This window comes from Muscardinus avellanarius (genome assembly GCF_963383645.1).
Source record: "Muscardinus avellanarius genome assembly, chromosome: 1".
In the NCBI taxonomy this organism is placed as follows: Eukaryota; Metazoa; Chordata; class Mammalia; order Rodentia; family Gliridae; genus Muscardinus; species Muscardinus avellanarius.
In genome coordinates, this window is record NC_137786.1 from 239,350,488 (window position 1) to 239,488,213 (window position 137,726).

Sequence of the window (137,726 nt, forward strand, 5' to 3'; positions counted from 1 at the left end):
TGCCCATTCCACCGAGTTTTGTTATCACAAAGGCGATTCAAGTGGTCTGGGAAGGACAGCTAGTCCGACTGAGGGCACTGCTTTGACAGACAGGCAGGTGCAGCCGCGGGCGCGTCGGCCAGGCCCCGCCCCGGCCAGGCCCCGCCCCCGGCCCCGCCCCCGGCCCCGCCCCCGCGCTCGGCCCAGGCAGCGGCCAATGGCGTCCCGGCGGCCTCGGACTCGGCCCCAGCGGGGGGGGCACAGAGGCCGCCGCTGCCCCGCCCACAGGTGTGCGTGCGGGTGGCCCCAGGTGTGTCGCAGATGTGCCTGGGGGTGTCGGGTGGGCCACAGGTGTCTTCGTGAGGCCCACTCAGGGTGAGCTCCAGGGTGCCCGGCGTGTGCTGGTGCGCTTCGGTGTGTCCAGAGTGCGCCCAGGGCGAGCCGCGCGAGTGCCCGCGGGCCTCATGCGTGTGCCCGCGATGCGGTGCAGGTGTGCAGGCGGGAGTGCCACAGGAATACGCGGGCGTGTCCCCCGGGCCGCGAGGGGCCCAGGCGAGCCGCACCACGTCCAGGCCCTCCCCGCCGCGCCCGGCCCCGCGCTGGGTGGCGGCAGCAGCGACCTGCACCGGCCGGGCCGCGGCCGCCCGGCTGGACGGCAGCGTGGACGGCAGCCGGGCGGCGCCGGCCTCCGCCCCGCCCGCTCACCTGGCCGCGCGGCCGCCATCTTGCCGCCGGTCCGCCGCGATCCCGGCAGCCCCCGGGCCGCGCCCTCCCGCCATCTTTGCCCCTCCCGCGGTGCCCGAGCGGCGTCAGGCCGCGGCCGGACAGGAGGCGGCGGCAGCCGAGGCTCGAGGGTGCGGCCTCGGGGACACTCGGCGGAGCTCGGGGACACTCGGCGGGGCTCGGCTCGGCCTCGGGGACACTCGGCGGGGCTCGGGGACACTCGCTCGGCCTCGGGGACACTCGCCGGGGCTCGGGGACACTCGGCGGAGCTCGGCTCGGCCTCGGGGACACTCGGCGGGGCTCGGCTCGGCCTCGGGGACACTCGGCGGAGCTCGGGGACACTCGGCGGAGCTCGGCTCGGCCTCGGGGACACTCGGCGGGGCTCGGCTCGGCCTCGGGGACACTCGGCGGGGCTCGGCTCGGCCTCGGGGACACTCGGCGGGGCTCGGCTCGGCCTCGGGGACACTCGGCGGAGCTCGGGGACACTCGGCGGGGCTCGGGGACACTCGGCGGGGCTCGGGAGCACTCGGCGGGGCTCGGCTCGGCCTCGGGGACACTCGGCGGGGCTCGGCTCGGCCTCGGGGACACTCGGCGGGGCTCGGCTCGGCCTCGGGGACACTCGGCGGGGCTCGGCTCGGCCTCGGGGACACTCGGCGGAGCTCGGGGACACTCGGCGGGGCTCGGGGACACTCGGCGGGGCTCGGGAGCACTCGGCGGGGCTCGGCTCGGCCTCGGGGACACTCGGCGGGGCTCGGCTCGGCCTCGGGGACACTCGGCGGGGCTCGGCTCGGCCTCGGGGACACTCGGCGGGGCTCGGCTCGGCCTCGGGGACACTCGGCGGAGCTCGGGGACACTCGGCGGGGCTCGGGGACACTCGGCGGGACTCGGGAGCACTCGGCGGGGCTCGGCTCGGCCTCGGGGACACTCGGCGGGGCTCGGGGACACTCGGCGGGGCTCGGGAGCACTCGGCGGGGCTCGGCTCGGCCTCGGGGACACTCGCTCGGCCTCGGGGACACTCGGCGGGGCTCGGGAGCACTCGCCGGGGCTCGGCTCGGCTCGGGCAGGCTCGGCGTCGGCGGGGAGGGGCGCGCACGGAGCCGGCGGCGCCGAGCTCTCCGCTAGGCCCAACGGTGTCCGAGGCCGGCGAGATCGGCGCCACGGCGGCCTGCGCTGACCGCCGGCGACCACGGCCGGCTCTGCCTCCGCGGCGGCGAGGGGACGCTCGGAAGCCCTCGTGAGGCCTCGGGCCTTCGGACGGACTCGGGCCTCCGCTCGGCCAGCCTCGGTACGCGGCCCCTGGCTGGTCGGCGGCGCTCGGCGCGGCTCGGGCCCTCTCGGAGGCGGCCTCGGCTCGCTCGCGGGCGGCGGCGCCAGGCTCGGGCGGCGGCTCGGGCGGCCTCGGTCCGGCTCGGGCGGCCTCTTCGGGCCCCGCTTCGGGCTCGGCCCCGGCGCTTCGGACGGCCCCTTCGGGCGGGCTCGGCGGAGTCCGGATGGAGGATTCGGACTCGGCGGCAAAGCAGCTGGGCCTGGCCGAGGCGGCGGCGGTGGCGGCCGCGGCCGCTGTGGCGGCGGCGGCCGCGGCCGCAGCAGGAGGCGAAGCGGAGGAGCCAGTGCTGAGCAGGGACGAGGACTCGGAGGAGGACGCGGATTCAGAGGCGGAGCGCGAGACGCGGCGGGTGACGGCCGTGGCGGTGATGGCAGCGGAGCCCGGGCACATGGACATGGGCGCCGAGGCCCTGCCTGGCCCCGACGAGGCCGCCGCCGCTGCTGCCTTCGCAGGCAAGTGTGCCCGCGCCCGCTGGCCTCGCCCGGTCCCCGCGCACCTGGCCGGCGCTGCACATCTGCCTGAACACCTGTCCCAGGGAACAGGCCCTCTCCCGCCTGACCCAAGCACCTGGCCCGCACACCCGCCCTGGCCCGGGCCCTGTGCTGCATGCATATGCGTCCTGTGTCAAGTGCCCTCCTCTGCCGCTCTCTGTTCAGTGCCCCTTCTGGAACCTTCTCAACACCTGCTGCCCGCCCTTCGCACATACATCCTGGCAGGAGTGGCCGATGTGGATCCTGCCCCGGAGGAGCCCCAGGCCAGCGGGCACGTCTGGTTCCTAGGATGCTCCGTCCACCAGGCCCAGTGCGGCTTGCGCTGGGGAGCAGGAGGGCCCTCGCCCAGCCTGGCAGGGCCGCGGCCCTGGAGGCAGCGCTGCCTGAGCCAGCGGGCCACAGCGGCCACAGCGGCCTTGGCGTCCTGTGCAGATTTCCCCTTTCCGCCCTCTGCGTTCCCAAACTCTTGTTTCCGCCGCTCCTACTCCTGACACACAGAGCACCCTCGTCCCCAGGTTTCATAATGCAAGGAGTCTGGGCCGCTCTGCATGGCCCCATAGCAGTGGTGCTACCCCAGAGTGACCCTGCTGTCGCTGTCCCTGCCCATCCTCCTGAGCGGCCTGCCCCTTCCCGTTGGCTCCTGGAGGACTCGCTGGGAGACACCACCTTGCCGTCTGTCGCATCATAAGGTGCTTCTCCTCTGTAAGCGTTGGCTCGGGCTGCCTGTCCCGTCCCCTTTCCTGGGCTGTGGCTCTTCGACTGTGGGTGCGTGTTCAGCCCCGCTGGGCCCAGGTGGAGGCCCAGTGTCCGGTTCTGGCAAGCCCAGGGCCGCTGACTGCCTGTGGTCTGTTGAGCCACGCACAGAAGCAAGGGGTCTCGTGACCCTCAGTGAACTCTGGTTTGACGCTAGGACTTGAGGCCGTGAGGGTTTTGTCCCTTTGGCACATATTTTTCTGAATACATTAGAGAAATGTGATAGCCGGGTGTGGTGATGCTCCTGTGTGCAATCCCAGTACTTAGGCTGAGACAGGAGGATCACAGGTTCCGGGCCAGCCTTGGCTACTTAGTGAGGCCTTCCTCCGCAACTTAGTAAGACTCTGTTTGAAAATAAAGAATAAAAAGTAGGCTGGGGATATACTTCAGAGGTAGAGTGCCCCTGGGTTCCATCCCCAGTACTGCAAAAATAAAAATAAATGTGATGGCCCCTGTCAGGATAGCAGAGAAATATATCTACCTTGTATTTTTTTCTGCAGATTTTTTTCGCTTTTTTTTTCAGTGCTGGAGACTGAAGCCAGGCCTTGCACATGTTCACACGCACTCGACTGCTGAGCTGTGCCCCCAGCTTTTTTGCAGGGTTGTATAGTCGTATGTGCTTTGTTTTTGGTGGTGCTGAGGATGAACCCAGGGCCTCGCACGTTAGGCCAGCCTTCCACCCCTGAGCCACATCCACAGCCCTGTAGTGGTGATTCTCTTTGTTGGTATTTCAGCTTTCCATTGAGTTACTGTCCACCTTGCACACGTGGCTGCTTGAGCTGTCTTCAGGCTTGTGTTCAGGCTCCTGTGCTTTAGCTGTTGTCTCGGTGTGCGGAGAAGTCAGGACGAATTCACTGCTCCCTGGTGTGGTCTGGTGTTGGAGACAGGAGGTGAACAGGCGCTGTGGTGCACGTTGGTAGCTGCTCGTGAATGGGGGCAAGACTTCCACTAGCACCTTGTGCACCGGCTTCGTGCCAGAGACCGCCCAGGCACGCAGCCTTTCGAACTCCGGTTGCAAGTGACAGAGATCCACTTGTGTCCGTGGTGGGGAGGGTGGTGCAGAGGGCCTTGGCAGCAGGGGCGTGACGCAGAGGTAGAGCTTGTAGCCTCTGGGTGGGAGGTGGCAGCAGAGGGTGCAGTGGACTTAAGAGTTGCTGTGTAGCCGGCGTGGTGGCGCACGCTTGTAATCCCCGCGCTTGGGAGGCTGAGACAGGAGGATCACGCAGGTTCGAAGCCAGCCGCACTGGCTTAAGAGATCCTGTTTCCAAATAAAAAAATATATAAGCCGGGCGTGGTGGCCCACACTTGTAATCCCAGCATTCAGGAGTCTGAGACCAGAGGATCGAGGTTCGCGGACAGCCTCAGCTACTTAGTGAGGCCCTCTGCAACTCAGTGAGACTCGGTTTCAAAATAAAGAATAAAAATAGGGCAGGGGATGTATCTCGGAGGTCGAATGCCCCTGGGTTTCATCCCCAGACCCACAAAAAATAAATAAATAGCCGGGCGTGGTGGTGCACACTTGGGAAGCTTAGACAGGAGGATCGCACAGGTTCGAAGCCAGCCTCAGCTGGCTTAAGAGACCCTGTTTCCAAATAAAATATAAAATAGATCTGGGAGTATAGCCTGGAGGTAGAAGGACTCTGGGTTCCATCCCCAGTACCACCAAAAAAAAAAAAGTTGCTGTGTGTGTAGGTGCTCCCCAAAGGACCTGTGGGGCCAAGTTCTGGGTGTGGGTGGTGGACATGGCCAGTCGGATATGCTTTCAGGGGAAGGTTGCTGGGGAAGGTGGGAAGACCTCAGCCAGCAGTGGCCATGAGGCTCTGGTCCCATTGGAGGCGCCTGAGCTGCGTGATGAGGGGCCAGGAGGGAAGAGGCCAGACTGAACCCGTGTGTGCTGGCGCCAGGAGGTGTTCTGTGGGCAGCGGTCCGGAGGGAGGCGGGCTTGACTGGGGAGGGGCCGCTTTCCTCCTCTTGGGGACCAGGTGAGCTAGGCTGAGGACCAGAAGTGTGGACTGAGGTTCCTGTGACAGCGTGAAGGTTCCACGGAGGGCCGGGTGCCCGAGTGGGGGCGCCTTGCCTGGGGCTCCTGCTCGAGACCTTTGCCCTTCAGGGATCCGGCTTTCGTCAAGGTCACGGGTGAGGGTAGTTGTTTGTGTTGCAGAAGTGACCACGGTGACGGTGGCCAACGTGGGGGCCTCTGCGGACAACGTCTTCACGACGTCGGTGGCCAACGCAGCCTCAATCTCAGGACACGTTCTGGTAAGCCCCTGGGGGTGCAGCCAGGGAGGGCGCTCCGCTCAACACCCTGGGCTTCTCCACATATTTGGAAACAGGGTTTTACTAAGTTGCTGAGAGCCCCACTAAATAGCTGAGACTGGCTTCGAACCTGTGCAGTCCTCCTGTCTCAGCCTCCCAAGTTTTGGGATTACAAACGTGCGCCACCACCGGCTCTTGTGTTCTTTCTGGGTCTTTGGCTCTGTCTTTAAGTCTTGGGGCCCCTGTGTATAGGATATGGGGTATCTGGGTGAACACCCCCTCCCTGGTGGTGAAGTCAAGATGCTTCTGTAGAGCAGGTCCGGCTGGGCTCAGTGGTGTGCCCGGGCAGTACTCAGCTGACCCAGCAGAGGCATCCTTTCTTCTAGTCTGGCAGAACAGCCCTTCAGATTGGGGACAGCCTGAACCCAGAGAAAGCCACTCTGATCGTCGTGCACACAGACGGAAGCATCGTGGAGACCGCCGGGCTCAAGGGCCCTGCGGCGCCCCTCACTCCAGGTACCAGTGGCACCCGCTCCCCGGACCCTCTGGAGTTCTTTATTTTGTAACAAATTTGGGATACCGAGTAGTGGCTTTAAATAGAGAAGCGGGATCTTCCAGGCAGAGAGCATAGCCTGCAGCTAAAGGGGCAGTGGGCCCAGCTGCTGGCTGGAGAAGCCGCAGAGCACCTTGGGCTGCGCTGGTTCCACAGCCTCTCCTTCACAACCTCTCTCTGCCCAAGGTCCTCAGTCTCCTCCCCCCCCTCTGGCAACTGGCCAAGAAAAAGGTGGCACCAAGTACAACTGGGACCCCTCGGTGTACGACAGTGAGCTGCCTGTGCGCTGCCGGAACATCAGCGGGACACTCTACAAGAGTAGGCTGGGCTCAGGTGAGGCCTGGCGGGGCTGCCGCCGCTTCCATGCATAGGGCATGGGGGCAGGGGCAGCCTGAAGGCCCTTCAGGCGGAGGTCTGCCCCGGGCAGCCTGTAGGGCTGACCCCAGGGTGGTGGGCCCAGAGTCCAGGCGGGGCGAGGAGGGGCAGCCAGGAAGGAGGCCGGGGAGGAGAAAACGCCAGAGAAGCGCCTGGCCTGCCATCAGCGGGCCCCAGGCCGGCCACGGATGTGGGGTTGCCTAGCGACTGCTCCACCTCATTTCAGGTGGCCGGGGGCGGTGCATCAAGCAGGGGGAGAACTGGTACAGTCCCACCGAGTTTGAGGCAATGGCCGGAAGAGCCAGCAGCAAAGACTGGAAGAGAAGCATCCGCTACGCCGGCAGGCCCCTGCAGTGCCTCATCCAGGTACCGCGCCTGCGCCAGCGACTTCACACGGAGCTTTCAGGCCGCAGCTCCGTGGGCCTCAGGACTGGACAGTGGGCACGGGGGCCCAGCCCAGGGAGAGGAGTGAGACCGTGGGGCCAGGCAGGGCTGAGGCCGGCCTGCCCCTGTGACTGGGCCCATGCTGACTGCCCTGCACTTTGTAGTGGGACAGTGCTGACAGGCCCCCCAGGTGGAGGGCTTGCATGAGGTGCTGCGCCGCTCAGAGCGGGCACAGGAAGGGCCGCCCGCCACAGCAAGCATGGACGGCAGCAGGCTAGGCACTGGCTCCCACGGGGCACACCCGAGGACACCCTCCCTGCTCCCCTTGCCTCAGGAGGAGGACCTCTGGCCCCGCTTGCTCGGGTTCCCTCCCTGGCGTGCTGTTGGACAGCGCAGGGAGCTTTCCCCTCCTGCAGGAGGGTGGAGCCTGTTGCCAGCAGATGTGGAACCCAGAGGATTGCAGAAACCACCCTACTTCATGCCCTGAGCTTCCTCTGATGGATGGTGGCTGGGCGGCGAGGCCGGCTGCGATCCTGCACTCAGGAGGACTTTCCAACGCGTGTGCTCTGTTTCAGGACGGGATCTTGAACCCGCACGCAGCCTCCTGCACCTGTGCTGCCTGCTGTGACGACATGACGCTGGTAAGTCGTGGGCCGCCCAGCCCTGCCTGCCCCTTGGCCCCTTTTGTTGGTGTGTCCTCTGTGTGGGAGGCAGTGTCCATACCACTCTCTGGATGTGCTTGTCTCTGGAGCCCGGGCAGACCCTACTCACAGGGGCCTGATTGGGGTGTGTAGCGGCTTCAGGAAGGTCACAGGAAGCTCGTGGTCGGGAGGCTCTGTGGTGTACGTCAGCCCCAAAGCCAAGCACGCACCTTTTGTTGTTGTTGTGGGGATTGAGCCAAGGCATTCTACCTCTTCAAGCTACTCCCCAGCCTAATTTTATTTCTTTTTTGGAAACAGAGTCTCACTAGGTTGCTGAGAGCCTCACGAAATTGCTGAGGCTGGCTTTGAACCTACGATCCTCCTGTCTCAGCCTCCCAAGTACCTGGATTACAAGCTTGTACCACCACACCCAGCTCACACACCCTTTTAAAATGGTCACAGCTAGCTGGGCGTGGTGGCGCATGCTTGTAATCCCTGCTCTTGGGATTACAAGGATCGGGCAGGTTCGAAGCCAGCTGCGCTGGCTTAAGAGATCCTGTTTCCAAATAAAAAAGTATAAAAATAGGTCTGGGAGTGTATCCCAAAGGTAGAAGGCTTTCCAGGAACCCCAGTATCACCAAAAAAAAATAAAATGGTCACAGCATGCCAGGTATGGTGGCACACTCCTGTATTCCTAGGACTTACTTGGGAGGCTGAGGCAGGAGGATCACAGGTTTGCAGCCAGCCTCAGCAACCTAGTGAGGCCATCAGCAACTTATTAGCAAGACTCTGTTTTTTCTTTTTTTTTTGCGGGTCTGGGGATGGAACCCAGGGGCATTCGACCTCCGAGCTACACCCCCTGCCCTATTTTTTATTCTTTATTTTGAAACCGGGTCTCACTGAGTTTCAGAGGGCCTCACTAAGTAGCTGAGGCTGGCCGTGAACCGTGATCCTCCAGGTCTCAGCCTCCTGAATGCTGGGATGACAAGCGTGCGCCACCACGCCCGGCTTAGCAAGACTCCATTAAAAAAGATGTGGGATATAGCTGGGAAGCAGAATGCCCCAGGTTTCGGTCCCCAGCAGCACACACGTCACGACCGTGAACGAGGGCCACATGACCTACTGAGCTCTAACACTGCTGCGCTCACCTTGTCCATAGGTAGGACTTTCTGTGTCCTCTGAAATGTCTCCTTGTCCTAGATCCTTAGCTACTTCAGAAAGAAAGATCTTTCTTGTCTCTTTATTTTGTGGTACTGGGGACTGAACCCAGAGTCATTCTGCCTCTTGGGAGCTATACCCTGTCCTTTTTTTTTAATTTGTTTTGAACTGTGTCTTGCTAGGTTACTAAGAGTCTCTCACGAAGTTGCTGAGGCCTGTCTTGAACCTGTACTCTTTCTCTTTAGCCTCCCAAATACTGAGATGATAGGTTTTCACTTATTTTAATATATATATATTGCTACATAGCTTTTAAAAGCCTGATACTAATTTGTAATATATGAACATACTAGGTTCATTTCATCTCTTCTAGTTTTAAATGTCTTTTTATTTATTTATTTATTTTGGTGGTACTGGGGGTGGAACCCAGAGGCTTTCTACCTCCGGGCTATACTCCCAGACCTTTTTTATTTTTTATATTTTATTTGGAACCAGTGTCTCACTAAGTTGCTGAGAGCCTCACTAAGTAGCCGAGGCTGGCTTTGAACCCGTGCGATCCTCCTGTCTCAGCCTCCCAAGCACGGGGATTACAAGCGTGTGTACCACCACGCCCGGCTAAATGTCTTTTTAAAAATACCTTACAATTAACTTAAAAGCTGTTAATGAGAGCTCCTTGCTTTAATCTGATCACTAACCTGGCTAATCACTGGAAGATAAAAAGAAGATGCATTCGCCGGGCGTGGTGGCGCACGCTTGTCATCCCCGCGCTTGGGAGGCAGAGACAGGAGGATCGCGCAGGTTCGAAGCCAGCCGCGCGCGCTGGCTTAGGAGACCCTGTTTCCAAATAGAAAATGTAAAAAGAGGTCTGGGAGTGTAGCCCGGAGGTAGAAGGGCTTCCAGGAACCCCAGTACCACCAAAAAATAAAAATAAAAAAAAAATAATAATAAATAAATAAATAAATAAAATAAAATAATTGAAAGCTGATTTGGCAACTTAAGAGATGAGATTCTCAGCGATCTTGAAGTAAGAGCAGTGAGGACAGAGTAACCCCAGAGGCAGGATGCTCAGAATTAGTCACATCTGCTCTGAAACACAGGGACACTTGGTAGACTCCAGTAAGACCTAGAGGGGTCTGTATACGGGAAAGTGCTGATGGGAAAAGTCAGAGAAACCTGGGTGTGGTGGCTCATGCCTCCTATCCCTCTACTTGGGAGGCAGAGTCAGGAGGATCTCGAGTTCGAGCCCAGTCTCAGCAACTTAGTGAGACTCTTAGCAACATATTGAGAACTTGATTCCAAATAAAAAATAAAAAGGGCTAGGGGTACAGCTCAGAGGTAGAGTATCCTTGAGTTCAATCCCCAGTACCTTCTTCAAAAAAGTCAGAGAAGACTTGGATACTTCATGAGGTGTACCATGTCCATGGATTGGAAAACAAAATACTGAAGATGTTTATTTCCCCAGTTTGATCTATAGATTTAACAATATCTGAGCAGGATCCTTTATAGATATAAGCCACTTCCAAAATTTATATGGGAAGACAAAATAAGATTGTAAAAAGAGTTTTGAAGCTGAGCATGGTGGCACACGCTTGTAATCCCAGCATTCAGGAGGCTGAGATAGGAGGATCATGGTTTGTGGGCAGCCTCAGCTACTTACTACTTAGTGAGGCCCTTTGCAACTCAGTGAGACTCTGCTTCAAAATAAAGAATAAAAAAAACAGGCTGGGGTGTCACTTGGCGGTAGAATGCCCCTGGGTTCCACCCCCAGTACCAGCAAAGAAAAAAAAAGAGTTTTGAAAAAGGTTACAGTTGGAGAAGTCAGCCAGGCATAGCAGCCCATGTCTATAATCTCAGTACTTGGGAGGCTGAGACTGGAGGATCCCAGGTTTGAGGTCAAGTTCAACAACCTAATGAGACCCCGTTTCCAAATAAAAAATAAAATAGGGTTGGAGGTGGAATTCAGAGATAGAATGCCTCTGGGTTCAATGCCCAGTACAAAAAAAAAAAAGTGAGATCACAATAGAGTGTTTGAGATTACCACTGTAGTAATGAGGACAGCAGAGTGTTGGTAGGGGGCACCAGGGCCTCAGGACCACCTGCTGCCCATGATAGATACCCTCAGAGGCGGAATCGCAACTGTGGGATGTGTATAGGTGAGGAATGCACTTTGATCCAAACTTCAATCTCTGGACAAAGTGAATTTATTAGTTATGTTTTGTGGTACTGGGGCCTGGACTTAGGGGCATTCTACCTCCAAGCTACATCCCCTAGACCTATTTTTTTTTTAATTATTCTTTCTTTTGAAATAGGGCTTACTAGTTACAGAGGGCCTGACAAAGAAGCTGAGGCTGGCTGAGAACCTTCAATCCTCCTGTCTCAGTACTGGAATTACAAGCGTGCACTACCACGCCCAGCTTAAAAGGAAATTTTAAATGAATCCTAGATATAAGTGTAAGAGAAAAGGCTAAACTGCTATTTGTGTGTGCATGGTACTGGGGAGTGAACCCAGGAGTGTTCTACCACTGAGCTACACGCCCAGCGCTTTTTACTTTTTGTTTTGATGCAGGGTCTGGCTAAGTTCTGCATGCCGGCCTTTGAGATCCGCATATCCCGGCCTCACTAGTACTGGGATTACAGGTGTGCAGCACTGTGTCGGCTGCTCTAACACTGTTTCATTAGTTCGTTTTTATATATCCAGGGGTGTGGGGAATGCAACCGGGCACTTTCTCGCTCAAGGGCTCCGTCCTCGGTGCTGCGTCCCCGAGTGTGGTCGCTGGGAGGCTCGGCACGTTCTGCCCGCAGCAGTGCAGCCTTCTCGCTTTGCCTTTCTCCTGCAGAGTGGACCGGTCAGGCTCTTTGTCCCTTACAAAAGGCGCAAGAAGGAGAACGAACTGCCCACCACCCCAGTTAAGAAGGACTCGCCCAAGAGCATCACGCTGCTCCCAGCTACCGCCGCCACCACCTGTGAGTGTGAGGGAGGCCCGGCTTAGCCGGGCGGGGCTTTGGTTCTGGTCCCTAACCCTCCTCCCGCGGGGCGCTGCGCCAGCGGGCTTGCTCCTCACTGCTCAGAGCTCTGGGAGCTCTTGGGCTCCTCTCCAGCTGTTCCCACCACCGAGTTCATCCCCACGTGGTGGCCCTTCCCTGACCGAGCCCCGGGCCCCTGCGCCACTTCTGGACAGCAAGAGCCCCTGCTGCTGGAGGCTTGCTGTGGTCAGCCCTCCCCCAGTGCCCAGAGCAGCCGTCTCTGCGAACGCTTCTTACCACGGACTTCTTTGACTTTAGTCTTCTCAGCTTCCAGAGAACTGCAAACTGATCAGTAGTGTAGGAAAGGGGAGTTAGAGGTATTCACAAGAAACCCAGCGGCCGACATGGTGGGCACGCTGGTCATCCCCGCGCCTGGGGCTGAGGCAGGAGGATCACAGGTTCCCAGCCAGCCTCAGCCACATAGTGAGCCCCTCAGCAATTTAGTGAGACCCTCTTTGCAAATAAAGTATAAAATAGGTCTGGGAGTGTAGCCAGTGGTAGAAAGCCCCCTGGCTTCCACCCCTAGTACCACATACAAAAAAAAGGGCCAGGCGTGGTGGCACACATTTATAGTCCTAGCATTCAGGAGGCAGAAACCAGAGGATCGCGGTTCGCGGACAGCCTCAGCTACTTAGTGAGGCCCTTTGCAACTCAGTGAGACCCTGTTTTAAAAATAATAAGAGCCGGGCATGGTGGCGAACGCTTGTAATCTCAGCATTCGGGAGGCTGAGACCAGAGGATCGCGTTTCGTGGACAGCCTCAGCTACTTAGTGAGGCCCTCCGCAATTTAGTGAGACTCTGTTTCAAAATAAAGAATAAAAAAGTAGGGCAGGAGGTATAGTTCGAAGGTCAAATGCCTCTGAGTTCCATCTCCAGACCTGCAAAATACATACATACATACATACATACATACATACATACATACATAGAAAGAAAGAAATAGGGGCTGGGGGTGTAGCTCAGAGGTAGAATGCTGCTGGGTTTCATCCCCCGGTACTGAAAAAAAAAAAAGAAGAAGAAGGAGGAGGAGGAGGAGGAAGGAAGAAGAAAAAGAAAGAAAGAAAGAAAGAAAGAAAGAAAGAAAGAAGAAAGAGGAGGAGGAGGAGGAACCTGGCTGTTTTTTTTTTTTTTTGGCAGTACCGTCTACCTACGAGCTCCACCCCCAGCCCGATTTTTTATTCTTTATTTTGAAACAGGGTCTCACTGAGTTGCAAAGAACCTCACTGAATAGCTGAGGCTGGCTGTGAACCACATCCTCCTGTCTCAGCCTCCCAAATGCTGAGAATATAAGCGTGTACCACCATACCCAGCTCAGAACCTGGTTTTTTAAGTAAATTAACTAAAAATTTTTTGTGGTGAGCCAGGTAGGGTGGAGTATACTTGAAATCCCAGTACTTGGGAGGCTAAGACTGGAGGATCCAGGTTTGTGGACAGCCTCAGCTACTTAGTAAGCCAGCCCAGGTACTTAGTGAGGGCTTCTGCAACTTAGTGAGACCCTGTTTCAAAATAAAGAATAAAAAACAGGTATGGGGTGCCACTGGCGGCAGAATGCTTGAGTTCAATCAGAACCCAGGGCCTTGCACATGCAAAATGCCCTGTCACAGACTGGACCCTGGCCCTTGGCTTTTTATGCCATAAAATGAGCCAGGCGTGGTGTCATACGCCAGTAATCCCAGTACTTGGGAGGCTGAGTTAGGAAGATTGCAGGTACAAGTCCAGCCTCAGCAACTAGACTCTGTCTCAGAATAAAAATAAAAGAGGCTACGGATGTGGCTCAGTGGAGAGCGCCCTGGGTTCAGCCTTCAGCACTACACACACACACAGAGTATTGTAAGCTGTAATACCACATGCCAATAATATATATTGTGTGTGTGTGTGTGTGTGTGTGTGTGTGTGTGTGTGTGGTACTGGGGGTGGACCCCAGGGGCTTTTCTACCTCTGGGCTATACTCCCAGACCTATTTTTATACTTTATTTGGAAACAGGGTCTCACTAAGTTGCTGAGGCTGGCTTCGAACCTGTGCGATCCTCCTGTCTCAGCCTCCCAAGGATGAGGATTACCAGCGTGCGCCACCACGCCCGGCTAACATGCTGATAATATTTGGAAGACTAAGGATCATGGGTTTTTTTTTTTTTTTTTTTTGAGGTATGTTTGTTTGTTTGTTTGTTTGTTTGTTTCTTGGTCCTAGGGATTGAACTCAGAGGCTTTCTACCTCCAAGAAAGGTATGCCCCAAGCTGTATTCTGACCCTATTTTATTTTATTTTGTTTATTTGTGGCAATGGAGATTGAACCCAAAAATACTCTACCTCTGAGCTACAACCCCAGCCCGATTTTAATTAATTGATTAATTAATGGCACTGGAGATAGAACCCAGGGGCCTTCTACCTCCAGGCTGTATTTCCAGCTCTATTTTATACTTTATTTGGAAACAGGGTCTCACTAAGTTGCTGAGAGCCTCAGTAAGTAGCTGCGGCTGACTACAAAGCTGTGCGGTCCTCCTGTCTCAGCCTCCCAAGCACTGGGATTACAAGCGTGCTTCACCACGCGCAGCTTTATTTTTTATTTTGAAACAGGGTCTCGCTGAGTTGCAGAGGGCCTCCCTAAGTAGCTGAGGCTGGCTTTGAACCTGCGCGGTCCTCCTGTCTCAGCCTCCCAAGTACTGGGATTACAAGCGTGTGTCACCATGCCTGCCCCCCCCCCGTGTTTTATTTATTTATTTATTCATTTATTTATTTGGTGGCGCTGGGGATGGAATCTAGGGGCCTTCTACCTCTTGGCTACACTCCCAGACCTATTTTATATTTTATTTGAAAACAGGGTCTCAAGCCAGCTAAGGCTGGCTTGGAACCTGTTTTTATCCTCCTGACTCCGCCTCCCAAATGCGGGGATTACATTGTCTGCCACCATGCCTGGCATCCCCCCATGTTTTAAAACAGGGTCTCAGCCAGGCGTGGTCACACACACTTATAATCCCAGCATTCATGAGGCAGAGAACAGCCTCAGCTACTTAGTGAGGCCCTTCACAACTCAGAGTTTTTGAAACTCTCTTTCAAAAAAAAAAATAAAATAAAATAAAAAGACTAAGCCAGCATGGTGGCACATGCTTGTAATTCCTGCGCTTGGGAGGCTGAGACAGGAGGATCATGCAGGTTCAAAGCCAGCCTTAGCTGGCTTAAGAGACCCTGTTTCCAAATAAAATATAAAATAGGTCTGGGAGTGTAGCACAGAGGTAGAAGGCCCCTTGGTTCCATCCCCTGTACCACCAATAAATAAATAAATAAATAAATAGACTAAAAAATAGGACCAAGGATGCAGCTCGTAGTTAGAATGCCCCTGGGTTCCATCCCCAGCACCAAAGAAAAAATTAAAATTAAAAAAATAATAAAAAGACTAAAAAATAGGACTGGGTATATAGCTCAGAGGTAGAATGCCCCTGGGTTACTGCAATAAATAGATAAATAAATAAATAAATAATAAAAAGTAACAGGGTTGGGACGTAGCTCAGATGTTCAATCTCTACCACCACACAAAAAAATAATAACAGCTAGCTGGGCATGGTGGTGTACACTTGTAATCCTAGTAATTTGGGAGGCTGAGACAGAAGGATCATGGTTCGCGGACAGCCTCAGCTACTCAGGGAGGCCCTTTGCAACTCAGTGAGATCCTATTTCAAAATAAAGAATAAAAATAGGGCTAGGAGTGTAGTTCAGAGGTAGAATGTCCCTGGGTTCCATCCCCAGTACCTCCAAAATAATAATAATAATAATAATAATAATAATAATAATAATAATAATAACAGCTAAACAGAACACCCATGGGTTCAATCCCTAGTACTAAAAAAAAAATACAGAATATTTTGCAAGTTACTTAATTTTTCCCCTGGCTGGGCAGCAAATCTTCTTGGTTCCCAGTCTGAGCAGCAAGGTGCAGGATGGACCCTGCATCCTGTGCCCGCCTGGCTTATCCCGTTGACGCTGAGGCCCTGGTGTCTCTGTCCCCTGTGCACTGTGCGGCTTCGCTCGGCTCCCAGGGTCCTTCTGAGCTGTGCCCTCAAAGAGTGGTGCAAGCCCAGGCGCTTGGCCGGCCGTTCACAGCTGTGCATCTGCCTTCCAGTCACTGTGACGCCCTCAGGACAGATCACTACCTCTGGAGCGCTGACGTTTGACCGGGCGTCCACCGTGGAGGCCACCGCTGTCATATCTGAGAGCCCAGCCCAGGGCGACGTCTTTGCGGGAGCCACAGGTGAGTCTCCTGCGCCTGCCCCATGCCCGTGACCCCGCCCAGCTGGGCTTTGCCCGCTGCCTCACCTCGAGGGGCCTGAGTGGCGTGGCTGCCGTGGAGCTGCGGCTCAGATGAGCATGTGCCTAGGAGCGCTGATGGCTTGCAGCAGAGCCCGGGGCAGGCGAACTGGCGTCTGTGGGCTCCCATGTTAGGCCAGGGCATCCAGCAGAGATGACTGGGGCGCTCCGGGAGCCACATTAGGGATGTCAGCGGAACTGGCAGAATTTTTGTGATAGGCCATCTCATCAGTTACGCTCTACACATCGGAGTGCTAAGAGCCACCCTGGCGAGGAGCCGCCATCAGTGTGCGTCCGCCGGCTTGGGTGTGGGCCTGCAGTGCTGACCACCAGGTACCTTCCTTCTCCACAGTGCAGGAGGCCAGTGTGCAGCCCCCGTGCAGGGTTGGTCACCCTGAGCCGCACTACCCCGGCTACCAGGACAGCTGCCAGATCGCGCCGTTCCCAGAGGCTGCGTTGCCGACCTCCCATCCCAAGATAGGTGAGTCTGAAGGAATTTGCACACACAGGTTGTCCTCAGAATTGCTTCTCATGAGAGAAATTTTTTTCCCCATGGTCCTAGGGATGGAACCCAGGGACATTGTACCTCTGAGCTACACCTCAAGCCCTATTTTTTAGTCTTTTTTTTTTTTTTTTTTTTGCGGTTCTGGAGATGGAACCTAGGGGCATTCGACCTCCGCACTACACCTCCTGCCCTGTGTTTTTTATTCTTTATTTTGAAACAGCGTCTCAGCCGGGCGTGGTGGCGCACGCTTGTAATCCCCGCGCTTGGGAGGCAGAGACAGGAGGATCGTGCTATTTCGAAGCCAGCCATGCTGGCTTAAGAGACCCTGTTTCCAAATTAAAAAAAAAAAGAAAAAAAAAAAAGGTCTGGGAGTGTAGCCCAGAGATAGAAGGGTTTCCAGGGACCCCAGTACCACCAAAATAAAAGAAAGAAAGAAACAGGGTCTCACTGAGTTGCAAAAGGCCTCACTAAGTAGCTGAGGCTGTCTGTGAACCGCGATCCTCTGGTCTCAGCCTCCCAAGTGCTGGGATTACAAGCAGTGTGCCACCACACCCGGCGACCCTGTTTCAAAAATTAAAAAAAAAAAAAGCTGACTGTAATCTCAGTATTCAGGAGACTGAGGCAGGAGGATCACAGGTTTGTGGCCAGCCTCAGCAACTTAGTGAGGGCCTCCTCTGCAACTTAGTGAGACCCTATTTAAAAATAAAAATAGGGAGCTGGGTGTGGTGGCACACGCTTGTAATCCCAGCATTCAGTCGGCTGAGAGTGGAGAATCACTGCGAACAGCCTCAGCTACTTAGCAAGGCCCTTCGCAACTCAGTGAAACCCTGTTTCAAAATTAAAAGACTAAAAAAAATGATAGGGCTGGGGGTGTAGCTCTTGGGTTCCATCCCCAGTACTGTCAATAAAAATAAATAAAATAAAGATAGGGCTATTGGTGTAGCTCAGAGGCAGAGTACTCCTGGGTTCAGTCCCCAGTAACTAACACACACACATGCACACACTCGCAAGAGAAAAAAGAATATAAACATGGTAGGTACTGCTCCATTCAGTAGCTTCTAGACTAAAATTGGAACAGTACAGAGAAGATTAGCATGGCCTTGCGCAAGGATGGCATGCAAATAATTTCTGAAGTGTTCCTTTTTTTTTAAGGTACTAGGCATGGAACCCAGGGGCGTTCTACTCTGAGCTACACCCTCAGCCCTATTTTTTTATTCTTTATTTTGAAACAGGGTCTCACTGAGTTGCAAAGGACCTCACTAAGTAGCTAAGGCTGTCCACAAACTGTGATCTTTCTGTTTTAGCCTCCTGAATGCTGGGATTACAGCGTGCGCCACCACGCCTGGGTAGCATTTCATATTAATAAATAAAAAATAAAGGCCTTTTGAGGGGCTGAGGCCAAGTCAGCAGATGCCGCCCTAGAAGCGAAAATTGTTATAGTCTTTCTCCTGTTTATCGTTGCAACCAATAAAGACTGATTCTACTATAGTAAAAAAAAAAAAAAAAACAAAAAAACAAAGCCTAGGTAGCTCTTGTTGTACTTTAGTGGTAGAGAGTCCCTGAGGTCATTCCCCAGTACCACACACACACAAAACAAGCAAACAAAAAAAATTTCCTCTCACCAGCTTCATTATCCTTTCTCTGCTGGTGCAGACTCTTCCGTCTCGAAGGTCTGGTTCCACTCTCTTCCATACCTGGCCTGCCTGGCCTGGCTGCGCCCCAGCTGCCTCTGCGGGAGGCCCTGATGCTCATCACAGTGCTCACCGGGCAGGACGCCTGCCAGGTGCTTCCTAACCCTTTCTTTCTTTCTTTCTTTCTTTCTTTCTTTCTTTCTTTCTTTCTTTCTTTCTTTCTTTCTTTCTTTCTGTGGTACTAGGGGTGGAACCCAGGGGCTTTCTACCCCCGAGCTATACTCCCAGACCTATTTTATGTTTTATTTGGAAACAGGGTCTCATTAAGTTGCTGAGAGCCTCACTAGGTAGCTAAGGCTGGCTTCGAACCTGTGCGATCCTCCTGTCTCAGCCTCCCAAGCGCGGGGATTACAAGCATGTGCCACCATGCCCAGCCTTCCTTAACTTTTAAAAATGTTTGGAGCCCAGTGTGGGACCACGCCTGTAAACCTCAGTGCTTGGGAGGCTGAGACAGGAGGATCCCAGGTTTGAGGATAGCCTCAGCAAGTAGTGAGACTCTCCTCAGCCTAGTGAGACCCTGTTTCAAAGTGAAAATAAAATTGGACTGGAGGGAGCCGGACGTGGTGGTGCACGCTTGTCATCCCAGCATTTGGGAGGCTAAGACTGGAGGATTGTGGTTCGTGGACAGCCTCAGCTACTTAGTGAGGCCCTCTGCAACTTAATGAGACCCTGTTTCAAAATAAAGAATAAAAAAAAAACAGGGCAGGGGGTGTAGCTCAGAGGTTGAATGCCCTTGGGTTTCATCCCCAGATCTGCAAAAACAAAAACAAAAAAAACCCCTGGGGTCCAATCTCCAGTACCCACAAAAAAAAAAAAAAGTGTGGAAATAGGCTCAATTATACACCACAGTGCAAATACCACACGAGTGAAGGTTATTCTCTGAGAGTAGGTTGTGGACGTCCCCAGAAAGCGTTAGTTGTTCCTAAAATCAAGCCCAGCGCGAGAAGAAGTAAGCAGGTGCCGCCCGACTCCGCGCTGCCCTGGAGGTCCCAGGTGGCAGGTCCAGTGGGCGCTGCTTCCCGTGCTCAGGCCCCTCGCACTCGGCCTTCCTACCCTTCCTGCCTTGGCAGGGCTGGACAGTGCCCGTGAGCCTCTCGCCCGGTGTGGACCTCAGCTGGCGGCTCAGGCTGTCCCGGCAGCGATGGTGCCAGTGTGGTCGGGCTGCATAGCCTCGCCTGTGCCCGAGCCCCGTGTGCTCCTGCCTGGCAGCCCTGAGCGCTGGTGCCGATGGGGCAGCCGTCCCCTGCTGGCGCCAGGAAGGACTTGCACCCCTGCAGTGTGGCCCAGGGCGTCCTGGTCTCCCCGTGGGTCGTGGCTGCTGCTGCCGCCGCTCCTCCCAGCAGCCCAGCTCGGGGCGAGCAGGTGCTGTGCTGCCACCCCTCGCTGTCACGCCTCGCCCACTTGTCTGTGTCCCCTGTTCCTCTAGGAACCTGGACACGCCCCGCCCGCAGGCAGTGGTGTGGAGCCGTGGTCCCCGCTGTCCTGAGGACTTGGTTTCATCCCAGCCAAGCTAGCGACCTCCAGGGACGGGCAGAAGTGTTGGGCTTAGTTACCCTGAGAAAGCGGCTTTCCCTAACAGCTGCACGGCCCAGACGCAGTGTGCCGCTCACTGTGGGCTGTGTCTGCTCCAAAGCAGGGGGCCTGTGTGCTCTGGCACACACGCACATGCATGTGCACACGTGTGCTTCTGTCCAGACCCAGCTGCAGGACGGAGTCCGGGTCTCCAGCCCACGCCCAGGGTGCATCCTCCTCCCACGCGTGTGACTTTCTTCTCCGGCTGTGAGACGCCCTGCCTCTCTGCCCCTGGTAGATCCCCACATGGTGCCCAGCAAGGCCGTCCTGGTGAGCAGCCATGGAAAGGGCCCGCTGCCATCTTTGCTCAGCTCGAGGCCCTCCTGGCCCTGTCCTCCCGGCCAGCTCCTTGTCTGTTTCACGGCCCCCTGTTGTCTGGCTCACAGGTGGCCTGCCTGGTCCGTGCCCGTCGCTCGCAGCCTGGCATTGACACAGGCAGGCCTCCGAGGGGCTTCTTGCCGACAGTGCTGGAGTGTGCGTGGAGCTGGGAGTGGGCGTGGAGGACGTGACAGGGCATCCTGTCTCCGAGAGGGTGGGGGTGTCGGCAGCTGTCCTGTGCCGTTCTCACCAGCCCCAGACAGGAGGTGTCTGGTGTGCCAGGAGCCCGCTTATCTGCCCGTTTCTCTCTCCGCACCCTAGTGCTGACGTCCCTGCCTGCCCTGGCAGTCCCTCCCTCCACCCCTACGAAAGCCGTCTCCCCCACAGTGGTCAACGGGCTGGAGATGTCAGAGCAGCGGAGCTGGCTCTACTTAGAAGAGATGGTCAACTCCTTGCTCAGCACGGCACAGCAGCTGAAGACGCTGTTTGAGCAGGCGAAGCAGGCTAGCTCCTGCCGGGAGGCGGCTGCCACTCAGGCCAGGATCCCGGCCGATGCCGAGCGGAAAGAGGTAGGCAAGCACGGCCGCCCCTGGGCAGGGGAGGTGCGGGGCTGCTACTGTGAAGAGGCTTTGTTTCTGTAAATAAGACTGGCTTATTTCTAAAGAGAAGGCAGCTGTATACACACCCGTTGTTGTTTTTGAACACAGGCTGCTCGTGGGCATTCAGGTTATCTTAGTGAAGCCCGCCTCACGGTCAGTCCATTTGTGCGGGGCTGACAGGACCAACCCAGCTGTGCAGAAGTGGGCCCTGCCCGGGGCCGTGGTGACAGTTTCCCCACAGCTCCCTCTCCCACGGCACAGCAGAGGCACTTGCACCCGCCAGCTCTTATGTTTTGTGATTCCAGGAACCCAAGGCCTCATGCATCTGGCCAGCGCTAACCCTGGAGACACAGCAGCCTTCTCGGCTCTCTTTGGCCAACCTCTTTGTCTTAGGCTAAAACCTTCCAGGTGCTCCGAGGGCTGGGTGTGAGGCCAGAGCTGACCCCGAATGCTGGGATTACAAGCGTGCACCACCACGCCTGGCTTACACACTGTCTTTGAAAGAAATCATCTGTAGTCCAGATGTAGCTGTTAAGGGGATTTTTGCCAACGTAAACCATGGGAAATTTGCATTCATGTGTATGTAATTAGCTCTGTAGAGGCTAAACAGGGCAGAAAAGCAGACGCCCTTGGCTGTCAAGGGGACAGAGTCTGGCGGGGCTCTGGAGCCGAGTGGCTGCGGGGTCTTGGGTGACTGCCCCGGCCCGGCTTGGGGCTGATCCCTGTCCTTGCAGCCTGTCTCTGCCTCTTTCTCAGCTATCTCATAGTCCTCCCCACTCCCTTTGTGAGCATTAAGCATGGCCTGTGACAGACTCGCAGGAAGGGAAGAGGTGCATACACATTTTATTGATTTCTTTATTTTTACAGTACTGGGGACGGAACCCCAGGGGCATTCTACCTCCGAGCTACACCCCCTGCCCTATTTTTTATTCTTTATTTTGAAACCCGGTCTCACTGAGTTGCAGAGGGCCTCACTAAGTAGCTGAGGCTGTCCTTAAACCACGATCCTCCTGTCTCAGCCTCCCCAGTGCTGGGATTACCATGCCCGGCGCACATACATGTGTTTAAAGAGGCATCACTGTTGATTGCTAGAGTCTAGCAGGCGCGCGGCATTGCCTGGAGATGCGTGGTCCTGGTCTCTGTGGAGCAGCCGAAGGAGGGCTTCCTGTCCTGCCCAGTCCTGCGGCCAGGCAAGGCCTCGGTAACGGAGGCTCTGTCTGCCTTCTTTAGGTACTGATAGTCAGATGCCACCTCCTGCCCCTGATCCCCCATCAGCTCCTGGGAGCGCCTGCTGGGCAGCAGTGGAATGTCATGGAAATGTTGGCTGCGCAGTCCCTCGGGAGGGAGCTGTCACGAGTGCTGTGCGGCAGGACTGCAGGGCGGCAGGGAAGCACAGGCCAGCGCGCTCTCACAGGCAGCCAGCTTCCTCCCAGGTGGGCCAGGGCAGCCCAGCTGTAGGATGCGCTGTCCGTTTCCAGGGGGAGATCTAATGCGCAATGTGGCTTCATAGGCAGGCAGCTTAGAAAAGTGCTGTTAGATTAATCCCCAGATCTGCTTATGCACGCACCATGTGGCTTGCAGATGAACCCCGGGGCTTAGGGGTTTCCTCTTATTTCAGCTGCTTCCCCAGGGTTTGATCCAGAGGAGACGATCATGCCTAACTTCTGTCTTTAAGTTGGACATCTGTGGCCTCACGGAGGGCAGGTTCCAACCAACGGTGGGGAGGGAGGAAGCACGTGTCCGCCTTGCTGGGGCTGTCCTGAGGACCTGGCTGGGCTGGGGTGGCGTGGGCCACCTAGCTTCCCATCTTGCTGGCACGGGGTAGGATGGGGCCTCCTGGTTTCTGTTTACAGGTGCCAGGCGTGTGGTTGCGCCTGGCCCAGGCAGGCCCTATGGAGCTCAGGGACTGGCCACTACCCTTTCACCCTCGCCCCTGTGGCCCTGAGGAGGCCAGACCTGTGTGGCAGCGCTGGGTGGCTCCTGCATCCCTGGGGTGGGAGCAGGCTGAGATGGACACAGTCCACGGGCCAGAGCCTCACTCGGCTGCCTGAACACGGGATGGAATGGTGGAGTTCAGAGGTCAAGAGCGAAAGGCAGGAGCTGGGCAGGAGGCCGGTGAGCGCCAGGCCTGGGGGTCACTCGCTCCTGGACAGTTAAGGAGGCAGTGGGCATTGTGCAGGTGGCTTTGTACCTTGTCACTGCGGCCACTCTCCAAGGAGCGAGCAGCTTGGCTGTCCTAGCGCTTGGCGGTGTGTGGCAGCCGGCACATGGAGAGCAAGCAGTGCGTGACTTGCGTGCCCTCTGCTGCTCTGGGCTGGCCCTGAGCCACACTGCTGCCGAGCAGATGGGCGGTCCCTGTGGTGCCTCCGGGTGGCCAGGCCTGAATGCCCTGTCCCAAGCACAGAGGCCAGGCCTGCCTCACGGCTCCCATCTGCTGTGTCCCTCTGTGGACTGTGTGCTGAGCAAGTCCGCCCACCAGCTCCTCCAGGCTGCGCTCTGGGCTAGCTTTGGAATTCTCTGGTGGGCATCACCCCCTCCACGTCTCCCTGTTTTGCCAGGTGTCCTAGCAGGATGGCTCACTGGCTCACATCTGATACCTGCACTGTAACCCTGGGCCGTGTTCTGGGCTTCCTGTCCCTCTGACACCTGTGGTGGGCCCGCCCTCACCCTGGGCCGCAGCCAAGGCTCATGGAACTGCTCAGCCTGTGCCGTGAACATCCCTAGCCCTCAGCCTCTTGTGTGGAAGGGCAGGGACTACCCTGGAAGGTGGTGGGGCTGGCTGGGGTCCCACCGGGCAGGGCCACTGGGGACCCTCACACCAGGACACCTACTCCCTCTCAGGGTGCGTATGAGTTGGTAAAGCCTTTGTTCTTTTCCCCAGAGAAATCTTCTATGTGGTTAGACTTGAAATGTATCTTGCAAAGCCGGGCGCGGTCGGCACGCTTGTCATCCCAGCATTTGGGGGCTGAGACAGGAGGATCGCGGTTCACGGCCAGCCTCAGCTACTTAGTGAGGCCCTCTGCAACTCAGTGAGACCCTGTTTCAAAATAAAGAAGAAAAGATAGGGCTGAGGGTGTACCTTAGATGTAGAATGCTCTTGGGCATCCCCAGTACTGCAATAAATAAATAAATTAATTAATTAAATAAAGTATGTTGTAAACTGGCCATGGTGGCGCACACTTGTAATCCCAGCATTCAGGAGGCTGAGACCAGAGGATTGTGGTTCGTGGACAGCATCAGCTACTTAGCAAGGCCCTTTGCAACTCAGTAATTCAGTGAGACCCTGTTTCAAAAATTTTAAAAAAAGACTAAAACATAGGGCTGGGAGTGTAGCTTGGAGGTACAGCGCCCTTGGGTTCTATCCCCAGTAACACACACACATGCGTGCGCGTGCACGTGAGCGTGCAATGTGTCTTACAAGCCGGGCATAGTGGCACATGCTTGTAATCCCAGCATAGGAGAAGCGTGGTTTGAAGACAGCCTCTGCTGTCTAGTGAGGCCCTTTGCAACTCAGTGAGATCCTTTTTCAAAATAAAGAATAAGAGCCGGGCGTGGTGGTGTACGCTTGTAATCCCAGCATTCGGGAGGCTGAGACAGGAGGGTCACTGTTCTCAGACAGCATCAGCTACTTAGTGAGGCCCTTCACAATTCAGTGAGACCCTGTTTTTTTTTGGGGGGGTCATTTTGTGGTACTGGGGATGGAACTCTGGGGCTTTCTACCTCCGGGCTACCCTCCCAGATCTATTTTATATTTTATTTTGAAACAGGGTCTTACTAAGTTGCTGAGAGCCTCACTAAGTAGCTGAGGCTGACTTTGAACTTTCGCGATCTTCCTGTCTCCGCCTCCCAAGCTCTGGGATTACAAGTGTGCGCCACCATGCTCAGCTGAGACCCTATTTCAAAATAAAGAATAAAAAAAAAAATAGGGCTGGGGGTGTAGCTCGGAGGTAGAATGCCCCTGGGTTCCATTCCCAGTACTGCAAGAAAAATAAAATAAAGAATAAAACATAGGGCTGGGGGTGGAGGTTGGAAGTAGAATGCCTCTGGGTTTCATCCCCAGTACCCCCCCAAAAAAACTCTTGCAGCTGGGTGTGGCTGCACTCACCTGTAACCCCAGGGTTTAGGCTGAGACAGGAGGATCGCAGATTCGCGGCCAGCCTCAGCATCTTATAGTGAGTCCCCTCCACAGTTTAGTGAGACCCTGGTTGTGTTTGGTTTGGTTTGTGGCTCTGGGGATGGAACCCAGGGGCATTTTACCTCCTAGCTACATCCCTAGCCCTATTTTTTATTCTTCATTTATTTTGAAACCAGTTCTCACTAAGTTGCAAAGGGCCTCAGTAAGTAGCTGAGGTCGTCCTTGAGCCGTGATCCTCTAGTCTCAGTCTCCCAAATGCTGGGATTATAAGCATGCGACACCATGCCCGGCTGAGAACTTTTTTTTTTTTTTTTGGTGGGTACTGGGGTTGCTGGAAACCCTTCTACCTCTGGGATACACTCCCAGACCTATTTTTATACTTTTTATTTTGGAAAGAGTGTGTCTTAAGCCAGAGTGACTGGATTTGAACCTGCGGGATCCGGGATCCTCCTGTCTCTGCCTCCAAGCGCGGGGATTACAAGCGTGCGCCACCACGCCCGGTTGAGACCTTGTTTTAAAATAAGAAATAAAACAGGGCTGGGGGTGTAGCTCAGAGGCAGAATGCCCTGGGTTAAGAGGAGGCAGGACGAGCTGAACTGGGTCCTCCACCTGGAGCTGTGCGCGCTGCAGTGGGAGCTCCCAGTGGAGCGGCTGGCACGGGCCCGCAGCCCCGACAGGTGTCTCAGAGGCATCTGCTGTGTTCCACACGTGTGCAGACACAGTAGCAGAGCCCGCGCAGTGGCTGAGACTCAGATGGGAGGATCACAGGTTGGAGGTCAGCCTCAGAAGTTTAGGGAGACCTTGTTTCAAAATAAAAAATAAGCTGGGCACAGTGGCACACACGTGTGATTCCAGCACTTGAGAGGCTGAGACCAGATGATCGTGGTTCACAGACAGCCTCAGCCACTACTTAGTGAGACTCTGCAACTCAGTGAGACCCTGATTCAAAAAATAAAGACTGAAAAATAGGGCAGGGGGGTATATAGCTCGGAGGCAGGATGCCCTTGGGTTCCACCTCCAGTGCCTCAAAAAATAAATAAGCCTGGGGATATAACTTGGAGATAGAATGTTCTTGCATTCAATCCCTAATACCACACACACACACACACAAGAAAGCAGACAGTGGCAGCGCTGGACCAGCCACATGACGGCCGCGGGCGCCGTCGCCTGCCTGTGTGGGGCCAGCAGTGTCTCCTCATCCCTTTGGCCCCTGCTGACCCCTCCCAGCCAGGGGTTCCTCTGTCACAGTGTTGATGGCCAAACTCACAGCTAGACAGAAAGTAGTTGCTGACCACTGTCTCCCTGTGAGCCACCTCAATTGACTAAACAGAGCCCAAGTCGTGCAGCTCTCAGAAGACCGCCGAGCGCCGGGCGGCCGCCCTGAACACACCTCGGGACCGCCGAGCGCCGGGCGGCCTCCGAGCACACCTCGGGACTGCCGAGCGCCAGGCGGCCGCCCTGAACACACCTCGGGACCACCGAGCGCCGGGCAGCCTCCGAGCACACCTCAGGACCGCCGAGCTGGCCTGTGGGCTGGGCAGGCAGCGCGCTGTCCCTCACGCGTGCACTCGCCCGCGTGCCGTCCTGGCGGCTCCTGTGCCCTGGTTGGGGCCGGTGCATGGGCGTGGCTGTTGCTGTCCACGAGGAGCGGGGGCAGAGGGGGTGGAGGGGGCGCTGGGAGGGTGCATCCCAGAGGCCTGGGCCTCAGGCATCCGTCCTGGGCTGCGGCTGCCCCACTGACGGCTTCTGCTCTCCTTACAGCAGTCCTGCGTCAACTGCGGTCGGGAGGCCATGAGTGAGTGCACTGGCTGCCACAAGGTCAACTACTGCTCCACGTTCTGCCAGCGCAAGGTAGAGGCCTCCCTGGGCGCCTGTGGGGCCAGCGGCGTGCACTGCCCACACCCCTGCGCCTGGGGCCTGCTGCCCATCGCTGGGAAGGCTGCAGCCGCCCCCAGCAAGCGCCCTGACTCTCCCTGGCCCCCGCCTGCCCCCCCACCCCAGCCTCGAGGCTGCTCAGCCTGGTCCCAGGAAGCTGAAGAGAGTTTTCCTAGACCAGCAAGTGCCACCGCGCCGGGTCCGGAGGGCTTCCTCAGGCTCGGAGTGCGTGTTCTCACGCCTGCCAGACCGCTGGCAGTCCTGCCAGCCCTGGAGCCCCGAGGTTCGCGGCTAAAGTCCCGGCGCCCGGGCACAGCCTGGTCCCTCGCGACCCCGCTCATCGCCAGCACCAGAGGTCCGATTTCCTCAGAGCTTCCTAACAAGCTCTTGCACTAGGAAAGGGCGGCCGGCCCGCTGGGAGGACTGCTGACAGCACGGGTCTCCCGGGACCTCCAGAGGGCCGGGCAGGGCGCCCACGGGAGCGCGGCCACACGGCGCCAGACAGAGCTCGGGGACAGGTCGCACAGGGGTCTGGCCCAGTCCACTGCTTGCTGGACTGGGCCGGCAAAGACAGGCACTCTGGGTAACTCACTTGAACTATACCAAGTGAATGTCAGCCGGCATGGTGGCAACACCTACATCCCCAGTACCTGGGAAGCTGAGACAGGAGGGCTGCAGGTTCAAAGCCAGTCTCAGCAACTTAGCAAGACCGTCAGCCACCTAGAGGAACCCCAGTTGTCAAATACAGAGAGAGAGGGCTGGTCGGAGCTGGAGCCCCACTGGCTTCAGTCCCCAGCACCACAAAATAAAGTGAATTCCAGCATCCAGTTCTTAAAGTCAGGTCCAAAGAACAGTAGCTGTGGAGAAGCAGCCGCCGAGCGCGTGGTAAGCACAGCTGCCGCGGCGCCGTCCTCCCCGCCGCGGCCTCCAGCTTGCATGTGCTTTTAACATGTGCAGCCTCTGTTCCCTTCGATCCATGTGAGTTCTGTGTCTAAATCCACAGACCGTAAAATTCGCCCTTTGAAGCTGAGCACGGTGTGCACACCTGTACTCCCGGTACCTGGGAGGCTGAGATAGGAGGATGCAGGTCCTACTTACGAGCTATACCCCCAGCCCTTTTTATTTTTTGTTTTGAAACAGTCTCACCAGGCTGCTGAGTCTCACTACTTGCGGAGGCTGTCCTCGGATCTGCCTGTCTCAGCCTCCTGACACCTGGTAGTTTCTTACTCTCAAACAAGGTCTTCCTAAATTGCCAGGTGCTGCTGCCCTCAAACCTGCAATCCTCCCATCTCAGCCTCCCAAGCACTGGGACTGCAGCAGTGTACCACCACACCTGACATGCTGAGCATTTTTTGCAGCACTGGGGATGGAGCCCAGGGGCACTATACCTCCCACATACACTCCAGCCCAATTTTGTATTCTTTATTTCGAAGCAGGGTCTCACTGAGTTGCAAAGGGCCTCACTAAGTAGCTGAGGCTGTCCACGGACCCTCCTGTCTCAGCCTCCCGAATGCTGGGATGACAAGTGTGCCCCACCATGCCCAACTCTGAGCATTTTTATTTTTATTTTTATTTTTTGCAGTACTGGGGATGGAACCCAGGGGCATTCTACCTCCAAGCTATACCCCCTGCCCTATTTTTTTACTCTTTATTTTGAAACGGGGTCTCACTGAGTTGCAAAGGTGCTCACTAAGTAGCTGAGGCTGTCTGGGAGCTGCGATCCTCCAGTTTCAGCTTCCCAAATGCTGGGACTACAAGCGTGCGACACCACGCCCAGCTTAGCTTGAGCATTTTTAACAAGCCCAGATGTCACTTTTTCATCCATGAGTCCTAGATCATTCTTTTTTAGTGTGTGTGGTGCTGGGGACTAAACCCCGGTACATTCTACCTCCGAGCTACACCCCCAGCCTGATTGTTTTATTCTTTATTTTGAAACAGGGTCTCACTAAATTGCAGAGGGCCTCACTAAGTAGCTGAGGCTAGCCTCGAACCAGGATCCTCCTGTCTCAGCCTCCCAAGTGCTAGGATTACAAGTGTGGGCCACCATACCCAGCTAGTTCCAGATCATTCTAAGACATATTTGAATCCTTCATTTTGTGTGTGTGTGTGTGTGTGTGTGTGTGTGTGTGTATTATATATAATTTTTTTGGGGGGGGCACTGCGGATTGAACCCAGGGCCATTCTACCTCTGAGCTATACCCCCAGACCAATTTTTATTCTTGCTTTATTATTTATTTATTTACTTATTTATTTTTGTGGTATTGGGGATGGAACCTAGGGGCTTTCTACCTCCAGGCTACACTCCCAGACCTATTTTATATTTTATCAAAAACAGGGTCTCACTAAGTTGCTGAGAGCCTCACTAAGTAGCTGAGACTGGCTTCGAATCTGTGCGATCCTCCTGTCTCAGCCTTCTAAGTACTGGAATTACAAGCGTGCACCACTACACCTGGCTTTTTATTCTTTATTTTGAAACAGGGTCTCCCTAAATTGCAGAGGGATCACTGGCCTTGAACCTGCGATCCTTCTCTCTCGGCCTCCCAAGTACTGGGATTACAAGCGTGCGCCATCACGCCCAGCTAGTTAAGCATATGTGTGGTTATTTATTTTGTGTGCGTGTGTCTGGCACTGGGGATTGAACCCACAGGCATTCTACCTCCAAGTTACACCTCCAGCCCTATTTTATTTTCATTTTGAAACTGGGTCTCACTGGGTTGATGAGTCTCTGTTTGCTGGGCTGTCTTTGAGTCTGTGATCCTCCTGTCTGAGCCCCGCAAGTATTGGGGTGACAAGTATACGGCACCCCGTTTCTTTTGCTTAAATTCCTAACGGCAGAGTCGCTGGCGGAGCACATCGGCTCTCATTTTTATAGTCGTCTTTTTGTTGTCTGATGGCTGAAGCTCCAGGAGCCCGGGGAGGCCCGGAAGCCAGGCGGCTGGTCAGAGCGGGCGCCACACAGTTGCGGGGCGCCCTGTGCCTTGGCGGCGCCCATGGGGCCGCCTCCAGGGCGGGGTCCGGCCCCCTGGCCCACCAGGCCTCACCAGGCGGACAGGTAGCGTCGCCGTGTGTCGCTCTGCGGCCGCCCGCCCGCCCGCTAACCCAGCGTCCTTCCTCTCAGGACTGGAAAGACCATCAACACGTGTGCGGCCAGTCGGCAGCTGCCACCGTCCAGGCGGACGAGGTCCGTGTGGCTGCGAGTGTGGCTGAGAAGGTCAGTGTGTAGCGCTCCTCCCTGCCTGCCCAGGCCACCATGGCCAATACCCCAGGACCACGGGGACACGAAGGAAACTTGCTGGACAAGTTACTAGCGGACTAAGCGGACCCTTGGGGACCGCCGCAGACTTGGCCACCGGGCCCTGAGGTGGGCCGGCGGTGCCGGGGGACGCGGGTCCCCGCCCTCATGGTGCTCTCGTGCCCCTGGACCGTGAGCGTGCGTCTTAGCCACGCTGTGCCCTGTCCGCAACCTGTGTACATACCTCTGTGTTTGTCAATAAAGTTGTAAATAAAGTCACGACCTGCCTGTCCTGCCGCGTGGCCGGGCTGCAGCGCTCCTCTCTGAGCCAGGCCAGGGCCTCTGAGGCTCCGGGGCTGCTGTGTGCTGGAGCAAGAGCCACTCAGACCCACCAGGAAGCAGTTTTCTTCCATCCGTCCTGTAGTAGAGATTGTTCCAGGGGACCCCGCAGCCACTTGGCCATGCGGTCTGGGTCCTGTGAACCTGACATACCCCTGCCTCATAGACACAGCACTGCACTCCACCTCAGGATGGGCCACAGCGCGCTCCCCGGCAGGAAGGGCTGTGAGCCGGACAGCCCTGGCTCTGTGGCCCCGCTCCACCTCCCCTGGCTGGTGGCAGACCGCCCGGGGCTCCGAGGAACTGGCCTGCAGCTCCCCTGCCCAGACAGACCCTAAAATGCCTGTTCATAGCTACCTGTGTTGAGCCTGGCACTTCGGATGGGACAGGCTGGCCTTGTGCCCCAGGAGCCCTCTCTGGGGGTGGGGGAGGCCACTGCCCTGCCCTGTCCAGCCCCAGAGGCCACTGTGAGGTTCTGGAGCATGGCTCCATGGATCCAGCTGGGCCTGCTCACCGCAGAGCTTGCAGCCTAAAGGCAGCAGCAAAGGAGGGAAGCCCTGACCAGAGGCAACCAGCGGGGGATGTCCGGTACCTGCCCCACACGGGAGGTGTCCGCGGGGTTCTGGGGGCAGAGGACAACCCTGTGGGGTGAGGGTGGCGACACTGCTGCCTGGACTGGCTGCTCTTCCCCTCTAAATTGACAGCCCAAGGCCCTCGGGTTTGCTGGGCATCTCCAGACTCAGCGGGGCTCACAGAGCAAGGTCACCTTGCCAGGCTGTGCCCCCCACCCCCGGGGTCAGGCTTGCCACTGCAGCATGGCTTCTGTCTGCAGAGCTTGTCAGCCAGGGTCAGTGAGGAATTATTTTTTGCAGTACCGGGGATGGAACCCAGGGCATTCTACCTCCAAGCTACACCCAGTCCTATTGTTTATTCTTTATTTTGAAACACGGGCTCACTGAGTTGCAAAAGGCCTAGGTAGAGCTGCAAATCACCATCCTCCTGTCTCGGCCTCCCAAATGCTGGGATTCCACGTGTGCGCCACCACGCCCGGCTTGCAGGGAATATTTTAACACCCTGAGGTTATACCTAGAGCAGTCGACTTAACAGCCCCTAGCTTCTCAGCGTGGCATCTCATGCCAGCTGTCAAAGATACAGCAACCTGGGCACAGCGCCCCGTGTCCAGCACAAATGACCCGCGCCTCTCCCGTGACCAGACAGCAGGGTGTGTCTGCAGGAGTGACCCCTCTGCCCCAGGCTCAAGGGTGCTCTGTGGTGCTTGGGGGGCCGGACAGCACTCTGCCCAGCCCTGGGCCCTGCACCTGGCCTCAGGGCTCACACTGGAGACGGGACAGGGAGCAGAGGTGGGCTGAGTGGGGATCTTCTCCAGGGAGAACCCACATGGGGCTCCTGCTGGCCCCAAGGTCTTGCCTGCTGGTTGACCTCAAGGAAGCTCCAGGTCAGCTGGAGTGTGCAGGACTGCCCAGCCCACAGCGCAGCCTGCCTGGATCCGAGGCGCAGGAGCTGACCTGGACGGACCGGGTGCCTTCCCAGTGGGAACGGGCAGCCCCAGCGTAATTCCTCGCCCTGCTCTCAGAGCCAACAGCTCCTTCCTCCCCGGGAGACACTACTGTTCTCTAATTGCAGAGGGGTAAACTGAGTCCAGGTGTTATGCTTCTGCAAGCACTTCCTTGGGTGGAGCTGAAGGACCCTCTGCAGCAGAAAGAAGGGGCCAGCCGGTCGGTGGGGTGGTCAGTGGGGGTGCTGTGGGCCTGGGCAGAAGCCCCTCCTCCCCAACCCACCCAGGAGCCGGCACAGCTGGTCAGGAAGGAATGTGTTTATCAGAGGCGCAGCAGCCCCTGCTGGGCTGCTCCCCCAGGGCTCAGCAGCTGAGGCGCTTGCGGAAGACAGTACGGAACTCAGCATTGAAGGCCGTGTAGATGACCGGGTTGAGCGCGCTGTTGACGTAGCCCAGCCAGGTGACGGCGCTGACCAGGCGTGGAGGCACAAGGCAGGTGGCACACAGCGCCCGGGTGATGTGCACCACGAAGAAGGGCGTCCAGCACACCAGGAAGGCCCCTGGGGGCAAGCGCCATGAGCCTGGTCTGCTGCCCGCCCCCCGCCCCCCAGCCCTCCCTCCCTCGGCAGGAACCCACCAACCACTACTGGCAGGACCCGCATGGCCTTGCGCTCCCGGCCTGTGATCTTGGCCCGCCGCCTCCTGTGGGTCTGCGGCTTTGGCTGGGGTGGGAGTGCCGCATCAGGGACAGCGTCCTCAGGTTGGCAGTCTGGGCCGCAGAGGTCCTCAGGGAGGTCGGGAGAGGGAGCCGCGCAATCGGGGCCGCAGGGGCCCCGGGGGCGGTCAGGGGCACAGTCAGGGTGACCCCGGGGGCAGTCGGGAGCACAGTCGGGGTGACCCCGGGGGCGGTCGGGAGCTGATGATGCACAGTTGGGGTCACAAGGGCCCCGGGGGTGGTCAGGGGCACAGTGGGAGTCGCAGGGGCCCCGGGGGTGGTCAGGGGCACAGTGGGGATCGCAGGAGCCCTGGGGGTGGTCAGGGGCACAGTGGGGGTCGCAGGGGCTCTGGGGGTGGTCAGGGGCCAGGGATGCACATTGGGGGCCGCAGGGGCCCCGGGGGTGGTCAGGCGTGGGCGGGCCGGGGCCGCTGGGCCGCCGGGGTGCGCGGCCGTGCAGCTTGGCTTGGCGGGTCGCGCCCCAGCGCCGCAGGCCGCGGAATGTGGCCCAGTAGAGCAGCAGCATGAGCGGGCAGGGCAGGAAGAAGGAGCACAAGGAGGAGTAGACCACGTAGTCGCGGTCCTCCAGACGGCACACGGCCGGGTCGCGGCCGCTCACGTCGTTGAGGCCGCACAGCACCGGCGCGGCCACCGCGGCCGACAGCAGCCACGTGGCCCCGATGAGCAGCAGCTGGCGCCGGCCCTGGCGGCTGTAGCGCAGCGGCACCGTCACCGCCACAAACCTGCGGGCGCGGGAGGCAGGGCGGTGAGGCCGGGAGCGGGCGGGGGCGCGCGCGCAGGGTCACAGGGTGCCCACCTGTCCACGCTGATGGCACACAGGTTGAAGATGGAGGCCGTGCACAGCATCACGTCCATGGCCATGAGTGCGTCACAGAGGCGGGGGCTCAGCAGCCATGCGCCGCCCTGCACCTGGGCCACCGCAGGGAGCCGCAGAAGGAGACAACAAGACCCATGTTCACCAGCGCAGCCACCCATCAGGGACCCCAGCTTTTATGGGGGAGAGGGGCATCAGAGGAAGGGAACCCAAAGCGAGCCTGGTGCAGCTGGGGCCACCAACTGGCCCAGAGACCTCAGGCCCGGCTGGCACCCAGGGGGCAAGGGAGGGCACACAGACCAGCTGCCCACTTAGCTCTCTGCAGGACCTGAGAAGCCCGGGGGTAGGGAGGGGTGTCACCAGCGCCAGGGGAGCCCCAGGGTGTGCAGCCCCCAACACAGCCACCTGTTCCCCCAGAGCTGGACTAAGCCATCCTGTCTGGACTGGCTGCTGTGGGACTCTGGAGGTCACTTGGCATATCCCTCATCTGCACAAGGCTGGTGACAGCCACATCACAACTGGCCAGAGGACAAACGGGTGTCAAAGCTGCCAAGATAGCCGGGTGTGGTGGGGGACACCTAGAATCCCTGTACTTGGAAGGCTGAGACAGGAGGATCCAGGTTGGAGGACAGCCTCAGCAAGGTAGACACTTATCAATCTAGTGAGACCCTGTTGGAAAATAAAATAGGACTAGGGGTGTAGCTCAGAGCTGGGATACTCTACCTGGGCTCAATCCTCAGTAACACACACACACACACACACACACACACACACACACACAGACCTCACCGCACAGGGCCCAGCCCAGATCACTGCGGGGGCGCCCCTCCCAGGGGACACAGGAGCAGACAGCGGCCACTCTAAATGCCTTCAGTCTGATTTGGGACATTAGGAGCTTAAGAGTCATTATGGTGACGACTGTCTGTGGCGGGGGAGCCGAGGTCAAGCGTGTCCTTGGGATGCTGGCCTCTGCCCTAGCCGCCAGGGACCGCTAGCCTGTCCACCTTGGAAACCTGTTTCTCCTCCCCCATGGCCCAGGTCACCATGTCCCCAGCCCAGCCCTAAGCAGCTTTTCTCTGGCTCAACCTCTGAGCAGAAGGATGGGACGCTGGTGGGCCCACCCAAGGGGCCGACCTGGGGGAGGCGGGGTCCAGAGTTCTCAGAGGGGCTCCTGGCCTCCAGTCCGGCCTCGTCCGTCCGTCCCTCCCAGGCTCACTGCCCACAGCTCCTGCCAGCTGGGTGGCTTGGGCCCTGGTCCGAGGGATGCGCTCCTGTAAGAGCTGGCTGGGCCCGGGCCTGGGGGCGGTGGGGGGTCTGAGCCCTCCTGGCCCGTCTGTCCAGCTGGCTGGGGGAGGGTCAGCCGGGGAGGGGTGGCTTGATAGGAGGGGCCCTAGTTTCTGGGGCCCCTGCTCCAAGGGCAGAGGGACTGCGCAGGGCAGGGGACACACAGACCCCCGGCGCGGAGGGACGGGGCGAACGGGGCTCACCTCGGAGTAGACGAAGAACGGCAGCACCAGCAGCGCCAGCAGCAGGTCGGCGGCCGCCAGGCTCAGGATGAAGTAGTTGGTGGGCGTCTGCAGGGCGCGCTCCGAGGCCACGCTGACGCACACCAGCGAGTTCCCCGCCAGCACGGCGCCGATGAGCAGCACGCCCCCCGCCAGCGCCGCCGCGCCCGCCGCGCCCGGGGCCCCCGCCAGCAGCCCGCCCGCCGCCCCGCCGGGGCTCCCCATGGCGCCGCCGAGCGCCCGGGCGCGAGCCGGACAGCGCGGTGCCCAGGAGCCCCGCCCCGCCCCGCCCCGCCGGACGTGCGGCCACCGAGACCCACGGCCGGAGCGATGGGCACAGGCGGGACCTGGGCGGCCCAGACCCGGAGCGTCCCGGTTTCTCCAGCACGCGCCCCTCCCGGGCGAGGCTGCCTTTCTATGGCCACTCGGGAGAGGTCCTTCCCTCGCGCAGTGGGCAGAGGCTGGACGGCCCGAGCTGGGGCTCGGCCCCCAGGCTCCAGGGCTCCGCCCCCAGGCTCCAGGGCTCCGTGCGCACACCCCACTCCGAGCACCCGCAGGTCTGGGCCGCCTCCCAGGTGGGCGGCGAGCTCCAGGTCAACCTCGGTCCCCACCCTCTGCCTCTGAGCTGCGACCCCTGACCCTCGCCTTCCAAGCCCTCGGATGGTGGGAACCTCGGGGGTCAGTAGTGAAGCGGCGTCCCGTGGTAAGGCCACCCTGCCCCCAGCACCGAGCATCCCCACACAGGAGGCCGCACCGCCTGGCCCCATGGCCGACACCAAGGGGTGCCAGAGGAGGCCGCAGCCAGCTCAGCGGCAGATGGAGGTGGAAACTCATTAGGAGGAGGATTTTTTTTTTTTTTTTTTTTTTTTTTTTTTTTTTTTTTTTGGTGGTACTGGGGGTGGAACCCAGGGGCTTTCTACCTCCGGGCTATACTCCCAAACCTTTTTTAAATTTTATTTGGAAACAGGGTCTCACTAAATTGCTAAAAGCCTCACTAAGTAGCTGAGGCTGGCTTCGAACCCGTGCGATCCTCCTGTCTCAGCCTCCCAAGCGCAGGGATTACAAGTGTGCGCCACCACGCCCGGCCTAGGAGGAGGATTTTTGTTCTTTGGGGAGGTGTGGGAACTGAGCCCAGTGGTGGTCTAGCTCTGAGCTGCACCCCCAAATATGTTTCATTTGGAAACAGCTGGTCTTGGACCTGCGATCCTCCTGTCTTAGCCTCCCAAGCACTGGGATTACAAGCATAAACCTCCATGCCGGGCTTGCCTAAAGTATTTTAAAGATTTATCATAGAGGGGCGTGGTGGCAGACACCTGTAATCCTAGTACTTGGGAGGCTGAGACTGGAGGATCACAGGTTTAAGGTCAGTCTCGGTAAGTACTGAGACTCTCATCAACCTAGAGAGACCCTGTTTACAAATATAAAAAGAAAATAGGGCTGGGGTTGTAGCTCAGATGTAGAATGCTCCTGGGTTCAATCCCCAGTAAAACAACAAAATGTTGTCATGAGCTGCCTCCACATTGAGAACGCACACTTTATGTAAAAACTAACTCAGAGCCAGGCTTGATGGCACATGCCTGTAATTCCAGTACCATGGAGGCTGAGACAGGAGGATCGTAGTTCAAAGCCAGCCTCAGCAACTTAGTGAGACTGTTTTCTTTTTTTCTTTCTTTCTTTTCTTTTTTGGTGGTACTGGGGTTCCTGGAAACCCTTCTACCTCCGGGCTACACTCCCAGACACCTATTTCTTATATTTTATTTGGAAACAGGGTCTCTTAAGCCAGCAAGGCTGTCTTCGAACCAGCACGATCCTCCTGTCTCCGCCTCCCAAGCGTGGGGATTACAAGCGTGCGCCACCACCCCCAGCGAGACTGTTTTCAAATAAAAAAACAAAATAGCTGGACGTGGTGGCACACGCTTGTAATTCCAGCATTTAGGAGGCTGAGACGGGAAGATCACAGGCCCACGCTCTCAGTGAATTTAGTGAGACTCTGCAACTTAGTGAGGCCCTGTTTCAAAATAAAGAATTAAGCCGGGCGTGGTGGCTCACGCTTGTAATCCCTGCAATTACAAGTACCCACCCCAATTCCCAGCCTGGAATTCCAGTTTTGGGAGCCAGAGACAGGAGGGTCACAAACTGGAGGCCAATCTCAGCAACTATTAGGACTTTGTTTCAAAATAAAAAATAAAATTGGACTGGTGGTGTGTTTTAAGATAGAACATCCCTGAATTAAATCCGCAATCTCCCCCGCCAAAAAAAAGCATGTCTGTATTCAATCCAAGGCCGTGGTTCCCTCCCCACCACCACCACCTCTGCTTCCTGCCCCAGCCTGGGGAAAACTTCGGCTCTCTCCTCCTTTAAAAAACCAAACCACAGCCGGGCATGGTGGCCACGCTGTGATCCCAGCATTTGGGAGGCTGAGACGGGAGGATTGTGGTTTACGGACAGCCAGCCTCAGCTACTTGGTGAGGCCTTCTGCAAATTAGTGAGACCTTATTTCAAAATAAAGAATAAAAAAATAGTGCTGGGGGTATAGCTCGGAGGTGGACTGCTCCTGGGTTTCAACCCCAGACCCGCCACAGCGCAGAGTGGGAAGGCAGGCTCTGGCTTTTGCTGGCTGCCGCCCCATGGTGTCCAGGGAGGGTCCCTGGGCCCCTTCCCCGTGCTGGCTCTGCTGCCCAGCCTCTCCAGAAGCATCCAGCCTCCAAGGTAGCATCCCGGGTCTGCCTTCTCAGCCTCTGTCTCCCCTCCCCAGCCCTGCACCTGCAGCGGCCGCCCTCCTGGTTGCAGAGTGGTCCAGGGCCCTGGGGGAGGGTCTCACCTGGGAAGGGGACCGTTAGCACAAGGCGCTCCACCCCTCCCCCGTCCTGAAATGCCATCCCAGAGGTCCCTCTTGGCTCAGAGCAGCCCGTGGCGGTGGCCAGGCCCCCGTTCACTTCCTCCTGCCCCAACAGCCAGGTGAGGGGCGCCACCGTGGCGGTGGGGCCGGACGACAGCTGGGGGGCGCGGCCCTGACCTTCCCGCGCGATGGAGATCGATGGGGCACGGCCGGGCTGTGCGGAGCCAGGGCGGTGCTGGGCCCCCCCTCCTGCCCCTCGGGGTGCTATAAAGGGGCGGGCGGGCTGGGGCCCCCAGCTACAGCGATCATGGGCCCCCCACTACCGCTGCTGCTGCTGCTGCTGCTGCTTGCGGGCTCCTCTGCGCGCCCCGCGCCCTCCAGGTGAGCTCGCCGTCCACTCCCCGCTGCGGCCCCGCTGCCCGCGCTCCGGCTGACCCGCGGCCCCCTGCCCTCCCCAGAGCCCCGCGACACTCAGATGGGACTTTCACCAGCGAACTCAGCCGCCTGCGGGACAGCGCGCGCCTGCAGCGGCTGCTCCAGGGCCTGGTGGGGAAGCGCAGGTGAGAGGTCCTGAGCGCCCGTCCTCGCCCCGCTGGCCCTGGTCCACCCACGACTAATCCTGATTTGGGCTGGGGGGTAGCGAGCCCGACCTGGAGAATGGCACCACCTGGCCCAAGCCCCCCGAGGGCCAGCTCTGCCTGCTGTGGTCAGCCGAGCCTGTCCTGCAAGCCTGGTGAGCCCCCACACCCTGGCCCCCCAGCCTGCGGCTTCCCCAGGTGGGCAGCCTCTGGCTTCGAGTCCTGGTCTCTTAGTGCCTGTCTCTGCAGGGTGCCCGTGAGGACCCCCCTTGGCCGAACCTGGCTGCCCTGGCTGCCTCCTGGGTCCAGGCCCAGGGTCTCCATTCCAGAGCCCGGGGAAACCTCCAGTCAGCCCAGCTGAGAAGTACCGGCTTTGCAGAAAAGCGCCCACAGGGCCGGGGTGGGGGCGGGGCTGCACTGGACACCAATAAAGGGAGAACGGAGAGCCTGGCCTCGGGAGCCCAGTGCAATCCTGCGGCCACGCCGCTGCGGGTAGAGGGTGGAAGGAGGGCCTCATCCACCCCTCCGTGCGCGGCCACACCCAGCTGCCCTTTAAACCCGGGTGGCCAGCTGGTTTCCGCCCTCTTCTCGTCTCTCTTCCCCCGTGGCACTCCCCATCCTTTGTTGTCCACTCCACCTGCTCACGGTGTCCCCTGCTCCTGTCTCAAGGGTCACGGGCCCAGGGGCCACGTGGGCAGAGCGCGGTACGGAGTCTCGGGCAGCAGGGAGGAAGGTTGGGGCCACTCAGGATGGCACAGCAAGAGGACCCCCGCGTCCTAGGGGACCACGTGCAGACTGAGCGGTGGCGTGGGCTGTGTGGGCCTGTGTGGTGGGGGGCAGGAGGGGGTCTGCCTGGGGAAGAGCCATCCGAAGCCTCGGAGTGGCCTCTGGAGAGGCCTGGGGCAAGGCCGCTGCTCCCCACATGGGCGGCCCCCCTCCCTCCTGGCCCCATAGAACGGCCTCTCCCTGCTTTGGAGCTCAGGGCAGCACTGGGGGGGGGGCTCAGCAGACCCCTCCTCTCTGCCAGGCCCCAGGAGCTCCCGGGGTCTCTGAAGCCTTCCCATCTCCCACCTGCTTGCCAGGCCCCCAGTAGCCATGGCTCCAGGATGGGCAGGCACCCTGGGACAAGAGGCCTTTCCATGGGGCTGCTGCGGCCAGGGAAGAGGGTCTGGAAGGGACACCAGGGCGGAGGTCCATTCCCATGGAACGGCCCCTGGGGTTCTGCCTGAAGGACAGTGCATGGGAGGAGCCAGGAGAAGAGTCAGCCGGGGTCAGGGGTCAGGTAGAGCCAGCTGAGACCAAGGGTGGAGCCCTGCCCGGCGTCAGCCTGTCCCAGCCCTGTCCTCAGTGTGCCCCAGCTCTGCCCCCAGCTCTGCCCCCAGCCCCCAGCTCTGCCCCCAGCTCTGCCCCCAGCCCTGCCCCCAGCTCTGCCCCCAGCCCTGTCCCCAGCTCTGCCCCCAGCCCTGTCCCCAGCTCTGCCCCCAGCCCCTAGCTCTGCCCCCAGCCCCCAGCTCTGCCCCCAGCTCTGCCCCCAGCCCCCAGCTCTGCCCCCAGCCCCCAGCCCCCAGCTCTGCCCCCAGCCCCCAGCTCTGCCCCCAGCTCTGCCCCCAGCCCTGTCCCCAGCTCTGCCCCCAGCCCTGTCCCCAGCTCTGTGCCCAGCCCCCAGCTCTGCCCCTAGGCCCCAGTTCTGCCCCCAGCCCCCAGCTCTGCCCCTAGTCCCCAGCTCTGCCCCCAGCTCTGCCCCCAGCCCCCAGCTCTGCCCCCAGCCCCCAGCTCTGCCCCCAGCCCTGTCCCCAGCTCTGCCCCCAGCCCCCAGTTCTACCTCCAGCTCTGTCCCCAGGCCCTAGCTCTGCCTCAGCCCTAGATCTATGCCCCCCTCCCAGTTCACAAGCTCTTTATGCCCTGCATTTGGTGCCTGTGGGTTAACACGTGAACGCGGCCCAACTCCGGGGACGGCCTCACACTGCCCCAGCGGGGGCCCAGGCCTGGCCGGCCAGCGGGAGCCCCCTTGGTGGAGTCCATGGTAAAAGGGTCATAAAGCTGGGTGGCGCCTCCCGGGGGCGAAGGTCGCTGAAGCAGGAACTGTACCAGCTCGGGAAGCCAGACAGGCCGGACCCTCCCACCAGGCCAAGAGACAGCTGCCGAGATGGGGGCTCAGGCCCTGCTGCGGCCTCTGCTGCTGCCGCTGTTCCTGGCACTGTGCGGCCAGCCCCCCGGAGCTGCGGCCCAGAGTATGTATGGGAGGGGGCGAGGGGGCGGGGCAGGGTGGGGAGGCACCCACCTGGCTTCCCCCCTTCCCAGGCTGCTCCGTGGACCAGAACATCTTCCAAATCGAGGAGAACACGCATGTTACCGAGGCCCTGGTGAACATCACCGTCCCCGCGGGCCAGCATGTGACCCTGGGGTCTGAGTCCACCCCCTTTGCCTTTCGGATCCTGGACAACCAGCTGTTTCTCAATGTGACTCCTGACTATGAGGTGCCTCCAGGGCCACCGGGGCCTCCCTCCCTCCCTGGGGAGGGTTGGATGGGGTGAGGGCTCTGCGCCCCCCAGGCAGTCACTGCCCTCTAGCTCAGTCCTCGACTGGGCCCAGCCTGGGGCAGGGCTGTTGGGAGACAGCTGCCCAGTGCTGCCGAGCTCAGGAGTTAGGACACGGACGGGAACCCTGGGCGGGCCTCTGCGTCCTTGCCAACAAGGCCGTCCGTGCTCCCCCACCTGACTGACAGGCCTGTGTGCCCCACAGGAGAACGCCATGCTGCAGGCGCTCCTGGAGTGCAGGAGCGGGAGCACCGTGGTGAGTCCCTGCTGCCCGCACGCTGGAGGCTCCCATGACCTCTCCAGGGTGCACTCCACGGGCTCACCCACTTCCTCCAGCCCAGACTCTGCCCAGGCACACCGTCCCAGACATCTGTCCCCTGAATGCCTGGCGCTGTTTCCCTCCCACCCTGCCTGCATGCCTGGGGCAGCCGGGGGCTGTGGAGTGAAGGCCATGGTCCCTCCAGGTGACCCAGCTGAGAGTGTTTGTGATCGTGCTGGATGTCAATGACAACGCCCCAGTGTTCCCCTTTACGACCAAGGAGCAGGAGGTGGAGGAGGTGAGCCGGGCAGAGGGAGCCAGAACCAGCACCCCTGGGGTGGGCGTGGAGTGGGCACGGGGCGGAGGCCGGGAGCTGGAAGCTGGGTGACGGGGTTGGTCCAGAGGCCATGGGCGGGGCTGGACCAGCTCACACTCCATCCTCAGGATACCAAAGTGAACACCATCGTCATCCCGGAGTCGGAACTACAGGCCACGGACCTAGACAAAGATGAGTTGTACTACACCCTCCAGGAAGTGACCCCGGTCAGTGCTGCCCTGCCACTGCCCACCACTGGCCCCCAGCTTCTGAGCCGCAGCTCCTGGACGCCCAGGCTCTTAGACTGTGCCCTCCACCCCCTCAGGGCGCCAGCAACTTATTCTCTCTAGTGGGGGCAAACCAACCTGCCCTGAGGCTGGACAGTTCCCTGGACGTCTACCGATGGCAAAACATCACCTTCCAGCTGCTGGCCCGGGTGAGCGCTCCCGCCCCGCGCCCGGGTGCCCAGCCCTGTCCAGGCCGCTCCTGGCCTGATCAGCAGGGCCGCCGTTACAGGACACGTGGGAGGAGAAGGCAGAGCCCAGCCACACGGCCACTGCCACCCTGCTCCTGAGAGTGACCCCAGCTGACCTGCGCCCTCCCTGGTTTCTGCCCTGCACATACTCAGACGGCTACGTCTGCATCCAGGCCCAGTACTACGGGGCTGTCCCCACAGGACACATCCTGGTAACGGGGGTCCCACAGGGCAGGGGCAGCCCAGGGTCAGGCTTGAGTGCAGAGCAGGGAGGCGCCCAGGCTGGACAGCCCAGCCCGTAGTCCCGAGGGGCAGCTGCTTCTCCGCTGACGGGCAGGCCAACCTGGGCGGGGGTCCTCAGAGTCTCCCTGGTGCAGGGAGGCAGCGACCCGGATGCCTCGCCACCCCAAGCACGCCCTGCTCAAGCCTGGGCCCTCAGTCAGGGCTCCAAAGGGCACCTGGGGCTGGAGTCTTGTGGGGCGGCCATGATGTTACTTGCCCTCCCCTCCGCCGTTGTGCCCCTTGTCGCCTCAGACCTTGAGGACTGGTGGAGGGCCCCGCTGGGACCACCCACACCAGCCCCATGCTGCCCCCACCCTTCAGCCGTCCCCCCTCATCCTGCGCCCCGGGCCCATACATGCTGTGGACGGAGACCGAGCCATAAACCAGCCTATCGTCTACAGCATTGCTGGGGGTGCGTGCCCCATACCCCATCCCATCCCCGCCCCAGGCCTGGGCAGGGCTGGTTGCACCTGGCATAGGGAGCAGGAACGAGCTCTGTCACCCACCCTCCTAGGAAACACAAACGATGTATTCACAATCGACGCAGACACCGGCAACCTCACCATGGCCAGCAGCATCCCCAGCCCCACGACTTTCTTTCTGGTGGTCAGGGTGAGTGCGGGCCGGGGCGGTGGGACCAGGCTCTTCTGGCCAGAGGGTCTCCTGCCAGATGCCGGCTGGCGATTGGCTCCCTCTCAAGGCCAGCGGGTCACGTTGCCGCCCATCTCCCCAGGCTGAGCAGGCCGATCAGGCTCGCTACTCGGTGACTCAGGTCACTGTGGAGGCCCGCGTGGCCTCTGGGAGTCCACCCAGCTTTCCCCAGAGCCTGTACCGCGGCTTCGTGGCTCTTGGCTCGGGGCCCGGTGTGGCGGTCATGGATGCAGACTCCCCTTCTCAGTCTCTGAGGATCTGGGCCCAAGACCCTGAGTTCCCGGTATGCAGCCCGCCCCTGCTGTCCGTCCCTGTTCTTCCGGGCCTCCTCTCGTGCGGGTGGTGTGGGGTGGAGGACGGGCAGCCAGGCCCGGACTCACCAGGACTCACTGCCCCACACCAGGATCTCAACTCCGCTATCACCTATAGAATCACCAACTGCTCAGAGTTCAAGATGGACGGGGAGGCTGTGCTGACTGCCACAGAGCTGGAGCAAGCAGGGGTCTTCTATGCAGAGGTGGGGGGCTATGGCTGAGGGTGGGGGGACAAAAGAGGGGCTCAAGAGGGACGAGCCCCCTTCCCGCCCCAGGTAGAAGCCCAGAACACTGTGACCTCGAGCACAGCGACCACCGTTGCGGAGATTCACGTTTCAGAGCAAGCACCCTCCTCCACAGGTAAGCCTCTGGGGTCTCCCAAGCAGGGTGGCTCCTCCCCTGGGGCAGGTATGTTGGGGGTAGTGACAAGCCCCAAGTGCTGTCCCTGGCCCCCAGGGCCCCCAGTCCCCCCAACATCCCCAGAGACCGGAGGAACAGCCAGGCCTTGGAGCAGCACCGTTTCACAAGCCCCCGGACCCCCTACGACCAGCTCTGGGGGCGGCACTGGCCCTCACCCACCCTCAGGCACCACACCAAGACCATCTGTCTCACCTACAACTGGTAGGCCCTCCAGTGGGGGGGCCGGTACCACCTCCATGCCGCCTACCCCCAGCAGGGCCCCATCACAGACCTCAAAACCGGGGGTCTCTCAGCCCACGACCCCCAGTGGAGGGGCTGGCACCTCTCCTGGGCCACCCACCCCCAGCGGGGGCCCAGCACAGACCCCAAAACCGGGGGCCTCTCAGCCCACAACCCCCAGTGTGGGGTCCAGCACCTCTCACCGACCAGCCACGCCTGGTGGAGGCCCAGCACAGACCCTGAAGCCAGTGACCTCTCTGCCCACAGCCCCTGGGCCCAGCAGGAGCCCCTCAACCTCAGGTAGTCCCCACCTCACTTGCCTTGGACTTGCCCTCCGTTGGCCTGACTCCGGGTTGGGGGCCAGGCTGTGCTCTGGAGCCGGGCACACCCAGGGGTGGGCTCTGGTTTGAGACAGATGAATCCAGGGCCATCGAGGTGAACTATGGCAGGTGTGGGGAGGAGCCGAGGCAGGATTCAGGGTCCGTTTGTCCTTAGGGTCTTTGAATGGAGAGCAGCTGTCCAGTGATTAGGAGAGACAGGCTGGGGTCCAAGATTGCAGAACCAGGGCAAGGGCAGCCCGGGGCAAGGGAGGCTGAGTCAGGAGGGTCATTCGAGTCCAGGCAGTGCCTGAGCAACATGAGGCCCCACCTCAAAATCGAAACGATGGCATCGCTTAGAGGACTCGGTGTGCAGGTGTGCTCTGGCACCCAAACTGCCTCCCACAGGGGTCTTGGTAGGCTTAAGAAGGAGGCTCATATTCCAAGAAGTCCCAAACCGCGCTCTCCCTCAGTGGCACTGCGGCACAGCCATGCATGCTCCGGCTTCAACGTCAGCATGCCAGTCAGGTCCAGCCGTTCCACGGAAAGTGGCCACCAGAGCTGGGCACGGTGGCACACACCTGTAACCTCAGTACTGGGAGGCTGAGATAGGAGGATTATGGCTCGCAGACAGCCTCAGCTCCTTAGTGAGGCCCTCTGCAACTTAGTGAGACCCTGTTTCAAAATAAAAAATATGGCTGGGCGTGGTGGCGCAGGCTTGTAATCCCTGCGCTTTGGAGGCGGAGACAGGAGGATCATTGTGCAGGTTCAAAGCCAGACACACTGGCTTAAGAGACCCTGTTTCCAAATTTAAAAAGTATAAAATAGGTCTGGGAGTGTAGCCCGGAGGTAGAAAGGCTTCCAGAAACCCCAGTACCACCAAATAAATAAATAAATATAAAAAAAAATAAAAAATAAAAAAACAGGGCTGGGCGTGTAGCTTGGAGGTAGCATGCCCATGGGTTTAATCCCCAGTAACACACGCACACACACACACATCATCATCATCATCATCATCATAAAAGAGCCGGGCATGGTGGCGCACGCTTGTAATCCCAGCACTCGGGAGGCTGAGACCTGGAGGATCGCGGTTTGCCGACAGCCTCAGCTACTTAGTGAGGTCCTCCGCAATTTAGTGAGACCCTGTTCAAAATAAAGAATAAAAAATAGGGCTGGAGTATAGCTTGGAGATAGAATGCCCCTGGGTTCCATCCCCAGTAAAAAAAAAAAAAAAAAAAGAAAAAAAGGACTGGATCTGGTGGAGCTCCCAGTGACCGGTTCTTCCGTTGAGCTGAGTTGTAGTGGCCCTGACTGCTTGCTGCGGCAGCCTGGCCTCTGAGGGCCCTGGGCCTCAGGTCCCTCCAGTTCTCCCTGGTGGGTCAGGAGCACCTGACCCTCAGGATGGACTTACGATGGCAGGGAACGTCGGCTGTGGGGCACCCAAGGCTCGCTTGTTTTGGGGTGCCCAGTCTGGTGCAGGTTGGAAAGGGATGTCCTTGGGGTGTTGCAGTAGTAGCCAGGCGAGGAGGCGCACGCTTGTAACCCCAGTACTTGGAGGGCTGAGACAGGAGGATCTGGGTCCTTGCTGCAATGCAGTGAGACCCTGTTTCAAAAATAAAGCCGGGCGTGTTGCTGAACACTTGTAATCTCTGCGCTTGGGAGGTGGAGATAGGAGGATGGTGCAGGTTCGAAGCCAGCTGCGCACAAGCTGGCTTAAGAGACCCTGTTTCCAAATAAAAAAGTATAAAAATAGGTCTGGGAGTGTAGCCCAGAGGTAGAAGGGTTTCCAGGAACCCCAGTACCCCACACACACAAAGAATAAAAAATGGGGCTGAGGGTGTAGCTCAGAGGTAGACTGCCCCTAGGTTCCATCCCCAGTACCGCAAAAAGAAAAAAAATCACTAAGTAGCCAGGTGTCTTCCACAGGGATGCCAGGAGGAGGTGGTGCCGGGGGAGGTGGTGTGTCCAGCGATGGCACCCAGGAGGACCAGCGTTTCTCGGTGGTGGATATGGCGGTGCTGGGCGGAGTGCTGGGCGCTCTGCTGCTCCTGGCCCTCATCGGCCTGGTCGTCCTCATTTACAAGCACTACGGCTTAGGCAAAGCTAAGGTGAGGCCCTCCGCGGGGGGGGGGGCAGGAGAGGGCAGATGGAGGGGGGCAGGTGGGCTGGGCAGAGAGAGAGGCAGAGCCAGCCGTGGAGAGGGATGAGGGATGGGAAGTGAGGGAAGCAGGCTTGGGCCCGGAGGGGAAGTGGGAGGGCACTGAGCAGTGGAGGGAGGGAGACCAGGGGGCAGAGTTCCAAGCACCCTCAGGATCTGGAGCTCAGGCCTCGCTGTGCCCCCAGGAGCTCCAGACCCAGGGCTTTGACAATCAGGCCTTCCTCAAAGACGAAGCCAACTGGGTCCCAGCCCCCAGCCCGAGTCCGGACCCCCAGCCTGCGGATGCCCTGCCCACGCCGCCACCGCTGCCTGTACCCCCTGTCCTGGAGCCCCCTAGCGCCGAGCCCCTTGGCCATGGCCCCGGGTCCCCCACGGCTGCCAGGGCTGGGGACAGCCCTTCCGCAGTGAAGTCCATCCTGACCAAGGAGCGGCGGCCTGAGGGCGGCTACAAGGCCGTGTGGTTCGGGGAGGACATCGGGGCCGACGTGGTGGTCCTCAACACGCCCACCGCAGATGCGGACGCCGCTGGCGACGAGGACAGTGGAGGCAGCGGCGACGAGGACACTGGCCGGGGCGGGGGTCTTGGCCACCTGAGGGACGCCGACTCCACCTACATCTAGGGTGGCCCGGGCCCTCCCGCGACCCCTTCCCTCTGCAGAATAAAGTGGCACTTTGGAATCCTGGGGCTGAGTGGACCTGCCGTGGGCTGGAGTTGGTGTGGGAGGGTGCGACAGCCCCTGGCGCTTCTCATAAACCAGCTGCTAGCCCGCGTGGTGGCGCACGCTTGTCATCCCAGCATTAGGGAGGCTGAGACAGGAGGACCGCGGTTCACGGACAGCCTCAGCTACTTAGCCAGGCCCTTTGCAACTCAGTGAGACCCTGCTTCAAAATAAAGAATAAAGAACAGGGCTGTGGCCGGGCGTGGTGGCGCACACTTGTAATCCCAGCGCTTGGGAGACTGAGGCAGGAGGATTGCACGGGTTCGAAGCCAGCCTCAGCTACTTAGTGAGGTTCTCAGCAACTTAGTGAGACCCTGTTTCCAAATAAAAGATATTAAAAAAAGGTCTGGGAGTATAGCCTGGAGGTAGAAAGCCCCTGGGTTCCACCACCAAATAAACTCCCCCAAAACAAAAAAACAGGGCTGTGGGTGTCCCCTGGATTCCATCCCCAGTACTGAAAAAAACAAAACAAAAAACACCCCAGCTGCTGCCCGGCTTGTCTCTGGAGGTTTCTGACCTGGGTGGCCAGGAAGTTCCCACCCCCAAGAGGGTGGTCCACAGCCTCCCGACCCAGGGTGAAGGCCCTCAGCCCGGGGTGGGGGCTGAGGGGCCAGCGCACTCCCAGGACTTGTTTGGGAGGTGGTGGGGGCCTTCCCGAGGTTCACAGCCCCTCCTGACTCCGGGGCGGAGGGACCCCGCCCAGGGCCAGCGCTTGCTTCCTGGGCGAGGGGCGGGGTCGCAGGCCACTGGCTCAGGTGAGGAGAGGGCTCCCCGCTGGCTTTCCGCGGGGAGTACTGGGATTACAGGACTGCGCCATCAAGCCAGGCCCAAAGGGTTTAATTTCGAGAGTGAATACTTTTGTCCCAATAGTTTAATGTTTACAGCTTTATTTATTTTGCGGTACTGGGGGGTGGAACCCAGGGGCATTCTATCTCCGAGCTACACCCCCGGCTCTATTTTTTATTCCTCGTTTTGAAGCAGGGTCTCACTGAGTTGCAAAGGGCGTCAAGTAGCTGAGGCTGTCTGCGACCCTCCAGTCTCAGCCTCCCGAATGCTGGGATTACAAGCGTGCCCACCACGCCCGGCTCATAGTTCAGTGTTCAATCCCAATGGCCCCGCAGCGGCCGCTTCCGCGACTCCACCTCCCGTTACTCACTCACAGGCAGAAAACCGGGGTGGGAGGCTGGTTTTGTTTGGGGTCCGCTTCTGTCTTCGTCCAGGGATCCCGGGTTCCCACCCCCGCGCCCCGCCAGGCCCCGCCCCGCCCCGGCCCCGCCCCCGCCCCGCCCCCGGCCGGGCACTATAAAGCCGCGGCCGAGGCCCCGGCGAGGTTGAGTTTCCCGTCCCGGCGGCTCCGGCACCCAGGTAGGCGGGCCCCTGGCCGACCCCCGGAGCCGGAGGGGAGCGAGGGCCCACGCGGGAATCCCGTCCCCTCCTGACCGGCGGCCGGGAGGGGCGCTCAGAGAGTCGGGGAGGGGGACCCCGAGGGCGGAGGGCCGAGAGCGTCCCGGGTTGAGGGGTCTGGAGGTGGGGTCGGGCCGAGCCGACTGGTCGGGCGAGTGCGGGCGGGGGTCGGGAGCACTTAGGTTTCCTTTTCCCGCGGCGCCCGCAGTTCCGCTTTCCTGAGTCGGCCCGCCTCCACCACGTGTCCCTTTCCCTTCGTGTCTCCGCAGGGTCCAGCCTGCGACGCTCCGTCCAAGGCTGGACGCTGGATCAACACCTGTGTGTGACTTTGCGTGTGTGCGCCCGCCACATCTGAAGTCACACCTAGAGCCACCTTGGCCCAGGAATCCACACTAAGGGCCCATAGGTGGCTCCAAGTCCTCAATCCACATCTGTGACCCTGAACACCTGGGCCACACCTGTGACACTGGCCACACTATCTGTGGCCAAAGGAACTTTCACTGGTAACACCTATCACCCTGACCACAACCCTCACAGTCAGGGGCCCACCCGACCCCCCAGGTGGTCCGGCAGGAGGAACCATGGCCGCAGCTCCTGAGAGGTGAGAACCGCACTCCCCTGTGCCCATCCGCGCCCCTTGCCCTCTGCTGACTGGAGCATGGCTCCCCACCCACAGGGGTGCCCCGCGCGTGCTGTTCGGAGAGTGGCTCCTGGGGGAAGTCAGCAGTGGCCTCTACGACGGGCTTCGTTGGCTGGACGATACCCACACCATTTTCCGCGTGCCCTGGAAGCACTTCCGGCGCAAAGATCTGGATGAGGCTGACGCTGGCATCTTCAAGGTGAGACTCAGCCCCACCCCTGAAGGCCCTGTCGAGCACCCCTTTGGCCTCGCTGCAGCCCAGTTCTGGGTACTCCTCCCCAGGCCTGGGCGGTGGCCCGAGGCAGGTGGCCGAGCAGTAGCAGTGGGGGTGTCCACCCGCCCAAGGCTGAGGCTGCAGAACGTGCAGGCTGGAAAACCAACTTCCGCTGTGCACTGCACAGCACACGGCGCTTTGTGATGCTACAAGACAACTCAGCGGACCCTGAGGACCCCCACAAGGTGTATGCGCTCAGCCCAGAAGGGTGGAGAGGTGAGGGCCCTCGCAGGGAGGGCTGGGTCGGGGAGGCTGGGTGTGTCTTGGTGGCCTCCAGGTCAGTTGCAGTTTTAGAAACTGGTCTGAGGGCCTGGCAGCAGCCCAGGACCATTGGCACACTGCCTCCTCCCCCCGCCCCCCAGGTTCTAGGTGGTTGGGGGAAAACTGCAAAAGTAATAGGGCATATTTATACCTAAGGGAACCCCTAGAGCCACTCAGACACTTACAACCCTTTTATGCCAGCCCCAGGTCCCAGTTTGCCCCCTCCCCCAGAAGGCCCAGCCATGAAGCAGGAGGAAGCAGCCCGGGAGAGACCGCCGTCCATACAGGTACCTACAGTTCCAGGCTCTGCCCTCCTCTCTTTGGGTGTTGGGGCTGGGGAGGTGCTGGACAGGGCTGTCTCTCTTGCAGGGTAGCCCCCCAGGGCCGTTCCTGGCAAGAGAAGATGCTGACCTGCAAGCCCCAGGCCCTCTGCCTGTCTTGGCGGGTGACTCAGGGGACCTCTTGCTCCAGGCCCTGCAGCAGAGTCTCCTGTGGGAGTCTGTGCCACGTGCTACATGGGGGATAGACTCAGACTCCCCACAAGTTCCCGGTGAGTAGCAGCGAGGACCACTTGTGAGCAGGGACATCTGAAGTGGGGTGCCCAGGGGACGAGCAGGCAGGACCGCAGGCAGAGGCCCTGGGGGGAGGGACCAGTGCAGCAGGACTGCCCTTTGAGAAGGATGTGGTACAGGCGCGGGGAGCTGGGGCACAGCGGGCAGCAGTGCAGCAGGCAGAGCTGGCCACAGGTGGGCAGCTTGGCCACTCACTGCTGTCCACAGGCCCAGCGTGCGCTCCGGAGGAGCAGTATGCAGCCTGTACAGTGGAAGCTGTCCCCTGGCCTCAGCGCCTGGCCCCGATGACAGGTGAGAAGGGTCAGGGACCTGGGGCCAGGTCCCCACAGGACGCACAGCACCCTCTCCTAGAACCTGTGCCCCAATGGGTGGAGAGCGGGCCCAGGGCATGGAACAGCCAGCACCGCGTACTTCTGCCACTCAGTTTGGTCTCCACAGAGCCCAGCCAGGCTTCATTGGACGTGACCATCATGTACAAGGGCCGCACAGTGCTGCAGGCGGTGGTGGGGCGCCCCAGCTGCGTGCTCCTGTATGGCTCCCCAGGCCCAGAGGACCCGGCAGCTGAGCCCCAGAGGGTGGTTTTCCCTAGCCCCTCCGAGCTCGCGGACCAGAGGCAGCTGCACTACACCCAGAAGCTCCTGCAGCACGTGAGCCCAGGCCTGCTGCTGGAGTTGCGGGGGCGGGCGCTGTGGGCCCGGCGCATGGGCAAGTGCAAAGTGTACTGGGAGGTGGGCAGCCCCCTGGGCTCCACCCCCGCCTCTAGCCCTGCCCAGCTGCTGGAGCGGAACTGCAGCACACCCATCTTCGACTTCAGCACCTTCTTCCAAGGTCAGTGAGGCACCTAGGGGCGGGGGTGGGAGGCTGTCCCCAGGTGGTCCCCTGCCCCCTGCTGACCAGCGCTCCCACCTGCAGAGCTGAGGGAATTCCAGGCACGGCGGCGCCAAGGCTCCCCACACTACACCATCTACCTGGGCTTCGGGCAAGACCTGTCAGCGGGGCGGCCCAAGGAGAAGAGCCTGATCTTGGTGAAGGTGAGGCCGGGCCAGAAGACGAGGAGGGGCAAGGAGGGCCTGGCCCTGACTGTGCCCTCCCCTGCAGTTGGAGCCCTGGCTGTGCAGGGCGCGCCTGGAGGGTGTACAGAGAGAGGGCGTGTCCTCCTTGGATGGCAGCAGCCTCGGCCTGTGTCTGTCCAGCACCAACAGCCTCTACGAAGACTTTGAGCACTTCCTCATGGAGCTAGAGCAGCAGGCCTAGCCAGCACCCCAATAAAGAGCCAGAATCGCTGGGCATGGTAGTGCACACTTGTAATCCTCGCGCTTGGGAGGCGGAGACAAGAGGATCACACAGGTTCAAAGCCAGTGGCGCTGGCTGAAGAGACCATTTCCAAATAAAAAATATAAAAATAGGTCTGGGTGCTGGGCGTGGTGGCGCACGCTTGTAATCCCTGCACTTGGGAGGCTGAGACAGGAGGATTGCATGGGTTTGAAGCCAGCCTCAGCTACTTAGTGAGGCTCTCAGCAACTTAGTGAGACCCTGTTTCCAAATAAAATAGAAAATAGGTCTGGGAGTATAGCCCGGAGGTAGAAAGCCTCTGGGTTCCACCCCCAGCACCACACACACACACACACACACACACACACAAAATAAATAATAATAAATAAATAAATAAAAATAGGTCTGGGAGTGTAACCTGGAGGTAGAAGAGTTTCCAGGAACCCCAGTACCACCAAAAAAAAAAAAAAAAAAAAGCCAGAACCAGTGCTGCCCTGAGTCGGTGGTCATGGACAGGCAGGCCAGCTCGCAAGGCCAGTCTGGGGGCAGCAGGTGGAGTGTGTTGGGCTGCTGGCCAGTGTCCCCTCTTGCTGGGAAGCAGCAGGCTGAGTACAAAGCTGAGCATCTCTTAAAGAGAAAATGGAAAATCGCTGGCCATAAGCACAGGATGCCGTCTGGCCCCCCCAGGACAGGAAGCCCCCAATCATGAAAGGCCTTACCCTCCAAGTACAGAGCTGACACAAAAGTTTCTAAAGATAAGTTGTTTTTGATAAATTAGAACACAATGGAAACAGTATCTATAATATACATATTAAAAAAAAGTCCAGTCTTCAACTGTGAGCAAGAAGGGTGCAGTGCCTTCATGGGAACCCAAAGGCAGGCCCTGGCTCCTTGCCACTGGGGACACAGGCGTGTGGGAGCAGCTTCAGGCCTCTGGCCCCTGGGCGGGCGGCTCCTCCCCGGCCTCGGTCTTCTTGTGCCTGCGCATGTGCCTGTACTTGTCCACGTAGGCCTTCACCAGGTTGGCCACCTTCACTGGGTTGATCTCACCACTCTTGCTGTGGCAGATCTGAAGAAAGAGGTCAGGTTACAACTGGACACTGCCAGGAACAGCTCAAGCCTGACCCACGCAGGCCTCCAGGGCCAGGACACTGCCCCTGTGCTCGGCCACCTCCTGGGCTGCTGAGGGCCCCCGAATGTGTCTGGGTCAGGAGGAAGTCTTAGCCTGACCCACCGTGAGTCTTAAGGTAGATGACTAACGGGAGGGCTACTGGTCAGCTACTTTCTGTTTTTATTTTCATTTCTTTGGTTTGTTTTCGTACTGGGGATTGAACCCAAGGGCATTCTACCTCTCAGCTGTACCCTAACCCCTTTTTATTATTTATTAATCTTTATTTACTAATTTTTTTGTCTTTTTTTGGAACCGGGGATTGAACCCAGAGCGCCACACCTGCAAAGCAGGTGCTTTGTCACTGAGCTATATCCTGGTCCCTATTTATTAATTTTTTAACGGCACTGGAGGTAGAATCCAGGGGCATTCTACCTCTGAGCTACACCTTCAGCCCTATTATTTATTTGTTTCTTTGTTTGTTTGTTTGGTGGTACTGGGGGTGGAACCCAGAGGCTTTCTACCTCCGGGCTATACTCCCAGACCTATTTTCTATTTTATTTGGAAACAGGGTCTCACTAAGTTGCTGAGAGCCTCACTAAGTAGCTGAGGCTGGCTTCGAACCTGTGCGATCCTCCTGTCTCAGCCTCCCAAGCGCAGGGATTACAAGCGTGCGCCACCATGCCCGGCTAGCCCTATTTTTTATTCCTTATTTTGAAACAGGGTCTCACTGAGTTACAAAGGGACTCACTAAGCAGCTGAGGCTGCCCTTGAACAGCGATCCTCCTGTCTTGGCCTCCCCAGTGCTGGAATTACAATTCTGCATCACCACGCCCTGTTCTTTATCATTTATTTTGAAACAGGGCCTAAGATGCTGAGGCTGGCCATAAACCTGCAATCCTCCTGTCTTAGCCTCTCAAGTACTGGGACTGCAGGCGTGTGCTATACCTGGCTCTGTTTCTTTTTGTGTGGACTGGGGTTGAACCCAATTCTACCTCTGCACTATACCCCCTGCCGCATTTTATTTATATATTTATTTTTGTGGTACTGAGGATTGAACCCAGGGGCTACCTCCAAGCCAACACCCCCGGCCCTACTTGCTGCTGGCCTTGAATCTGTGCTCCTCCTGTCTCAGCCTCCCAAATACTATGACTGCAGGCATTCACCAACATGCCTGGCATTTTTTTTTTTAATTTTTTTTTGGTACTGGGGTTCCTGGAAGCCCGTCTACCTCCAGGCTACACTCCCAGACCTATTTTTACATTTTTATTTGGAAACAGGGTCTCCTAAGCCAGTGCGTGCAGCTGGCTTCGAACCTGCGCGATCCTCCTGTCTCTGCCTCCCAAGCGCGGGGATTACAAGCGTGCGCCACCATGCCCGGCTCACCCTGCCTTATTTTTTATTCTTTATTTTGAAACAGGGTTTCACTAAGTTGCAGAGGGCCTCACTAAGTAGCTGAGGCTGTCTGCGAACCACAATCCTCTGGTCTCAGCCTCCCGAATGCTAGGATTATAAGCATGTGCCACCACACCCAGCTTGGCTTTGCTTTTTACCAGTCTCAAAAATTCGGTGTGTTGGCCTTGAACCTGCAATCCTCCTGTCTCAGCTCCCCAAGTCCCAGGATTATAGGCTGGCTCGACTCATGAATCTTAACTATCACCTCTAGTATTTTCACCTTTTAAATGTGCCATAGAAAGCACTTGTTTTAAGACACTAACATGCAGGATGAGGGGCAGATGCTACAGGAAAGGACTGACAGGGCATGGCTGGCTGACCCCAAGGTACACTCATGGAGCCTTGCTGTCGGGCCCGCAGACGCACACAGCTGTGCGCAGCCCAGCCCGCGGCCTACCTTCTGCACAGCTTTGCGCAGGATGTCCTTGTACTCCTCCTTGGTCACCTCCCTCTTCTGGTAGAAGGGCTTGATGGCCAGCTTCACCTCCTCCACGGCTCGCTCCTGCATGTGCAGCTTCTTCATGTACTAGGAGTGAGAACACAGCGTCACCTGCGGGCAGGGCAGCCAGAGCACCACGGCGGCCAGTGGCTCGCTCCTGGCCCATTGAGCTCCAAAACACGCCAGGCCTGCAGGACCTGGCAACACTCACCTCCTCCTTCTTGGTCTTCTCCGAGGCCGGCCTGGAAGGGGCAGCACTCTCCTCCAGGTTGTTGGTGGCCGCCTGGCCAGCTGGCTCCGAGGCTGTGGCCAGCACGGTGGGCACCGGGGGCAGGCTCTGGGGCACCCCATACGCTGCCAAGGGAAGGCTGCCTTGCAGGATGAACTGGACTGCAGGCTGGCTGGCCAGTGAGTAAGGTGGGATGCTCCAGGGCTGAGCCGGGGCGGGAGGCATGTTGGCGCTGTAGACCTAGGTGGGAACACCACGATTGAACGCAAGCCCGCCGTAGACCCTGCTGCAGCCCACTCTCGGAGCAAAGGAAGTGGGCCACGAGGCCTCCGCCCACACCAATGCAGCCCAGCACCCACCTGAGCGGGGTTTGCTTCTGGGCACCCGGACTCCAGGGGTGCATGGCTTGGAGGTGGCAGCTCAGGGAAGGGTGCCTGCTTGACCCCCATAGGGGGCCCGTCCTCCGCATGCCAGACTCCTTCCCGGGGCCTCTGTGGTCTGAGAAGTGGCGTTCCTGAGAACCCAACAAACAAGGGAGTGGGTGCCCTGAGGCTGGCCTTGGAGGAAACGCTGCTTCCTGGCTGGGAAATCCTAGAAAGGCATCTCAGCAGCAGGAGGACACAGACCAAGCGCCAGGCCCGACTACTTCTGTAGAGCTGTCTTGGGGTGGAACCTGACCCTAAAATGCCAGGGAAGTGGGAGCCCTTGAGTGGTGCCGCCCCGCTCCCCCAGGTTTCCCAGTGGCCTGCCCAGCCCCTGAAGTGCCTACTCACTTTGGGCTCTGTCTGGGCCCAGGGCGCCACCCTCAGACTCTTGCAGGTTCCAGGTGACTCTCTTGACCAGGGCTCGGGACCGCAGCATGGGGGCCTGCGGCACAGCCTCCTCGGGCCTGGACATCTCGCACGTCCTTCCGCTCCCCGAGGGGCCATCTTCCTGCACCACAGGCACGACACCCGGGGTGCTGGGAGTGCCGGTCAGGATCTCTGCCAGCTCCTGCCTGAACGGGGGCTGCTCTGGGGGACCCTCTGCCTGGGGAGGAGGCTGTGAAACGTCTTCACCGTGGATCAGCGACACCTCCCTCTGGATGGCCGCCAAGGTAACAGCGAGCGGCTGGCCAGCAGAGGACGGCGTGGGATTTGGCAGGAAAGCTCGCTCTGGGGAGGAGTCGGTGCTTTCAGGGGAGGGAGGTGAACTCATGTCATCAAGCTGGATGAAGAGGGCTTCATTTGAGAAGTCTTCGAAGACATGGCCCGCCTCGACAGAGTCACCGTAATCCAGGTCATCAGGCACACACCCCACTGGCATCTCCAGGGCAGGGGCGGCCTGGGGAGCTGCCTGGTCAGCCACAGCCACCTCTGGCGAGATGCTCGCGTCTGCTGGGACCAGAGGCCTGGCTGAGTGGTCCCCATCCTGCCTGAGCTCCACGGGCTGAGGGGCCACAGGGGAAGGCTCCCTCACAGCCCCCTTCCTCTCTGCAGAGTGGGGCCGCTTCTCGCGGGCACGTGGCTGCCGGGGCTCTCGTGGCCTATGCTCCGAGCTGGGTGACCGGGACCGCCACTTCCTGCCATCTCGGGACCGGGCCCCTCCCTCCTTCCTGTCCAGCCGCTCGCGACTCCTCTCGTGCGGGTGCCTGTGCCTGCGGGCCCTCTCCAGGCTGCTGGGGGGAGAGCAGTCCCTCCCCCGAGACCTGGACCCAGACCTGCGACGCCTTTTCCTCCTGCTCTCATGACGCTCACAGGAGGAGCTGCCAGGGCTCCCGGAGCGCGACCTGGACCTCCTCCGGCCTCGGCCGTCCGAGCCCCGCCTCCGCTCCTTAGGGCGGTCCTTGGCCCTCCTCCTCTTTGCTCTCTCCTGGCTGCTGGCTCTGTCACTGGAGGACCTCCGGCTCGTGGCCCTGGCCCGGCGCTCCCTGGAGTGCTCCTCCACTGCAGGGGGCGATGCCGAGTGCGAAGTGCGGTCCCTGGAGCCCGAGCGGGTCCTGGAGCGCGTCCTGCGGTGCTCCCTGGACACCCTCTTCTTCTTGGCCTTCTTCCTGCTTCGGGAGCTGGAGCGGGAGCGGGAGCGGGAGCGGGACGGGGCCCGCAGCTCCACAATCCTGTGTGTGGTAGCTGGCGGCACTTCTGGGCTGGGCGGGCTGTCTGGCTCCAAGTCGGTCACACAAGTCACGGTTCGCTCCTCAGAGCCAAAGAAGGTGCCGTGGGAAGCCTCGTCTTCATGGTCCCAGGGCTCCAGTGGGGACAGCCTCTGTGGCCGGGCTGCAGGGCCCCGGCTCTCCGCTGGCCCCTCAGCACACAGCCCCTCTGGTTCCACGTCAGAGGCCCCCTCAGCAGTCCCCTTGCTGTGCAGCGTGCGCACGTGGGACGCAGGCTCACCTGGGGATTCAGGCTCATCCCCAAACACACTTCCCACTGTGTAGGAGGTGACGCAGCGCACAGTCTGGAAGGCCGGGGCCTTGGGGCTGCGGATGGAGATGGTTCTCGTGATCTCGGAGGGCAGGAGACCGGGGCCCAGACTCTCGGGACTGCTGCTGGGGGGGCTCGAGTCCGAGACAGTGGGGTCAAAGGGGTCATAGATCTCACTCTTGGGCTGCTTCGTCTTCTTAATGGAGAAGAGGGGCGAGGGGTTCTCCTTCCTCTGTACCTTGCTGTCCACGGGCCGGAAGGTGTTACAGAAGCCGGGGCTGGACAGCCGGCTGCAGTGTGCCGTGTTTCCAGGGATGTTGATCCTGAAGCTCTCGAAGGTCGACCCCACGCCCTTCCCTCTCGAGGGCCCAAGTGAGGCCAGGCTGCTATGGGAGCTGGGGGCCAAGGGCCGGGAGCTGCCCGCGTGCGAGCCAGGCTCCTGGGGGCCCCGACCGCTGGGCTCCCCCTCTGCCCGGCTGTGCCCCGGCTGCCCCGGCCCCTCCCTGCCCGTCAGGCGGCTGATGCAGGTGCTGGGGATATCCACGCCCTGCCTGCCGCCTCCGCTGCTCCTTTGGATCTTTGGTATCCTGGGCAGTTCAGAGATGGCGGCTCTCCGGGGAGCAGGCTTTGGGCTATGTGCTAGGGCTGCTGCACTTCTGGACGGAGTGTCGGACCGGCTGCTGGAGATCTTAGGTGAGGCAGAACTGAGAGGCGAAGCCGGCTTGGCAGTACCATTAAACAGGGGGCTACTGCTTGGTTGCAGGCCGGGCCTGCTCCGGTTCGATGGGTTCTGAGCTGGACCGGTGCCAGGGGCAGGGGACGAGTCTAGCCTCACAGGTGCCCCTGCCCTGCGGGTGGGGATGCAGGGCGGCACTGACCTGCCCTGACAGCTCAGCCCTGAGCTCTGTGGCCTGTCTCCCAAGGATCCGCTGCATGGGCTCCCTGATGGTGGTGCTGTAGGCTGCAGGCCATCCTGAGGCCTGGAGCCTTCTTCCTTTCTGGACAGACCCACTGAGCTTCGCTGAAGGGAAACTGGAGCTTTAAAACACAAAAAATCAGACGCAATCATTCCATCACTTAAGAATGTTCAGTCATTTAACTGACTGAGCCCTGCACAGAAGCTGTCACTACATACTGCCCAGACTCTGCCCAGCAGGGAAAGGGGAAGCTGCCCCCTCACTTGTGCCACCAGGGTTTAGCACCCTGTGCCCACTCATGACACTCAGTGAAACTGGGAGCAAGCGAGGGGTGATACGACTCCCTGGGGAGGCGGGTCTCCACGTTCAGGGGCCGAGGGGGACGGCGACACTGCGACCCTCACCTGCCCTCTTGGCGCTGAGGGAGCCGTCCCGGTGGATGACGACGTCAGCACTACTCATCATGAGGAGGCTCTGGCCTGACAGGATGCTGCCCAGCAGGTCAGGGACCGGAGCCTCCTCCATGTCTGGCTCTGGGACTGAGGCTGGGAGCGGCCCCCTGTAGGCAAATACACAAGGGCTGGCCGGGCCATGCTGCTGACCCCAGGACACCCTGCCCAGCAGCTCTGACAGGGAAGCCAAGTGTGTGGGGCAGTCACCTCTGAAAAGTGTGCCTGCCTGGCCCTGCTGCAGGAAAGGGCTGGCAGTGAAGTATTCCTGTTTATTTTTTTATTTGTTTGGAGTACTGGGAATGGAACCCAGGGGCATTCTACTTCCAAGCTACACCCCCAGCCCTATTTTTTATTCTATTCTTTATTTTGAAACAGGGTCTCACTGCGTTGCAAAGGGCCTAAGTAGCTGAGGCTGGCCACGAACTGTGATCCTCCTGTCTCAGCTTCCCATGTACTGGGCTAACAAGCATGCACCAGCACATCTGGGTCTCTCTTTTTATTAAAGGAGCCACACAGAAGCTCTGGCCAGCTGGTAACCATGGACCAGGGCTACTGCCCTCTTCCAGAGGCCCGTTCTCTGCCGTGGGCTCTGAGCCATGCTTTGTACATGGCTGCACATTTGACCCTAGTCCATCCTACCCTGATGTGCGCCCAGAGCCCAGAAAGGGTGCTCGGCCCCGTCACTGAGGACTAAGGCAGCCCGCCCTGGGGCACTGCCCCCACCTCTCCCAGAAGCCCCCGCTGCATGTACCTGGAGAGGCCCATGGAGACAGGCCTGGCCACCGGCTGGTGAGACTGCAGAGCGGAGCGGGATAGTACCCTCCTCTTCACACTCAGAGGAGAAGGGGGATTTGCAGACAGCTCTTCACTGCCAGAGGAAGGCACATGTCAAGAACAGGTGGCCCCTGCCCAGGCCGACCCCCTCTAAGTTCTATGCCACTTACCTGAATCACAATGATCGGGGGCAGGGAGTGCTACCTTTTTTATTTTTTTGGTGGTGCTGGAGATGGAACCCAGGAGAGTTCTACTTCTAAGCTATACCCCCAGACCTTTGTTTTGAAACAGGGTCTCCTTGAACCTGTGAGCCTTTGTCTCACAAGCACTGGGATTACAGGCATGCACCACCATGCCTGGCCACAACCTTCATTTACAAACGCACAACCTAAGGTTTATGTGTGCCCACAGCTCTCAGGGAATAACAGGGTCTGGTACCCACATCAAACTGTCACCCCGCACAGTCACCTGTCAAAGGGGTCCAGCTCGTAGGGGTCCCCAAACAGTGACAGAGAAGCAGCTCCAATATCTGCCCGCATCAGCCCCAGCGAGGGGTCCGCTGCCTTGTGCACAGAGGGGATGCAGGTTCCGCGGACGGGCCTGCGGAGGCCCAGTGTCCGTGCAATTCGAGAACGAGCTGTGACTTCATTCTGAACCAAAACAAGAAGAGTCAGTGACAATAAAGTCCAACAGTTCTAAAAATGGACAAGAAGCACTATTAGTAACAGGCAACACTAGGCTGATACAAACCTAAAGCCCAGGGGCTTCAGATGTGCTAAGCACAAGCTTTAGCAGTATTACTTGACTAGTCCATCCGTGTCTACACGGTAAGATGCAAACTCAGAAGGGGTTGGGTGGCGTTTAAGTTTCACTATCATCATGTGGTGTTTTCTTTCGGATGAAAACTCATAAAGAGGGAAAAATTCTTTTGGATGAAAACTCATAAAGAGGGAAACATTTCAACCAGCCGGGTGTGGTGGTGCACGCTTGTCTCCTAGCATTCAGGAGGCGGAGACCAGAAGATCACGGTTCATGGACAGCCTCAGCTACTTGACGAGGCCTTCTGCAACTCAGTGCGACAGTTTCGAAAAAATAAAAAGACTAAAAAATAGGGCTGGGAGGTTTAGCTCAGAGGTAGAATGCCCCTGGGTTCCATCCCCAAACCTGTTTAAAAAAGAAAAAAAACCCAAAAGGGTCACATGTGACTTCCTCTGGATACTAGGTCACAGGGGGGACAGAACACCCCCATTCCACCCCAACCAATGTGTTACTTGGGCAGCAATCCCAGACGCTCCGTCCACTGGAGGAAGAAGAAACTGCAGAAACAGGCCGCTGAAGCAGCTAAGCTCAGAACGGAGCTCAGGAACGTACTAGCATGGGAGGAAGGAGGCGTCACCACAGCACCCGAGGCCCAGGGCACGAAGAGGGCCTGACCACAGCACTGCTGGGCGGCAGCCTGACACAGTGGCTCATGCAGTCACCGCCTCCGCTGCTACTCAGCAGCTCCTAGACCAGACGCACCAACTTCCCTTGAAACTAAAATATGTGTTAGCACTGTTTGCTAACAGTTCTGTTTTATCCAATCTTGTGCACATAAAAACTAGTAAAAACACTTTTCTCACATAAAAAAACCAAAAAACTAAATGACTTATATAGCCACCATGCTTGAGAGGCAGAGACAGGAGAGCCACTTAGGTTGAAAGCCAGCCTCAAGCCTGGAGGAAGAAAGCCCCTGGGTTCCACCCCCAGTAGCACAATAAATAAGTAAATAAGTAAATAAAAAATAAGAGCTGGGGGTGCAGCTCGAAGGTAGAATGCCCCTGGGATCCATCCCCAGTACTGAAGAAAAGAAAAGAAGAAAAAGAGTCCACCATATGTCAGGCTTGGTGCTGCAGATTTGTAATCCTAGTACTTGGGAGGCTGAAACAAGAGGATGGCAGGTTTGAGGTCGGCCTCAGCAACACAGAAAGACCGTTTCAAAATAAAAAATAAAATCAGTCTGGGGGTGTAGCTCTGAGGTAGTACACCCTGGGGTTCAATCCTTAGTACCACACACAAAAAAGTACATCACAGAAATGCACACGGAAGTGGACAACACTCTCAAGCACAAATTCACAGGACACAGCACATCCTCTGTAGCCCAGGACTTTGAGCATAAATCACCTGGCCGGGCACACAGCAGGCCTCCGGGGCCATCAAGGGCTGGCCTGTCTGATCCGCTGGCATACCGCCCCACCTATGCCCACTCACACCTGGCTCCCATGTCTGCCCAGACGGGTAGCTTGACCCTCTGGCCCTGAAGACGGCTTCATTCCAGGATGGGTGTGCATGACCCTCAGCACATCCAGGTCCAGAGGGCCTTGGAAACCGTGCCCATCTTCCACACCGACCAGAGATGGCGCTCTCAGACAAGCGCTAGGCAGCCCAAGCGGAGAGGCTGAAGCTGGTGAGGAGCGGACACTGTGCCAAGCTCACCTTCGCCACTCTGCCTTTCCTCTTCTTCACGTGCTGCCGCCGCCTGGACCTTGCACTTATGCTCCTGCTTTTCACAGACGACCGGGTCTGGCCTTTTTTCCTTCCTGATGCTTTCTTCCGTCTTCCTAAAGGAGAAGGAAACACCTGTGTGCTGCACCAGGTACTAGGCCCCTCCTTGCACTGTCCTGTGAGCTCCAGCCAGGAGCTGGGGAGTGGCCCAGGGCACCAAGGAATCTCCCTGCTTTTTATCTTTCTTGGTTGGTACAGGGGATGCAACCCAGGGCATTCTGCCCCTGAGCTACACCCCACCCCTATTTTTTATTCTTCATTTTGAAACAGGGTCTCACTGAGTTGCAAAGGGCCTCACTAAGTAGCTGAGTCTGTCCAAGAACCACGATCCTTTGGTCTCAGCCTCCCAAATGCTGGGATTACAAGTGTGCAACATCCCGCTTTTATTTTTTATTTTGATACAAGGTCTCACTGATTTGCAAAGGACATCACTATGTAGCTGAAGCTGTCTGCAAACTTGTGATCCTCCAGTCTCGGCCTTCCAAATGCTGGGATTACCAGTGTGCACCACCATGCCCAGCCTAACCCTTCATTTTTTGTTTTGAAACAGGGTCTAAGTTGTTGAGGCTTGTATCAAATTTGCAATTCTCCTGTATCTGCACTGTAAGTACACCACCATGCCGGCTACCATAAATACTCTAAAATCATGTATCCCTAAGAGGAAGGGAGAGGGTCAAGTGGCAGACAAGGATGGGGCTCAGCCTGAGTAATTCTGTGGATCTGACATATACACATACACTTATTTTTATTTGTTACATTGTTTTCTGTGATATTGGGCATTAAACCCAGGGGCATTCTATCTCCACACTATACTCCTAGCCCTTTTAATTGTTTTATTTTGAAATAGGGTTTCACTAGTTTGCTGAGAGTCTAAGTTGCTGTGCATGGCTTCAAACCTGTGATCCTCCTGTCTCAGACTACTGAGCACTGGGATTTATAAGTGTATGTCATCATGCCTGGCAAAATTTGACACTTAGAACTCAAATATTTTACATAAACAAGAAACAAATTAGAAAATATAAACAATTACAACTGAAAGTCAAAGGCAACAATGGCCATACCATGGCCCCCGGAGCTCCAAATACAGAGCATCCCACAGACCTGGGGCAGACAGGGCTCTGCCCCAATGCTGTTAGCCCGCAGCGGTGGGGAGCAGTGTGCGGCTCAGGCCCCTCATTCCAGGGCCTGGCATCCTGAGAGACCCAGGACCCGGCAGGGGAAGGAAACCAGTCCTGAAGAGCAATCAGCACTCGAGACATCTGCTGCAAAACATGACAAGCGTACTCAAATCCTGTGTTTGCTGAGGCAAAAGGCCTAACTGGCCTCCACGGAAGGATGGCGTTAGCAACTCGGCTACACTGAGAAAACCAGTGAATAAGCCGGGCGTGGTGGCACACGCTTGTAATCCCAGTGCTTGGGAGGCTGAGACACGAGGATCGCAAGTTTGCAGCCAGCCTCAGCTACGTAGCGAGGCCCTCCTCAACTTAGTGAGACCGTTTCAAAAATAAATAAAACAGGCCAGGCGTGGTGGTGCACGCCTGGAATCCCTGCGCTTGGGAGGCAGAAACAGGGGGATCGCGCAGGTTCGTAGTCAGCCGTGCTGGCTTAAGAGACCCTGTTTCCAAATAAATAAAAAATATAAAATAGGTCTGGGAGTGTAGCCCGGAGGAAGAAGAGCTTCCAGGAACCCCAGTACCACCAAAAAATAAATAAATAAAAAATGAATAAATAAAAAGGAGGGCAGGGGGTGTAGCTCAGAGGTAGAATGCCCTTGGATTCCATCCCCAGACCCGCCAAAAAATAAAAAATAAAAAGTAAATAAATAAATAAATAAATAAATAAATAAATAAAATATAGGACTGGGGGTACAGCTGAGAGCCAGACCCCACCTGGGTTCAATCCCCAGTACCACAACACACACACACGCACAAACAAATAAACAAGAAACTGGAGAATAAAGGCTCCTGCTGCGCCAACAAGCAAGGCAGCCACGGCTCCCACCAGGCTCAGCCCCTCAGTCAGCCCCAGCGCACAGGAGGGGAGCACTTGCACAAGCATGGCGGACCCCTCCCTGCGCAGGAAGTCGTCCCTTGGTGCGCGCATCTTAATCACACAGGCTCCACCTGATGGCCTGGAGCTTGCTGGTCAGGGTCACCACTCAAGTATGGCAGGCTTGTCTTCAAGCGACCCTCAAGAAGGAGCAAAAGGCTATGCCACAGGCCGGTGCGCTCACCTTCAATGGTTTAGGCTTATTTATCTAATTTTTTTTGGCACTGGGGGTGGAACCCATGGGCAATCTACCTTTGAGCTAAACCTCCAGCCCCATTTTATTCTTTCATTTTGACACAGGGTCTCGCTAAGCTGCAGGCGGCCTCACTGAGGAGCTGAGGCTGGCCACAAACCTGCATCCTCCTGTCCCCGGCTCCCATGTGCTGGGTCACAAGTGTGCGGCAGGATGCCTGGCTTGGTTGGGATTTAGAATGTCCCTCGACCCCTCATGGAAACGAGGCAGCTATGCTGAAGTGAGGCTTAGCTGCAAAGAAGGGACCCACAGGGTGTGACCTTGGGGAGTGTGTGAGGTCTCTACTCCCCCACCTGTCTTTCTGGCTTTGGGCAGAGAACTAAGCCCAGCACTCTCCCTCCATCTCTGTTTTCTGCCTCGATGCCCTGCACTCCCAGACCCAGCCTGACAAGGACTGAACCTCCAGTACCTGGGATGGAACCCAGAGGCATTCTACCTTCAAGCTACACCCTCAGGCTTATTTTTTATTCTTTATCCTCCTGTTTTGGCCTCCTAAATGCTGGGATTACAAGCCTGTGCCACCATGCCCAGTTTATCCTTTATTTTGATACAGGGTCTCACTGAGTAGTGGAGGGCCTCACTAAGTAGCTGAGGCTGACCAGGAACCTGCAATCCTCATGTCTTGGCCTGTTTCAAAACAAAAAATAAAAAGGGATAGGGATGTAGCTCGGAAGCACAATGCCCCTGGGGTCAATCCCCAGTACTAAATATAAATAAGTAAAGCAAGACAGGAGGATCTCGGTTTGTGGCCAGCCTCAGCTACTTAGTGAGGCCCTCCACAACTCAATGAGACTGTTTCAAAATAAAAAAGGAGAGCCGGGCGTGGTGGCACACGCTTATAATACCAGCACTTGGGAAGCTGAGATAGGAGGATTGCACAGGTTTGAAGCCAGCCTCAGCTACTTAGTGAGGCTCTCAGCAATTTAGTGAGACCCTGTTTCCAAATAAAGTATTAAAAAAAATAGGTCTGGGAGTATAACCCAGAGATAGAAAAGCCCCTGAGTTCCACCCCCAGTACCACAAAAAAAATAAGAAAATAAAAGAGCAGGCTGAGGATTTAGCTCAGAGGTAGAATGCCCTTGGGTTCAATACCCAATACTGCCAAAAAAAATTAAGTAAGTAAATAAATACTAAAACTAAACATATATTTAACCCATGCTTCATCTTTCTATTTCTGTTTCACCTAAGAGAAATGAAAACATTTGCCCACAATGTTATTATTCCTAGCAACCTTCTTTGCTTACCTCTAACCCTCCTTTTTAAAATTCTTTCTTTTTTTTTGGTGGATGAGACCATCGAGGCTGTCGCCACAGGTCTGAGCACCGCAGTGTACCAGCGCCCCCTGACACCGTGAGCCCCTGTGAATTCTGATAGTATTCCTAAATTGACCAGGCTGGCCTTGAACTTGGGATGCTCCTGACTCAGCCTCCCAAGTATTTGAGATTAGAGGTGTGTGAGACCATGTACAACAGCAATTTTTATTCCGTTTTATTTTTTTGGTGGCACTGGGGATGGAACCCAGGGGCTTTCTACCTCTGGGCTATACTCCCAGACCTATTTTTATATTTATTGGAAGCAGGGTCTAAGTTGCTGAGAGGCTCACCAAGTAGCCGAGGCTGGCTTCAAACCTGCGTGATCCTCCTGTCTCAGCCTCCCAAGTGCTGGGATTACAAGTAAGCGCCACCATGCCCAGCTTTTATTTTATTCTTTGTTGTGCTGGGGATTCAACCCAGAGGCATTTTGCCTCTGAGCTATACCCTTAGCCCTGGTCTGTCTGTCTGTCTGTCTGTCTGTCTGTCTGTCTCTGTCTCTCTTTCTTTTTGTGGGCCTGGGGATGGAAACCAGGGGCATTTGTCCTCCAAGCTACACACCTACCCTATTTTTCATTCGTTTTTTTGTTTTGTTTTGTTTTGTTTGATACTGGGGGTGGAACCCAGATGCTTTCTACCTCCAGGCTATACTCCCAACCCTATTTTTTATATTTTATTTGGAAACAGGTCTCACTAAGTTGCTGAGAGCCTCACTAAGTAGCTAAGGCTGGTTTCAAACCTGCGTAATCCTCCTGTCTCAGCCTCCCAAGTGCAGGGATTACAAGTGTGAGCCACCACGCCTGGCTTCATTCTTTTTTTTTTTTTATTTTTTTATTTTTTTTTGGTGGTACTGGGGTTCCTGGAAGCCCTTCTACCTCCGGGCTACACTCCCAGACCTATTTTTGCATTTTTATTTGGAAACAGGGTCTCCTAAGCCAGCGCGCGGGGCTAGCTTCGAACCTGCGCGATCCTCCTGTCTCTGCCTCCCAAGCGCGGGGATTACAAGCGTGCGCCACCACGCCCGGCCTCATTCTTTATTTTGAAACAGGATCTCACTAAGTTGCGGAGAGCCTCACTCAGTAGCTGAGGCTGTCTGCAAACTGCAATCCTCTGGTCTCAGCCTCCAGAATGCTGGGATCACAAGCGTGCGCCACCACGCCCGGCTCCTAGTCTACTTAATTGGAAATAGGTTCTTACTCAGTTGCTGAGGCTGCTTCTGAACCTTGGATCCTCCTATCTCAGCCTGAGTACAGAGGTCCCAGGCGCCACCATCAGGCCCCACACGCCACTCCTGCGTGCTTCAAATCCTCTAGATCACCTCTCACACCGCGCACTGCAGATGTGCGTCCATAGCTGTTACACTGCGTTGCTCAGGGAACTAAAACAAGAAAAGCAAGCCTACACACGTTCAAACGTTCCCAGTCTACGGGTGGGTGAACACAGCTGTCAAAACCATGCGTTCGGAGTTGCACCTGTGTGATTTAGCAAGACCCTCACCAACTTGGCGAGGCTGTTTCAAACGCTTGTACCCAGCATTCGGGAGGGGCCGACACTGGGGACTGCAGTGTGCGGGCCTCAGCTTACCTAGGGAGGCCTCCACAGCTTAGTGAGACGCCTCTCAGAATAAAGAGTAAACAATAGGGCAGGGGGTGTAGCTACGAGGTCGAATGCCCCTGGGTTCCACCCCCAGACCCACAAAAAACTGTTTTAAGACAACAAGAAAAAAAAAGGTTTGGGCTTATGGCTTGGAGGCAGAATGACCCTAGGCTCAATCACCAGAACAAACGAACGAACACACACACACACACACACACACACACACACACACACACACACACAGAGCAGCGACAGGGGACACGGCCACCCTGCCAGGCTTACCTGTCTTCCTTCTCCGTTTCACAAGGGCTCGCGGTGTCAGGGGGCGCTGGTACACTGCAGTGCTCAGACCTGTGGCGACAGCCTCGATGGTCTCATCCAACAGGGAAGACATGAGGTACCTTGGCACATGCTACACCACAAGAACAGTGCTGGTCAGAGCAGGTGTGCTGAAGACCCGTCGAGACAGGGACACTGAGTACCATCTCTTGAGGGGACAGTGCCATCGCAGACCCCCACTTGGAGCCCTGAATATGGCTCACTGGAGTCCACTAGGTGTCAGGATGTCCTCAGGCTGCTCCACCCCACTCTGCTCCAGAGAGCCAAGGGCCAGCACAGCCACGTGGACAGGGGCTCCTGGCAGGGCTTCCAGGCAGCAAGCTCAGGGTGAGGACAGCCTGGCTTAGGAAGGTACCTTACCTGGGCCTTCAGCACGTGGAAAGGACTTCCCAAGATCACAACCTGTCCACATGTGTCAGGCCAACTGCCCGCCAGGCCTGGGATGAGCCCTTGGCTCCCAGCCCCTGGTTCTGGGCTTTCTGGGTGATGGGTACACAGTGGGGCACTGCACCCAAGGCTCACACCCACGCCCGTACCAGGCTGACAACAAGGCGGAAAGGTGCATGTGGCTCAGACACACACCGCTGACATGACGTGGCACCTTCAGCCCAGCACTGGCCCACCCACCTGGACCCTCCTGGCTGTAGAGATCCGGTTCCGGTTCACAGTCGCCCTCACTCTCTCGCTCTGCCGCGTCCTGGCGATGGCCCGGGTCCGGCCTACACGAGGCCGCAGCCTGCTGGTGGTGGGCGTCACGTCGGCCAGGAGCAGGGAGACCTCCTCCTCACTCACAGGACCCGCATCTCGGAAGAAGAGAACCCTGGACTGCTGGGCCAGACCCAACGCACATCACAGGCTCACCCAGAAGTCTGCCCCAGACCAGGCAGGACAGGGGACAGCATGGGCTTCTCCCCGAGCAAGGTCCGCCAACCTCAAAGACCAGAGCCCTGAACCAACAACCATGACCTCCAGACACAGCACCTCTAGCTCCCACCCAACAGCATGAAGGAACACTGCTCTCCCTCACAGACACGAGCTGCCCCACGCTGAGAAGGACCCTGGCGCTCTGGGAGGGGCAGCGTGTTACCAGCAGCAGCGACACCACCAGGAACAGCACACTCTGGGCAGAACCACTCGTCCACAGGCACTTCCTGGAGGGGGGGATCCAGGCACTCCATGTGGTACCTACAGAACAACAAGGTGGTGTCTATCCCCAGCCTTGGTCCCTGAACCACACATGCAAATTAGGTGCCAAGATGAAACCCAGATGTGCCCCAGTCTGCAGCACTCCTCAAGTGGACTGAAGGTGCCCAGGTGAAGGGATATCCATCTATTTTGGTCTTGTCCTTGGCTCCTGGCTCATTACCCCCCCCACACTCTCAAGGTGGGCATTGGAAACTAACCTCACCTATCGGGCCCACCATATCTAACAGGCCATGATCCCACCTCAGAGGGCACCTGCCTATGACCACAGGCATGCATGCTGAGGAATCTGGGCAGGGACCGTGCTGCCCTCAGCCTTTGTCCAGTCAGTGCTGGCACAGGGTGCGCATTTCAGTCAAGCTATGCAATGAAGTCCCCCGTAGGCCCCAAGGACGGGGCTGGGAGAGATTCTGGAGAGCCGACCATGGGGAAGTTCCTGGAGGGATGGAGAGGGCAGGGAAGCTCTGCACACCTCCCCACCACATGCAGCCTTTGCAGTAACAGCAAACTGTCTCCCTGAGGACTGTAAGCTGTTGGGCACCCAACTGAACCCAGGCGAGGTCTGTGGCTGGGACTGGCATCCACAGGCACAGCAGTCCTGAGACTGAGCATGCTCCTGTGGACTGATGGAGGCCTACTTGCGGTGGGCACACCTCCGTATCTGCAATCCCGTCTCAGCTTCCTAAATACTGAGGTTACAAGCGCGCGCCACCATGCCTGGGTAGCCTTTTAGTTTTTGGTGATATTGGAAATGGAACTCGGGTATTCTACCTCGAAGCTACATTCCAGCCCTATTTAGTCTTTTATTTTGAAGGTAAATTGTAGAGGGCCTAAGTTGCTGAGGCTAGCTAGCAACGGACCTGCCATCTTCCTGCCTCAGCCTCCCAAGTAATGAATTACAAGCATGTACCACCACACCCAGCTTTTTTATTTTCTAATTTTGAAACAGGCTCTCACAGCTAGGTATGCCATCATCACGGCAGGTTCGAGGACAGCCTCAGCCAATAGTAAGACTCTCATCAACCTAGTGAGACCCTGTTTCAAAGTAAAACTAAATAGGGCTGGGGGTACAGCCTAGAGGCAAAATGTCCTGGGGTTCATCCCTAGTACCGAACAGAAACAAACAAACAAAAAACACCAGGATGTCACTAAGTTGCTGAGGCTGGTCTTGAACCTGCAATCCTATTGTCTCTGCCTCCCAATGCGAGGGTTACCAGTGAGTGCGACCACGCCTAGCAGCAGAGTTCCGAGTGCTAGGGAGTGGACAGCCTCAGCCCGGGGTACCCATGAAATCCTGGGTTTTGTGCTCTGCTACTGCTCATAGTGTAAGTGAGGAATCAAGGCACTAAGTTGTGTCTGGGTACAGTGGGCAGACCAACAGGCCTTGGGGACGTCTGAGGCTGTAACCCAGCTTTTCAGACACACATCATCAAAATCAGTACAGCCAGGTGTGGTGACGTGCACTTGTCACCCCAGCATTTGGGAGGCTGAGACAGGAGGACCGTGGTTCGTGGACAGCCTCAGCAAAAAGTAGAGCTGAGGCGTTCAGTAAGCCGTAATGAAACATGGATTCCAGTAAGGGAGGAGAGAGGCCCAGTCTGAGCTGAGAGCCGAGCTGCAGCCACGCCAGGACTGTGAGAGAGACAGGCAGCACCGAGCTCCCACAGGCCTGGGAGGGCCAGAGTGTCCCGGTAAGACAGAGTCTCGTGCAGTGCACACCACCGCAAAAGCCCAGCCCGCGCTCCTGCACAAGTGGTTTGCATGGAGCAGGCGTGGGGGTGAGCAAAGGGAGGGGTGGCCAGGCTGTGTTGAAACTGAGTTGAAACTGAGGCTCCACCCTCTGGGTGGCAGGACTGCCAGCCACGGAGCAGCCCTGAGCCCACAGCAAAAGGCGCAAGGCCTCCCGCCTCAACCCTGCGGTGCCACTGCCTGCCCAAGAGGACATCCAGTTCTAGTCTCCCTGGCTCTTTCAATACCTTCTGGGGACCTGCCCCAGGGCAAGGCATTCCAGGACCCTCGCCCTACAGCTTTACAGCAGACCAATCAGTAGCCACAGCACAAGGCAGGGCCCACCTAAGCCAGAGACAGGGTGGACGAGGAAAGGACCACCTAAGCCAGAGACAGGATGGACGAGGCAGGGCCCACCTAAGCCAGAGACAGGACGGCGAGGAAGGACCACCTAAGCCAGAGACAGGATGGACGAGGCAGGCCACCTAAGCCAGAGACAGGATGGACGAGGCAGGGCCACCTAAGCCAGAAACAGGATGGACGAGACAGGACGGCGAGGAAGGACCACCTAAGCCAGAGACAGGATGGACGAGGCAGGGCCACCTAAGCCAGAGACAGGACGGCAAGGAAGGACCACCTAAGCCAGAGACAGGATGGACGAGGCAGGGCCCACCTAAGCCAGAGACAGGATGGACGAGGCAGGGCCACCTAAGCTAGAGACAGGATGGACGAGGCAGGGTCCACCTAAGCCAGAGACAGGATGGACGAGGCAGGGCCACCTAAGCCAGAGACAGGATGGACGAGGCAGGCCACCTAAGCCAGAGACAGGACGGCGAGGAAGGACCACCTAAGCCAGAGACAGGATGGACGAGGCAGGGCCACCTAAGCCAGAGACAGGATGGACGAGGCAGGGCCCACCTAAGCCAGAGACAGGACGGCGAGGAAGGACCACCTAAGCCAGAGACAGGATGGACGAGGCAGGGCCACCTAAGCCAGAAACAGGATGGACGAGACAGGACGGCAAGGAAGGACCACCTAAGCCAGAGACAGGATGGACGAGGCAGGGCCCACCTAAGCCAGAGACAGGATGGACGAGGCAGGGCCACCTAAGCCAGAGACAGGATGGACGAGGCAGGCCACCTAAGCCAGAGACAGGATGGACGAGGCAGGGCCACCTAAGCCAGAGACAGGATGGACGAGGCAGGCCACCTAAGCCAGAGACAGGACGGCGAGGAAGGACCACCTAAGCCAGAGACAGGATGGACGAGGCAGGGCCACCTAAGCCAGAGACAGGATGGACGAGGCAGGGCCACCTAAGCCAGAGACAGGATGGACGAGGCAGGGCCACCTAAGCCAGAGACAGGATGGACGAGGCAGGCCACCTAAGCCAGAGACAGGACGGCGAGGAAGGACCACCTAAGCCAGAGACAGGATGGACGAGGCAGGGCCACCTAAGCCAGAGACAGGATGGACGAGGCAGGGCCCACCTAAGCCAGAGACAGGACGGTGAGGAAGGACCACCTAAGCCAGAGACAGGATGGACGAGGCAGGGCCCACCTAAGCCAGAGACAGGATGGACGAGGCAGGGCCCACCTAAGCAAGAGACAGGACAGCGAGGCAGGGCCCACCTAAGCCAGAGACAGGGTGGACGAGGAAAGGACCACCTAAGCCAGAGACAGGATGGACGAGGCAGGGCCCACCTAAGCCAGAGATAGGACGGCGAGGAAGGACCACCTAAGCCAGAGACAGGATGGACGAGGCAGGGCCCACCTAAGCCAGAGACAGGATGGACGAGGCAGGGCCCACCTAAGCCAGAGACAGGACGGCGAGGAAGGACCACCTAAGCCAGAGACAGGATGGACGAGGCAGGGCCACCTAAGCCAGAAACAGGATGGACGAGACAGGACGGCGAGGAAGGACCACCTAAGCCAGAGACAGGATGGACGAGGCAGGGCCACCTAAGCCAGAGACAGGACGGCAAGGAAGGACCACCTAAGCCAGAGACAGGATGGACGAGGCAGGGCCCACCTAAGCCAGAGACAGGACGGCAAGGAAGGACCACCTAAGCCAGAGACAGGATGGACGAGTCAGGGCCCACCTAAGCCAGAGACAGGATGGACGAGGCAGGGCCACCTAAGCCAGAGACAGGATGGACGAGGCAGGGCCACCTAAGCCAGAGACAGGATGGACGAGGCAGGCCACCTAAGCCAGAGACAGGATGGACGAGGCAGGGCCCACCTAAGCAAGAGACAGGACGGCGAGGCAGGGCCCACCTAAGCCAGAGACAGGGTGGACGAGGAAAGGACCACCTAAGCCAGAGACAGGATGGACGAGGCAGGGCCCACCTAAGCCAGAGACAGGATGGACGAGGCAGGGCCCACCTAAGCCAGAGACAGGATGGACGAGGCAGGGCCCACCTAAGCCAGAGACAGGATGGACGAGGCAGGGCCCACCTAAGCCAGAGACAGGATGGACGAGGCAGGGCCCACCTAAGCCAGAGACAGGATGGACGAGGCAGGGCCCACCTAAGCCAGAGACAGGACGGCGAGGAAAGGACCCGCAGACTCTGGGCAGCGCCATGGAGCAGAGAGCAGGAGCCCCACCTCCAGGCTCCGGGCACGCCCTGGGCCGCGCAGCAGTCAGCAGCGTGAAGGGCCACGGCTGCTGCAGCTCCCGTCCCCCTTCACCACAGGCCACAGTCCCGCCTCTCTGTGTTTGCCTTGCTTTTTTTGTGTGTGACACTGGAGATTCTACCTCTGAGCTCCATCCCCTATTTATTTTATTTTATTTTTTTCTTTCAGTACTGGGGATGAAACCCAGGGGCATTCTATCTCTGAGCTACACCCCCAGCCCTATTTTTTTATTCTTTATTTTGAAACAGGGTCTAACTAAGTTTCACAGGGCCTCACTAAGTAGCTGAGGCTGTCCGCAAACAGCTATTCTCCTGTCTCAGCCTTCCGAATGCTAGGATTACAAGTGTGTGCCACCATGCCCAGCTTACTTTTTTATTTTTATTTATTTATTTATTTTGGTGGTACTGGGGTTCCTGGAAACCCTTCTACCTCCGGGATACACTCCCAGACCTATTTTATACTTTTTATTTGGAAACAGGGTCTCTTAAGCCAGCGCAGCTGGCTTTTAACCTGCGCAATCCTCCTGTCTCAGCCTCCCAAGCACGGGGATTACAAGCATGCGCCACCACGCCCGGCTTACTTTTTTATTTTTGAAACAGGATCTTAGGTTTCTGAGAATCTCACCTTACTGCTGAGGCTGTCTCAGCCTCCCAGGAACTGGGATTACGGGGTGCCCCACACCCAAGTCTCACCTTCTTATCTCCAGTTGGCCTCAGAGTGCTCTGGGGAAAGGGGAGGTGCAGATGACCTGAATAGGGGAGCCGGTGGTCCTGGCAGCCGAGGGCCAGATGTGGGCACCATGCCACATGTGCATGGCGTTGGTTGTTCCTCCTGCATCCCTCAACCCAAGCTCGGCCCACTACCCTTACCCGGCATCGCAGCCATCACAGAGCAAGAGCCGGTCCTCACGGTCACTCCTGCCACACACTTCACAGAAGGTGGGGTCCTCCTCCTCTTCCTGGGCTCTAGTGTTCTCCACTGGAATCTGAAGAAGGAACTGTTACTCACATACCATACAGACCCCAGAATCCAAGTGGTCAATTCACAGGACGATGGGCGGCTAATCCAAAGCGGAGCCACCACCAAGATCTAGTCCTGAACTCATGTGCAGAAGCAAGCTGCACTCCTCCACGCTAAGACCAGCAACTAGGAGGCAATGCAAGAGAAGGTGTGCGTAGCACATGGAGGGGCCAGAGGCCTACAGCCCGGAGCTGTCCCCAGGACACTGCGTGGTGCCAAGGGGAGGGCGTCAAGTCCCTCAGTGTGGCAGGGGACACTAGCAGGGCTGCTCAAGAGCAGCAGCTAAGCTGGGTGCTCACCGAGCACACCCGAGGCCCTGGGCCCCAATACCACACACACAGAAACCCCTCAAGAACTGCTGCTACTCTGGGCGTGGTGGCACACGCTTGTAATCTCAGCATTCTGGAAGGTGAGACAGGAGGTTCGCAGACAGCCTCAGCTACTAAGCGAGGCCCTTTGCAACTCAGTGAGGTCCTGTTTAAAAATAAAAAACAAAAAATAGGGCTGGGGGTGTAGCTCAGAAGTAGAATACCCCTGGGTTCCATCCCCAATATCACTAAAAAAAAAAAAAAAAAAAAAAAAGACCTTGCAATCCCAGTACCTTCGGAGGTTGAGACAGTAAGATTGCACAGGTTCATCCTCTGCTACTTAGTGAGGTGCTCAGTAACATAGTGAGACTCTTTCCAAATAAAACATAAAACCAGGTCTGGAAGCATAGCTAGGGGGTAGAAAGCCTCTGGGTTCCATCCCCAGTAAAACACACACACACACACACACACACACACACACACACACACACACACACTGCTGATTAAGACTCAGAATCACACCAAAATGTGCTTGGTGTGCGGCTCCTTGAGGTGGTGGCAGCCCTGCCACCCTCTGGGACACAGCCACTGTCACTTGAACCGTAAAACACCTGAGGCCTGGACATGCTTTTCCAAACAAGACCTCCCAGTCCCTTGCCACCTCCCCATCTGGCCCTTTTGCTCTGGGCACATGGGCCTTCGGGCGACAGCCAGATGCCTTTGCTTCAGGGTGAGCAATCAAGGGCTGCCCCAGAACTGCATGTGGCTATGAAGCCAGTCACCCCCAAAGCCAGAGCTCAGTAATGCTAGCAACATCTCCTGGCCGCCTCCAGCTTCCTGCACAGAGTGCCAGGTACAGGCGGCCGCCGGAGGCAGGATGCCTGAACCAGCAAAACGGAGTCACTTGCAGCCCAGACCCAAGAGGCCAGCGCAGAAGGGATGCCACCCGCCCCAGAGACGTAACAAAAAGCCCATTTGCTCCCACCCCTGTGGCTTCTGGGACTTTGGTGGAGCACTTGCCTAGCATACAGGAGGTCCTAGGTCCCACCCCCACCAGCGCTCGCACACAGCAGAAGAGCAAAGTACACAACAGCAGAGAAAACGCTGCTTCCTTCCGGGCCCCGCAGTAAACGTGCAACTGAGTACCTCCGGAAATCTGCCCGTGAGCAGCCCCCCATCTCCCTTTCTCCTGCAGGTGCAGAAGCGCCAGAGGTGACAAGCCAGAGAGCTGTGCCACGAGAAGGCCTAGGAGCCCAGGCCCAGGAGCCCGATGTCCTCACCACCGCCCCCCCAGAGCCCACAGCCCAGACGAGAGCTCCACCTCCTGACTCCTGCTCCTGGCTGCAAGGGCTCCTCAGTTCATGGGGAGGAGGGGCACTGGCCTCGAAGCGGGGACATTCTACCTCTGAGCTCACTCCCACTCCTACTCGGGGGATGAAACCCACGGGCACTCTGCATCCAATCTACATCCCCAGCCCTATTTTTTTTGTTCCTTATTTTGAAACCATGTCTCACTAAGTTGCAGAGGGCCTCACTAAATAGCTGAGGCTGGCCATGAACCTCAATCCTCCTGTCTCAGCCTCCCGAATGCTGGGATTACAAGCGTGCGCCACCATGCCAGCTTCCCACTCCTATTTGATCGTTTATATTTATTTTTATATGTGTGTGGTGCTGGGGATGGAACCCAGGGTGTTCTACCTGAGCTACACCCCAGTTCAATTTTTTATTCTTTATTTAAAATTTTTAATATTTATTTACAGTACCGGGGATTGAACTCAGGGGCATTCTACCTCCATGCTACACTCCCAGTCCTATTTCTGATTCTTTATTTTATTTTATTTTTGATGGTACTGGGGGTGGAACCCAGGGGCTTTTCTACCTCCGGGCTATACTCCCAGACCTTTTTTATGTTTTATTTGGAAACAGGGTCTCACTAAATTGCTAAAAGCCTCACTAAGTAGCTGAGGCTGGCTTCGAACCCGTGCGATCCTCCTGTCTCAGCCTCCCAAGTGCAGGGATTACAAGTGTGTGCCACCACGCCCAGCTTATTCTTTATTTTAAAACAAGGTCTCAGCAGGGCGTGGTGGAGCACACTTGTAATCCCTGCGCTTGGGAGGCAGAGACAAGAGGATGGCGCAGGTTCAAAGCCAGCCACACTGGCTTAAGAGACTCTGTTTCCAAATAAAAAAGTATAAAATAGGTCTGGGAGTGTAGCCCGGAGGTGGAAGGGCTTCCAGGAACCCCAGTACCACCAAAAAAACCACCACCAACAACAAAAAAACCCACAAAAAAAAAAACCAGGGTCTCACTAAGTTGGGGAGGGCTTCACTAAATAGCTGAGGCTGGCCTCAAACCTTTGATCCTCCAGTCTCAGCCTCCCGATCCCAAACTGGGATCAAAAGTGTGCACCCACACCTGGCTCCAGTCACTTTTTGTGTGGTACTAGGAACAGAACATGGGGATTCTCTATCCGAGCTAAACCCCCAGCCCTATTTTGTTGTTTTTGTGGTACTGGGGATGGAACCCAGGCACATTCTATCTCCAAGCTACACTCCTAGCCCTATTTTTTATTCTTTATTTTTGAAACAGAGTCTGAGTTGCAAAGGACCTCACCTCACTAAGTAGCTGCAGCTGTCTGCGAACTGTGATCCTCCTGTCTCAGCCTCTGGAATGCTGAGATTACAAGCGTGTGCCACCACGCCAGGCTTTTTAGTCTTTATTTTGAAATAGGGTCTCACTGACTTGCAAAGGGCCTAAGTAGATGAGGCTGGCCGCAAACCGCAATCCTGTCTCAGCCTCCCGAATGCTGGGATGACAAACCTGAGCCACCACACCCGGCTCCCAGTTCTATTTTTAATTTTTTTTTTTATATTTTGGAGGTAGTGGGGATGGAACCCAGGGGCATTCTACCTCCAAACTACACCCCTAGCCCTATTTTTTATTCTTCATTTTGAAGCGGCGCCTCACTGAGTTGCAAAGGGCCTCAGTAAGTAGTAGCTGAGGCTGCCAGTGAACCGGGACCCTGTCTCAGCCTCCCGAGTGCTGGATGACAAGCGTGCCCACCACGCCCTTGGCTTTTATTCTTTATTTTTAAATAAAGTCTCACGAACCGTCCTGCAATCCTCCTGTTTCAGCTTCCCAAGTAGTGGGATTGTAAGAATGTTCCACCACGCCCAGCTTGCAAATCACTTTTTTGGGGGGGGTGGTACTAGGCATGGAACCCAGGGGCATTCTACCTCTGAGCTACACCCCCAGCCCTCTTTGTGATTCTTTTTTTTTTTTTTGGTGGCACTGGGAATGGAACCCAGGAGCCTTCTACTTCCGGGCTACACTCCCAGACTTATTTTATCTTTTTTTTGGAAACCGGGTCTCTTAAACCAGCTGAGGTTGGCTTTGAAGATGCGCGATCCTCCTGTCTCAGCCTCCCAAGCGCGGGGATTACAAGTGCATGCCACCACACCCAGAATTTTGATTCATTATTTTTAAACAAGGTCTCACTGAGTTGCCTTAAACTTAGGGCCTCACTAAGTAGCTGAGGCTGGCTTCGAACCTGCGCAATCCTCCTGTCTCAGCCTCCCAAATGCTGGGATTACAAACGTGCGCCATCACGCCCGGCTTGAAACAGGGTATCTTAAGCCAGCACAGCTGGCTTCGAACTTGCGCGATCCTTCTGTCTCCACCTACCAAGCGCAGGGATTACAAGCGTGCGCCACCACGCCCAGCTCTACAAATCACATTTTATTTTATTATTTTTTGTGTGTGTGGTACTGGGGGTGGAACCCAGAGGCTTTCTACCTCTGGGATATACTCCCAGACCTATTTTATATTTTATTTGAAAACAGGGTCTCACTAAGTTGCTGAAAGCCTCACTAAGTAACTGAGGCTAACTTCGAACCTGTGCGATCCTCCTGTCTCAGGCTTACAAATCACATTTTAAAAGCACACATTTTCTTACAAGACAGAACATTGACATTGGTAAGGAGCACTTACCTTCTTTAAGATTTTACCACCAAACTGGGCACGAATACAAATACATTTAAAAATTGTTCGATCAACAGGACAGGAGTTGGCATTCTGTAAGAAATAAAAATTTTATCAGAATCCTGTAAAATCACCTTTGCTATCAATACTGTCTTAAAAATACAGAATTCAAAGCCAGACGTGGTGGTGTACGCTTGTAATCCCAGCATTCAGGAGGCTGAGACAGGAGGATCGGTTTGCAGACAGCCTCAGCTACTTAGTGAGGCCCTCTGCAACTTAGCGAGACAGTTTCAAAATAATGAACCAAAAATAGGACAGAGGGTGTAGCTCAGAGGTTGAATGCCCTTGGGTTCCATCTCTAGACCCAGGCCCCCCAAAAGAATTATAATACAGAATTCATTTGGAAGTAAAAAGAATTCTTGTATAGTGAAATGGAATGTTCCCTGCATGTGGCCGTTGTGAGCCAGGCCCCGTGCTGAGATGCTGCTGGGCACGGTGAACAGAAGCCAAGATGTGTGCCTCATGGGGCTGCCACCCAGGAGGGAAAGGGAGGTAAGAGAGCTGGGTACACGGCCACTCGTGCACACAGCATGTTAGTGACGGGGCCAAGACGGGACAGGGAAGGAGTGCAGTGGTGTCTACTGCTGGGCAAGGCCCTCCCCTGTGAGCCTCTGCTCAAATCCTCTGCCAGCATTCCCATGACACCTCAGGTCACTCCCAGGCCTTGTTCACATTTGTTTTTTTTTGCGGGTCTGGGGATTGAACACAGCGGCATTCTACCTCTGAGCTATGCTCTCAGCCCTATTGCTTACTCTTTATTTTAAAACAGGGTCTCACCAAGTTGGGAAAGTCCTCACTAAGTAGCTGAGGCTGTCTGCAAACTGTGATACTTCAGTCTGTCTCCCAAACACTGGGATTACAAGCATGCGCCACCACGCCTGGCTTAATATGTGTGTTTCATAGGGTGGATCCTAATCAGATATGTGTTGTGAATATTTTGTCTGTGTCTTTGCAAAGAGTAAAGTTTCAAGTTGCCTTCCATGAGTTAATATGTATACAATAAAACATGCATGTTTTGGCTGTACTTTTCAGGGAATTCTGACAAATGTACCTCCACCAGGGCCACCAACCTAGGGCTCTGCCCCTGCCCACCTTGCATCCTGTGCCCAGGGGTCGGGTGGGAGGCACGTCCCCAGGGTTTCGCAGGTCTGCCTGCCTTTCCACTAAGCAGATGGCACCACACTCAGCCCAGAGCCATCCAGGACCCTGCCACGCGCATGTCTCTGAAGGAGCATGACTCTCTAGGAGTACGCGAACATGTGACACTCCCTATGAATCCACATGACTCTGGGGACCACATCTTTCTTTTTCTTTTCTTTTTTTTTTTTTTTTTTTTGTGGTACTGGGGTTCCTGGAAGCCCTTCTACCTCCGGGCTACACTCCCAGACCTATTTTATATTTTTGAAACAGGGTCTCTTACGCCAGCGCGGCTGGCTTCGAACCTGCGCGATCCTCCTGTCTCCGCCTCCCAAGCGCAGGGATTACAAGCGTGCGCCACCACACCCGGCTGGGGACCACATCTTTCAACAGGAGGCACAGCCAAGACCGTGTGGACCACAAGTGGTGTGTCCCGGTGTGGCCCAAGGTTCCCAACTCCTGAGCACACTGTGCTCACCTCCATTCCTAACCCTCTACTATTCAGGAATCCTTCCTTATCCTTCTAACAGAAACACCTATATTTTCTTCTGAAAGGCCCAGACTCTGCTTTCTGGCTCCAGGTCTTGGATCCACCTGGCAGTATGGGCGAGCTAGCCTAAAACATGATTTGTTTACCGGGCAGTCCTGCCTTCCCAGCCCAGAGGCTGCCTGTGCTCTGGATGCTTCAGAACCCTGCGCAATTTTAGTTCAATCACCATAGTTTTGTAAATCCTAATATCCAGCAGGCAATATATTCGTTCTTTGAGGCATTCTACCTCTGAGATATACTCCCAGCCTTTTTCTTTGATTTTTTTGTGGTAATGGCAATTGAACCCAGGGGCATTCTACCTCTAACTTATAGCCCAGCCCAATTTTATTTTATTTATATTTACTTATTTATTTTGTGGTACTGGGGATGAACCCAGGGGCATTCTACCACTGAGTGACACCCCCGGCCCTATTTTTTATTCTTTATTCTGAAACAGGGTCTCACTGAGTTGCAAAGGGTCTAAGAGGCTGAGGCTGCCTGTGAACTGCGATGCTCCTGTCTCGGCCTCTCAAATGCTGGGATTACAAGCATGTGCCACTACGCCCGATTATTTATTATTTTTTGTGGTATTGAGGTTGGAACCCAGGGGCCTTCTACCTCCGAGCCATACCTCCAGACCTATTCTTAATATTTTATTTGGAAAGAGGATCTTACTAAATTGTTGACAGCCTCACTAAGCTGAGACTGGCTGTGAACCTGTGATCCTCCTGTCTCTGCCTCCCAAGTACTGGGATAACAAACGTGTGCCACCATGCCCGGCTTTATTTTTATTTTGAAATAAGGTCTAAGTTGCTGAGGCTGGCCTCGAACCTGTGATCTTCCTGGCTCAGTCTCCCATTACATGTGTGAACCATCATGGTCAGATCAGATAATCTCTCCCTTTTTCAAACCTCTCTTGGCTGCTCTTGCTTTCTGAGCCTCCTGTGAATTTCAGTCCATCCAGTGAGACTCCTAAGCCTGTGCTGGGATCCGGGTCGCTGTCGCCATCTCTGGAAAGGCCCTCCCTTCTGTACAGTGGGCTTAGTCCATTCAGTGGTAATTATTTTAGGAAAGTTCTTTAAAATGTCTTAGACATCTATGATTTACTTCTAAGCCCAGTTTCTCATCTTTATTAACCTTGTATCCAGCAATCTTCCTAAATTTAGGGTTTCAATGGTTTATTTTTAAATTTTTACTGACATGTTTATTTGCAAATGCCTTCTCCAACCCAATACATATATCTTTAGTTTTTCTCTCTCTTTTTCATTTTTCTTTTTGCAGTACTGGGGATAGAACCCAGGGGAATTCTACCTCTGAGTTACACCCCAGCCTTATTTCTTATTCTTTATTTTGAAACAGGGTCTCGCTGAGTTGCAAAAGGCTTCACTAAGTAGGTGAGGTTGTCCTAGAATTGCGATCCTCCGGTCTCAGCCTCACAAACTGGTGGAAGCTGGGATTACAAGCGTGCGCCACCACGCCTGGCTTAGTTTTTCTCTTCTATTACTCCAAAAAATATGCAATAGCAGAGACAGCAAATACACTTATTTCTCAGTTTAAATGAAGACATTATCCCAGCTGTGACCAAATCAAACTAACAGTCCTTCTCAGCTCCCCAGGAAAGCAGGAGTGCCAAACAGCGCAGTCACTACTAATCTTGCTGTGAGACCACGCCAGTGCTCTGCTGGCGGGAGGCTGCGGGAGATGGACCGGCAGCACCGAGCACAGGTCTCTCCGCTGTCAGCAACTTCTCAGAGCGAAGCTTTAGAAAGTGCCTGTGGGAGCCGGGCGTGGTGGGCGCGCTTGTAACCCAGGACTTGTGGTGGGCGCGCTTGTAACCCAGGACTTGTGGTGGGCGCGCTTGTAATCCGAGAACTTGGGAGGTGAGACAGGAGGATGCAGGCAGACAGCCTCAGCTACTTAGCGAGGCTCTTTGCAACTCAGTGAGACCCTGTTTCGGTGGTAGGATGTTTCTGGGTTCCATCCCCAGTACCACAAAAAAAAAAGTCAGTGGGTGTCTGCTTCTAAAGGCTCACTGCAAGATATGCAACAGGCAGCCAGCTTGTCCCTGACACGGCTGCTTGTCAGGACTGAACCACATCTGTGAGACTACGCCAAGTCAGACAGCGAGCTGCCTGCGAGCACAGCACACACACGGGCTGCAGCAGGTGCTAGTGTGTCATTAGGGTTCTATGTCTGGGTCCCTAGAGAGCCATAGTCTTCCCGAGCCCCTCACCCACAGACGGGTCACCCATGGTGCTGAGAGCAGGGAGCCAGACAGCAACTGGGGGATTCTGGGGCAAAAGCCCAGAAAGCTGACTCACCCTGGACCACTCGACAATGCAATCCAGGCAGAAGTAGTGGGCACAGGTCTCCGGCGTGCCCACAGCCTGGTCTCTGAACGCATTGAGACAGATCGGGCAGCTCTCGGCATCGTCATCAGAACTGAGCATGCCACCGGCTTCCAGCTTCCCCTGAGCATCTGCTGCCGCCACCAATGTTTCTACTTCGTCTTCAGAATCTTCAGAACCTTGAGAAAGTGGAAATGTTACTTACAACTTTAGTGAAAGACACAGGAGCTATGTGCTGGCTGAAAGCCCAAACCATCCAGGAAGCCAGCCTCATTTAGTCCCGGCTCTGGCTCCTTGCAGGCACACTGCCCTGTCCACCTGCAAGGCACACTCAGAGCCTATCTAGGCCACTGAGGAGCCACCTACAGCTCTGCCATCTGTGGATGCCACTGTTCCTCACCAGGGGTCTCTTCAAGCACAGCTGTCTCCAAGATAAGGGGGCAGGGATGCGGGCTGAGCCGCCACACCAGTTCCTCTGACCCAAGCCTGGGAGTGGAGGCAGTCACCACAGGGCAAGGCAGTCTCAGTGCCAGCACAGGCTTCAGAGAAGACAGCTGTATGTCTCTAACTTTTCTTTCTCAAAACACCTCTGTCTCAAATAAAAGAATAACTGCTGGGCATGGTGGTGCACGCTGGTAATCCCAGCGCTTGGGAGGCTGAGACAGGAGGATCGCACAGATTTAAAGCCAGCCTCAGCTACTGAGTGAGGCTCCCAGCAACTTGGTGAGACCCTGTTTCCAAATAAAATATAAAATAGGCCTGGAGTGTAGCACAGAGGTAGAAAGCCCCTGTGTTCCACCCTTAGTACCACATTAAAAATAAATAAATAAATAAATAAATAAATAAATAAATAAGGCAGGGGTGTAGCTCTGAGGTTGAATGCCCCTGGGTTCCATCCCCAGACAGACAGACAGACAGACAGACAGACACACACACACACACACACACACACACACACACACACAGACAAGGAACCATCTGCCTCCACATGAGATCTCCTCCTGGGCCTCTTCTTCCTCCTCCCGTGGGAAGTAGAGCAGATTCCTAACTGGGCTACAACAGAGGGGCCATTTCTCCAGAACTGGGGCTGGGGCCTAGCCAGCACAAGAGCAAGATGCTTCAGCATACCCAGCAGCCAGCTCACATCTGCCTCCTCTTCTTCCTACCTCCCACCAAAACACTAAATACAAAGGACCAGAGCAGAGGGCCGTTTTCCAGGCACAGGATGCTGCCCCTTAGGACAGGCCAGTGGTGGCACTGGGTGTTCTTCGTAGGCCCCCGCTGCCACCTAACAAAAAGGAAACCATCCCCAGCGGCCTGCCCCACTGGGTGAGCTCTTCCCTAGCACAACTTCTCCAGATGCTAGTAAAGAAGTCAGAGGCAAGCTCCTGCTGCGCTTGAGGCAAAGGAACGAAGGAAACGGCTAGGGCACACTGCCAAGGAAGAGGTGGCCCACAGGAACCGAGGAAGTTGCCACCACTGGCCAGCCAGAAAATGGGCTCTAACCCTTCAACCCTAAGGACTCTGCCACAGGTCTAGACCTGGAAGAGGGCCCTGAGCTCAGAAGGAAAGCACCCCCCCCCAAGCTTTGAAGTCACCTGGTGGGAGGTGAGCAGTGGGCCCCACTGGCCAGTACCTAGCTAACCCAGGGAAAACCAAGAGGACAACCGTGCCGCTCTGAGCTGCTGAGACTCTACTCACTTGCTGTGTATCAAGAAAAAAACGAATAAAGGAGATCCACCCATCTCAAGAGCTGGTTAAGTGGGCAGGGAAGGACAATGGACTCCAGCTTTCCTGCGTGGCTGAGTGCCAGCAACAGCAGAAGCAGGCAGACCCAGGTAAATCGGTTCCTCCTGTGGAACCCGGAAGGCAGAGCACCAGCGCTCGCAAGAACTCTGGCTCCATGCAGTGCCAGGCTTCATAGTAATCCCTTTGAGCACTTGCTAAGACTAGAACCTCCAGCAGCGTGAGCATGGGCAAAGAAAGGCAGCTGGGCAGGGCCCTGCGCCTCCCTCCTTCCCTCGGCTGCTCAAGATGCCCTGGGCTCAGGAAGGTGCAGCTGAGGGCAGGCCCCAGCAGGAGCCGGCAGCTGGCCACAAGGACCAGCACAGCTGAGGGCAGCGTTCCAAGAACAGAAGAGACGACAGGCCAGCACGCTGTGACACAGACGCAGGCCTGCTTCTGGCTGACTGAAACTGGGGAGCGTGGGGAGGGGGCGAGGCAGCAGGTCAGAGGTTCCGTCCTCATCTCTCATGCCAAGACTTGAAGAGACCCTAGCTGGAGCTGGGAAGGCAGAAAGAGCAGATCCACGGGCTCTTCAGGAGCGGACGGCGGTGCAGCAGAAACTGCGCCCAAGGGAAGGGGCTTCACTTGGTGTACCTGCCCAGTGACGGACCCCTCACCCTGGAGTGCGTCTCCTGCAGCGGATGACACAGGCTGTTTTTCACGTTCCAGAGGCTGACACTGGAGGAATACAGTGGGACAGGACACCCCCCGTGCTTCCCCCTCCCTCCCACTCAGCTGAGGTTCTCATACCACCAGTCTCTCACCAACACTCCACCCCTGGCCCCATGTCCACACTGCCTGGCTAACTCCTGGCCTATAGGCTTTGGCTTGGATGCATCTTGCTCTGGAAGCTTCTCCTCACCCACAGGACTTGGAGCCCCCCCCCACTGCTGGCACCCATTATTGTGCACCCTGATTGCCACTCCTCAGCAGGTCTTTGCTGCCAAATGGTGAGCTCCAGGACAGCAGGGACCCTTGATGAGTTGGCCCCACCTTTGCTCCAGTCTCCAGACAGCCTCAGGCATCCGACACGGACAAGAGGGAGTTCTGATGGCATGTGGCACCCTCTGCCCTCAGCCCGACAGTGCCAGCACCCAGTGCAAGACCTGCTACAAACGGGGCATGCCCAGCTTGCTGCTGGAAAGTAGGTACAAGGGCCACATCTGCAACCTTTACACCCAGGAAGAACCCGCCCTTGCTCAGAGCTGGAGAAACAGGGAGCGTCCACAGAACTGCAGCTCACACGGCATCGCCCTACGCCTTTGGAAGCGCTGTCCCTAACATGAGGGGTATCTGGAACATTCTTTTTGTGTGTGTGTGTGGTTCTGGGGATGGAACCCAGGGGCCTCTACCTCTGGGCTATACCCCCGACCTATTTTTTTTATATTTTATTTTAAAACAGGTTTTCACTAAGTTGATGAGAGCCTCACTAAGTAGCTGAGGCTGGCTTCAAACCTGTGATCCTCCTGTCTCAGCCTCCCAAGTACTGGGATTACAAGCGTGCACCACCACGCCTGGCTTATCTGGAACATTCTAATACCAAGAGTCACAAGGACATCAAGAAAAACTGAAGCGCAGGTCACAGCACATGCCCTGGGACCCGGCCACAGGACTGAGGGAGAAGGAAAGCAGCGGTAAGCTGAGCGCAGCCTCTAGGGCAGGTGGCTACAACTGGTCTGGGCTAGGGCAATCCTCCGAGGCCCTCGCAAGTGTGAACAGGCCAGGTTGGCCTCAAGGAACATAGAGGGCACACCAGTGTGCCCATAGCCCTTTCCAGTACTGCTCCCTGCAGGAGCTGAAGGACACAAACCTCAACAGGTGCAAATGGGCTGGAAATTTCTTTTTTGTGTGTGTGGTACTAAGCATGGAACCCAGGGGCTTTCTACCTCTGTGCTATACTCCCAGACCTATTTTATACTTACTTGGAAACAGGGTCTCACTAAGTTGCTGAGAGCTTCACTCAGTAGGTGAAGCTGGCCTTGAACCTGCACGATCTTCCTATCTCAGCCTCCCAAGCGCGGGGATTACAAGTGTGCGCCACCATACCCTGCTGGAAACGTCTTAATAAACCCTGTTATGTGCTCACCAGCTCTCAGATCCAGATAGAACTAGCAAAGAACAAGACAGAAAGCTGGGCATGGTGGCGCACGCTTGTAATCCCAGCATTTGGGAGGCTGACACAGGAGGATCTCAGTTCACGAACAGCCTCAGCTACTTAGTGAGGCCCTCTAGAACTCAGACCCGGTTTCAAAATAAAGAATAAAAAATAGGGCAGGGGGTGTAGCTCGGAGGTCAAATGCCCCTGGGTTCCATCCCCAGACCCGCAAAACAAAAAAACAAAAAACAAACAAACAAACAAAAAAAACAAGGCACAAGATGGTGCTGCCGGCATGCCCGTGTCCTGTCAGGTGGCCCAGGCCACACAACCCTGGGATGTGCTAAACTGTCCTACTCCTGGAGGACAATGGCGACTCACCCACAGGTGGGCAGGAGGTGCCAAGACACCTCTGCTCATCACCCCGGATTCCCAGGACCGTCTTCCCACAGACAGCTCCCCTCAGACATTTTAGTTTACTGCCCCCACCAGAAGGGAAACTACGGAACCATGCTGTCAAGCAATGCCCTGCAGCAGAAGCGAGCAGCCATTCTAAAGGCAGGAAGAGGAAGGAAGGACGGCTAGGGGCCAGGTCAGGAGGGCCGTGGGAAAGGCTTGCAGCTCAGCACGGCCGGCTGTGGAGGTCCTGTCATGGCCAGAGGGAGCCAGGGTAGACTGTGCCCAAGTGCCAGCGCGCTTACCAGATCTGCCCTCCGGGTCTTCCTCCTCAGATGCCCCCTCTTCGTCTTCTCTGTCTGTGCCATCTCCATGCTCACCACCCGTGTCATCCTCAGAGTCCCCACTGTGGCCATCACTGCTCTCTTCTACATCACAGGAAAGCAAAGGCCCCGGGGCAGTCACAACAGGTGGCAGAACCAGGGCTGCCCTGCGCATGCTCGGGGAGGCTCGGACATCTGCGGGGGACTCCTGGGCTACCCAGGGCTGGTGAGATACTGCTGGTGGAACAGATGGAGGGAAAGGGGAGTTCTTTTACTCTGCACGTGTGGCTTGCATTAAAAATAAGGCAAGAGAGCCAGGCAAGGTGGGCGTGGTGGTGTATGCGTGTAATCCCAACACTTGGAAGGCTGAGACAGGAGAATCATGTCTCATGAACAGCCTTAGCTATTATTTAGTGAGGCCCTTGGCAACTCAGTGAGACCCTGCTTCAAAATAAAAAATAGGGCTGGGGGTGTAGCTTGGAGTTAGAATGTTCCTGGATTCCACCCCCAGTACCGCAAAAAAAAAAAAAAAAAAAAAAGCCAGGCATGGTGGCACTTGCTTGTAATCCCAATACTGGAGGCTGAGAGGAGGATCACAGGTTCGCAGCCAGCCTCAGCAACTTAGTGAAGCCCTCCGTAACTTAGACCCTGTTTCAAAATAAAGAGTAAAAAATAGGTCTGGGGGTGCAGCCTGGAGGTAGAATGCCCCTGGCTTCAATTCTCAGTACCATTAAAAAAAAAAAAAAAAAAAATCCAGGACTGGTGTCACCTGCTTATAGGGATTTAGGAGACTAAAGGCAGGAAGATGGCCACTTTAAGGCCAGCCTGAGCAATTTAATGAAACCCCTGCCTCAAAAGGAAAGGCTGAGTCAGGCATGAGAACGCATGCCTGTAATTCCACCACTTGGGAGGCTAAGACAAGAGTGAGACTCATCAACCTAGTGAGACCCTATTTCAGAATAAAATAGGAGGCAGGCAAGGTGGCACATGCTTGTAATCCCAGTACCTGGGAAGCTGTGACAGGAGGATCATAGGTTCGCAGCCTGCCTCAGCTACTTAGGCCCTTCACAACGTAGTAAGATCCTGTTTCAAATAAAGAATAAAAAACAGGCCAGGGGTATGTATAGCTTGGAGTTAGAATGCCCCTGGGCTCAATCCTCAGTACCGCAAGAAAAAAATAAAACTTTAGAGCTGAGGGTGTAGATCAGAGGTGGAATGCCCCTGGGCTCAATCCCCAGTACTATTTATTAAAAAAAAAAAAAAAAAAAATGGAGGTAGCTGGGTGTAGCTCAGAGGTAGAAGGCTCTGGTTTGGATCCTAGTGCCACAATAAATGAGTAAAGAGGGCGGGGATAGAGCTCAGTGGTAGAGTGCCCCTGGCTCACTCCCCAGTACCAAACAAGTACAAAAAAAGACAAAGGCTGGGTTGCGGTGACATGCACCTGTGGTCTCGGTTATCTAGGAGACTAAGGCAGGTAGAGTGCTTGGGCCCAGGAGTTCAAGGCCAGCCTGGGCAAAATAGCAAAACCCAGCCCTCACAAAAAGCAAATCAAAACAAATCAAAAGACAAAAAGGGAGTGCACATATTATACTTCTCTAATTTTTTTTTTTTTTTTTTTTTGTGGGTCTGGGGATGGAACCCAGGGGCATTTGACCTCCGAGCTACACCCCCTGCCCTATTTTTTATTCTTTATTTTGAAACCGGGTCTCACTGAGTTGCAGAGGGCCTCACTAAGTAGCTGAGGCTGCCTGCAAACCGCGATCCTCCGGTCTCAGCCTCCCAAATGCTGGGATTACAAGCGTGCGCCACCACGCCCGGCTGACACTTCTCTAATTTAAATTCAAAGAATAATGCTTTGTTTTTGTGGTACTGGGGATTGAACACAGGGGCATTCTAACCGAGTGACATCACCAGCCCTATTTTTAAATTCTGAAACAGGGTCTCACTACCTGCTGAGGCTGTCCTTGAACCTGCAATCCTCCTGTCTCAGCCTCCAAAGTATTGGGATTACAGGCACAAGCCACCATGCCCGACTCAAAGAATAACGTTTTAAAAGGTTAAAGATTGAAAACTGACCCACATGGTCAACCAGGAGAAAATACCAAGCGCCACCTCTCCTCTGGGGATCCCCTCTAGTGCCCCCACTCACCCACATCACTGGTCAGGTCCACAAGGCCGGCTTGGAGGCATCCATCTGGACCTGGGCTCCGGGCCACGGGCTCGTCCAGGCTATCATCATCCATTGTTGCACATTGGAGCTCAGCCCTGAAAGAAACCAGAGCCAGGGATCCTCCAACTGCTGGGTAGCAGCACCCCTGAAAGAATGCGCCGCTCTCTGCCACCACGCCCTATGCATCACAGCATCAAGTCGTGAGAGAGCGCACACGGCAGCCCCAACCACACGGAAACGCCGCCAACTATTACAGAGCACCTGCAGAGTGGGGTTTGCTTTTTGTGGCACTGGGGTCCTGGAAGCCTTCTAACTCCGGGCTACGCTCCCAGACCTGTTTTATACTTATTTTTGAAAACAGGGTCTCTTAAGTCAGTGCGGCTGGCTTTGAACCTGCGCAATCCTCCTGTCTCTGCCTCCCGAGCGCAGGGATTGCAAGCGTGCGCCACCACGCCCGGCCAGAGTGGGATTTGTAATGAAGGCAAAGCTTTCTTTTTTTTTCTTTTTCTTTTTTGTGGGCACTGGGGATTGAACCCAGAGGCATTCTACCTCTGAGCTAAACATCTAGCCCAATTTTATTTATTAGGAAACAGGGACTTACTAAGTTCTAGAGGGCCTAAGTTGTTGAAGCTGGCTTTGAACCTGTGATCCTCCTGTCTCAGCCTTCCAAGTACTGGGAGTACAAGTGGGTGCCACTATGCCTGGTTGAGGAAAAAACAGACCCATCCTGAGCTGAGGCAGTCCTAGTGATGAACGGGTGGTCTCCAGTCACTCCCTAGGCACACAGTGCTAGCCAAGGCTGGACCATGGCTCCACTCAGGTCACCACTACCAGGAGGCCAGAGGTTCACCTGAATCCCCTGTCTGACTGTGGAGTCCCTGTGGTGCCCAGGATGAGAGGAGGCAGGACAGATCGGCTTCCTCTCCTCACTTGTTTGGAGATGCCTGTCAGGTCTAAGGACATGTGTAACATCTACATAAACAACTTCAGACACTTCACTGGACAGGACCCTCATTCTACACTAGGGCCGCACACTGTGGTCCCCAGAGGGAAACCAATCAAGGATCACGGTCCCTTCCTCGGCAGTGCGCCCACCTCACTTCCCGGGGTTGTCTGGAGGAACGCCTCTTGTAAGGAATTCATCCAGGAATTCGGCAAGGCACAGCGAAGTCCACCAAGTCCAGCCTGCACAGAGTAAAAGCACCATCCTGGGCTCAATCTCAGGGCCCATTCCTGGGTCCTGCACACAGGCACTGTGGACTTCAAGTCCACTGCAGTGGCTGGGGATGGCTACTACCTCTCAGGACCAACCTTTCTCTGACAGGGCCAGGGCCAGCTCAAAGACCAGGACTGCCCCACCTCCCCAGGTGACAAGGTCCTAAAGGCTTCAGGTTCTAGCTGATGTTGATTTGAGGAAACCATCAATGTCCATATGTTGCCACTAACTGGAAATAGTGAATTGACAATGATTTTGCCGAATTATCAACCTTTCCTCTCCCTGCTGCCCTAAGGTTAAGATAGCTGGCCAGCTTCCCACTCAGCATAGGGCCTGCACACTGCTGCTGGCAAGGTGAGCAACTCTGGCTGGGACACTGGCCTTGTAGGACACACAGACTGCATGGCTCAAAAAGGTCAGTGATAACTCTCCTGCAGGGAATGCTAAGGTGAGACCCAGAAGCGGCCAGAGCTCTGTATAAGAGGGCCTTTAACTCTCTGACCATAGCTGTGATCCTTCCCATAACCAAGCCCCATATTGTCCTAGGGCACTCCAATGCCTACCCTGCCCCAACTGTGTGCAGCACAAAAGAACACAGTCCCTAACCAGGAGAAGCACAGCCAAGGAAGGGAGGCAAACCACAGGAGTCTACCAGGGACTACTTCAGAGACACAAAGAAATGAAATCCTCTGAGGCCACCTAGGGGACAACAGAGAAGAGCTGGGGACGCTCTAGGGCCTACTACCCAGGAGCAAATCCTTCACTGTGATGACCTTCACATACACAAGATCAAAAATAGGAACACAGTCAGGCATGGTGGCACATGCCTGGAATCCCAGTACAGGGAGACTGAGACAGGGAGGTTGCAGGTTCAAGGACAGCCTCAAAAACTTAGTGAGAGCCAGGAGTGGTAGCACACGCTTGTAATCCCAGCATTTGGGAGGCTGAGACAGGAGGATCGTGGTTTGCAGACAGTCTCAGCTACTTAGTGAGGCCCTCTGCAACTGAGTGAGACCTTGTTTCAAAAGAAATGAATAAGCCAGGCGTTATGGCACATGCTTGCAATCCAGCATTCGGGAGGCTGAGACTGGAGGATCGCGGTTTGTGGACAGCCTCAGCTATTTAGTGAGGCCATCTGCAACTCAGTGAGACCCTGTTTCAAAATAAATAAAAAATAGGGCAGGGAGTGTAGCTCGGAGGTTGAATGCCCCTGGGTTCCATCCCCAGACCCACAAAAAAAAAAAAAAAAAAAAAAGAAGAAGAAGAAGAAAAATATAGGGCTGGGGGTGGGTGTAGCTCGGAGGTAGAATGCCCCTAGGTTCCATCACTTCAAAAAAAAAAAAAAAAAAGGAAAAGAAAAGAAAAGAAAAGAAAAGAATAAAAAATAGGGCTGGGGGTGTAGCTGAGGTAGAATGCCCATGGATTCAATCCCCAGTACAGGGAAAAAAAACAAAAACAAAAACAAAAGAAACAACAACCTTAGACCATTTAGGGTTCAGCTTGGAAGTAGAATGCCTCTGGGTCCAATCTACTGTGCAAAAAATATATATGGATATATATATACACAGAATACCTGTTTCTCTCTGATGCACTGTGACTGGGCCAGTTGGGGCAGTGGTAGGGCCTAACCCAGAAGTCTTTCAGGAGGGATAAGCAAGGCAACACCAAGTGGTTGGCATACAGGAGCTTGCCAGAAATTCCAGCTCAGGAATGAGACTGGTTTCCCAAGTTCCCATACCTGAAGGCTCAGTCCTGAGGGGTTCCACATACCCTCACCAGCCTGAGCACTGGAAAACCTCCAGAGGTCCCTATAGCCCTCTACCACAGCAGCAGCAGTTCAGGTTGTGTGAGGCTGAGCAACATCTCTTCCTGGATCATCAAGACAACATCCCTGCAGGCAGCAGAGAGGTCTCCTTGCCAGAGAACAGGAAGAATCCAGGTAGCTCCAAAGGGACTTCCAGAGCGAGTCACTACCGCCTTCCCCAGCAGGAACCTCAGAACCTTTCTCAGGGCCTCCTGGTCCTACCACAGCCCCAGCTGGGCCATGCCTGCCCCGGCTCATCATCTCCACAGCAGCTACATGTCACAGATCATTCCTGCAGGAAAGCCCACAGCCTTCTGGCAGGGCACTGCTATGGTACTCCTGCTCAGCCTCCAGGTTCAGAGAGGTTAATGGGGGAAAAAGAAAACCAGAAAAGCTACTTCTCTCTTCGAACACAGGGGAACCAAAGTATCTGCAGTTTCCAGCTGTTACTAAAGAACTAAAAAGGCCTCTGGAGTGTGGCAGCTGCAACCAGGCCTGGACCAGAGCCCCGGTGCCCTCCTGGCACTGAGCTAGCCTACAGTAAGCCCAACTTCTCCACTTGACTCGACTTTGGCATTCTGCATTCATCGCCTGCCTTTTGAGACACAACGAGTTCTCAAAATCGTAAACTACATGGAAGTCAAAGGCTAGGGGCCCACGGTACAGCGCTGCACAGAGAAGGCAGGCAGGCTGGGAGGCAGGGCTTCGCCACAGAGCAAAGCACAGTGTGCAGGGGCTCTTGTGCCGCTATTCTGAGTTCACATTCTTCCCCTTGAAAGAAAACTGAGTATCCCAGGAGAGAGGGAAGGTCTGTCGAGTCCCAAGTCCTCGGCCTCCAAGCTTATCCGGGCGACTACTGGGCCAAACTATTCTCCGCTGCAGAAACAAGAATAGGTGGGTGCCGGGGCACAACGGTGTAGCGCCAGCCTCACAACGGAAGGCAGGGCGGCGGCGGCTCGCCCTCCGCACCTGTGTGCCGCTGGCCGGTGAGTACTCAACCGCTCTGGCTGCTCCTCTACTCTCCGTAAAAGCCCGACGACGCCTGCTCCGGAGAGGCTCGTCCACAACTCCTCGAGCTACGGATTACCGACACCCTGCCGTCGGCCACAGGCCTGGGCGAGTGCGGACGACACCGAGGCAGGCAACGAAGACCGGAGCCGGGAGGAGAGGGTGGCGGCGGCCCCGCGGGGAGGGGCTCCCGGGCCAGGGGCGGGCGCGCCGCCACGTCCCCGCGCGGCCGGCCCGGCGCCGAGGCCTCGGGCGCCCGGCCGCCCTCGCCCCGCGCGGCGCAGGCCTCGCCGCCCAGCAGGCCGCAGACAAAGCGCGCGGCGCCCGCAGGCGGCCCACGCAGCCCGGCCCCACCCGGAGCCCTCGCCGGCGCGGCCGCCGCACGTACCCGGGAACCCCGCGCCTCCAGAGAGCGCCCGGACGCCCCGCCGCCGCCGAGCGAGACCGCGACCAGGCCACGCCGCCGCCGCCGCGCCGCCGCCGCCGCCGCCGCCGCCGCCGCCGCGCGCTCCCCGACCCGGACGTGCTCGGCCGACTTCCGGGTCCTCCGCCCCGCCCGTTGGCGCGAACCACGGGACGAGGCGGGGAAGCACCCGCGGCCGGTCTCGAAGCGCTGGGTCGGCCTCCCCACCGGAGCCGGGCCAGTGCACGACTACCACCCAGAGAGACCAGTGTTCTGGAAAAATCCGTGGGGACCACCCCTGCCCGTGCGCTGGTCCTGGAGGCGCCCCCCGCCGGCGCAGGTGGTACAGTCCGAGGCTCCGCCCGCCGCCCAGAGCGAATGGGAGCGGTGCAGGTGGTGCGGTGCGAGGCTCCGCCCACCCCCCCAGAGCGAATGGGAGCGGCCTCCTGCAGCCAGGGCCCCGCCCACAGGCGGCCCAGCAGCCCCCGCGAGCGCCCCGACCGAGGCTGCGCCCAGTATCCCGCGGGCAACGGCGGGCGCTGCGGGGACGCTGTGCGAGCTCTTCGCGTGCCGCGGCGCGGCGGAGAACGAGCGGCCAGCCCCGCTCCCCGCCAGCCCAGCTCCGGCAGCTACTGTAGAGAACTCAGTAGTTGTATGGGAGGAAGAGATTCGTGCCGAAACAAAAAGCAGGGCAGGGTCAGGAACCCTAGAGGACTGGCCCGCGGGGTTGCCGAGGCGGTCTCCGCGCAGGAGGAAGCCCTGGGCTGGAGTCCCGCGCGGGGTACCCGGGTCCTGCGCACCTGACAGACCTCTCTTGTCCGGCCGCTGCTAGAGAGCAGAGTGCAGAGCGACCAGAGAGGCCGCGGGAGGCCCATCCAGGACCACCGGGGCTTGGAGAGTGGAATTTGCCAAGGGGCTGGGTGGAATTCCGAGGGAAGGAAGGGAGATGTGAGGATAGGAAAGTCGGAAGCTCCTGGGAGAGCACGAAGGCTGGGGGAGCCCTGGAAGGCCACACAGCCCAGAGATGTGGCGGGTGAGTGGGGGTCGCCGGGGCTGTACTGAAGGTAAAGTGTGATGGTGGGATCGGCGCCTGAACCTTAGACTTTCAAGCTTAAGAAGCCCTGGAATCGCTGGCGATGGTAGTGCAGTCCTGTCATCCTAGTTACTCCGGAGACAGAGGCAGGAAGATGGTAGGTTCTAGGCCGTTGGCAACTTAGCAAGACCTTGTCTCAAGGTAAAATAAAAAAGCTGATGGGAAGCCGGGCGTGGTGGCGCACGCTTGTAATCCCAGCATTTGGGAGGCTGAGACAGGAGGATCGCGGTTCAGGGACAGCCTCAGCTGCTTAGTTAGTCCCTTTGCAACTCAGTGAGACATTGTTTCAAAAACTAAAAAGAAGCTGGGCATGGGGTGCAAGTTTGTAATCGCACAGGTTCCTTCTGTTGTCAGTGTGTCTACCTGCTGAGGGGTGCTCACAGAAGTACACAGCTGCTCCTGGAAAGAAGAAAGCCAGGCAGCTTATAGTCAACCTGGAGCCCCCTTGGGTAGGAGCCAGCCTCTCCCACCACCATCCACAGCCACCACTAGGGAACTGCGGAAAATTTGTCATAATTAACACAGGCAGCCAGGTGCGGTGGCCCATGCTTGTAACCCCAGCTTTCAGAAGGCTGAGACTGGAGGATTGTGGTTCGTGGACAGCCTCGGCTACTTAGTGAGGCCCTCTGCAACTTAGTGAGACTGGAGGATTGTGGTTCGTGGACAGCCTCGGCTACTTAGTGAGGCCCTCTGCAACTTAGTGAGACCCTGTTTCAAATTAAAGAATAAAAAGTAGAGCAGGAGGTGTAGCTTGGAGGTCAAATGCCCCTGGATTCCATCCCCAGGCCTGCAAAAAAAAAAAAAAAAAAAAAAAAAACCGCAGGTAAAGTTGGGCCTCGTGGTGCAAGCCTGTAATCCCAGTAATTGGGAGGTTGAGACCCCAGGACTGCCTCAGCAACTTAGTAAGACCCTGTTTCCAAACAAAAAGTAGAGCTGGGGGTGTATCTCAGAAGTAGAAAGCCCATGGATTCAATCTTCAGTACCACAAAAAACACATATAAACTGGACATGGTGGCACATACCTGTAATCCCAGTACTTGGGAGGCTGAAACAGGAAGATTACAGGTTCAAGAGCAGCCTAAGAAAGTAGTGAGACTTTTATCAATCTCGAGAGACCTTGCTTCAAAATTAAAATAGAGCCAGGCATGGTGGCGCACGCTTGTAATACCAGCATTTGGGAGGCTGAAACTGGAGGATCGCGGTTCGCAGACAGCCTCAGCTACTAAGTGAGGCCCTCTGCAACTCGGTGAGACCCGGTTTCAAAAAAAAAAAAAAAATAGGGCAGGGGGTGTAGCTTGGAGGTCAAATGCCCCTGGGTTCCATCCCCAGACTCGCAAAAAAAAAAAAAAAAATAGCCAGGCGTGGTGGCACACGCTTGTAATCCCTGCCCTTGGGAGGCTGAGACAGGAGGATCACACCGGTTCGAAGCCAGCCTCAGCTATTTAGTGAGACCTGTTTCCAAATAAAATATACAAAAAGGTCTGGGAGTATAGCCCGGAGGTAGAAAGCCTCTGGGTTCCACCCCCAGTACCACAAAAAAAAAAAAAAAAAAAAAAATTAAAATAGGAGCTGAGTGTGGTGCCGCTAAATTGTGATCCCAGTATTTGGGAGACTGAGACCAGAGAGAGAATCACAATTTGCGAAGGGCCTCAGCTACTTAGTGAGGCCCTTGCAACTCAGTGAGACCCTGTTTCGAAATAAAGAATAAAAAATAGAGCTGGTGGTGTAACTCGGAGGTTGAATGCCCCTGGGTTCCATCCCCAGTATTCCCCCCCCAAAAAAAAAAATTAAAATAGGGCTGGGCTTGGTGGCACACACTTGTTATCCCAGCATTTGGGAGGCTGAGACAGAAGGATCATGGTTCGAGGACAACCTCAGCTACTTAGGTTCTTTGCAACTCAGTGGCACTCTTTTAAAATAAAGAATAAAAAATAGGTCTGGGGGTATAACTCAGAGGTAGAATACCTCTGGGTTCCATTCCTATTACCGCAAAATAAATATAAATAAATAAAATAGGGCTGGGGCGTATGCCTTGGAGGCAAAATGGCCCTGGATTCAATCTCTAGTGCCACAAAAATAACACCTAAGTGCACTCACAATGAACACCTCCTCAGAGCACCTTTGGGTAGTTCACTTACACAGCCAACCAGGCCATGCTCAGGTATGTGCAATTCGACTCCAAGGAGCTGCCCAGGGCCAGACTGGGCCCAAACTGAGCATAAGTAGTGGCTCCTGAGAGCACAGACACCTATCTGTACCTCCACCTATGAGCATAAGATGACACCTGCTCACACATGGGGATCCCCACACACTGGCAGGCACACATCAGAACTGTCTCCTCAGTACTGTCTCCTCCCATGCTCACCACTGAGTCTCCCACTGCCACCTCTCCCGTGTGACTGCCAGTGTGCATACGATACATGCGCACACACTCACCCACACACATGCATGGTCCTGTTCATGAAGACCTGCACTGGAAGCCGCTGCCGGAGTTGCAGTTTGTGCTCCGCAGCGATACAGTATGCATGCCCCTGGTATGCCCGCCAGGGGGAGCTAGGCCAGACTCTAGAGGGCCCTTCCCCTGCCGGCAGGCCTGCGCGCACACACTGGGCTGGGTGAGCACTGAGCACAGACAGGCATTGCCTCCTGCCCACCTCACCCCATCCCCGTCAGCAGCAGGGAGCCCCCCAGAGTCCGCGGATGCAGAGAGTCTGACACGAGGCAAGAGGAGAGTGAGTGGGATGAGCGGGAGTTGAAGCTCGCAGAACTAGGGAGGGGACAGGTGTGCTTGAGTTCTCAGACCAGGGAAGGAGTGTCCTTTGACCAAAACAAGATGGCTCAAAACAACAGAAATGTGTTCTCTCATAGTCTCAGAGGCTCGAAGTCTGAGCTCAAGTCCAGAAATCCATATCCCTGCAGTGGCTCTGGGGGAGGTCCCTGCTTAAATAGCTGAGACTGGCCATGAACCTGTCATCTTCCTGTCTCAGCCTCCCAAGTACTGTGATTACAAAGCATACGCCACCACAACTGGCTCATTTTTATTTATTTTTTTAATTTTTTTATTTTTTTGGTGGTACTAGGGGTGGAACCCAGAGGCTTTCTACCTCCAGGCTATACTCCCAGACCTTTTTTAATAATTTATTTGGAAACAGGGTCTCACTAAGTTGCTGAGAGCCTCACAAAGTAGCTGAGGCTGGCTTCGAACCCGTGCAATCCTCCTGTCTCAGCCTCCCAAGCGCAGGGATTACAAGTGTGTGCCACCACGCCCGGCTCATTTTTATTTTGAAGCAGGTCTTGTTAAGTTGCTGAGGGCCTTGCTAAATTGCTGAGGCTGGCCTGGAATCTGTGATCCTCCTAGTTCAACCTCCCAAGTACTGAGATCGCAGGTGTACGCTACCATGCCCAGCTCTGCCCTTGAATTTCTGTCCCCAGGCTCCAAGCTCCAGAGGTCCTTGGTCTGGTAGACTGGGTTTGTGGCAAATGGCAGGCCCCAGCACATCCTGTACTGGGTCCTGTAGGCAAGGAGGGAGGCCACGGAGGCAGGGAGGTCAAAGTGTAGGGACCAGAGAGTTCACAGGCAGGAAGGAGACAGGAGCACAGGCAAGCAAGCCTAGGTGGCTAAGGCTGAGGAGGCTAGTGCCTGCCAAGGACCAGAGTGTCTGTGGGGACAGAGGGGTCTTGGAAGAGCCTGGAGCCCAGGGAAGGCTAGGGTCTGAGGCAGGCGTAGGGAACTGCTGATGTGAGGGAGGCAGGAGAACACAGGGCGTGTGGGGGGCCCTGCATTAGGGGTAAAAAGAGAGCAGGCACCTTCTTGCTTATTAGGGCCCGGATGCTCCAGGATTCCTCCTCCTTGGCGGGGAAGGGGAGGGTTGTGTGCTGGAGAGAGAAGCAGCCTGGCCTCCCTCATCTTGGGGCTCCGCGTCTGAAGCTCTGAAGCTGTGTGTCCTCAGGAGGGCGACAGTTTTGCTCCCTTGATTTAGACTGTGTGTGTGTGTGTGTGTGTGTGTGTGTGTGTGTGTGTGTTACTGGAGATTGAGCCCAGGGGAATTCACCAGGCTACACCCCCGGGCCCTATGTTGTTATTTTGAAACAGGGTCTCCCTAAGTTGCGGAAGGCTTCACTAAATTGTTGGCGCTGGCTGAGAACCTCCGATCCTCCTGTCTCAGCCTCCCAAGTACCGGGATTACAGGCTTGCACGACGACGCCTGGCCGTGATTCAGACCTTTTGAGGCCCAGCATTTACTCTCCCTGCCACCGACCCCTGAGAGCCCGGTGGATCCACAGGAGGAACCCGGAGTGCCCAGCCAGCCTGCCGGGGCCGCCGGCACCCTCTCCTCGAAGCCAGACTGCCCGCCTGTCCTCGGGAGCCCCCAGGCCACCCGGAGCTAGCGAGGGGCGGGGCGGGCGGTACGTGCGTCCCGGGGCGCGTATCAGGGCGCCCAGCCCTCGGGTCGCAGCCAGGGCGCCCGGCCAGCGGGGCGCGGGGGGACCCAGGCGGCCAGGCAGCAGCACGGCGCGGGGCGGGGCGGCCCCGCCAGGTCCGCGGGCGCCGGAGCACCGGGCAGCCAGGCCGCGCCCCCCGCCTGGGGCCGCGAAGCCCGGAGAGCCCCGGCCGTACCACCCCGGCGGGAGGGGACCGTCCGGGCCGTACCACCCGCCGCCGGCGGGGTCCACCGCCCCGCGAGGCCGCCCCGCCCGGCAGGTGGCGGCCCCTCCCCAAGCCGACGTGCAGAAAGGAACGCGCCGGCCTCGCCCGCCCAGGCCCGCGCGGTGGTGGGCGGGGCGCGCCGCGCTCCCTCGCGCCCACTGGCTGTGGCGCGGCAGGGCGGGCCGGGCTCGGCGGGCCATTGGCTGAGGCGTCTCTCATTTGCATACGGGGCGGGGCGGCGGGCCCGGCCGGGGCCCGCCGGGGGCTGTAGGTTGGCAGCGGACGCCGCTGAAGTTGGTCCGAGAGCTGGCGACGGTCCTGCGCCCGGGTCGCAGGTGACGCACGAGGGGTCCCAGGCTGGCTGGCGCGGGTGAATCTCTGAGGCTGCCCTTTTCTGGGGGCCGCGGAGGTCGGGCGAGCAGAGGCGGCGTGGCTCGGACGCCCAAGTTGGAGGGGACCGGGCAGGGGGTGACCCCTCCATCCGCCCGCCCGCTGGGCCGTCCCTCCAGGTGCAGGGCAGCCACTGCCCACCGCACATTGCGATGCTCCAGACCCACTGTGCGTGTGACAGCGGCTGATCTGCCCCTGGGCAACGCGAACCCCTGGCCCCTGGTGACCTGGGTCTGGCGGGCGGGCAGGCGGGCAGCCACATAGGGGTGGAGGGCGTGCACCCAGGCCTTGGGAGTTAAGGTCAGCTGGCCCCTGGGAGGGGCCTGCCTGTCGGAGTCCGGCAGCGACGGGTGGGGGGAGGGGAGGCTCGGGGGATTCTCTGTCCTCCATGTGTGGGGACGAGATTGGGCCAGATACCCTCTTGGAGGGAACTTTCTTCTTGTTTGTCTCAGGATGCCAAACCATGCAGTGTCTCCAGGAGGTGTCCATCAAGGAGTCCACGGCCAGGGCAGTCCTGGGCAACACCAGTGATCTGCAGCCAGCAGGACACGGGGCCTTCTGGACCTGCATCCCCAAAGCTGCCTCTGGGACTTTTTAATAGGAAGAGAGTCCTGCTTTGGCTCCTCCGGATATTTCTGCCATTTCAGTGAAAGTCAGAACCGTGGGCCTACCTGTGGGGCCCAGGGACAGGCCCCCTCTACTGGATATCCTCAAGTACACCCTCAAAGTCTAGATGAGTGAGTGTCCAGGGCAGCTCCAGGCCTACAGGGCCAACACATGCCCAGGCCTCATCCCCCTTCTGAGGATGAGGGCTGGAGCCAGGTCACTAGAGGGAGCGGCAGACATTCTGGACTGGGACTGGCCTGGAGGGCCCCTGTGCTGTCTCCCAGCAGTCACACCAGCACATCCAGCAGGCTCTGGGGGAGAGGGGAGGTTGTGGGGCTGCGAACCTGCAAAGCTGACTTATTTCTGTTTACTGTGGGCCACCCTTCGTGTACCAGGGGCCACTTCTGTGCTGGGAATGAGCAGAATCTCTGAGGCCTGCATAGGCTGGCCCTGGCCTCGGGCTAGACGGACTGCCCAAGCAGCAGAGTGCCAGTGACTGTCTGTCCCATCAGGGGGGCCTGCCTCTGTTGGGTCTTCCCTGGGGAGATAGGTGTTTACGGGGTACTTGGCCCTTCTTCATTCTGCACAGCACACACCATTGTCTTTAAAGTTTAAAACTCAAAAGTAAACTTTTCAGCAACTCAAAAGTGTGCTTAGTGATTTGAAGCACTCTGGCAACTTCTGGAGGGCGTGGGATTTGGTCAGCCTGGGTAACTGCTGAGGCAGAGGGCTCTCCCCCTTTGCAGAGTGCAGCAGCTCCTGGTGGGCTGCTCAGCAGCCCTGGGCTGTGCAGAGTCGGGCGGTGGCTTCAGAAGAAACAGGTGCTCCTCAGAAGGGCGGGCACAGGGAGTTCAGGTGGATGCCAGCTCCGTCTCCTTCCTCTCAGGGCTAATGAATGGGGAAATGCAGATGTGGGAGGCATGCTTTCCCCAGGCCCCTGACGGGGTGGTCTCTGGATGCCACCTGGCATTGCCCCCCAGCCCCTGGTGACTTAGGGCTGGTGCTCAGAGGTGTACCCAAGCCTTCTGAGAGTAGGTGGGGGACAGGTCCCTTGGACCCCGGCCTTCCCACCCACGGCACAGCCCGAGTGGCGTTTGCACTCAAGACTCCACTCCATGGGACCCTGTGTTTGGCCTTGCCTGTCTGAGGCCACGGATCAGCTAAGACTAGGTCAGGGCTGAAGCAGGCTCAGCAGGGAGTATAGACAGGCACAGCTGGCTAGGGATTCTGGCCTGCTGACACCAGATTGGGAACCTCCCTCTGCTGCCTGGCCTTCCGCATTCCCTGCTCTCTGTCTCAGGCAGGAAATACCCAGCCCCATTTCTGCCCACAGCAGTGGGCTCCTGGTGGCCCTGACCTCTGAGGAGTCCTCCCTGGCTCCCAAGGGTGGCTTCCGTGTCTGCTGCAATCTGCTCCAGAGGAAATGGGGGGCACTAGAAGGCACCACGCCAGGAAAAAGCCAAGTCCAGACATGCCCTCCCCTTGAATCCAGCTGAGATCCCTAGGACCGAAGGTGTCCCCATCCCTTGTTCTCCATTCCCACACGTGGCTGCACAAGGGCCTTGGCGACGCCAGGTTCTGCTCATCACAAACATCTCCGACCCCGGTCCCAGTCCTCAGAGCTGGGAGCATGTGGCCCACCTGAGGACCAGGCCTCTGGGAGTAACCACAGCCAATCCAAGGGCCTTGGTAGCAGCTGGGAGGGCTGCAGAATCTGCCCTGCCCCAATGTCGAGGCTTCATACTCTGCAGGGAGGTGGGGGACACCCTTGTCTACTTGATGCCCGCACCCTCCATGGGGCTGACCAAACTCCGCTGGAGAAACTCCTGAGGAGTCTCTGACCTGCCGCAGGAGCCCAAGACCTGCCCCCACGAGTTCTCTGGAAGACAATAAACTTGACAGGCGGGTCTAGCTTGTCTTGGCATCCTTAGTTCCTGTTGCTGATGGGGCGGATGAGGGAAGCCAAGTGGGAGAGGAATCCAGATGACAACTCAGGCCAGGGCCAGGGCCAGGCATGGGATCACAGAGGAAAGCTCCCAAGGGTGGCCAGGGCAAAGCAACCAGAATGCGGGCCAGCCTTGGCTCCCACTCAGCACCGGTCCCTGAAACACGCTTCCTCAGGAGTCTGGCTGTGGCCAGCCCCAGGCAGTTTGGAGCCTCTCCAGTAGCTCCCCTGTGGACCTCAATTCCAGGCACCATGGACCCTGCCCAGGGCAGCCGCAGGACGCACTCACACCCCTTTGGGCAGTTTATTGAGGTTTAAGTGTCAGGATAGGGAGGCAGCACCATTGGGCAGGCACACATCCACACGCTAAACGTGCTGTCCACGCACCTCATCCCCCAAAGTAGCAATGGCCTCTGGGGGCCTGGTGAGTTCTGAGCTATACCCCGTGCTTCTCCAGGGGGTTTGGCAGACTTGGCAAGGATTAGGAAGACGTCGCCCCAGCACACTAACCCCTGGAACAGAATCTCCAGGGTGCCGGGGCTCCCACTGCACAGGAAGGTATCCTCTGTGGCCAAACTCTCCTGCTGTCCAGGCGGCTCTTCCCGGCTGTCCCGGCTTGCCCGTCCTCAGCAGACACCACTCTGGCAGGAGCTGCTACCTCCAGGAACTCTGCCTCACGTGAACAACTGGGGGGAAGAAACTGGCTGAGGAGCTGAGGCCAGGGGAGGGCCCATCCCACAGGGTGTGGGGCAGACATACCCTCAGGACTCAGGCTGGGCACTAGGACAGGGCCCCGGGTTGCTCCCTGGAGGTGCTCTTCTCTGGCTGAAGATAGAAGGTCCTGTGAGGAGAGCAGGTCAGCTGGGAGCTGGGCTGGGTCCCTACCGTCCCACCTCTCCCCAGAACCTCTCCCCAGAACCGCTCTGACCTGTGTGCCACAGGGGGCTCGGTCTGGCTGTGGGGGCAGCGGCAGTGCAGCCCCTGTCTGCTGGATGAACTGCTGCAGGTTGCACTGACGGAGCTCCCGGTTCAGCTCCTCCAGCTCCTGGGCCTGGGCCTGGGGGTACACAGGACCCTCAGGGAGAATGGCCACGGGAGCCCAGGGTCCCTGTGCCCCACAAGGAGCACCTGCCCCAGTGACCCTGTGTCACAGCCCCAGGCCCATGCACGTGGGAGGTGGGAGGTGGGAGGTGGCAGGCACGGAGCCTCCTGAGCTCACCTGCAGGGCATGCTCCGCAGCCTCTAGGGCCCGGCTTACCAGAGCCAGGCTGCCCCGCACCTCTGCACTCTGCCGCTCCTGGATGGCCAGGTCCTGGCGCAGGCGCTCAGTAGCAGATGCCGTAGCCAGCGGGGGCCCAGGAGCCTCCGCAGCCAGCCGCAGCTCAGCCTCGAGGGCACGGGCTTGGGCGTCCAGGGCCTGCAGCCTGGCGGCGTGCTCTGCGGTGGCCGCGCTCAGTGCCTGCAGGCGTGCTTGCCCCTCTCGCTCCCGGGCTTGTTCCCGCTGCAGCTCCTGCTCCCAGAAGGCTTCATGACCCAGCTCCTCAGCATTCCTCTGCACCCTGAGCTCCAGGCCCTGAAGGTCTGCGAAGCAGCCTGCCGTGGGTGCTACAGGGGCCGCAGACTCTGGGGCCAATGGGCCTCCCAAGCTGAAGGTCAGTGCTTTTCGGGGCTCACGGCCTGGAGCTACCCGTGGCTTTGGGGGGAGACTGGCACGAACTGGGCATCGCTCTGGGGGTGGACAGCTGTCTGAGGAGGGTCTTCCAGCCAGGCTGGGCCCTGTCCTCCTCAGAACAAACTGGACATCATTGGCAAACTGCCCACAGGTGGCCTGGGCGCCCACTGGACACTCCTGGGGCAGCAGCTGCCGTTCCTTCTCCCTAAGACGTTGCACGAGCACAAACCGGCCCGTCTGGCCTGGGGGAAAAAAGGAGGGTTGGTTTATGTCTCCCCACTCTCTGCCCTGGCTTGAGGAATTGAAGGAGAGCAAGAGGGATCTGAAGCCAGCCTCACCCTCCTTGGGAGAAAAATGGGGCTGGACTACCAGGCCCACCCCCACCTGTCCCCGGGGAACTCACCTATTGCTTGAGCTAGTGCGATGACCACTTCCTGGCAGGTGGTCTGCTCTGAGACTCCACAGACCACTCGCTGGATGCCATCCACCCACACCTTCAGCTCCATGGTGGCCAGCCCCAAGACCATCCCTGTCCTGTGAGGGAGGCACAGGTTCAGGCCCTGCCTGGCGGGTCACTGCCTGGTCCCCCTCTCCTCTTCCTGACCTGCCACAACTGGTTTAGGACTGCGGCCCCTCAGCGCCCGTGCCCTGCCTCCTGTGCCCAGCCCCACCCGCAGGCCACGCATTCCTGGGGTGGCCAGGGAACTAGTTTGGCACTGGTGAGCGCTCTGAGACTTCCCCCACTTCACCAGGCCTCTTACCCCGCCCCCACTCTTGGAACCAGGCAAATCATTAACCAGGTCCAGGATTTCCTGTCCCCCCACCCCCGTCACCGGGCTCAGAGGGCAGTGCCCTCTGAGCGTCAGTCCTCAGGCACCCAAGGATGCCCGCACACAAACGCGACGCCGTCCGCTGCCATGGGAACGCCTCCCCCAAGGAAGGAAGAGTCTCGGGCCCCAGAGAAGCCGAGAGGCTCGATCCAGACTTGACCTCTCGCCGACCGAACCCCAGACCTCGCGGTAGCCCGGCAGCCCCCATCCCCTTCCGTCTAGCCGGTGCGCTCACCCCGGAGGTCCCGCCCGGCCGCGGCTCCGCAGCCCGAGAAGTGAGCCCGGCCGCGCGGGACCTCAGGGCCCCGCTCCGCAGCGGAGGAGCGCAGGTGCGGCGCGGCCCCACAACCAGCCCGCGGCAAACTCCCGGGTCAGAGCAGGCGCCCCGGCAGGTGCGGGGCCCGCGCGGCTCACCTGGGTGTTCTCCGGCCTCCCGCACCCCGGCGCTCCGGCGTCGCCGCAACCTGCCGCCCCAGCGCCGCGGCGCGCCCCGGCCCCGCAGCCTCATTGGCCCGAGGCCTGCACACCCCGCCCCGCCGCGCCCCCATTAGCTCCGCGGCGCGTGCCTCCCGCCCCGCGCCCACGTCCATTGGCTGCCTCCGTACGCCCCGCCCATTGGCTCACCGCCCGCCCGCGGCGCTCAGGTGTGGGCGGGGCCTGGGGCGGGGCCTGGGGCGGGGCCTGGGGCGGGGCCTGGGGCGGGGCCAGGCGGCCGCTCCCTGCTTGAGAGCCACGCGGAAGCGCTTCGCAGGCGCGATCCGCAGGCAGCGGGTTGGGGCAGGTGTTGAGGCCCTACAGACGGCCAGCTTGCAGACTCCCAGTGAGGCAGGCCCTCACCCACCCAATGAAGGGCGCTGGCCTGTGATCCTGCAGCTTTGGCAAGCGCCCAAGGGGCGCCGAGCCACCCCTTCCTTCTCAGATCAGCCTAAAGGGGCTGGGGCCTGTGGTTAGGGCCAGGGAGTTGGAGGTTCTGAGTCCCCGCAGGAGAAATTCGGAGCACTGAGGGCCCGACAGAGTCGGTGGGCTGGAGCTGGCGGGCACTGCAGCCCTGGTGGGGGAGGGGGCCGCCAGGGACAAAGGCCCTGCGCTCTCTGTTTGAGGCTCCTTCCCGCCCCCATTGGGGCCCAGTGCCCTGGCGATGCGCATAAGCAGGCTTGGAGCCACTTTTCACCCCTCCCTCGCTGTCCCCTTGCAGGAACCCTAGCCATCTGGGCAGCCAGGGCCCCTCAGTCACGTGGCTAGACTGTCGCAGTCAGCGTGGTCTGGGGCCCCTACGTGTCCACCTCCGGTGCCCCGCCAGGGAGGCCCCACCCGAGCCCTGTTGTAGGTGTGAGGCACGGAGGATCCTAGGTGGGTGGCACAGACTAGAGTGCTCCACTTCTAGGTCTAACTTGTCCTGAGGCATAAGAAATAATTATGGTCCCAGAGTCCTTGGGGTGGAGGCTCTCAGAGTGGCCTCAGCCATGAGAAGGGTCTGAAGTCTGAGGTTTGAAATTAGGATTAGAGGTCAGCACAGCCCCTCTCTCAGGTTTTCTTTTCTTTTCTTTTTCTTCTTCTTTTTTTTTTTTTGGTGGTACTGGGGGTGGAACCCAGAGGCTTTCTACCTCCAGGCTATACTCCCAGACCTTTTTTTTTTTTAAATATATTTTATTTGGAAACAAGGTCTCACTAAGTTGCTGAGAGCCTCACTAAGTAGCGAGGCTGGCTTCGAACCCGTGCAATCCTCCTGTCTCAGCCTCCCAAGCGCGGGGATTACACGCGTGCGCCTCCACGCCCGGACCCCCTCAGGTTTTCAAGTAAGCTCTGGGCCCAGGGCCTTCCACATACTGAGGACACACCCACACCCTCGCGGGGCCACACACACACACACACACAGCACTAATGTCCCCAGTACCCACCAATCATCGCTGTAGCCGGGGAGGGCCTCAGGGGTCTGTGCGGCCCCCAGGCCCATTCTGCTTAGCTGGGCAGCTGCCTAGACTCTCACATTCTCAGCTGGGCGGGGCCCAGAACTCACCCAAGGCTCCAGGTAACAAGCAGCCCCTCCCCTCTGGTGGCCCATATCCATGGCAACAGCAGAGAACCTCCCTCCCCAGGCCAGCTAGGACCTCAGGCCACAGGTGAGTGTTAGGGTTGAGGCCCTGAGTGAGAGGACATGAGCGAGGGCCACAGGCCAGAGGTCAGTGCCTCTGACCCTTGCTCTAGGCAAGGGCAAGGGGGACAGGAGACAGCAGGGAGCTTGGGAGCACAGTGAGGACACACACAGACGAGGACCCCTGTGCCCAGCAGCCCTTGTCTGGTGAGGTAGACACTCACCTGTGGCCCTCAGAGTGACCCCTGTGAACCAGCATTCAAGGGCCGACTCAGCCCTACTGCCCCTTCCAGTCCACAACCGCCTTCCAGCATGCCCCCCAGGTCTTGCGGGGAATTGGAAGAGGAACAGATGCCACCAGCCTCAGCAGGTGGAGAGCCAGTCAGCTGTGATTCGGGGCCTCTAGCTGGCACATTTGTGGACACCATGGCTCTGCCAGACCCCCAAGACAACAAGCCCCACTCCACACCGGCGGTCTCTGCCAACCCACAGTAAGCAGGGGAGGGGAGGGTGGCCAGCTCCCAGGACCAGACGGGCCGGGGCCAGGCCTTATCACGCAGCAGAGGTCCTGGTATTACAGGGTGGCTCTGGAGACACTGGACCCCCGCACCTTACGGCTGCTGTGGGCGCAGCGGGAGCTAGAGATCCAGGCGCTGCGATGGGTTGTCCACAACGGCCAGCATGCCCAGAAGCATCACGTCCTGAAGGAGGTGGCAGGGCTGCCATCTGCAAGGTCAGCAGCAGAGCGCCCGGCCCACCCACGCCTGTCCTGCCTAGCTCCTGGTTTCTGTCTAGGCCCACTCCAGTCACTGATTCACCCCTCTAACCTCTGCCTTGTCTGACCCCGATGCTTCACTTTAACCCTGAGTTAGTAACTGCCATAAACCTAGTCCTAGCCCTGAGCGCGCCGACCCCTGCCCAGACCTGCCAGGCTTGCCCTGCCCTGCCCCGCACTGTGTAGTCCCCAGGTATGATGGCGGTGGGGGCCTTCTCATGCTGCTGAGCTGACCTGCCCTTAGGAACCTCAGCCGACCCCGACTGAGGGTTGGCTGCTGGGCTTGGCCCTCTTCCCAGGAGCTCTCAGAGTCAGGACAGGTTCCTGCAGAACCAGGTCCAGAAGCTGACCCTGGAGCTGCAAGCACAGAAAGAGCAAGCCCAGCTGGTGAGGGGTGGGCTCAGGGAGCTGGCTGCTTGTGGATCTGGGGCGAGGGTGTGTTGGAGGGCGACTGTGGACTGCAGGAGGCTCCTCACCGGAAGAGCTGCACTCCTGGCCAGGAAAAGGAACGCCTGGAGGAGCGGCTGCTGCAGAGCCTCAACACACTGCAGCAGCTGGAAGCTGAGCTGCAGGCCTTCCAGAAGTCCTGCCTCCTGCAGCTGGCCCGCTCCTCCTGGGTAGGCCGCATACTGCGGTCACAGACGGGCAGCGTAGAGGTGAGTCTCACAGCTGGCTATAAGGCCTCCAGCCTTCCAGAAACCCAGTCCTCCCTGGATCCCAGGGAGCTATACCCAGCCCCTGTGGTCTCCTCTTGCAGGTGGTCACTGCAGAGACTCTAATGGACGTCAGTGATGTGTCTGAAAATGAACAGTCTTCTGTGGCTGGGGAGGTGAGCAAGGTCTCCCACACGAGGTCCCCACACATCTGACCGAGCCCTGCAGAAGGAAAGCGCCAAGTGCCTGTTGCTTCCTGGCCAGGGTTTCCGACTGGAGGACGTAGACTGGAACAGCATCGCCCACCGGTTCCCGAATCTCTTCAATGTTGATTCCAACTCAGAGCACAAGTAACTTCCCTGGGCAGGGGCTTCTCAGGGACCAAGAGAAGGGAGGGCTTGCCTTGGCAGGAGTAGTAGACCAAGGCCAAGTTCTATCTTTTTCTTTTTCTTTTTTTTCTTTTTTTCTTTCTTTTTTTTTTTCTGTACTGGGGATGGAACCCAGGGGCATTCTACCTCTGAGTAACACCCACAGCCCTATTTTTTATTCTTTATTTTCTGTTTTTTTTGTTTTTGTTTTTGTTTTTTGGTGGTACTAGGAATGGAACCCAGGGGCCTTCTACCTTCGGGCTACACTCCCAGACCTATTTTATATTTTATTTGGAAACAGGGTCTCTTAAACCAGCTGAGGCTGGCTTTGAACCTGCACGATGCTCCTGTCTCAGCCTCCCAAGCGCTGGGATTACAAGCATGCGCCACCACGCCCGGCTTTTATTCTTTATTTTGAAACAGGGTCTCACTGAGTTGCAAAGGGCCTCACTAAGTAGCTGAGGCTGTCTGCGAACTGCAATCCTCCTGTCTCAGCCTCCCGAATGCTGGGATTACAAGCGTGCGCCATCACGCCCTACACCAAGTTCTATCCTTTAATGTCCCCAGACAAGTCACAAAACTCTTCCATGCCTCACCTTTGATCTATGATCTATTAGGAATGAAGAGAAGAGGCTCATGGACCATCACGGTCCAGTAATGAGCCAGACCTGGGTCCTGGGTATTCAAAACACAAGCTGGGGTGCCTCCTGCCCTGGGGAGGTTGGGTAGGGGCATGGCTGGGGTCCGGGAGCCAGGGCAGCCACTGAGCAGAACATGGCTTCAGGCAGCTTCTGTCCCAGCCATCCCCATCGGACACGGGCTTAGATTCCTCAGTCAAGCATTCGGAGAAGCGGTCCAGGAGCCTGCAGTGGCGCTCCCTGCCCTGCGCGGGCACCAGCAGCTCCGGGGGTGTGGACTCGGACTCCAGCGGCGGCCAGCTGGCCCTTCCTTCCAGAGTGGAGAAGGCAACAGGGGAGCAACCCCAGGCGGCAGGCTTGACTTCTAGGCAGATCCACCCTCCAGCTCGCAGCTCCAGTGACGACACTGAAGGTGGAGTGGGCAGGTTGCCCTGGCCACCCTTGCACACCCTCCAGTCTCCACCCAAAGCCCTGCACCAGGTCCTTCAGTCCCTAAGATCCAGCAGCCCCTTCTGCCAAGGATAGGACCCTTGGCGCTGTTCCTCTCCCACAAGAACCCCACCTGCTGTAGATCTGGTCTGGCCTAGCAGGGGACATCCCAATTGGAAGATTCCCGGAGGGCCTCCCTCCCCAAAAGGGTTTCTTTCCCTAGATCTCCGGAAACCGCATACCTACACTCTGGGAAAGACTGTTGTGGAGCCCAGAGCAGATCCTGACCACCGGGGCGCGGGGCGCCAGCTGAGGTGAGGAACACCCCCAGCCATGAGCTCACTGGCAGACCCGGGTGCGGCTGCTCCGGTGGGCAGGCTGTTCACCCACACATCTCCTCCTACCCCAGCCCGGCTGGCTTCTGCCTGAAGATTGTAGCTGTGAGCAGCCAGGAGAAGTTCATCCGAATCCTCAACCAGTCGCTGGAGGAGACCGTGGACCTGGGCGGCTGCACCCTGCAGCAGCTCCTGAGAGACTTCCCTGTGTGCATGTACCGCTTCCCGCCCGGCACGCTGCTGGCACCGCAGCATCACATCACGGTGCGCTCCGCCGTCGCTGTCCGAAACGCGGCTTGGCCCAGCCCTGGCCAACCCTCATCCAGTGCCCTGCACTGCGCCGTTTGCAGGTGTGGGGAGAGGGGACCAGCAACACCAAGCAGTCCCCCTTGTCCTCGGGCCAGGACGCCTTCCACTTCCACTCCAGCCGGGGCTGTGTGACACTCCTCCGGAGCCCCAAGGGCCAGGTCAGTGCAGTCCTGGACAGGGAGGGTGCTGGGCGGGCCTGGCAGGTAGGGGTGACTGACCACCCCTACTGCCCTGCAGGTCCTCAGCGAGCACCATGCCCCTCACTGCGTAACCCAGGGCTCAAGGATCTTCACCGACAACACCGACTGGTCCATTGACCGCTTCCCGCTCCCCGAGCCTGGGCCAGGCGCGGAGACCAGAGAGTCCCCGCGTTACCCTCAGCACCGGCGCAAGGGCAAGGCGCGGGAGGCCAGAGCTGGGCGCCGGAAGTCGGGGTGGGCACTGCGAGGAGTTCCTCCATCCACCCCTTCAAAACTTACCCCTTCTCCTTGCTGGGACCAGTCTCCACCTCCCTAGGCCCTGCCCCCATCAGGAGTGCTCACCTGGCCTGGGACTTGAGCATGGCCAACCTACCTAGCCAGCCGCCTCCAGTTAGGAAGAGAACACTCCAGACCCCGCGGGCCTTCCCACCTCTCTCTCCTCTCGCCCTCCCAGGACCCGGGGCACGTTGCCTCTCCTGAGTGCTTGCAAGCCCTTCTACGCAGGGGAGGTGCCAGCGTGGCCTGAGGGCACTGAGACCAAAGCTTTGGAGGCTCTGCCCACCATCCCCGGTGGGCGCCCCGGGGGCGCGGGAAAGGGGTGGGCGGGTGGAGAGTGTGTCTGGGCTAACAGCTGTTGTACCATGCAGAAAGCACGGGGCTGTGCTTCGAGGACCTCCCAGCGAGGAAGGAACGCAAGGTCCGGGTGAGTGTACCCGCTCCTCCCCTCCCACCCACAGCGGAGCGGGCGCTCTGCCCTCCCTGCCCCCCCCCCCCCCCGCCGCTGGTGTGGCTCTCAGGTTCCCACGCTTCCCAGGTGTGCCGGAAGAGGGTGGACTGCGGCTGCCCCATGGTGGCCCTGTCGGTGCAGAGCTCGGCAGAGAGCAGATTTGGGTTCCGCTTCCTCAGCTGCCCGCCCATCACCGAAGACTCGTTCAGGCGGTTGTAGGGTGGCAGGGCCAGGCAGGCAGTGCCAGCTGCATAATTTATTGAACCAACGTTGCCTACAAAGTAAACTGCATTCTGTACACCTCAAAGTGGAAAATGATTCTTTTGGTTTCTGGGACATCCTGTCTCAAGGAGAGAGAACTGCCTCCCAGCCTTGCAAGGGGAACCCCACGGATCCACCAGGATGGGAGGCCTGGCTGGCCTGGGGAGCCTAGGATAAGTAGATAGGACCCGGAGCTAGGCAGGGGGCACCTGAGAGGCCAGCTGGGGCTCCAGCCACACCAGCCTAGCCCCACCCTTACGAGGTCCCCTCCTGGCCGCTGCTCTGAAGAGGAAGGCCAGGCCCCATAGGAGGGGCAGTTGTTGAGGCAGTGCTGGGGAGCTGGCCGTCTCTACCCTTGGACTTAACCTGAGTGTTGGCCTTTGCTGTGTCCTGGCAGATCCCAACCCCAGGCTCTCCTCTACCAGGAGGGGCCTCTTAGGGCCAGGCCCACCTCCCACCCCATTCTGCCCAGATGCTCTGGGGTCTATGAGGCCAGAGCCCTCTTGGGCTACATAACCTACCAGCACCTTTGGCTCCAGTCCAGGTGACCCCAGCTATGGGCAGGGGTTTGAAGTAAGGGTGAGAATGGGTAGGGGTGATGGGGTTCAGGTGCCGCAGGCAGGGGAGGCCTGGTGTCTGGTCGCTGGGTCCCATGCTGGCTTCTGGTCTGGACATCCCTGGCCTCCGGGGCCGGGGCCTGAGCTCACCTCCAGGGCTGGGAGGGTACTCACTGTATTCAGCCCTCCTCCAGGCCAGGCCCCAGGCTGCCCAGGGCTCTAAGTCTACGCCCTCTGAACGGCAGGTCTGTAGACCCCCGGGGAGAGCTACTGCCTGAATCAGGTGGCATTGGTGGCATCGGGCACTTGGGGGGAGAAGGGGTCAAGTGATAACGCAAGGTCTTGGAAGGCTCTAGAAAGCAAGGGAAAAAACAGCGTGTTAGGGAGGACCTGCCAGACACGTGGACCGACGCAGAAGCACTGCCCCACCTGGGGGCCCGCAGCTCAACCGCGAAGGGGTGGCAGGACCCCTACCCACCTGCTATGCTTCAGAAGGACGCTATGGCCCCCAGCCCTGTGACCTCTGACCATTGCTTAGAACAGCTACCTCTGGGACAGGCAAAGGCCACAGGGCCTGGACTCTGGCCTTGGGTCACCTGGGGCCCATCCCTGAAGTGTGAGGCAGGTGACCCCAGTTACCCAGTACCCACCTGAACATGGCACCTGGAATAGGAGGCCCAGGCAGCTTTCAGAATGCCCCTCTCCCCTGCCCCCGGCCACCCTGCCTGACTTCCCTTGACCACGGGGTGGGTGGCAGCTGTTGACCCTTCTTGAGTGTCTTGGGGCACCCCTTGTCCCTGCCCAGGTGCTAGCCCACCCAGGCTTGGCCACCCTGTTCTCTGCCCTGAGAAGGTCACTTTGCTGACCTTCCTGTGGCCCTACCTGCAGTGTCCCTCCCCGGGCTTGCCTACTGCCTTGAGACACAGTCATTCTGAACCCGTGACCCTGGTGAGGGCCTGCCTGGGTTTACTTCTGCGTCCCTGAGCCGGGCGGGCATGAAGCACAGTCCTCTGCTGTGGTCTCCCAGCGAAGCCAGCAGCCCCACCCACCCACCTCCAGCCCGCCCCCTGGAGCCGCCATGTCCAGCGGCACATCCTGGCTTCTGCGTGTCCCCACCCTGCTGTGCCTCACTCTTTCGTGCGGACGCCTAGAGCCTAGAGTGGCTCACACAGCCCTCCTGTGGAGCTGCCTCTCGGATCCCACCCAGGCAGCCTCCAGGTCCCGTGGCATGGAGGAGGGAGGACTGGGATTGGCACCCACCCCAGGAGAGAACCACCCAGTGCAGCCCCTCCCAGAGCTCCGCAGAGGAGGCTGGGGTGTGAGGCTCCTTTCCAGCAGGCATACCTGAGGCCAGGCTCGGGGGGCTGGGGGGCGTCTGGGGCCCAGCCTGAGTCTCTTGCCCTTCAGGGGCTCGCCATGGGTCCTGGGAGGCTGTGGCCTCCTTCTGCTGGGATTCCAGCTGCCTGCAGGGCAGGGGCCTGGGTGGGGAGAGGGGAAGCTGTAGGACTGCCCCTTTGGACGCACTGGTGTGAAACCCAGATGGCCTCCTGGCCTGGGGCTCTGGCCAACTCCACAGGTCACCTGGAGACCAGTGGCCACTCAGCCAAGGCACCCCCAGCCCGATCCCCCAGACAGAATACATAGTGGAAGGGCTCCACAGGGTGGGGGCACCCACCGGAGGCCCAGCTCCCTCCAGGACTGAAGCCCCACCAGGGCCAGGAGGTCGCGAGTGTCTGCAGGGTGGGGCCCTGGGGTGGAGCGGCTGGGGGCCAGGCCTGGCCTGTGTGGGGACAGCTGCTCCGGAGATGCCCAGGCCTAGGTAGGAAAAGGGTTGATTTGGAATCTTGGCCCTGTAAAGGCTGTAGGGCAGGGCCCTGTCACACCAAGAGTCCCTGTAGGAGGTTAGGGCTGGGGGAGCTGGTACCCTGTGTGGGGGTGGGGCCTGGGGGCGCTGGTGCCCTGTGTGGGGCGCAGGGGCTGTTGGTGCCCTGTGTGGGAGTGGGAGCTGAGAGTGCTGGTGCCCTGTGAGGGCAGGGGCTGGCGGTGCTGGTCTCCTTGTGGGGGTGGGGCTGTGGGCGTTGGTACTCTGTGGGGGAGGGGGAGGGGTCACTGGTGCCTTGTGTGGGGGTGGGGACTGGAGGATGCTGGTACCCTGTGGGGGGTCACTGGTGCCCTGGGGGGAGAGGGCTAGGGGTGCTGGTGCCCTGTGGGGGCAGGGGCTGCAGGTGCTGGTCTGTGGGGGTGGGGGCTGTGGTGTTGGTCTCCTGTGGAGGTACCCAGGGCTGTGGGTACTGGTGCCCTGTGGGGGGGGGGGCTAGGGATGCTGATGCCCTGTCAGAGGGCTGTGGTGCTAGTGGCCTGTGGGGTCAGGGGCTGTGGGTGTTGGTCCCTGTGGAGCGGGGGCTGTGGGTACTGGTGCCCTAGGGGGGTAGGATTGGGGTTGGGGGCTGTGGGTATTGGTGCCCCGTGGGGTTGGGGCTGGAGGATGTGGGCGCTGGTGGCCTGTGGGGTCAGGGGCTGGGGGCACTGGTCCTCTGTGGGGTGGGGGCAGGGGCTGTGGGTATTGGTCCCTGTGGAGCAGGGGCTGGGGGCACTGGTGCCCTGTGGAGCGGGGGCTGTGGGCGCTGGTGCCCTATGGAGCAGGGGCTGGGGGTGCTGGTGCCCTGTGGAGCGGGGGCTGGGGGCGCTGGTGCCCTGCGGAGCGGGGGCTGGAGGTGCTGGTGCCCTGTGGGGTCCGGGGCTGTGGGTGCTGGTCCCCTGCAGAGCAGGGGCTGGGGGCGCTGGTGCCCTGTGGGGTGAGGGCTGTGGGCATTGGTCCCTGTGGAGTGGGGGCTGGGGGCACTGGTGGCCTGTGGAGTGGGGGCTGGGGGTGCTGGTGCCCTGTGGGGTGGGGGCTGTGGGCACTGGTGCAGTGTGAGGATCTGGGGTTCTGGACCTCTTTGGGGTGGGGTAGGAGGTAATACCTGGTGCTGGCGCCTACGCTCCCGCAGGCCTTTGGTGGGGTTCCCGCAGAGAACTTGGCCAGCACCTAAAGAAGAGGGTGAGGTGGGCCTGGTTTGGGGTCAGGGGCTGCAGGGTCCATTCTAGGCTGGGTGGGTCAGTTACCATGGGTGAGGGTGCTGGCGTTGTCTTCTGGGGCCAGGTCCTCGGAAAGCAGGCCTTCATGCAGGGGGCCCAGGGACAGGGCCCAGGGCTGGGTCTCAGGCAGGGACAGCACTGGGTCAAGTTTCCACATGGTGAGTCCGTGGGAACGATCTGCCCAGGGTCAGAACCAAAGGTCACTGGGGACCCTGCCCATTGGCCAGCTCCAGACTCTGTCTACTGAGTATGGTCCCGTCACCCAAGAACCTGTGTTCCCTGAGGCCGGCCTTTGATGGTCCCTTCCTTCCAGAGAGATCCTCAACCCCAGACCCCCTCTCCTTCTGCAGTTAGACAGGGGAGCCCGTGGCTGCTGATCACGGGACAGCGTCCTGGCCTGGATACCCAGGGCCAGGGCTGGGAGATGCAGCTGCTCGTCCCTGAGACCTGGCGGAAGGGTGGGAGGCCTCTTCTAGGTGAGGTACTGGCGTGGTGCCTGCCCTACCTGGCCGGGGCAGGGGGCTGTCCAGCAGGCTGCCTTCCTTGATGGCCTCTTTCACCATGAGCCAGTCCTGATCCAGCTTCCGAGAGGCAGACAGGTCGGTGCATGTGGCGGGCACCTCGTCCAGCATGTGTAGCTGAGGGAGGAGCTTCCTCACCTCCGCTCTGTAGTTATAGCCCCGGGGCACCTGCAGGGCAGACAGAGCAGGACGGCAGGCTGGGTCCAGTGGGTCCTTGGCCCAGCTGTGTGCTGCAGCCCCATCCCACCTGCCCGTGGCATGGGGTAGCGAAGCTGACAGGTCCCAGGTTCTGCCGGGCTGGGCTCTCGCTCTCTCAGGATCATGACTGCGCACTCCAGGCCTGCTCCAGGGCCCAGTGTTGCCCCAGCCATGGAGCTGCCCTGGGCTCTGGCTCAGCTGAGTGGCCAGTGTACTGGATGGACCCTGGTCCCAGCATGAATACCAACCAGCAGTGGCTGTTGGAGCAGGCAGAGAGAGGGCACACAGGCTTGGCCGGGAATGTGTGGTCCACGTGGTGCACGGGGCCTGTGAGGTGTGTAGATAGATGCACAGGCCTGCTGGTTTGAGTACACTCCTGGTGGGGTGCATGCAGGCCTACGAGGGATGGAGGTGCTCCGGGTGGAGCGTGTGTGCGTGTTTCTGCATGGAGGCTGGATGGGGCACGTGCGGCTCCAGGCATACATGCATGGGCTGATGGGACCTATGTGCGTGTATGTGATCCTGGAGGCCTGGCCAGCTCAGGAGCGTGCGCTGGCCGCTGTTGGGCCCCTCCCAGCATGCACACCTTGTTGGAAGGGCCAGGGGCCGGTCTCAGGCACACCAGGTTGCCCTCCAGAGTGAGGGTGGCCAGCCGCGGGCACAGCCGCAGACAGCGCACCTGCCCCAGGTCCTCCACACTGTTGGCCTCCAGGTCCAGCACCTCCAGCTGCTCCAGCAGGCACAGCGGGCTCAGGTCCGAGATGTCATTGTAGGAGACGTAGAGTTCCTGGGGGCAGCGTGGGGACCTCAGCTGGGTGCCACGGGACCCTGCCCCACCCTGGGCCTCAGACCCACCTTCAGCGCTGGGAAAGAGCCAATGCCGTCCAGGTCGGCCAGGCCACAGCGGGACAGCCACAGCACCTGCAGGCGGCCCAGCGCGGTGCCCAGGTCTCTGAGGAGGCGGGGGTGTGGTCAGCTCTCGCCTGCCTGGGGGCCGAGTCTTTGGCCCCGGAGGCCTTGTGTCTAGCCCCTCCACAGTTGGCTACCCTAGGTGCCGGGGCAGTTGTGACGGGGCGTGGCAGCTTCCTGTCCCCTCCTTGCGGCTTCCTGGCCTCTAGCATGGTTGGAATCTCCTCTGCCTCCTCTGGTCTCTGGAGCGCCGGGCCTGGCCCCGGGAGCTGCCCCACCCCATGGCTGGGCAGTGTCTGCAGTTCCCATTCCCCTGTAGTCGGTCGCATCCACCCTGCAGCCTGCCCAGGGCGCGCTTCTGATTCCTGCTGAGGTTCCAGCTCTGTGTTTTGGCCTCTGTCCATCAGTTTTGAAGACTGGCATTTATCGGCCTTGAGTGGCTTTCTAAGTGGCCTCTTCCTTGGCTGGACTTGGTGCCTAGTGCTTTCCTCAGGACTCACTGATGGGAACTCCATCTCTACCGCGCACAGTCTGCTGGTGTCTGGCTGAGCGGAGCCTGCTCCCACCAGCACTAGTGCTGCATGGCCTCAGCTCTGCCGGCTTCCAGCACTTCCATGGGAAGTCTGAGCAAAGACTCCCCTTTTTGTCCTTAAAGACAACTTAATCTCTTTTCTCATTTGCCCAAATTTTTACCTTTGTGTGTGTGTGTGTGTTTGTGGTACCGGGCGTGGAACCCAGGGGCTTTTCTACCTCCAGGCTATACTCCCAGACCTATTTTATACTTTATTTGGAAACAGGGTCTCACTAAGTTGCTGAGAGCCGCACTAAGTAGCCGAGGCTGGCTTCGAACCCGTGTGATCCTCTTGTCTCAGCCTCCCAAGGATGAGGATTACAAGCGTGCATCACCATGCCCAGCTAATTTTTATCTATACCTGGACATCCAGTAATCTTATTAGGAGACGCCTCAGTCCTGCTGGCACTGGGGTGCATCCTCCTTCCCACTTTGAAGAGACAGAGTGCCTGCCTGCCTGCCTTCCATACTTTCTTTCCGTTCTCGTTCTCTCTCATTCTACCTCCAAGCTACACTTCCAGTCCTATTTTTTTATTATTCTTTTTTTTTTTTTTTTTTTTTTTGCGGGTCTGGGGATGGAACCCAGGGGCATTCAGCCTCCAAGCTACACCCCCTGTCCTATTTTTTATTCTTCATTTTGAAACAGGGTCTCACTGAATTGCAGAGGGCCTAAGTAGCTGAGGCTGGCCGCAAACCGCAATCCTCAGGTCTCAGCCTCCTGAATGCTGGGTTTATAAAAATGCTGGGTTTACAAGCGTGTGCCACCATGCCCGGCTTCCTTTTATTATTATTATTATTATTATTATTATTATTATTATTATTTATTTTGAAACAGGGTCTCACTGAGTTGCAAAGGGCCTCACTAAGGAGCTGAGGCTGGCCGTGAACCAAGATCCTCCTGTTTTGGCCTCCCAGATGCTGGGATTACAAGCATGTGCCACCACACCTGGCTGCCCGCCCTTCCTTCCTTCCTTCCTTCCTTCCTTCCTTCCTTCCTTTCTCTCTTTCTTCCTTTCTTTCTTTTTGTGATCCTAGGGATGGAACCCAGGGGCATTCTCCTCTGAACTACACCCCAGCCTTTTTTTTTTTTTTGCGGATCTGGGAATGGAACCTAGGGGCATTAGGTCTCTGAGCCACACTCCCTGTCCTATTTTTTTAATTCTTTTTTTTTTTTTTGGTGTGTGTGTGTGGTTCTGGGGGTGGAACCCAGGGGCTTTCTACCTCTGCGCTACGCTCCCAGACCTCTTTTATATTTTATTTGGAAACAGAGTCTCACCAAGTTTCTGGGAGCCTCACTAAGTGCTGAGGCTGGCTTCGAACCTGTGTGATCTTCCTGTCTCAGCCTTCCATACACTGGGATTACAAGCATGCGCCACCATGCCCAGCTTTATTCTTTATTTTTTTTATTTTTTTATTTTTATTTTTTTGTGGTACTGGGGTTCCTGGAAGCCCTTCTACCTCCAGGCTACACTCCCAGACCTATTTTTACATTTTTATTTGGAAACAGGGTCTCCTAAGCCAGTGCGCGCGGCTGGCTTCGAACCTGCGCGATCCTCCTGTCTCTGCCTCCCAAGTGCGGGGATTACAAGCGTGCGCCACCACGCCCGGCTTTATTCTTTATTTTGAAACAGGGTCTCACTAAGTTGCAGAGGGCCTCACTAAGTAGCTGAGGCTGTCTGCGAACCACAATCCTCTGGTCTCAGCCTCCGGAATGCTGGGATTACAAGCATGTACCACCACGTTTGGCTTCCCAGCCCTATTTTTGTGTGTGTGTGTGGGGGTCTGGGGATGGAATTCAGGGGCATTCTACCTCTGAGCTGCACTCCCTGCCCTATTTTTTATTCTTTATTCTTTGGTGATACTGGCTGTGCCCAGAGGCTTTCCACTCCGGGCTATACTCCCAGACCTATTTTTTTATATATTTTATTTGGAAACAGGGTCTCACTAAGTTGCTGAAAGCCTCACTAAGTAGCTGAGGCTGGCTTCGAACTTGTATGATCCTCCTGTCTCAGCCTCCCAAGCGCGGGGATTACAAACTTGTGCTACCACGCCTGGCTTATTCTTTATTTTGAAACAGGGTCTCACTAAATTGCAGAGGGCCTCACTAAGTAGCTGAGGCTGTCCACGAACCACGACCCTCTGATCTCAGCCTCCCAAATGCTGTGATTACAAGCGTGCGCCACCATGCCCTGCTCCTTTTTTTATTCTTTAAAAAAATTTTTTTTTGTGGGTCTGGGGGTGGAACCCAGGGGCAGTCGACCTCTGAGCTATACCCCCTGCCCTATTTTTTATTCTTTATTTTAAAACAGGTCAATAAGTAGCTGGGGCTGTCTGTGAACCGTGATCCTTTGGTCTCAGCCTCTTGAATGTTGGGATTACAAGCGTGTGCCACCATGCCCGGCTTCTTATTTTTTTATTCTTTATTTTGAAACAGGGTCTCACTAAATTGCAGAGGGCCTCACTAAGTAGCTAAGGATGTTCATGAACCTGTGATCCTCCTGTCTCAGCCTCCCCAAGTACTGGGATTACATGCATGTACCACCACACCCGACTGGCTGGCTGCTTTTATTTCTTTCTTTCTTTTTTTGGTGGTACTGGGGTTCCTGGAAGCCATTCTACCTCCAAGCTACACTCCCAGACCTATTTTATATTTTTATTTGGAAATTGGGTCTCTTAAACCAGCACGGCTGGCTTCGAACTAGCACAATCCTCCTGTCTCCGCCTCCCAAGTGCGGAGATTACAACTGCTTTTATTTCTGACAAGTTTTTTTTTTAACTATCTCTATCTATCTCTATCTCTATATCATCTATCTATCTAATCTATTCTCTATCTACCCTGAGGATTGAACTCTGGGACCTAATACCTCTGGGCTAAATCCCTAGACCCCCCTCTTTATTCCGAAAATGGGGATTGAACTCAGGGACCTTCCATCAACCACACCTCCAGCCCTTTTTTTTTTTTTTTTTTTTTGCGGGTCTGGGATTGGAACCCAGGGGCATTTGACCTCCAAGCTACACCCCCTGCCCTATTTTTTATTATAATTTATTTTGAAACTGGGTCTCACTGAGTTGCAGAGGGCCTCACTAAGTGGCTGAGGCTGTCCGTAAACCGAACCGCAATCCTCCAGGTCTCAGCCTCCCGAAAGCTGGGATTACAAATGTGAGCCACCACGCCCAGTCACCTCCAGCCGTTTTTATTTTATTTTATTTTTATTTATTATTATTATTTTTTTTTTGTGTGTGGTACTGGGGGTGGAACCCAGAGGCTTTCTACCTCCGGGCTATATTCTCAGACCTATTTTATATTTTATCAAAAACAGGGTCTCACTAAGTTGCTGAGAGCCTCACTAAGTAGCTGAGGCTGGTTTCTAACCTGTGCGATCCTCCTGTCTCAGCCTCCCAAGCGCGGGGATTATAAGTGTGCGCCACCACGCCCGGCTTATTTTTAATTTTTTGAAACAAGGTCTTGCTAGGTTCCTGAGAGTCTCTGTAAATTGCTGAGGCTGGCTCAACCTGCAATCCTCCTGTCTCAGCATACCAAGTACCAGTATTACAAGCATGTGCCACCATTTAAAAAAATGGTGTCAAATGCCCCAGCCCTTTTTATTTATTTTAATTAATTAATTAATTAATTTTTTTTTTTGGTGGTACTGGGGTTCCTGGAAGCCCTTCTACCTCTGGGCTACACTCCCAGACCTATTTTTATATTTTTATTTAGAAACAGGGTCTCCTAAGCCAGCGCGCGCGGCTGGCTTCGAACCTGCGCGATCCTCCTGTCTCTGCCTCCCAAGCGCGGGGATTACAAGCGTGCGCCACCACGCCCGGCTAATTAATTAATTTTTTAATGTTTTTTTTGTGTGTGGTACTGGGGATGGAACCCAGGGACATTCTACCTCTGAGTGACACCCCAGCCCTAATTTTTTATTCCTTATTTTTGAAACAGGGTCTCACTGAGTTGCAAGGGACCTCACTAAGTAGTTGAGGCTGTCTGCAAACTGGGATCCTCCTGTCTCAGCCTCCCAAATACTGGGATTAATAACGTGCACCACCACGCCCAGCTTCTGTTTTTTAAAATGTTATTTATTTATTTATTTATTTATTTATTTATTTATTTATTTATTTGTGGTACTGGGGATAGAACCCAGGGCATTCTACCTCCAACCCTATTTTATTCTTTTTTTTTTTTTTTTTTTGCAGTACTGGGGATGGAACCCAGGTGCATTCTACCTCTGAGCTACACGCCCTAATTTTTTATTCTTTATTTTGAAATCGGGTCTCACTAAATTGCAGAGGGTCTCACTAAGTAGCTGAGACTGTCCACAAACTGGGATCCTCAGGTCTCAGCCTCCCAAATGCTGGGATTACAAGCATGCGTCACCACTCCAGGCCTCCCATTCCTTTTATTTATTTATTTATTTTTTTTAATGGTACTGGGGGTGGAACCCTGAGGCCTTCTGCCTCTGGGTTATACTCCCAGACCTATTTTATATTTTATTTGGAAACAGGGTCTAAGTTGCTGGGAGCCTCACTAAGTAGCTGAGGCTGGCTTTGAACCTGTATGATCCTCCTGTCTCAGCCTCCCAAGTGTGGGGATTGCAAGTGTGCGCCGCCACGCCTGGCTGCATTCCTTTTTTTATTCTTTATTTTGAAGCAGGGTCTAGCAGGGCATGGTGGCAGACACTTGTGATCCCAGCATTTGGGAGGCTGATACAGGAGGATCACAGTTTAAGGACAGCCTCAGCTACTTAGTGAGGCAGGCTGGGGGTGCCACTGGGAGGTCTAATGCCCCTGGTTTCCATCCCCAGTACTGGAAAGAGAAAGAAAAGAAAAGAAAGAAAGAAAGAAAGAAAGAAAGAAAGAAAGAAAGAAAGAAAGAAAGAGGGAGGGAAGAAGAAAAGAGAGAAAGAAAATCTCACCAAATTGCTGAGGGTTTTACTAAGTAGCTGAGGCCGGCTTTGAACCTCTTATCCTCCTGTCTACCTCCATCTTTGTGATTTTTTTTTTTTTTTTTTGGTATACCACCAGCCACTACCACCCCATTTTTTGTGCTAAAGGCTGTACCCAGAGGCTTTCTAACTCCAAGCTACATCCCCAGCCACTTTTTTTTTTATGGTACTGGGGTTCCTGGAAACCCTCTACCTCCAGGATACACTTCTAGACCTATTTTATATAATTTTTTAAATTTGGAAACAGGGTCTCTTAAGCCAGAGAGGCTGGCTTTGAACCTGGCATAATCCTCCTGTCTCCGCCTCCCTAAGGCGGGGATTACAAGCATGTGCCACCATGCCCAGCCATTATTTTTTATTTTGAGAAAGGGTCTCCTAAGTTCCTGAGGCACCTTGCTAGCTGGCCTCACCACAGTGGTATTAGTTAAGCAGAGGTCACTGGGAGGAGATGGCCCTTGTGCATGAGGGAGATGTCCTTGCAGACAGAGACAGCTGTCCTGTGACTTTGCTTGGGGCAAGGACACAGGGGCAAAAGGCAAGTGGAAAAGTTCCTGCAGCCTGGGAAGGACCAGCCCCCCAACACCTGCAGATCCGCGCCAGCCCTCAGTCTCCACCTCTAGCCTCTGCCTCCAGCCTCCAACCTGATAGATAAATGCCCTGTCCGTGCTGCTAGCCTTCCGGCTTGTGGTCCTTTGACCACAAAGACATTTTTTCCCTTTGGGAAATGAATACACTCATTGGTTCATCAATGTTAAGCCATTGTGGGGGGCCGGCAAGGTGACAAAGGGTCACATCTCCTGTATGGGGGAGCTCCAGGCCCTGGGCCTAAGGGCGAGCTGTGAATTAACCACAGGGAAGAACCGGCTCCTGCCTCCAGAGCAGGCTGGAGCTGTGTCTTCGGCTGTGGCGCCCTGATCTCGGTGGAGCCAGCAGTTCCTCCGGGAATGGCCGGCGCGCAGCCCAGAGCAGCAACCTGAGGTACTTCACAGAAGAAACCAGACTCCACGGGATACAGAAGGGAATACGGAAACTCACGAATGGAGAGATTCCACACCCATAGACAACAGCCCGGCAGGTAAACCGAAATTAGCGTGTAAATCTCTTTAAATTCCAATAAAAAATCCAGAAGATTAGAGGGTGCACGTGCATGTGTGTGCATGTGGAAACCCAACAACCTGACTGAAATTCATGGTGCAAGAACCAGTCAAGGCTCAGGATCGCTAGGTCAGTTTGTGAAAAGGCGGCAGAGATGAGGTGTCCCATGCACTAGGAAGCCGCATCAAAAAGACGGGTGGTATCAGCGTGAGAGTGGACCCGCGGCTGAAACTGAGCTCATAAGCACACCCACACTTGCGTGGCCCGGACAGAGCCGGAGGGATGACAGTCAGTAGGAAATCACAGACCTGCTTGTTTCGCAGAAAACAGGAGCACAGACCCACTCTGTGGCAGAACATGAAGCTGGTCCCAACATCCCGCCACAGCCAAAGGCGACTTTGCAGGTAGCTGGGATACAGGCCTAAAAAGCACCGCAAGACCACAAAGCAGACACAGGAAGCAGTGGATATCTCCGCGGCCTTGGGTGTGCACGAACTCCCGAGTAACTCCCCAAAGCTGGCCACAGCTGACAGAGCAGAACAAATCGGAGCAAAGGGCTCTGCTCAGGCCCAGGGTGCCTGGAGGAAGACAGAGCACACCTAATGAAGGGCTCGCAAAGTCTGACATGCAGGCCAGAGCAGGGTGCGGCACGCACTTTGAAATCCCAGTACTGGGGAGGCTGAGACAGGAGGACTGCGGTTCGAGCTTACCTCAGCTAGTTAGTGAGGCCTTCTGCAATTTTATGAGACCTTGTTTTAAAATAAAGAATAGAGCCGGGCGTGGTGGCGCACGCTTGTAATCCCAGCATTCGGGAGGCTGAGACCTGGAGGATCGCGGTTCGCGGACAGCCTCAGCTACTTAGTGAGGCCCCCTGCAACTCAGTGAGACCCGGTTTCAAAATAAAGAATAGCCGGGCGTAGTGGCGCACTCTTGTAATCCCCGCGCTTGGGAGGCAGAGACAGGAGGATCACGCAGGTTCGAAGCCAGCCGTGCGCACTGGCTTAGGAGACCCTGTTTCCAAATAAAAATGTAAAAATAGGTCTGGGAGTGTAGCCTGGAGGTAGAAGGGCTTCCAGGAACCCCAGTACCACCAAAAAAAAAAAAAAAGAATAAAAAGTAGGGCAGGGGGTGCAGCTCGGAGGTCAAATGCCCCTGGGTTCCATCCCCAAATCCGCAAAAAAAAAAATAAATAAATAAAATAAAGAATAGAGCCGGGCCTGGTGGCACACAGTTGTAATCCCAGCATTTGGGAGGCTGAGATAGGAGGATCATGGTTTGCAGACAGCCTTAGCTACTTAGTGAGGCCCTTTGCAACTCAGTAAGATCTTGTTTCAAAATAAAGAATAAAATATAGGGCTGGGGATATAGCTCAGAGGTAGAATGCCCTTGGGTTCAATCTCAGTACTGCTAAATAAATAAATAAATAAAACCTTTATTGCCTTACCTAGAAATAATGACATGGCACTCAGGGCCCTATCTGGATCCCTGAAGCTCCTCTGCCTCCCATTGCTGGCATGGGGCACACACTAGCAGGGCTCCACAAAGCTGCCTTGCTCAGACCTACCCATAATAATATATTCCTTTAGCTTTGCTCTTCCCAGTCCTGTGAGATGGAAACCATAGGGTTGTCTGTTTCTGCATGTCATGTTCTCAGTTAATTATCAGAACCTTTGGTGAGGCTGAGCTTTCTCGACAGTCCTGCTGGGGCCAGGAGAGGTGTGTTTTGCATGGTCTGTCTTCCCCATTCGGGGTCACCGGGGCCGGGCACGTACAGGGCTCCAGAGCCTCCTCTGGCCTCACTTGGTTTTGGGGTGTTTGCTAGAACCTCCTCACTGGTTGGAGTCTCTTGGCTAGAGGCCAATGAGCCCCTTTTGGACTTGTCAGCCACAGGACCCAGCGCTAGCAGGTGCCTAGTGAAAGGTTCGAGCCGCCCCTGCCCCACAGGGGGCAGGGCCGGAAGCTAGGAGGCGGAGCCCGGTGATTCCGAGAGGGGACCACGCTCGCCTCCCGCTCAGGAAGAAGCGAGTTCAGAGGGCAGAGGGAAGCCCGACAGAGAGACAGGGAGACGCACTCTCCCCCACCAGCCGACTTCCACGAATAAAGGCATCCATATCATATAATGGATCTCCGTGTGTCTCTGTGCACCAGGGGGACCCGCCAAATATCTTTCACCTCCCTCCAAGGGGGGGGTGAGAAGGGCTATGTGTACCTGGGTCTCGCCCCACAGGGGAGTTGCTGGGGCCAGGAGCCATAGCATGTAGGGCCCCTGCAGGCAGGTCACACAGGCTGTGGGCCTTGTCCCTGGACAGGAGCCCCCAGTAGGAACCCCACCCTAGGGAGCCGCCCACCTGGGTCCGAGCTCACATCCTCACGTCTATCCCCAATGCCCCTCAGGTGCACTCTGCCCTCAGCACCAGGCTGACCCCAGGCCCAGGCCTCGCTGATGTCTTCCACCCCACCAGCTGGGCAGGGCCCGGGCGCAGGCACTCACCTGAGGGAGCCCAGGCGGCTGCCGTTCAGCTTCAGCTGGTCCAGGTTGGGCAGGTGTACCCCTGTGGGCCGGGAGGGAGAGCTGGGCTGGGCTGCCCCTCCCTCAGGCTCAGGCCCCTCACCTCACCAGGCCCCAGCCCTTGACCTGCGGGCTCCCGGCTCTGTGGGGCCAGCCTCTGGGTAGAAGCCTTTGTGCCCTGGCTACATGGACAGGCAGGCGATGAGGGGCTGCTCCCAGGAACGGGGCGCTCCTCTGGCCGCCTTATTTGGAGGCCTGGTGCAGGGCTTGGCTTGGGTGCCCTGGGTACTCCCCTCCCTTACCACCTCAGGCCCACGGTCCCCCAGCCAGTGAGAACGGAGCAAATGCACAGGTGGGTGGGTGGCCTGGGATGTCCCTGGAGGACCACCAGGCCACTGAGCACAGGACTCAGCTTGGAGAACAGGAGCCAGCTGTGTGGATAGGGTCTGCCCTTGAGCCGCCCCTCTTCCCAGGCCAGCACGTCTATAAGCACCAGTCAGGTGAAAAATCTCAGGACTGCCCCACCAGTGTGCTACAAGACCCAAGTCCTGGGGAGCTCCAGGGCCAGCCTGGGGTGCTGTCAGGAGCAGGTGCCGGCCTCGCAAGGCGGAGGCCCTGAACTCTGGAAAGAAGGGGGAGTTGGGTGGGCCTGGGGGCACAGTCACCCTTAGGCTCAGCCTGGGGGCTGTGTCCAGGGGGCACGCGTGGCCCTGACCTCAGAAGGTCACATAGCAGCTCTACTGAACACTCAAGGATTTGACCCGTAAGCAAAAAACAGCAAACAAGACGGGCCGAGACCTTCAACCTCACTGTAATCACAGAAACACAAACAAAGCCCGCAGAGATTCTGAGGTTAGAATCCTCCCTGTTGGGGCTGTCAGTGGAATTTTTTTTTTTTCTTTTTTGATGCTACTGGGGGTGGAACCCAGGGGCTTTTTTCTACCTCTGGGCTATACTCCCAGACCTATTTTATATTTTATTTGGAAACAGGATCTCACTAAGTTGCTGAGGGCCTCACTCAGTAGCTGAGGCTGGCTTCGAACCTGTGCGATCCTCCTGTCTCAGCCTCCCAAGCACTGGGATTACAAGCGTGCGCCACCACGCCCAGCTCTGTCAGTGGAATTTGAGTAAACTCTTTGGATAGATAAGAGTGGAGGATCCGTGCAATGTGACCTGGATCATTGTACTGTGAGTATTTAAAAGCCTGTCTTCCCTCTAGGGGAAGACACTGAGCCCCCGTGTGGTGGCGCACACCTATAATCCCTGTACTTGAAAAGCTGAGACAGGAGGATCACCTGTTCACTCAGCTACTCAATGAGACCCTGTTTCAAAATAAAGAATAAAAATAGGGCTGAGGGTGTAGCTCAGAGTCAGAATGCCCCTGGGTTCATTCCCCAGTACTGAAAATATAAAATAAATAGAAAAGGAAAGGCACATTGAAGTGACAATAAGGGCTTCACATCCTCACCTCTCAAGCAGATCAGAAAAATAAGCTGCCTGCGCACGTGCGTGTGCGCACGAGGGGAGAGAATGTGCTGCCTCCTGGTAATCATGGGTGACAGGGAGTCGGGGAAGGACTCTATGGGGGTTCTTTGTTCTGTTCCTGCAACTTGTGTTCAAATTTGAATTTTTTTCAAAATAAGTTTTGAGCTGCTGAAGCGCTGTCTCCCAGGCTCGGCCTTAACTCACTATTCTTCCAGGCTGGCATGGATGTTGGGGTGTGGCCCCTCTGGCAGGCGGTTGGGAACTCTGAGCTGTGGGCTAACACTCTGGCTGGTGCCTGGCCTGGCTCTTGATCCTGGGATCCCTCCTAAGGAAAGAGCCTTGGTGCTCTCACTCCCAGGGGGAGGCAGTGGCTTCACGGAGGGGTGGGCGGGGCTGCCAGGGCGCTCACCGAAGTTTCCCAGGCTATTCTTCCGGGTGTCCACACACATCTCCAGCACACGCACCAGCCGGAGGTCATCCACCTGGGCCAGGACCTGCTGTGGAGGTTGACGGGGCATCACTCTCTGCTGCTTCCATCTGTGGCAGGGGGCGCTGAGGTGCCCATGGGAGCGGGTGGCGGTGTCCCCCGCCTCAGGGAGCAGGGGCCAGGACTGTGCCAGAGGAGGGCTGCCCTCAGGGACGTGGTCTTTGGAGACCTGGGGTTGGAACACGCTGGTGCAGCTGGAGCTCAGAGCTCGGTCCTGCAGCCCCCTCCAGCCCCATGGATGAGGCAGGCTGTAGGCTACGGCCGGGGGCCCTGCTGTACTGCCTGCGCCCTGGCTTCTGGACAAGGCCTTCTTCCAGGCGTGCAACCCAGTCGTTATCTTCCAGGATCCTGCCCCCCACCCCCACCCCATGGGATCAGTGGACACCTCAGAGGGAGCGTGAGGCCCTGGGGTCATTTTGAGGGACCACCTAGGTGGTGTCTGCACTCTCAGGGCAGCCATGAGGGAGGCAGCGCCTGAATGCGGGGACACGGGGTCCCCAGGAGGGTCCTGAGACCGTTGGACTTGAGGGTTGGGAGCAGCAGTGAGCTCCTCACCGGCTTGAGGGGAGGCTATCCAGACAGCAGAAGGGTCCACTGGGTTGGGAGGGGCACAGGAGCCCAGCCCAGGGAGGGTGGGCCTCTGTCCAGACTGTCTAGACAGGTGCTCTCTGAAGGCCCTCACGCCCGACCAGCTGCCCTACATGTTCCCTGGTACCTTGTGCTTTGTTTTTTTTTTTTTTTTGGTTTTTTTTTGGCGGTACTGGGGGTGGAACCCAGAGGCTTTCTACCTCTGGGCTATACTCCCATACTCATTTTTATATTTTATTTGGAAACAGGGTCTCACTAAGTAGCTGAGGCTGGCTTCGAACCTGCGCGATTCTCCTGTCTCAGCCTCCCAAGCGCGGGGATTACAAGCGTGCGCCACCACGCCCGGCTTGGTACCTTGTGCTTTGGGTTCCCGCCCCACCTCCCCAGAACCTCAGCTGGAGCAGTGAGGAGCGTCCATCCCTGGCCTGGCTCGGTCCTGTGTGGCTCCAGGGCCTGGGGAATCTCTGTTACCTGGGTTGCCCGTGCTTTGGGGCTTGGCAGGGTCCCCAAGGGTAAAAAGGAAGAGAGCCCTGGCTTTGGGGCTTGGGCTGAAGGCAGGATGGGCATGGGGGGAGGCCCAAGGTCTGACCTCATGCAGGCCACAAGGCCAGCCCTCCCCCACACTTACCAGCCGAGCAGGGGACAGGTGCTCCTCTGCCAGCCGCTCCTTGCGGATGTCCCCATGGCTTCCCAGGCCCTTGCTCTGTGGACAGGGATTGTGTAGGCCCTGCCAGCTTAGCTCTCGGATCCGGACGCTGGCGGTACATGGCCGAGGCCCCTGGGATCCATCCCAGGCTGGGTCCATCCACATCCAACCTGCCAGGACAGGCAGAGGTCAGCTTCTAATTATTATTATTGTTATTATTAGTAGTAGTAGTATTTGGTACTAGGGATGGAACCCAGGGACATTCTACCTCTGAGCTAGACTCCCAGCCCTATTATTTATTTATTTATTTATTATTTATTTATTGTACTGGGGGTGGAACCCAGGGGCTTTTCTACCTCCGGGCTATACTCCCAGACCTTTTTTATACTTTATTTGGAAACAGGGTCTCACTAAGTTGCTGAAAACCTCACTAAGTAGCTGAGGCTGGCTTTGAACCCATGCAATCCTCCTGTCTCAGCCTCCCAAGCGCGGGGATTACAAGCGTGCGCCACCACGCCCAGCTATTCTTTATTTTTTAACAGGGTCTCTCTGAGTTGCAAAGGGCTTCTCTAAGTAGCTGAGGCTGTCACAAACTGCACCTCTCCTGTCTCAGCCTCCTGAATGCTGGGATGATAAGCGTGTACCACCACGCCCAGCTCAGTTTCTAATTTTCTGTTCCTGCTCACATCTGCAGCGCAGCAGAGACCCTGACAGAAGCCTGCGGGGCCCAGTACACAGGGCTGCCACTGGCTCAGCCTGAGGGGCCCTGTGGGCTTAGCCTCAGCCTGTCTGGATGGCCTGAAGCCACCTGGGGCTTGGCTGGAGCCCCTGCCTGGCCATGGCCCTCCTGCTGTTTCTATCCTGAACTTCAGTATCTGTGCAGTGAGTGTTGGCTCCAGGCCTCCTGCTCTGGGGCCTCACAAAGGTGTGAACCTGGGTGCGGGGCCAGCTGTCTGCAATAACCAGCAGCAAGCAAGCTGCTGCTGACAGGCTCCCCAGGCCCTGGCCTATGGGTCCTTCACCTGTTGGTCTCTGAGCCCAGGCCAGAGCCAGGGTCTCAGACATCCCTCCACCCCCGGCACCATCTGCACCCCACCTACAGGCAGCCGCCTCCCCATGGACCAAAGGTGTGGGCAAGGAACAGCATGTATCCACAGCAGCATGGGGAGTTAGGGTTGCATCCTAGCCAAGCCACTGGCTAGGGACCCCTGGGATGGCTGGGCCAAGGTCACAGCACCCAGAAGCAAGCACGTGGGGGCAGAGGCAGTGTGGATATCAGCTGAGAACCTGGCCCTGAGTTCCTGGAGGAAGCTGGAGCCAGGTGATAACCAGGGTCCCTCTGGGTTCCCCAAATGTAAGTGAGGACTCAATCCTCATCCAAATTCCTCTTTCCTTCCTGGTTCATGGCCACGCCCACAGGCTCGCCCCCCATTGCTATCCCAGGCTTGGTTCAAAGCCACACCCACAGGCTCGCGCGCCCCCCCCCCCCCCATTGCTATCCCAGGCTTGCCAGGCATTGCTCCTTAAAGATAATGGGGCTAGGTGTAGTGGCACATGATTGTAATCCCAATACTTGGGAGACTGAGACAGGAGGATTGCAGGTTTGTGGCCAGCTGAGACTCAATGAGAATTTGTTTAAAAACAAAACAAACAAACAAAAAAACAAATGCCAGAGGTGGTGGCGCAAGCTTGTAATCCCCTCCCTTGGGAGGTGGTGACAGGAGGATCACGCAGTTTTGAAGCCAGCCTCGCTGGTTTAGTAGACTCTGTTTCCAAATAAAATATAAAATAGGTCTGGGAGTATAGCCCAGAGGTAGAAGGGTTGCATCCCCTGTACCACACACACACACACACACACAAAGCCACGTATAGTGCACACATCTGTAATTCGAGTACTTAGGACAGGATTTAGGAGACTGAGACAGGAGGATTGCAGGTTTGAGGATGGCCTCAACAAGCAGTGAGACTCTCATCAACCTAGTGAGTCCCTCTTTCAAAGTAAAAAATAAAAGCCGGGCTGAGGGTGTAAGCTTGGAGGTAGAATGCTTCTGGGTTCAATCTCTAGTCACACACACACACACACACACACACACACACACACACACACACGACTGGGGTGTAGCTCAGAGGTAGAATGTCCCTGGGTTCAGTCTCCAGTATCCTCCTGTCCAAAAAAAGATAATGGACCTGTGGAGGTAAAATGCCTGTGGGTTCAATCTCCAGTACCAAAAAGAGGAAAAAATATTTTCCTCTTAATGGAGCCAGGTATGGTGGCACATGCCTGTAATCCCAGAACTTGGGAAACTCAGACAGGAGGATCACAGGTTTAAAGACAAGCCTCAGAAATTTAGTAATGCCCTGTTTCAAAATAAAATAGAGCTGGGGTTGTAGTTCAGAGGTAGCATGTCCCTAGATTGAATCCCCACTACCATAAGTAAGTAAACAGATAAATGTATACATAGGACAATGGAGGCCTGTGTCTGGCCCCAGTCCCTGGTCTTAGGGTCTCTGGGTTGGAGCCAGAATCCTGCCCAGAATGTCCAGCACCTGCTCCATAGCCACCCTCCTCTCCTGCAGCAAGGCCTTGTGGGCCCTTCACTTCTGCGTGCCACACCCCCTCCCAAATCCATTCTGATCAGACTGACCCACTTCCACAGCCTTTGGTGGTGCAGAAGCTGAGTATGTATGTGCCTTGCCTAGAAGACGTAGGCCCCATGCGGGCAGGGCACATGCCTACCATATACAGAAGACACTTAAACGTCTGTGGCATGAATCAGTGAGCACAACAGGCTTAGAGCCTCTGGCCACAGCTGTTTGTGTGTGTATGAGTGTGTGCGCGCACTCGGGACTGGGGACTAAACCTGGTGAATTTTTCCTCTGAGCTACACTCTCAGCTCTTTTCTTGTTTTTTTGTTTTTTGCAGGTCTGGGGATGGAACCCAGGGGCATTCGACCTCTGAGCTACAGCCCCTGCCCTATTTTTATTCTTTATTTTGAAACCGGGTCTCACTGAGTTGCAGAGGGCCTCGCTAAGTAGCTAAGGCTGTCTGCGGACCGCGATCCTCCGGCCTCAACCTCCCGAATGCTGGGATTACAAGCCTGCACCACCATGCCCGGCTTCTCAGCCCTTTTTTAATATGTATATATATAATTTTTTGTGTATGTGGTACTGGGATGGAACCCATGGGCATTCTACCTTTGAGCTATACCCAGCCCTTTTTTGTGTGTGTATGTGAGTCTGGGGATGGAACCCAGGGGCATTCAACCTCCGAGCTATACCCCCTACCCTATTTTTTATTTATTTTTGTGTGGGTCTGGGGATGGAACCCAGGGGTATTTGACCTCCGAGCTATACCCCATGCCCTATTTTTTTATTCTTTATTTTGAAACAGGGTCTCACTAAGTTGCAGAGGGCCTCACTAAGTAGCTGAGGCTGTCCGCGAACGGCGATCCTCCCATCTCAGCTTCCCGAATGCTGGGATTGCAAGCATGCGCCACCATGCCTGGTTTATTCTTTATTTTGAAACTGGGTCTCACTGACTTGCAGAGGGCCTCACTAAGTAGCTGAGGCTGTCCGGAAACCGCAATCCTCTGGTCTCAGCCTCCCAAATGCTGGGATTACAAGTGTGCGGCCACCACGTCTGGCTCCCAGCCCTATTATTTTTTTTTTTTTGGTAGTACTGGAGGTGGAACCCAGAGGCTTTCTACCTCCAGGCTATACTCCCAGACCTATTTTATATTTTATTTGGAAACAGGGTCTCACTAAGTTGCTGAGAGCCTCACTAAGTAGTTGAGGCTGGCTTCAAACCTGTGCGATCCTCCTGACTCAGCCTCCCAAGCACGGGGATTACAAGCGTGCGCCACCACACCTGGCTCCCAGCCCTATTTTTATTTCTCCTTCCTTCCTTCCTTTTTCTTTCTTTCTTTTTGTGGTATTGGGGATGGAACCCAGGGGCATTCTACTTCTGAGCTATACCCCCAGCCCTATTTTTTCTTTATTTTTCTTTCTTTATTTTTTTGCGGGTCTGGGGATGGAACCCAGGGGCATTTGACCTCCGAGCTACACCCCCTGCCCTATTTTTTATTCTTTATTTTGAAACCGGGTCTCACTGAGCTGGGATTACAAGCGTGCGCCACCATGCCCGGCTTTATTCTTTATTTTGAAACAGGGCCTAAGTAGCTGAGGCTGACCACAAACCTTCAGTTCTTCCTGTCTCAGCCTCCCAAATACTGGGATTACAAGCGTGCTCCACCAAGCCTAGCCATATGCTTTTGTTTTGAAAAAGGCCCTTGCTAATTTGCTGAGGTTGGCCTTGAATCTGTGATCCTCCTGTTGTAGCCTCCCAAGTGCTAGGTACAGGCATGCACCACACTCAGCTCTGACCAAAGCTTTAATCTTCTTTCTTTCTTTCTTTCTTTCATTCTTTTGCAGGTCTGGGGATGGAACCCAGGGGCATTTGACCTCCGAGCTACACCCCCTGCCCAATTATTTTATTCTTTATTTTGAAACCGGGTCTCACTGAGTTGCAGAGTGCCTCACTAAGCAGCTGAGGCTGGCTGCAAACCACATCCTGATCCTCCGGTCTCAGCTTCCCGAATGCTGTGATGACAAGTGTGCGCCACCACGCCTGGCTATCTATTAACGTTCTATGGACACTCAAGATTCACACTGTCTCTTGTGACCACAGAATGTGCCCCTGAGCCAGGGGAGAGGTCACCAGGGCATTCACAGAAGCAGTGGAAGGGAGTGTTGGTCCCTGGGACATGCTGCCCTGCTCCATGGGCCTCAGCTGCCCATCTACAGTGACCGTGCCCGTACACAGAAGCCCACAGAAGAGTCTCCTGTCAGTCTCCTGTCCTACAGACGGGCCTCCACGGTTCCTGGTGTCACCTCCACCAGGCTGCCAGCTGCAAGCCTTGAAGGGCAAGAACTGCCCAGGCTGTCTGCCTCTGTGCCTGAGAGCAAGCTGGCCTAGGGTCTTGCCCACAGGCCATCGGGTACAAGGCTCAGTGGCTGGAGGCTGTGGTGCCAAAGCTCATATTAGACTCCCAGCCCAGGCGCTGTCCCCAGGTCCATGCACTGGACGGAACCTGCCACACACATAATACCCTGTGCCCACTCTACACTGCCTCTCTGAAACTCCAAGCTGAACACCGAGGGGCCACTCAGTCTTCACACCACAACCTACTGCCAGCCGTGGGCTCCTCAGCTCTCCCAGGCCCCTTCACCCCTTTGTCCCCAACCTTGGGGGGATTGGAGGGCAGGGCTTGGAGCCTCCAGAGTCCAGTAGGTTCCTGGCCCTGTCTCTAACCCCAGAGGCAGTGCTTCAGGCAGAAGCCTGTGACCGGGGGCCCCCTTTAGCAGGGCCAGTGGTGTTGGGCAGGAGGCCACATTTACATCTGGGGTCATGGCTGGATCCCCCACTAGCTCATCTGACTGGTTGTAACCCGTGGATCAGGCCAGGTTCTCCCTGACACGCGGAACCTGTCAAGCAGTCCCCAGCTCTCACCTGAAGGGTGTGCCAGATGCCCGACCCTGGGGTGGCACCCTGGGCGCCTCTGCCGCGGGCGCCTTCTCCACTTGGGCTGTTCTTCCTGCCACGGGGTTGCGGCCCCGGCGCCATGGCAACGGGGAAGCGCCTCATTTGAATATCCAAATATTCACGAGCCGCGGGCTCTAAGGCCTTGCGCTGGGACCCGCCCCTTAGCAACGGTTGTCAGGGCAGGCGGCTTCTTCCCGCACCGCAGGCGCTAAGGCTGAGACCCACGCGCACCTGTCCAGTGGGAGGGTCGCCTTGAGGCTCCCTGGGCGCGGACTGAGGGGAGTGGGAGGGAGTCGCGGAGAGGGAAGGTCTTAAGGATCAGGGGAACGCCGCGCAGACTCCAGACGGGTCCGCACGCCCGCCGGCCGAGGGCGTCTCGCCAGCGCCCGAGCTCTATCTTCCTAGCCGCGCCAATGGAGAGCCGAGTTCAGATCCCGGACCGCACCTGGGTTCCGAGGGGCCGAGATGGAGGCCAGGGCGGAAAGCCACAGCGCTGCGCCAGCCTCTCGGGCACACCCCCTCGCTTTCTTTCTCTTTTCTTTTTTTGGTGCTGGGGATGGGAACCAGGGCATTACACATGCTAGGCAAAACCCTCTTTCCGCTGAGCTACACCCCCAGGCCCCCTCTCGGTTTTCAGGTGGGGTGAATATGCTTACGCATTTCTTTGAAATCTCAAAAAACACAAAACCGTGTCTTTTGCGTCTGGAAGAGACAAGAAGTGCAACTCTGTGCTTGGACTGGGGGTAGACTTCCCCCACGGCAACTTCTGCGTTGAATTTGCAGGTCAGTTCGTCCATCCTGGCGCTGTGGACAGCCGTAGGGCGGATCCCAGGTCCGGCGGCGCTGGGGCGCTTCGCCCGGGCCCCGGGGCGGAGTCGCAGGGCCGGCCAGGGCGGAGCCTCCGCTCCACCTGCTGGGGGTCGCAGGGCGGCTGAGCCGCGGCCACCAGGGGGCGCCGGCCGGCCCCGCCCTCCCCAGCACCGACTCCCGCGGCGTCCGCGGCGCGGGCCCTCCTAGAGGTTTGGGCCCCGCCCGCCCATCCACTCTGAGGACGGGCCCTCGGGCGCCAGGGAGGCGGGAACGGCTACTGGGTGGGGGCTCCCGAGCAGGGCTTGCCACCCAACCCGGGAGCACAGCGGACTTTCTCCGGTGAGTCCGGCCAGTTCCCGGAAGAGTCCGACCCCGGAGCCGCTCCCCTCTCCTGCGCACTCCGGAACTCGACTCCGCGCCCCGCCCCAGCGCGGGACCGCGCCCCTGACCGAGGCACCGCCCTCCGCGCCACTCCCGGAAGCTCCGCCGGGCAGCGACTCCTGACTGACGGGCCGCTCAGCCAACCGCAGCAGAGCGTGAAGAGCGGCCCTGGGGCGGGGCGCGCCTGAGGGCGGCCAATGGCCGGCCGACCCGGGCTGACTGACGGGCGCGGGGCGGGCGGGGCGGGCGGGGCGAGCGCGGGCCTGGCCGAGTCCCGCCGTCCGCGCCCGGCGCCCGCAGCCCGAGCCGCACCCGCCGCGGACGGAGCCCATGCTCGGGCCCCGCCGGCGCCCGCCTGCGCCCCCGCCCCGCCCCGGCCCCGGCCCCGGGGCGATCGCGCTGGTGAGCGGTGAGTGCGGCGCGGCGCGGCGCAGGTGGGCGCGGGCGGCGGGTGCGGCGGCGGCGGCGGCTCTCGGGTCCGCGGCCCCTTCCCGCGGCCGCGCGCTGGGCCCGGCGCCGCCCGCGCCATCTCGCCGCCGCGGGGCCCGCAAGGACACCCGGCCTCGCCCAGGGCGGCCGCCCCGCCCTTCGCGCCCCGGGGGTCCCGGGGCCCCTGCCCTTTCTCCGGGCTCTCCTGGCGGAAGGACCCTGCCCTCCGCGGGCGAGGCCGGCCGCCTCTGTCGCCCTTCGGGCCGCTCGGCAGCGCCCGGCCCCCCGCAGGCGCTCGGCGAGCACTCGTCGGGTGCACGAGCATGGGAGCCGGGCGCCGACTGGCACTGGCCTGCCTGGGCACGCTGCGGCTGGCCGGCCGTGGCAGGACCTGTTCTGGGGGTGGCCCCAGCCCTCAGGCGCCTCCAGTTTAGCTTTCTGCCTACCCAGCAACTTCTAATTTGGGTGCGTGGTTGGGCGAAGCTGTCAGCCCTGCCTTGGGGGCCGGCTCCCCGCTTCCTTCACGGGCAGGCGAGGTGGGGCCCTGCCACCACCCACCTCAATTGAGGTGCCACAGGTGAGCGGCTGGACCACCGTCCCAGCCGCCCCAGCCTGCGGATGCTGGGGGTCCTGTCCTTCACGTGTACTCAGCCCCTGCCTGTGGGCTGCGCCTGGCTGAGTGTGGTCCTCCCCTGCAGGTGGGGCAGGAGCCCCTGCAGTACCCTGAGTGGCCATCTCCGGAGGAGCCATGACCGAGTATAAGCTTGTGGTCGTGGGCGCTGGAGGCGTGGGGAAAAGTGCCCTGACCATCCAGCTGATCCAGAACCACTTTGTGGATGAGTACGACCCCACCATAGAGGTGAGCTCCAGACACTGGCCTGGACCCCGCAGCAGCCACAGCAGACCCCGGGCAGCTGATTTTCCACACAGCTGGAACTAGGCTGGTTGTGGTCCCAGCCCTGCAGGTGGCAGGGCCTGCTTCCTGCCTGCTGCAGAGCCTAGCACCAGGGGCAGGAGAGGCGCAAAGGAGGGCTGGTCTACAGACTCCATCCCAGGAGGAGTGGGGGTCCCTGAGCTGTGTCCTCCTGCAGGACTCCTACCGGAAGCAGGTGGTCATCGATGGGGAGACGTGCCTGCTGGACATCTTGGACACAGCGGGCCAGGAGGAGTACAGTGCCATGCGGGACCAGTACATGCGCACGGGCGAGGGTTTCCTCTGCGTGTTTGCCATCAACAACACCAAATCCTTCGAGGACATCCATCAGTACAGGTGAGCCACCTGTGGCCGGGCCAGGAGCCCACGGCACAGGGAGCGGGAGGTTCTGGTCCAGACTGGGGCCTCTGCCATCCTCCTGCCTGTCCCAGATGAGCTGTGCCTGCTGCCCAGCAGTCGGCTTACACCTCACCCCCTCTCAGGGAGCAGATCAAGCGGGTGAAGGACTCGGACGACGTGCCCATGGTGCTGGTGGGGAATAAGTGCGACCTGGCCGCGCGTACCGTGGAGTCTCGGCAGGCCCAGGACCTTGCCCGCAGCTATGGCATCCCCTACATTGAGACATCAGCCAAAACCCGGCAGGTAAGCCCTTGTCCCGCACAGCTGTAACTAGCCAGGGACTTGCCCCGCCCCGCCCCAGCCAGGGATCAGCGCTCACCGCCCCTCTCCCTTGACACAGGGCAGCCGCTCT

At 57.4% G+C, this 137,726-nt stretch overlaps 10 protein-coding genes across 10 annotated transcripts in view; 6 read left to right on the forward strand and 4 right to left on the reverse strand.

Annotated features, from left to right (window-relative positions):
* Positions 1-2,192: 2,192 nt before the first annotated feature.
* On the forward strand, positions 2,193-29,878 carry DEAF1 (DEAF1 transcription factor; the record flags this gene model as incomplete). The annotated part of the gene is given in 12 exon segments (XM_080707738.1): positions 2,193-2,486; positions 5,437-5,532; positions 5,916-6,045; positions 6,269-6,415; positions 6,684-6,823; positions 7,417-7,482; positions 11,475-11,601; positions 15,776-15,904; positions 16,313-16,441; positions 20,368-20,615; positions 26,542-26,631; positions 29,774-29,878. Coding segments are annotated over 12 exon segments (1,701 nt in total).
* A 2,227-nt stretch (positions 29,879-32,105) lies between these two features.
* DRD4 (dopamine receptor D4) lies at positions 32,106-33,339 on the reverse strand (the record flags this gene model as incomplete). The annotated part of the gene is made up of 4 exons (XM_080710722.1): positions 32,106-32,302; positions 32,380-32,511; positions 32,749-33,200; positions 33,275-33,339. The coding sequence occupies 4 exons, from the start codon at positions 33,337-33,339 to the stop codon at positions 32,106-32,108; spliced, it is 846 nt and encodes a 281-aa protein (XP_080566848.1).
* Positions 33,340-37,943: 4,604 nt separating this feature from the next.
* On the forward strand, positions 37,944-38,200 carry SCT (secretin; the record flags this gene model as incomplete). Its single annotated transcript, XM_080710734.1, has 2 exons — positions 37,944-38,017; positions 38,095-38,200. The coding sequence occupies 2 exons, from the start codon at positions 37,944-37,946 to the stop codon at positions 38,198-38,200; spliced, it is 180 nt and encodes a 59-aa protein (XP_080566860.1).
* Positions 38,201-40,360: 2,160 nt separating this feature from the next.
* CDHR5 (cadherin related family member 5) lies at positions 40,361-46,782 on the forward strand (the record flags this gene model as incomplete). Its single annotated transcript, XM_080693959.1, has 16 exons — positions 40,361-40,445; positions 40,516-40,691; positions 40,957-41,007; positions 41,216-41,308; positions 41,455-41,553; positions 41,652-41,762; positions 41,843-42,013; positions 42,405-42,495; positions 42,598-42,695; positions 42,817-43,017; positions 43,138-43,251; positions 43,324-43,408; positions 43,532-43,987; positions 44,052-44,136; positions 45,974-46,112; positions 46,348-46,782. 16 exons carry the CDS (start codon positions 40,361-40,363, stop codon positions 46,780-46,782), a joined length of 2,490 nt encoding a protein of 829 aa, XP_080550085.1.
* Positions 46,783-48,866: 2,084 nt separating this feature from the next.
* On the forward strand, positions 48,867-51,286 carry IRF7 (interferon regulatory factor 7; the record flags this gene model as incomplete). The annotated part of the gene is given in 11 exon segments (XM_080693969.1): positions 48,867-48,886; positions 48,962-49,124; positions 49,208-49,415; positions 49,692-49,747; positions 49,830-50,010; positions 50,066-50,206; positions 50,305-50,323; positions 50,384-50,467; positions 50,469-50,860; positions 50,945-51,063; positions 51,131-51,286. Coding segments are annotated over 11 exon segments (1,539 nt in total).
* Positions 51,287-52,229: 943 nt separating this feature from the next.
* Positions 52,230-88,978, reverse strand: PHRF1 (PHD and ring finger domains 1; the record flags this gene model as incomplete). The annotated part of the gene is made up of 17 exons (XM_080715849.1): positions 88,867-88,978; positions 86,700-86,822; positions 82,092-82,297; positions 78,054-78,137; positions 73,605-73,720; positions 68,259-68,356; positions 67,799-67,974; positions 67,115-67,244; positions 61,556-61,680; positions 59,549-59,730; positions 59,058-59,174; positions 58,259-58,413; positions 55,309-57,975; positions 54,895-55,049; positions 54,518-54,775; positions 54,265-54,393; positions 52,230-52,373 (listed from the first exon to the last, which is right to left on the reverse strand). Exons 1-17 carry the CDS (start codon positions 88,958-88,960, stop codon positions 52,230-52,232), a joined length of 4,959 nt encoding a protein of 1,652 aa, XP_080571975.1. The 5' UTR covers positions 88,961-88,978.
* Positions 88,979-102,654: 13,676 nt separating this feature from the next.
* Positions 102,655-104,199, reverse strand: RASSF7 (Ras association domain family member 7; the record flags this gene model as incomplete). The annotated part of the gene is made up of 5 exons (XM_080708122.1): positions 102,655-102,686; positions 102,760-102,841; positions 102,929-103,057; positions 103,220-103,914; positions 104,076-104,199. 5 exons carry the CDS (start codon positions 104,197-104,199, stop codon positions 102,655-102,657), a joined length of 1,062 nt encoding a protein of 353 aa, XP_080564248.1.
* Positions 104,200-107,020: 2,821 nt separating this feature from the next.
* LMNTD2 (lamin tail domain containing 2) lies at positions 107,021-111,247 on the forward strand (the record flags this gene model as incomplete). Its single annotated transcript, XM_080693983.1, has 15 exons — positions 107,021-107,085; positions 107,175-107,327; positions 107,669-107,756; positions 107,870-108,025; positions 108,127-108,198; positions 108,287-108,372; positions 109,175-109,440; positions 109,485-109,595; positions 109,681-109,771; positions 109,867-110,056; positions 110,143-110,259; positions 110,339-110,535; positions 110,756-110,871; positions 110,949-111,004; positions 111,116-111,247. 15 exons carry the CDS (start codon positions 107,021-107,023, stop codon positions 111,245-111,247), a joined length of 1,896 nt encoding a protein of 631 aa, XP_080550109.1.
* An 878-nt stretch (positions 111,248-112,125) lies between these two features.
* Positions 112,126-129,044, reverse strand: LRRC56 (leucine rich repeat containing 56; the record flags this gene model as incomplete). Its single annotated transcript, XM_080693995.1, has 12 exons — positions 112,126-112,198; positions 112,497-112,509; positions 113,191-113,324; positions 113,480-113,661; positions 114,810-114,874; positions 114,952-115,101; positions 115,430-115,613; positions 116,230-116,430; positions 116,499-116,595; positions 125,656-125,716; positions 127,568-127,655; positions 128,862-129,044. 12 exons carry the CDS (start codon positions 129,042-129,044, stop codon positions 112,126-112,128), a joined length of 1,431 nt encoding a protein of 476 aa, XP_080550121.1.
* Positions 129,045-136,789: 7,745 nt separating this feature from the next.
* Positions 136,790-137,726, forward strand: part of HRAS (HRas proto-oncogene, GTPase) — a gene marked incomplete at both ends in the record, with an annotated part of 1,534 nt that continues 597 nt past the window's right edge. Inside the window, 3 exons of the mRNA XM_080695373.1 lie at positions 136,790-136,900; positions 137,133-137,311; positions 137,458-137,617. Of these exons, the coding sequence (XP_080551499.1) occupies positions 136,790-136,900; positions 137,133-137,311; positions 137,458-137,617 (450 nt within the window). The remainder of the gene's footprint in view (positions 136,901-137,132; positions 137,312-137,457; positions 137,618-137,726) is intronic.